This window comes from Ammodytes marinus (genome assembly GCF_949987685.1).
Source record: "Ammodytes marinus genome assembly, chromosome: 13".
Taxonomy (NCBI): domain Eukaryota; kingdom Metazoa; phylum Chordata; class Actinopteri; order Uranoscopiformes; family Ammodytidae; genus Ammodytes; species Ammodytes marinus.
Genome location: NC_137217.1, coordinates 20124148 through 20235953, shown reverse-complemented (window position 1 = coordinate 20235953; position 111806 = coordinate 20124148). Strand labels below are relative to the sequence as shown.

Sequence of the window (111806 nt, the reverse complement as noted above, 5' to 3'; positions counted from 1 at the left end):
GGACTACATTCAGAGGAGGGGGGCACTCAACAGGCATACATGCACAACATTTATTTAATAATGCACCCAGTGTACTAATGTCAAAAGAAAGACTGTAGAGTAGGGCTAAGATTGCTAAATATCTTATTTGACTTGAACCACATACCACAGTTCATGGGCTTTAATTGGCTGAATTGTCTCCACCTTCAGCCTGACCACACGCTCCTGCAAGGGGCCTGAAGCTACAGCTTGGGACCTGCCTCCTTCATATAACCTCCTAGGATATAAACCTAGAAAGAAAGAAAGAGAAAAAAGCAACGATCACATAGGAAAATAAAGAGTGAACTACTATACTATATTAAACATATGAGTGGATGGGAGCTGGCTGTGTGAGTGTAGTATGCAGAGGAGTTACAGGTAGCCGAGTTATGTCAGCGGAAGCAGCAACAGTTAAAGTCCTGTCAGGGGAGGAAGCAAAGCACAAGTCCCCTGTGGCATGATTAAAAACCCCACATTCTCTCCCCTTCATCCTGATTTCACCGAACAGCCAGAAAAATAGGTCAATTAACTACCTCTGCTCTCTAACTCCTGCACTCTCTCAAACACACACACACACACACACACACACACACACACACACACACACACACACACACACACACACACACACACACACACACACACACACACACACACAGGTCCCCTACACGCAGCCTGAGTAGAGTGTGGGTGGCCAGTGTTGCCATGGAGCTAATGCTGTACCAGACAGCTTCTGTGTTGATGGTGACAAGGGTTTGCACTGCACCCACTGCTTCTGCCTGCACGGCTACTTGAACCACGTTCAACAATGTTTCAAAACATATACATATGGAGTATGCAGATGGTATCAACAAATGTACTGTATGATAAGTACTTAACCAACTGCTCTTTTGTAGGAAGATCACACCTTTACATTAAATTGACTGAAAATATAGTCTTACTGTCCACTTAATGTATAAATTCCTCTTTGGGTGCTGGCCCGCCTTCTTAGTTTTTGGCATTTATACCACATAAAACATTTATGGATTTAAAAAAATATTAAAGTACTGCAGTACAGTAAGGGTGTGATAGATTGTAATGCCCCGGAATAAGCTGACTGCACGCTTCACAAATACTTCAAAGGATCCGGTAGTCATTTAAGAGCCTGTTATCTAATCTATTATGCCAACTTTTTCCATAGCCAAATGGAATGTCAACATGACTTTCATAATCGTTTGTTAGAGAACCCACTAATCCAATCAAGTCTTTAATGGACAAAGCATGAGAAAAGTTAATTGAACAGAAAAGCCAGAAAGCATATTGCTATACACTCCAAAGCCACATATCGTGTGCATTCAGTTCCATTAAATAAAATATCTACGTAGGTGTCTATGAAAGGAGTGGTTGGTGGTGACGAGTAGAGAAGAGGGATGATGATTTGCTTCCACAACTCTTTAACTTGTTGTGGACTTGGACTAAGCCAGGCAGAACTCAAGGCCAGCCACACACGCATGCCCGCCTGTCAGTACACACACATCATTAATGGAAGATGCTTTAGTGCTGAGGCACAGAAAAGTGCTGTTATGATGTGAAGGTGCTAGGCAAACACTGAGTCAGCAACAAAAACAATAAGTTTTAGTAGTAATATCAACTTTGGACATTGAATTCCTCTCATTTTTATAAGCCTTCACTGTAAAAGTTTATCCAGAATCGGATATGAACAAAAAACTGATTCATACATACACATAGCTTATAATATCAAGGTAATACTGTATTTACTGTTAATGATTGTGCAGCACAAATTTTCCCCACTAGTATATGCTATGTATGTAAGAACAGGAAAGAGGACATTAAGGGTCAAAGTCAAAAGCATCAAAACTACGGCTAACACTTTGGAAACATGAAGGCAATCCAATGAGGCAAATCAATCTCATAGCAAAGCCAGAATGCAGATAACAAGAAGACACCAGCACAAGTTGCTCTAAACACTAAATTTACTGAACATATAGGAATTGCTGTAATACAAAGGCAGCATATGAGAGTGGGGATGTGGTTGGTGTTTTACTCTGGGACTAAATGAGGGAGTGAGGGGCAGGTGTGCGGGTGCAGGATCAGGTGACTGGCAAAGGGCATCTGGTTGAAAGATGGGAACTGACAGGGCCACAAACAGATGTAGACAGGTAGACAGGGCAGCTGTCAGCATTGCACAGGATGTGTCTGAATGTTTTTCTTTTGTTTGTATTTTGTTTTACATTGTGTGTGTGTGTGTGTGTGTGGAGGGCTATGTGTGTCTGCAGGAATTATAGACTCTTTACTGCTATTATTTATTCTTTCATCACCACAGCAACATCACTTTCACTTTCTGACCAGCTCACAATGCAGCTCCCCTAGCTATACCTGCTCAGCACACGCATAAACACACATGAGCAGAAAACAAATGGCATCTCTCGAAATTGAATATACACACAGACACACAGACACAGACAGACAGACACACACACACACACACACACACACACACACACACACACACACACACACACACACACACACACACACACACACACACACACACACACACACACACACACACACACACACACACACACACACACACACACACACACACACACACACACACACACACACACACACATTATGTGATGGTAGATATGTCCCTCTTGTTACCAGGGAAACACCAGGACTAGGAATGAGGTCTCATTCATAGATCTCCATGTGCTGGTGGATGGTGGCTGAAGTCATCAGGAGGGGTTTTTACTGCCATTACTTGACAGGTGTGTACCACACATGATAGTGGACCAGTTAGTGGTTGGGTGATAATGGCCTCAGACCTCCTGCATCCATCTGTCTGCCTCCTCTTCCACTGAAAAAGCTACATGCGCTCACACATGCCCAAAATCACAGGAGCCAATCTCTGCGATATAGGTGCGTGGGGTTATGGATAATGAGGCTGGTACATTCCACCGTGCAGACAGAGCAGCAGGGCACATGGATTTTTTGGAATTCAACTAGGCGTCCTAGAGATATAAATAAAAGATGAAAATATACTCTGTTGCTGTACTTTGTGTGAGTGCATGCATGTATGATTTGTCTTGCCATACGAATTACATTGTCAAAATGTCCTTTGGGGCACAAACAAGTTGGCAAAAAAAAAATCATGTGCAATAATGGGTTAGCATTTAGAGGGAAACCGGCGTGTGAACCAGTCAGTGTGGCACATCTCTTCTAGACTGAGTGGCTGTGTCATGGTTTACTGATAACATCATTATCTTTGTCTGGGAGGTGTTGTCTACGGTTACCTGGTAACCTCTAACCAAAAGGTCACATCTGGGCAGTCAGAGGGAAGAAGAGAAAAAAAAGACCAATAAGGAAAAAATAGTTTCATTGCATGTACAGTAGTTCACACAATACCTGATTGTCCTATTCAAAGTGATTTGTGTTTTTTCCCCATGGTGATGGAATTGGGGTTAAGTGTCCTACACAACATGTGGAAAAAATCCTGGGATTGACCACACAAACCTTATGTTAAGTAGATATCTCACCCTACATACCTGCAAAGTCACAACTACCCATCTAAAACATTTAACACTTATATATTACCTTTCAAAATGGTCGGCTATAATGTTAAGTGATGTGGATTGTAATAAATGGCTTGAAACCTGCAAAAATATGGGCTTTGTAATTCTACTAATGCTTGTTATTTAAATTTTTATAAAACAAGTTCTTCCCAGTGTTCCATTTGAGCAATTTCCTGCTTTTATGAAATATTCTTCACTTATAAAAAATCTTGTTCTTCATTCAGTTATCCTTGGCTGAATGCAAGGGAGAATGGATCACATTTTTCCATTTTCTCGGGGTACTTTGCTCGCCCCTGCTCATACAGCAATCCTGAAAGACTAAATGGGTTTCAAAGAGGCAGGTAATTATAGAAAAAGAGAAGCAGAGTACAGTGTGGACATTACCTTAGCCTCAGAATTATAGAACACAATCATGAAAATGCACAAAGCCTGAGAGAGATAATGGAAACCCAGGGAGCAACGGAGCTCACTCGTAAATAACACAGATAACAAGCTCATCACATCTGGCTATGTGTTGTGCCCTGGGCAGAGCACTGCCTCAGGCTGCCTGGATTTCCCACCCGTTACTCTGATTTATTTTCACCCTAGGCAAGACACACAACTGCCTGGGTTTATACGTCTGTTGTATCAAATACTCATACAATTTTCTCTGTAAGGGAAATCTTGCGTGAATGCTTTAACTGCCTTCATGCTCAGGTACATTTACTTACACATGAGTAGCTTGCATATGGGGAAGGTAATTCTTCATTGAATTTAACTCATGTAGACATTTTAATTTTAGTTTGTTACATTTTGACACTCCACACACAAGCCCTGAGATAGTACAAATAAAAAAATTAGATTGCCACCCTTTATCAGAATGTTCTGAACAGCAAATGTGATGTCTTCACTACCTTGAGGATAAATGCAGGCTTCAGACTAGTAATCACTTTGTATTCCAACATCATTTAATCTAACAATAATAGTTTAGATTTTTATATAGGTGATTGATGGAGTGAGTAATTCTAGAGAATGATTGCTGTCAAAATCAATGTATAGCTCTTCAAGATCCATTACCTGTCAGTCCATACTGTGTGTGCACTGAAATAAAGCCAGTGTCAATGCATGGCCTTGGGCTCTGTGAACTGGGCCTAGGCTGTTTATTAACACCATTTATTTCAGTGCACACACAGTACTGACAGGCAGCGGATTCTGAGTAGATATTCAATGATTTTGACAAATAAGTGATTTTGACAACAACCGTAAACCAGAATAGCTGATTCCACCCATAATTCTCTGCGCCAGAACGGTGTCATCACAGTTCAACTGAATTATTGTAATTTGAATTTACTGTTGTTGCACTGACTCACTTGGCAGGCACATGATCGACTGACAAAGTAAGTTTAATAGCCTGTGGCAATTAGGTTGTTACTGTATGTTGGGGCAGGGAGCGCACATGGTTATTGTTTTAATTGTTGTCAACACACTGGATTAATGATAGGCCTAAAAAATGCCTACCACGTAAATGAGTTAAATAAGGAGTTTTTATTTCTAAAGCATCTCACAAGAGGCCACCTTGCTATGAAAAAAGAAAGAGTAAAACAGACGAAACAAAACATGGACTAATAAAATATTGGAAGCTATAATGTTAGAGATATATACTTTATTAATTCTCTCTGATAAAATAAAATTACAAATTTCAACCCCAAACGGCACTTTCCTTGCTCATAATGATTTAACATATTGTTCATACAGAGATCATAATTGTCATGACGAATGAGAAGAATACTATAGTTTAGTATGATAGATATCAGCTATGACTGTTTAATCAAAGTGGTAAAAAAAAAGACTAAGCAATACAAAGCTAGATTTCGTTAACAGCATACTATACAATATTCCAAGCCTATGTAATTCAGTTTTCCGGCCACAGCGTGTCGCTAGGAGACAGTTTTCGATATTGTCTACAATGCACGGGCAGACCTGTCTCTTCTGTCATCACACCATTACAATTCCTCTCAGATACACTTTAGCTTCTCTTTCTATGTTTTATTTATTTATTTCACTAACAGCTGTTCCTTCATGGCCATTTATCCTTTGTAAGGTTTATTTGTGTTCCCTTGTGTTAATCCGTAGTCCACCTTGATCTGTTTTAAAGCAGTGAAGAGCAGTCCATGTACAGCATTGTAACAAGTCCATGTTCAGATTTTCACAGTTATTCCTTCAGAATTATTATCGAGATATCTGCAACGCCTCCTGCTATCCTTTGTTCCCAGTGACAGCAGCGTTCCCTGCCTCTTATTGAAGTCCATTTAAGAGAGAGCACTTTGGTTGACGAGGTGTGTGTAGAATATCGTTGTGTGTGTGTGTGTGTGTGTGTGTGTGTGTGTGTGCGCGCATGTGCGTGTGGGAGTCTGCTTCTGTGTTTGCATGGCAGTTTAAGTGACCGAGCAAGCAAGAGTTTGAGTGTATTCCTTTACACATAAAAATACATTCATGGTAACAGTGTTTTTTTTCTGGGAAGCTAGAAAAAGAATGTCAGTGAGTAATGGATCTTCCCTTTCATAAAGGGTTGTAGAGATTGTGAAAATATATAACAAATACAAATTCTCGTTAACGTACAATTACACAGTCAATAATTGATGGATTTTTCGAAGTCAAATTAAATTCCTAATGAGAAAATCTTCAATTTTCTTATAATTCAAAGAAAACAGATTTTTTTTAAGATATTAAAAAGAAAAACAATACTACAGCATCCCAGCCAGTCTGATCCAGCTGACATCTGCCACATCTATTGTAAAAAGAAAAATCAGATAATTTATTATTGAAAGATAATGTTTTGACTTAAAACCTCTGGGTAGGTAGTCTTCACACAGTTTAATATAAAAATATGAGAACACTCACTCAACTGTAAAGCATTACGTTTGTGCAAAAGCTTTGTCTTTCAGAGTCAGTGTTTCGTGAACAGGCGTGATATAATCTTCAAAATCAATCAACCAGATTAAAATGCCAGTTTAATAAATGTTTATGTTGTAATCTATCCATTTCTTCCAACAACCATGTCAGTATTTATGCACTTGATACAACTATAAATTGCATTTTTTCTGAGGGTTTTTTCTTAAAGGTGCTGTAAGCGGAATGGTTCTTTAGCTAACTTCCTCTCAGTTACTGCAGTTAGCAGTCTCCTCGCTCGTCCCTACGTCACCACATTAATGCACTGCGGTCTTCAAGCAGCGAGTTATCTAGCATCATCTCAGATCCATAAGTGTGATAAAAACATGATAAGAACCATCAAAACAGACATTGGGAAGGATTTTTACCTGCTCCGCCATTGTAGGCGCATAAACATTCACCCATCTGTCGCTCTGGCGTGCACCGGCAGTGAGACCATGAGTGAGACGGGTGTCGGTTTGTAGCGTTCTCTCTTGTGATTGGATATTAATTTCGGGATCCCCCGAAAAGTTTATTAGCCACATTATTTATTAGTTACATGCAGAGCAGCTGACTGAGAAATAGGCTTTATGAAACGCGCACATTATGAAAGTGATCACTGTATGAATAAAGAGCGATTTAACACTTATATTAACATAAAAAAACGCTTACTTCACCTTTAAGAAACTTTCACAGAAATGAAACAACAAAGTCTAATTTTAGTACAGCAAACCTACATGTGCACTTAAACACTGGTTTCACAAACAGACTTTGTGATGTCTCATATCCCTCATTGTTACACCTTATTTCATCTGATCCATTTGTGTATTTCAGTAAATGGCTACCATTCTCCCAACCAAGTTGTTCAAGTGTCACAACTATGCATCTTAAATCTAAACTATTGCACTAGCTCACATACCCACATCAGATGAGACATTTGGATGAACATATTATACAGTTTTTGACATAGCTTGGCAGTGATCTGTGAAGATTGACAGTGCATTGAGGGCTTGGCAGTATAGGCTTTAATATTATCGTGTGGGTTCCTGCATTTATTCCTTTGTGTAAGTGTAAATAGGGCCTGCTTTGTGTAGATAAGATTGATTATTTAGGTTTGTGCTGTTTTAACTTGTATTGTGTGGATGGTGTTGGTATAAAGTGTGTATGTGTGTGTGTGTGTGTGAGGTGCATGCCACTAGTTTTTTTTAAAACTTTTATAATGGCCGTATTGATCGAACCTTCTGTTAAAGGGATGCTCGTTAACACACAATTAGCATTCAGATAGAAAATACATCATAAGGATAAAAAGTCATGGTCATTAATTCCTGATGAGGGGACAGAGGGAGATTGGGAGAGGGGGAAGGAAAGAGAGAGAAAAAGAGAGATAGATAGAGAGAGAACAAAAGGCCTTTTCAGTTATTGGAGTGAATTCCATTTAGGAGCTCTGAGTTCATGTAATTATTCCTGTTTTTTCCCCTCCTCATCTGCTCTTCCTCCATTTCTCACCCTCTTGACGTCCTCCATCCGCCTCCACACCTGTAAGAGTATCCATTTTTCTTCTCCTTCCCTCCATCAAGGAAAAGCACCCAAAAGTCCCTCACATGTCTCATCACTCAAACTGGCCCTCCGTCTTAATGCTATTATTTCTCCTCATAGTCCCGTCTTCATCCCTCCCTCATGGGGCATTAGTTTCACAGGATCACCTCACATTTCTTTCCTCCTCCTCCCTTCTTTCTCCTCTCCTTTAGTTTGAAGTGAGAGGACTTGCAAGACGCCCCCCCCCCTCCCCTCAGCTCTGCTCTTTCCCTGTTTTCTCTTCCCATATATGTCCTCCTTCTCCCGGTCTCCTGAGAGCTGCCCCCCTCCCCCTTCAGCAGCCAGAAGTGCAGGTGTTGAGGTTGGGACTAGCCTCCAGGCTCCCCTCTGGGCTCAGTGGTGTGGGTGGTGACAGAGGGGACTCCAAGGCCAGAGTAGGGACCTGGGACGATGGGGGTGTCACCGGAGAGGCCACCTGGACGGGCGAGACTGTGGCTGGAGCGGCGGTTAGAGACGCAGCTGAGGACAGTGGCACCACCGCACCTCCTCCTCCTCCGTAGCTTCCTCTGTTATCCCTCTCTCGCAGCAGGTGCACCAGAGCGGCGTGCTGGGCGCTGAGCGTGGCGGCGAGGTGGGCGGGCAGGGTGTTGAAGCCGGTGGTGAGCTGCTCCACCCGCTGCTCCAGGGACAGCATCTGGCGCTCCAAGTCCTCGCTGCGGTCGTTGAGCTCCGACATGAGCTCGTACATGACGCTCTGCATCTACAGAGACCGGGAGAGAAGAAAGGAGGAAGATGACACACACAGAGTACTTTGAAGAAGGGGAGACAGGGTTACGAAGTACGTAAACAGGAGTATTATGAGGGCTGCTTCATTGAAGCTTGTTTATAGAAAATGATATTGGTTTGAATAGGAACTGACAGTGAAAGGGGGTAAGAGTGAAGTCAAAATGGGCTAGCTTTAGGGAGGCTATAGGGAGGAGTGAGTAAGACACTGAGCGAAAGGGAAAATAATATCCAAGAGTGAGAAGAAGCTGGAATGAAGAGGAGGCTGGAGGGAAGTCTCTATGTGGGCGTTATGATATTGTGAAGAAAAAGAGAATAAGAGAGAGAGAGAGAGAGAGAGAGAGAGAGAGAGAGAGAATGAAAGGAAGGCGACAGAGTGTCCCTGTGTTGCATGAGCTGGCCTCTGTAACCATGGTAAACGCACAAGTGGCCAATTGAGATGGAGTTATTGAGATGGCATGATTGCAAACTATTTAGCATCGGAAAGACAGAAACACACACACACGCACGCATGCACGCACGCACGCACGCACGCACGCACACAATCTTTTTTCTCCCTCTTATTCAAATCTCTCTCACCCCCTCTCCTCTGTCTCTCTCTTTTTCACAATCGTAGACCCACACATATATGCAATCGTACGCTCACATTCACACAGTTCACACACCTTCACAGTAACACAAAAACACGAGCACTCCATTCCCTCCTCTCATTTCCTCCTCACTCTCTCACTCAGGCATCCCCGTTTTAACACTTGTTCCGGTTGCTAGGAGACACAAAGCCACAGAAGCGGGCAGATCAGCGCTGAATCGGAGGAAGGTTGAGGTATAGTTTTGAGGGGCAAAGGCAAGTAAGGTGTGAGTTACTAACCGGTGCGATGGTCATGTGTCAGTTAAGTGCATGTCCTATATGAACGAAGGGCACAGATGTATGTGTGTCAACAGTGCGTGTGTGTCTCACCTTAGAGAGGTCAACTAGTGTGTTGGCCTGATCGCTGAGTTTCCTCTGTTCCATTTTCACACTGCGTAATCTGCAAACAGATACACACACACACACACACATAAAATACACAAGCACACACACACTAAAAAAGAACGCCTGTATACACAGTGGTCGGTCCAGAGAGCTAATCCCTCCGGGTCCGGATGACAACACTGCAGAGCGGTCACCTTGCCTAGTTCAGCTTCATTTCTGCCTGCAGTGTGTCTCTGAATGTGAATGCACTAACAAAGACCAGCACACAGCAGGCTCTGAAACACAATACTTTAGTAATGCAGGTGAATGTATACATTTATTTAACATTGACTGTTAAGAAACACTCTAGAATCAGTGTACAGTGTCGGTTATATATTTTAAAACGTTAAGGGAATAAGTCCTACGGGGAAATAAACTAAGGGGAATTTAATTATATAGGCCTACAAATAAAATATTTCATCTTCCTTCAGTCCAATTAAAAATAGGACCTGACTGACTCTCAAAACACAATACAATAATTAGTGAGCGAAAGGTTAAATCTATGTTTTCATAAAACAAACCCTGTGGCGTCCTCCATTATACTGAAGTGCGGCCTGACTCCATGAGACTGGATCTCCCTATGAACATGTCTCACTGTCACACTAACAGGGTTGAATTGAGTCAGTCAGCCTCTCATCCAGAGTCCACATACTTAAGGATAAGCCTTTCTTTGTCACAATTAAAAATAGTCTATGGTTCCTTCACGCTGGCTTTTGAGGGCATTTGTTTAATCTCCTCTAGTCCAGAACAAACTGTTGAAGATCAAATGGCCAAGCTACATTAAAGGGACACCTTATTGTGATGCTATACAGAAATATTAGAGTAAAAACAACCTCAACAAGGGAATCGCCCTTGTGGCTATTCAAATATAATAGTATGGTAGAAATGAATAACAATAAGCATTTATGCACTGCTGACTATCTTCGACAGCACTCCGCAGTACAGATATGAGGATCCAAGTGTCTGAATATCTAATCCTGTAACTGTATTGCCTGGATTGAACCTGCTGTTTGTTAGATGATGATACATTTTGTGTGCCTCTGTGTGTGTGTGTGTGTGTGTGTGTGTGTGTGTGTGTGTGTGTGTGTGTGTGTAGGGGATTCATGTACTTTATCTGATTATCAGGCAGTTCAACCTGTGGGTGGATAGGAAGTACAGCTGATTTCAAAGGCTTCATGAGCTGTGGTGCTGCTGTGTGCACAATTCTGTGTGTGTATGTATGTTTGTATGCATGTGTGTGTGTGTGTGTTTGTGTGTGTGTGTGTGTGCATGCGTGCGTGTAAGAGGGGTCCTCACTGATGTATAGCCTGGAGGAACTTTCGCTGGTGTTTGCGGACCCTGGAATGGTCGATCTTCTTCATCAGCTTGGTGTGCTTGTAGATGAGCCAGGTTTCCCTCAAAACGTTGGCCGCCGCATTCTTTATCTGCAACCCAGACAATGAACGCACATTATGCACACATTGTTAGCAACAGGTAGCCCTTGGCAACTGAAGCCGGCAACAGGTTTATCAAGCTCTATATTCTCTCCATTCTCCATTGTCTCCCTGCGAAAACAAAAACAGACAAAAAAAACATCGTTCTCATCTTGGAGGCTGCCCTCATTCTCTCTGTCTCTCTTTACACACACAGGCTTGCCTGCCAATGCTTCTCATAAACAGCTCTCTCCTTGGGGAGATTTGGCAATGAGAACCATCAGTAGTCCTTCCCTCACACACAGTTCTCTCTTCTCTTGTTCTATATGCCACATTATATCCTAGACAAAACTCAAATGGGCCACATTATCTCGCTGTGCTGGAACTAATACAACACAACAGTACGCAGTTAAAACCAGTGATCTTCAATTTCATTATGACAGCAAACAAGCAACAATAAAGGCCTGTGTCGCTGCGCTTGAACTAGCTGTCAAAGACGCTCCTCATCCCTGCAGAAGAGACACATTAGAGAAAGAGCCTATAATATTTGTTCACTCTTTAGTTGTCGGGTGTAGGCTTCAGTTGTTTTTGGTTGTAATCATTTGAATGTGGGATTGCTGTAATTTAATCAAACAATCATTCAAAAATGCCAGTGTAGGCTTCAGATAAATTTTTCTGTGGACAAGACTCCTGATTCCTTTACATCAATTTATATCCATATCTGCTTTTGTATGTTTCTTGTACTGTAAATATCTATAGGTTACTATGTAATTACAACACAGGGGTCTGACTCTTAATGGCCCCCATAAGCGCGGGTGGATGCCATAGAGAAGGGAGAAGGGCGAAGGGAATCGGCAAGGACATATTGAATGAGAGACTTCAAAGGGACGCTGAGCACTGAACAAAGAACAATTATACCCCAGTCTGAGGAGCACAAAAGACCTTAGCAGCTTTGCTAATCAGCACCTATCCACCGCCGCTGTCAAGGACTGCGTTCACGAATACACGCCTACATATACACAAGGAGACAAATATGCACCATTGGCGACAGATGAAGAGAGTAGGGGGCCCCGGGCCTTGCAGATGTGTTTTCAATGACATAGAGGAAGTCAGATCTAAAAGAGCAAATCTAACATATGTAGATAATATATACGAGAGATCGAGTCATTCAGCTAACATGCCATGTCACCAATCCATCTGAATGAAAGTTGGAATAACACATGTAATTATTCCTACCATTTTTATACAGTAACATTTCATAAGTAAAACAACCAAAAAGAAACAAGGTCATACACCATGACAAATGGGTTTTGAATGTAAATCTACTGCTTGAGTATGAGGTATCCCAAGTTTCTCCCTCTTGAGCCTCATCCCCTGATGTGTGGTAATAGGATTACAGAAGTCCCATGTAGCAAGGACAGACACTGACAGAGCTGTAAAGATTCTAAGGAGGAATCATTCAAATAAAGTAGTGTGGGTTTACAGCACTAATGTCAACATCATCGCGGATATCTTGAAGGTTGCGTTGGATTTGAAACAATGTTGTGAAATCATTTTAAACTTAACTTCAGTGACACTCAGTAAAAAGTTAATTTGTCTGGATTATGTTGATTATGTTTGACTAAAATTTCTCTAGTTTTAATCCTGAGTCAGATTAACAAAGAGCGCATCGAATACCCAACAGGCGCATTGGTAAATTGATATGTCAGATCCTATTTATCAGCTGATTAATCACTGCAGGAGTGAAATATGATGAATGATGTAATCTCGTGTCCGTCTGGCCGGCTCGCTGGCGTAGTTTCTCACTAACTTCCAGAGGGAGCCTGTTGCACAGCTTCGGGTAATTTAATTAGACAATGTTAAATCTTCTTCACCCTTAATTCCTTTCCTGGGAACCACTCCACATGCAAATAGCAGGGAACGCTTATACCAATCTATCTGTATTTTACAGTTAACTACTACCCCCCCCCATATATATTTCTTCCTCCGTCCTCCTAAGGGTTAATGTAGAAACTGAGGCAACTCCATAAAGACAAAATAAAAAAGACTCAAAATGAAGTGCTAAGAACACTCCACAAGAAATCAAACGACGACAGCAGCAGCCGCTCCTAAACCATATGGCTTGTGTTTGGGCAGCCATGTTGGGGCCATATGGTCGGTTTGGGTCGAAGATCTGTTCTGGCTGCTCCCCTACACGGGACACCTTATGGCAGGTATATGAGAAATCTGTGAAGACAAGGGGTTCCCACCACTCAGCATGTTGGGTGGTTGATGACATATTTTGGAATATAAATCAATCAGTACAAATATAAATTATTAAGAAATGTCATGACAGAAACTACATTACCAATAACACTATTAATAATAAGAGTGCATTCAAATATCTAGCTTCTGGTATCAGACACAAAACATTTAGAAATTGGGCAAGACAAACAGAGGAGTCTGACTCCCAGCCCCGGAGAGCATTAATGACCTAAGTAATGTATGTAATTAGAAATGATGTGCTGTGGAGCTAGAGATACATTGGTGCTTCGTAGGAGAGACGAAAACACAAACAAACAGACCAATTACCTTGGTAACAACCACCAACCTAATCTATGTGCTATGGCGACATGTGGCATTACCTACTCTGACGTTCCCTCCACAGGCACGGTGACAAAGAGGGAAGAGACATGTTTTGCACATACACACTCACACAAACGGACACACAAATACGGTGACACAAATACAGTCACAAATCCGTGAATATACACAAACACAAGACAAAAGCTTATACAATAAATAAATTAAGGGCCACAGAACATTAAAGCTATACTGTACAATGTGAGAGAGCTAGCATGATTTGAAATTAGCTTCTCCTCGGAGTTCCGTTTAACCACTCCCCCACCCCCCAGGACTTCCTCCCCCCAACCCTCTGTACACAGCATGGACATATAAAGAAACACACACAGCCGTGCACGAGCGCAGCTCTGCTGTTTAGCAACCTGGCCGCTGCGCCGCCTCACTGAGCAGAGAGCGGCTAGCTAACTGGAGGCTACATTTCTCGACGAACTACAATGTTTCATTCACCGGTAAGAACACACCTAATATTGCAATGCTAAATAACAAACATGATAAGGCCTACTGTTAGTAGCAGTACTCACAGCAGTCAAGCTAGCACATATGCATAGATGGACTGGTATCAGAAATGTAATACAAATAAAAATAAATCAGCAATACATGTTATTTCTATCACAGTTTACCCACATGTTTTGTGTAGTAGGCTACGTGACACTTTATTTATCATTCATTGTTTGGCTTGTCAGAGCTCACAAGGTGAGTTTTTTGCAAAACTCTAAGGATTGCATATGAGCTGACTATCTGAGACATAAACCTTACCAGCAACTTTGTATACTGAGATGCCATGTACCATGAACACACAATAGCCTACCTATTAGATGTGTCAACCTCTTCATTCCAAGATGGCAGCAGCCTAGGTTGCATGTGTGTTTGTCTCTCTGTCTGTCTCAGTTTTTTTGTTGCTTCTAAGTCTGATTTGTCGAAACATTTTCTGCATCAAGTACTACTGAGCACACTGGACTTTAAATGAAACAATTTTGAATCAAATACGGACTACGTGGATACTGAAAAGTGAAAACTAAGGCAATCCATCTAGGCTTTGCTAGCATCTCAAGGCTCTGCTAGCTTCCCCAGGCCCCAGCAGCCCAGCTAGACGCAGGAGTAGCCCATGCCGGAGCAGCAGTAGCTACCTTCAAGCCACCTGCCTGGCCTGCTAGCCTCCAGCCACCTGCCTGGCCTGCTAGCCTCCAGCCTCCAGCCACCTGCCTGGCCTGCTAGCCTCCAGCCTCCAGCCACCTGCCTGGCCTGCTAGCCTCCAGCCACCTGCCTGGCCTACTAGCCTCCAGCCACCTGCCTGGCCTACTAGCCTCCAGCCACCTGCCTGGCCTACTAGCCTCCAGCCACCTGCCTGGCCTACTAGCCTCCAGCCTCCTGCCTGGCCTACTAGCCTCCAGCCACCTGCCTGGCCTACTAGCCTCCAGCCTCCAGCCACCTGCCTGGCCTACTAGCCTCCAGCCTCCAGCCACCTGCCTGGCCTGCTAGCCTCCAGCCTCCAGCCACCTGCCTGGCCTGCTAGCCTCCAGCCTCCAGCCACCTGCTAGCATCCAGCTACCTGCATGACCTGCTAGCCTCCAGCCACCTGCTAGCATCCAGCTACCTGCATGACCTGCTAGCATCCAACTACCTGCATGACCTGCTAGCCTCCAGCCTCCAGCCACCTGCCTGGCCTGCTAGCCTCCAGCCTCCAGCCACCTGCCTGGCCTGCTAGCCTCCAGCTACCTGCAGCTACCGGCTCAGGTCGCAACAGCTCTGCTAATATCTCCAAGCTCCAGGTAGCAGCCCTCCTATCATCTCACGACCCCAAAGCAGCACTGCTAAAATCCCCAGGCCTACAATCTGCAACCCATCTCAAGTACTGTGACATATATAAACCATGTCAGGTAAAATGTTTGCCCTCCTGGCCTTGTTCTTTATACCTATGTGTGAACATGAAATAATTGGGAAAAGTTGTGAGAGTGTTTCTTTGCATACAGTGTACTTGCTAGATAAATCAAAGGTGACCAGTGCACAGGAGCTGACAGGCTCCCAGAGGTGCTTGGTATCCTGTGTATGCCCTATCCTTAAACAAGCAAACTTTAAGCATCTGTTAAGCCTCCTCCTGTTAAATTATTATTTCATCCCATCCGAAAACTCTTGGCCTGTTTTCTTGAACAGATCTGATATTACAAAAAACACAAAAAATGACATACACACACTTAGGTGTGTCATCACACTTCTGTTACTATTATCTGGGAATGTGCAGCCTAATCCAGGGCCTGCCACTACCACAATGTGTTTACAGACCCCTGCAGACCTTTTAAATAGAAATGGTATTGGTTTTATCCATATGAACGTGAGAAGCCTATTGCCAAAAATGGACATGGTTAAAATTTGGGCAAATTCTACAAATGCTGACATTATGGTTGTATCAGAGACATGGCTGAGTAGATCTATTCCAGACAGTCATGTAATGTTGGATGGGTATAACCTCTTTCGTGCAGATCGCCGCGCTAAAGGTGGAGGAGTGGCAATCTATTAGAGGTGGGCATAGATTAATTTTTTTAATCTAGATTAATCTAGATTAATTTTGGAATTAATCTAGATTAATCTAGATTAAAATGGCTCATTTGAATTCATTCATAACATGTGTGTGCTCCCTAAATAATGACTCAAAGTAAGTCTTTGAGAACGTGTTTCTCAAGCCAGGTGGCGCATCAGACCAGGGGCTCATCTCCTGTTTCCAACATGCATCACAAACTGCTTGAGGAAGCTGTTCTACTATGATAATTGGTGATGAAAATAAATAATGTTCAACAAGATGTTACTTAGTAACGCGTTACCGGCATCGGACCTCTTTTTTCAGTAACAAGTAATCTAACGCGTTACTATCTCCAAACCAGTAATCAGATTAAAGTTACTCATCAAAGTCACTGTGCGTTACTTTTTCTGTAATTTTCCTTAATGAAACATTTTACATAACTGCACAAATGACTGCGATTGCGATTTTATGTGAATAAATGTGCACGCATGTGTCTCTAAACGCTCCAACTGCTCCAACCGCTCCTCTCGTCTTTTTGGTAGCGCCCCTCGTCTCTGTCATGCAGCGTGTGTGTGTGCGCCTGTGTCTGTGTCTGTGTGTGTGTGTGTGTGTGCAGCAGCATTACGGCCGAACTGTGGCGCAAAACAAAGTTTCCCCCCCCCGATGAAATATAGCGTCTGCTATGGGGATATTTAGGATTCGGGTACGGTGACGTTGATGTTGAAGAGATAGAAGTGTTTAAAACTTGGAAACTTATAGTCACGTGGCGACCGGTGGCCACACACACCCACCCTGCGTTCCAATACCCGATTGTGTCGTGGGCAAGTGATGGAGAGAGAGAGCGGCGGGTGTGTGAGAGAATAAAGGCTACTCAAATGTCAACAACGGCCCCCGGCTATTATTGTCTCCCCTGAGCCGAACAGGAGGTGGAATAAGAGATTAACGGCGATATTTTTTTTATCGCCAATAAGAGTCTGTCGTTAACGCAGCACGTTAACGCCGATAACGGCCCACCACTACAATCTATACAAAGAATACATTTCAGACAACAGTTCTTATAGCAAAGTCAGTTCCTAAACAATATGAATTACTTGTGTTGAAAGTTGAATTTACTAAAGGTTGTGTTATGACAATAGTGGGATGTTATAGACCTCCGTCTGCATTAAAAGATACATTATCCTCAATATCAGAGTCCTTGGCTAATGTTAAACACAATGAACTGGTTTTCATAGGAGATCTGAACTGGGACTGGTTGTCTCCGGTCTCTGATCCTTTTAAATGTTTTTGTGATGATGCACACTTGACACAAATGATAGAATCTGCGACAAGGCCTAATCCTAAACACCCTGAAAAATCATCACTTATTGACCTGTTTCTGACAAACTGTCCTCTCAAATATAAAGCCACTGCTGTATTTGCAAATGACATCAGTGACCACTGTGTAATTGCTGCAGTGAGAGACATGAAGCTTCCAAAAGTAAAACCACGTATCATAACCAAAATTAATTTTAAATCTTTTTGTGAGCAAGCCTTTTTACATGATCTTTATTTATGTGACTGGGCAAAAGTTGTTTTAATGCCCGACCCTGATATGGCCTTGTCTTACTTCAAATCACTTTTCTTAGACATTACAAATAAGCATGCTCCTCTTAGAAAATACAAGGTTAAAGGACGTGTCAATCCATGGTTCACTGATCACCTTTCTGATAAAATTCATGAGCGAAATCTAGCTTGGGCAACTGCAAGAAAATCCAAAAGTCAGTCTGATTGGATTCATTTTCGGCATCTTAGGAATAAATGTATGTCCCTGATACGTAAAGCTAAATCAGACTACTATATTAAAGAAATGTCTGACATGAAAAATACTTCTAAATTCTGGAAGGTTTTTAAGTCCATGTCATCAAGCACAAGTGACAATATGTTACCAAAGGAAATACGGGTGGAAAATGAAATCATTACAGACAAAACAAAGATGTTATCTATTCTAAATCAGCATTTTATCGCCTCAGGTAAGCTGTTTGAGAAGGAAATGCCACTTAAAACGGCACAAAGCTCCTCCTACTCAGAGCAAAAGCTCCCTTTTGACTTTAATGTTACTCCCATTACAATTACTGAAGTACGTGATGCCCTTAAAAAGATAAACACTAAAAAATCAGCTGGCCCTGATGGATTGGATCCACATTTGTTGCAGATTGCTGCTGAGATTATTGCTGAACCATTAACCCACATTTTTAACCTGACTATAGAAAATGGTCAAATTCCGAAAATTTGGAAGGCAGCCTATGTTGTTCCATTGCTGAAGGGTGGTGATCCAGCAAACCCTAACAATTATAGGCCTATATCCAAACTCTCAGTGCTTGGCAAGATTTTGGAAGGACTTGTTAGTAATCAGTTAAAGGAGTTTCTATCGAAAAATGGTATTCTAAATGATCTGCAATCCGGGTTTAGAAAGAAACATGGTACTGTCACTGCTACAATGAAGGTTCTAAATGACATAATAACAGCAATTGACGAGAAAGAACACTGTGCTGCACTATTCTTAGACTTATCAAAGGCTTTTGATACAGTCGACCACTCTGTTTTATTACAGAAGCTAGTGAACATAGGATTTTCCTCAAAATCAGTTAAATGGTTTGAGAACTATCTGAGCGATAGAACACAAAGTGTCCAAGCTGATGGTTTATCGTCTAGCTGTAAGAATATACACTATGGTGTCCCGCAAGGATCCATTTTGGGTCCTATTTTATTTACAGTTTATATTAATAATTTGTGTTGCAATGTTACAAATACAAAATTCCATTTTTACGCAGATGACACCATTATGTATAGCTCTGCTTCATCCTTAGCAAGTGCAACTAAGGACCTCCAATCGGCTTTTAATGTTGTTCAGGAAAACCTACATGGATTAAGACTTGTACAAAATATTGACAAAACCAAAATGATCTGCTTTACAAGAAGTAAGAAAACATCTGATATGGATGACAACCAGATTGTTACTCTAAACAACAAAGTGATCGAGAGAGTCGCAACTTACAAATACCTGGGCTTTTTTCTAGAAGAAAATCTCTCTTTCAAACATCATATTGAGTGTCTTACTAAAAAGCTAAGAATGAAACTGGGTTTCTTGTACAGAAATAAATGTTGTTTTTCTTTTTGTGCCAGGAAGAAAATTGTCCAAGCCATTTTTTTATCTGTTATTGATTACGGTGATATTTTATATATGCACGCAAACTCATCATCTCTGAAATTGCTAGATTCTGTGTACCATGCAGCATTACGGTTTGTCTCAAACTCTGGATTCCGAACGCACCATTGTAAATTGTATGAGAAAGTTGGTCCGTCTTCCTTATACACCCGTAGGATGGAACACTGGTATATGTTCCTTTATAAGGCAATTTTGTACGATCTGCCTCCTTATTTGTGTTCTCTAATGGTTCCTAAAAACAGTGCTCGTATCACTCGGTCTAGCAGTTTGATTATGTATAACGTTCCTCGGACTCGCACTGCGTTTGGTGAAAGTGCCTTTAAATCTTTTGCCCCCTTATCATGGTGTAAGCTACAGGAACACCTTAAACTTGAATCCCTTATCACCATGAACAATTACAAAAGCAGGATTAAGGACTATTTAACCGCAAACTGTACATGCCCGGTTACTGAACACTGACTTACTGCCAATGAGATTGATGCTTTGTGACTTTTTATTTTATTTTTATTTACTTTTTATTGTGTTTTGTGTCTTGTTTTAAGTGTGAAATTTTGTTTTTTAATGTGAAACTTTTATGTTTTTATGCTGCCTTCTTGGCCAGGACTCTCTTGAAAAAGAGATTTTGAATCTCAATGAGTATATTCCTGGAAAAATAAAGGTTAAAAAATAATTAGAGGACAATACAAAACTGTATTCAATAAATACAAATAATAATCATGTATTACTTTACAGGCAAGAATTCAAAGACTAAATCTACAAATGTTGCATCATCTGCTCCAGCTCTGCTTGACATGCGACCCCAGCCTCATGTTGGACCGGCTAACATTGGCATCAGCAGATCCTCCTCCATCGGGCCCTCAAAAGACATATAAACCCACCTGGTGCGTCTGCCACAGCTGCAGAGAAGTGCCAACAGATGTGGAGCGCAAGTGCTGTGGTCATACCTAGTTGCCGAGTGTGGAAAATAAGAGGCCGCTTCCCAGATCCAAAGGATTTATACCCAACTAGTACAGCGGATAAGCATAACAATTGTGCACTTTTTGAGAAAAGCATGACATTTCTAACATAGTTAATACATGCCATAAGGTGTATTTTAAGATGTGGAGGGAAGTCAGATTTTGCCTGTGACGGCCGTGAGACGCCAAATCCAGGATGGCCGACATTCCGCTGGGTATAATGTTTAAACTCTCATAATTGTGGAACCATGCAATGTAATAAAACATTTAAGATGTCATTTCCAACTAAAGTGGACATGCCCAATCATTTGGTGACACTGAGATCACCAATGTTTGAGGAAACATATTTAGGTCAAGGTCAAGGTAAGAATTTACCAAATTTTGTCCGTAAATGCGAACTTTTGCCAGGTGGTGGCACTACAGTAAATCTCTTAGGGTTACCAAAATCAATGTGGTTGGTCATTTACCTTTCATGAAGGTTCACAGAAAATTTGAAATGATTCCCATTAAAACAGTTTGAGTTATCGAGGTCACAAGGAAAGCCCACGTTGAGCTGAGCTGTAAACTGAGCATTACACGGCCAGGCTGAAGCAGCTTGGTCTTACTGTAGAAGCACGGATTCACACTACCAGACTGAAAAACCGACTGCTTTCTGCACTTCCTGATCTGAGAGCACATTCACATGGAAGAGACATACTTCTTAGTTTTGAGAAAGACATTGGACCAGCACTCTTGATGGCCTCTCATCATGACAGCGATGCAATGCACCTAATGCGGGCAGCACAGGTTGTGCGCAGAGAGATCTTTGACTCAAAATTCTGCTTTGATGGGACATTCCACTCTAACTGCCAGAAGGAGGCTGTGCCAGCATCCCTTTTGGCTCTAGTCAACATGATACTTGCTGGGGCAAACATCAAGCATCAGACTCAGCTGGTCCATACAACCACCAGAAGCAGAGGGCTCATTGACACACTGTTCAATCTGGGATTGTGTGTTTCCTATGACAGGCTGTTGCAAGTCTCATCAGACATTGCAAATGGTGTATGCCAGCGTTTTAAGTTGGAAGATGTAGTGTGCCCACCCAAGTTGCGTAATGGACTTTTCACAACAGCAGCAGTGGACAACATTGATCACAATCCAAGTTCTACAACAGCCAAAGATTCTTTCCATGGCACTGGAATCTCACTAATGCAGCATCCATCACACACAAATGGAGGAACTGATCGTGTTGTATTAGTGATTCATCAGGGTGGCTCTTCCACAAAATCAGTGACACCTCTGCCATCAGCCTACACATTTGTGCCACCAGCTGCCTTCAAGACAAAAGACTTCAATGCCCCTATTGTACAAGGTCCTGTGAGACCTTCTGACCTCCTGGTTACTGCAGCTGCCAAAGAAGATGAGTAGGCATGGCTCAACAAAGTCAAAACAGCTGTTGAAAACTCTACCATGGATGGCATGATATCGTGGTCTGCTTATCACGCTGACACACACCAAGCAGTCATTCCACCTGCAGCAATCAACTCACTACTTCCTCTGTTTCTTGATAACGCACACTCAGTGGCAATGGTGCGTCACTCAATGGACATTGTAGGAGCGGCAGTTCAGAATGTGAACCCTGGTCAGATTCCTGTCCTTGCTGCTGATCAACCTCTGTATGCACTTGCTAAGGAAATTCAGTGGACCTGGCCAGCCACTCACAGAGAGGATCTCTTTGTGATCATGTTTGGTTGTCTACACATTGAGATGGCCACTTTGAAGTTGCTGGGAGACTGGCTAGAAGACAGTGGCTGGACAAATGCATTGGTACAGGCTGGTATTGCACCAAGACCCGCCATGCACACCAGGTCACAGCTGCAAGCCTTTATACACTTTTACAACAAGCCTACACCAAATAATGCACATCTGATGATATTTATTAAATACAATCTGACAATCAGTCTGCCTTTTGAGGAGTGGTGCATACAGCGAGCAAAGACCACTGTTCACTTTGACTACTGGCTTAAGACCCTGTCGTTGGAGTTTCTAATGCTGCGTTACATCAGATCACTTCGAGAAGGTAACTTCCAGCTGTTTGTGGAGTCCCTTACGCAGATCATGCCCTGGATGTTCTCCCTCGATCACACACACTACTCTAGATGGCTTTCTGTACACATCCGTGACATAATAACTCTTGCCAAAAAAACATCCTGATGTCCTAGCAGAATTCACGTCTGGAAATTTTGTAGTGCACAAAACCTGCAACCAATTCTCTGGCATGGCACTTGACCAGTGTCACAAGCAGAACAATGCAAATGTGAAAGGTTCTGGTGGGGCTATTGGACTGACTGGCAATCCAGGAGCACTCTGACGCTGGATGGTAGCCGGGCCAGAAATCGCCAGGATCACATCAGAATTTGAGCAGCAAACAGTAAAGCAGCAACATGGTGCTCGTGGCACTGGACACCATCACCATGATCATACACCCGGAGTACAAGCTGCCTTCTTGAAGGAAGTTAAGGCACTTGTGAATGTGCTTGAAGAGATGGGGAATCCATTCTTAGAATAGAGCCAAGACCTACTAGTCATTGACGCAAGGGACCCCCAAGTAGCTGAAACTGTGAGAAGGATTCAGACCCTTGGTGAGGAGCAGTACACCAAGTTTGTGACAGAAAGGCTAGAACAGGTTGCAATAAACAAATAGTTTAATTGTATCTGTACTTATAAGTTATTTATTTCAATGTACATAATTTTATATTTCTATTTATTCCCAGGAGGAACTGAAGATACTTAGTCCTTTTGTTTTTATATTATGTTTGAATAAAACATTTAAAATTACTTTTAATTTTTGTTATTATTACAGATATCAAGACATAACATTTATCATCTCTGTAAATGTTGCACAAAATAATTACAACCAATGTTGTGTGACAATTTTTTTTTAATTCAATATAAACATGGTCATAAACTTTGTCCAGGGGTCCAGTTTTCGCAGACAGGTCTGGTCTGGTTCTGCACACGGCTGCATCAGCTGTGGCAACTTATATTTGTGGCAGTGACTGTCCTTAGGAGAGAATATCAGAAGACACACACAATTAATAACGGTATTAGGGGTTTTACAAAGAGCTGCAGAGAAAAGCCTTCATGACATGTGGTTTATCCTTACACTTTGATTGCATAGAGAAGCGCTATAAAAATCCAATCCATTATTATTATTATTATTATTATTATTATTATTATTATTATTATTATTATTATTATTATTATTATTATTATTATTATTATTGTTGTTCTTCAGATAATAGGTTGACCAGCACTTCTGGATCTGTAATATTATACCTCACAATGCTTGGTGGAACCCGGACACAAATCTTTACACTTTGGCATTCCTTAGACCAGAGCTAAATGGATTTTCATATGCTGTGTTTAGTGTGTTACATAGCAAAGTTAAAAATGTATGCTCATACAATAATGTAAGCATACTAACCTAGTCCTTTGCTTAGTTGAGTCTGCAATAGCTCCTGGTTGGTTGGTGCAGGGACACCCAACAGAAGCCCCCAAACCCAGACAAATTCTCCTGGAGAATTTCACCCTGGAGGTCTATGATGTAGCGGTAGTCCTTCTCTTCCTTCAGTGTGTACAGGCTCCACTTCCTGGACTTTTTATTGTACACTTTTCCATACCTGGCATAAGAAAAGGATTGTAAGTTTAGTGATGCATTCATTTTACCTGACAATGTATAGTATTGTGAATTTCCACATAAAAGGGTTATCTTACAGCTGTACCCTGTATTATGTTCTTTTTATATATCAAAAAAAAAGTATATAAATATGGATGTAGGTTCACTTGTTTGTTACAGCATTATTTTGCCTTGACTTGGAAGTTCATTGACCAAAATGCATGGGAATTACTTATATTAAAACGTACTGAATAGAGCCGTCAGCCTTTCTCCTGGCTGGTCTGTGCACATGGTGGTTGTAGTCAAGGCCAGCCAGCATAACTTGAGCTGCATACACTGGTGGGGAGAAGCTGAAGCGCTTGCTTGCGTACATCAGAATGTGATTATTGAATGACTCCAGCTCTGCAGTTGACCTAAGAGCACAGTAAAACAATATAACAATTACTTTACATTCCGGTAATACTATCAAAGACATGGAATCACATATTCTAAAACAAAGGCAAGTATATATTAAATATATACAGCCGTGGAAAAAATTAAGAGACCAGTCTGGGTTTCTCTTAAATCATTATCTCTACATTACTTATTGAAAATGTTCTAAAAGACAATATTTTTACTGTGATTTGGTAGAAATGTTGTCAGTAGTTTATATTATAAAATCAAAATGTTCATTCTACTCAAACATATGCCCCTAAAGAGTGAAACAAGAGAAACTGAACATTCGGAGTGGTCTCTTAATTTTTTTACGGAGCTGTATATATACAGTGAAAACCGAAGTTATTCATACCCCTGGCACATTTTTACTTAGTAACTTTAATGAAACCAGCAAGCTTTTTCTTGATTGGAAATTACACAGGCTTCTCCCAAAAGATAATAAGACGATGTAAAAGAGGCATCATTGTGGAAAAAAACTTTGAAAAAAAAAATTGAACAAAAAGTGGCATGTCCAAAATTATTCATAAGCTTCTCAATAATCAGTAGAACAGCCTTTATTTGCTATTACAGCAATCAAACGCTTCCTATAATTGCTGACCAGCTTTTAGTATGTCTCCACTATTGTATTGTATTGTTTTCATCTTTAACAATGAGCTCCAACTCTCAACCCAACTTTTCCACAATGATGCCTCTTGTACAATGTCTTATTATCTTTTGGGAGAAGCCTGTCATCTCCAATCAAGAAAAAGCTTGCTGGTTTCATAAAAGTAACTTAAAGTAAAAATTTGCCAGGGGTATGAATAATTTCGGTTTTGACTGTGTATACATTATATAGGGGAGCTTTTACAGGAGGACAATTCGAGGCAGGATACCCAAAGATGGTTAAAAATGATCATTTATAATATCATTTATAACGCATTGTCTAGGCCTATGTATTGCCCATCATATAGAACAGTTTTGTAGCATAGCACACATATTCACTTCTAGGTAACACTTTACAATAAGGTACATAAAATTGTAGTAGCTACTACATACCTACTACATAGATATGTGTTACCTACTACATAGGTTTTTTTTTTTTTTTGTGCTACCTATGTGTTAGGTAGCACATAGGGGTTTTTTTTTTGCTACCTATGTGATAGGTAGCACATAGTTTTTTTTTGTGCTACCTATGTGTTAGGTAGCACAAAAAAAAAACCCTATGTGTTAGGTAGCACATAGGTTTTTTTTTATTGTGTTACCTACTACATAGGTTTTTTTTTGTGCTACCTATGTGTTAGGTAGCACATAGGGTTTTTTTTTGTGCTACCTATGTGTTAGGTAGCACATAGGGTTTTTTTTTGTGTTACCTACTACATAGGTTTTTTTTTTGTGTGCTACCTATGTGTTAGGTAGCACAAAAAAAAACCTATGTGTTAGGTAGCACATAGGGTTTTTTTTATTGTGTTACCTACTACATAGGTTTTTTTTTTGTGCTACCTATGTGTTAGGTAGCACATAGGTTTTTTTTTGTGCTACCTATGTGTTAGGTAGCACATAGGGTTTTTTTTTTGTGCTACCTATGTGTTAGGTAGCACATAGGGTTCGTAGCACAAAAAAAAACCCTAAGTGCTACCTAACACATAGGTAGCACAAAAAAACCCTATGTGCTACCTAACACATAGGTAGCACAAAAAAAAACCCCTATGTGCTACCTAACACATAGGTAGCACAAAAAAAAACCCTATGTGCTACCTAACACATAGGTAGCACAAAAAAAAAACTATATAGTAGGTAACACAATAAAAAAAAACCCTATGTGCTACCTAACGCATAGGGTTTTTTTTTTGTGCTACCTAACACATAGGTAGCACAAAAAAAAACCTATGTAGTAGGTAACACAAAAAAAAAAACCCTATGTGCTACCTAACACATAGGGTTTTTTTTGTGCTACCTAACACATAGGTAGCACAAAAAAAAACCTATGTAGTAGGTAACACAATAAAAAAAACCCTATGTGCTACCTAACACATAGGGCTTTTTTTTGTGCTACCTAACACATAGGTAGCACAAAAAAAAAAACTATGTAGTAGGTAACACAATAAAAAAAAACCCTATGTGCTACCTAACACATAGGTAGCACAAAAAAAACCCCTATGTGCTACCTAACACATAGGTAGCACAAAAAAAACCTATGTAGTAGGTAACACAATAAAAAAAACCCTATGTGCTACCTAACACATAGGTTTTTTTTTTGTGCTACCTAACACATAGGTAGCACACAAAAAAAACCTATGTAGTAAGTAGGTAACACAATAAAAAAAAACCCTATGTGCTACCTAACACATAGGGTTTTTTTTTGTTGTGCTACCTAACACATAGGTAGCACAAAAAAAAACCTATGTAGTAGGTAACACAAAAAAAATAAACCCTATGTGCTACCTAACACATAGGTAGCACAAAAAAAAACCTATGTGCTACCTAACACATAGGTAGCACAAAAAAAAAACCTATGTAGTAGGTAACACATATCTATGTAGTAGGTATGTAGTAGCTACTACAATTTTGTGTACCTTATTGTAAAGTGTTACCCACTTCTATATCAAGCTTTACTCACAGAGAGACCCTGGATAAATACTTGACAAAGTGTTGAGGAATTAGCCTGGTTGTCATAACTATAAGGGTTAGGGTTAGGGTTAGGGTTAGAGGGTTGAGGGTTAGGGTTAGGGTTAGAGGGGAAACAATAATTAAAAAAATAAAAACATACACTGCATCAGCACATTTTGAAAAAGCCAATACTAAAATGACACATGTTCAGACGCTGACGACCACATAACATTAGACTAATAATATAGTTAGCTAATGCAGCTTGTAATGTGCCTACTAGCCTAGAACGACTGGGGAGCTAACGTTAGCATCGGGCTAATATGGCTAACGCAACATAAATAGCTTCCTTGGCTAGACTTCGCCATAACACACATTTTACAGGAAACAAAACAAAGGCTTACCTGTCCAACAAGAGAAAGACGGCAACCATTGCGTCACTTTCCAAGCCATTCAGCATCCTCAGCTGTCGCCATCACTGAACAGTGATTCCAATGTTGACTCGCGTTTGTCCACCTCGAGCTGTATGTAACTGCTCTTTTCTTGATGTCTTTCTTTCTTTTCTTTGCCTTTTGTAAATGGTGAGCAGGTGCAAGTAACGGTGGCAGTGGTAACTTCTGTCTAGGTTTCTCTTCCATTGTGCAGGCTACCTCAACTAGGTCTAGTCCACTGTCATGCACTACTATCCATGACTACTATGGCAACAACGCTTTCTCTGCCCTCCGTGAACGCGCTCAGGCTCGTACACAGAGGGGAGAGAACGTGCAGGCTTGTGATTGGTTCTTTAGATTCGGACTGAATGCTTCTTATTGGTCAGCATTTTAACAGGTGTATAGAAGGTACAGAATTTGGGGGGTTTTCGTTTCTTTTTCATTGCCCATAAGTTATTTATTGCTGTTGGGGTGTAAAAAACACTTTTCACAACATATTAAAAAGTGCATATTGCAGATAATTTCCCATGAGGCCTTTAAAAGGAAAATAATAACCCAATGGTTTTCACAGTGTTGGTGTCTCCTTTATGTCTTTCGATTAATGACAGCCGCAATACACCAGACAGAATCTTCAATAATCTCTAGACACATTAAAAGGAAGAGTATACACTCAGGTTCGATTTGCTAAAAGTGAAAAAAAAATCTGAGACATGTAAAAGCATGCACCTAGTGTCAAATAAATGTGTGTCGCTGTCGAAATACTTCCACACTAATAATGATCCATCTGCCTTGTGTGTGGATTAAAAGGCTTGCAAAAAAATTAGTTATATACTGTGGAGGGAAAGCTATCTCAGTAGAAATCTTCAGGGGTTAGATTGCTCCCATTTGTTGAGTGGTGTAAACATTGGAAGGCATTGCAGCACCTCCTCCTTAGCCAGAGCCCAGAGTGCACTGTGAATATTCAGAGAGGGTGAAGCTCTGAATATGCCATGGGGACCTCTTAAAGTGCTCTGAATGAACCAATGGTCTGTCCAGAGTTGGAGGCAGATTACACATTTTGAGTTCAGATTCATTGAAAGACAGTTTTTTCCAACTTTCGCAACAAGCTCGAAGTAAAAGCACCGACCTTGAAAACAGACTCAGGTAGCCACATTCAGATGGATAATGGCTTATCGCATCACATTGAGTGGCATTTAGTTGACATGGCAATGCCATTCCATCAAATGGAATCAGACACCTCTCTTATGCGCATAGATAGTATTTAATATATGCGCTGACATTATGCCTACAGTAAGTGTGTGCTGCTTTTGTCGAGAGGTCGGACGGACTGACTTTAAGCATGCGCTTAATGAACCAATACATCAATACACTGTTGTCACCATGCAGTCTTTCAAACATACAATTAACACTTAACATGAACAAAGCACTTACGACCTAACACACATGGTCGCTTTGGGGACTATGTTAACTGTTATTTAATTAACAGCCCTCTTAATCCTTGCTAAGGAGGGAAACACTTCACTTCACTGAACACTGCATGAAAATCAATCCCTGTGCATTGAACTATGAATGGTGATTTTAAAGCACATCGTCCTTCCTGATAAGGTTAAGAGGTCCTCTGCACCCAATTTGCACCACGTAAGATTTCAAGCTTCCCTGATTGGCATTTTATTGACATTCTTAGTAATCCTTAAAATGGATGGAAACTCCATTTTACTAATGCAGAAAGCCAGTGTGTGTGCTTATGTGTATATTTGTGTGTGCATGCACACATAATACGATGGCAGGATGTCTTCCGCTGCATTATTCATTATAGAGGCTTGAGAGAAGATGATATGACAGAGAATGGCCCCCGTCTTGTAAATCAATGTGCATACAACAGCTTCAATCATTGGTCTCTCAGTAATAGAGGGCAGGAGACAATTACCACTGCATAAACCAAAGACCCTTTGAAGGAAATGTCACCAAGAAGCAAGCTGTGTTGTGTTGAAAGAAACTGTTGTATGGCACGCCACACCCCTTACCTGATGACTAGCACTGTTAAGATTGTGATTCACTGGATTGGGGAGGACACTCATTTTCAAATTCACTGTACGATCTTCTTTATCAAGTGGTCGGACAAAATATGATAAGCTTCAGTTTGATATATTAATGCAAAGAATACATTTAAATAAATATATATCATATGCATGTTGAGAGGTAAATACATTGCTTTTCTTTAATGAAATTACTGTTGTCCACCCTGTTACCTTTGTGTTTTTAATGATAATTACATTTTTTGTTTCTTTGCAGGGAAGAAATGGTCCAAATTAAAATCACAAAAAATGGGGCTGTACACCATTGAAATTAATTTTTTACCCTAAAATTAAAACGACGTCATGCCTCAAAATAGAACGTGTCCTTTTTCAAGATAATGTTCGTTTATGAATACTTAAAGTTCATTTTCATCATAAAGCAAGAGACAATTTAGCTCTTAGAGTAGGCCTTTTACATGAACTATAAAAATAATATGCATTCAAAATCCCTTTTTGATAGATATAAGAATGTCCTGCAACAGGGTGCACATTTTATTTCGGTCTGAAATAGTAGGCTATTAATGCCAACTATTTACAGTCACATAAACCAGCTAGAATGCTGAAATAGCATGCTAACATACTAATTAGTACAGTCACAGCTGAACCGAATAGCAGTATGAAAAAAGTATGATTAAAAATGTTAATCCATCAAACAGTTGTGACAATATTTCACTAAAATTCAAAGCCAAATATGTCAACCTGAGACAAGAGACCAAACTTGAATATCACAACTCCAAGTACACTGTGTCTTTAACAATTTAAATTGAAATACAAATGTTGTATAATTAATACTGTTGATAGAATCTTGTGTAAAATCCATTAAAATTAGGTACATCAAAAGGTTGGGAACAACTGCATTAGACGGTCCACTGAACTCCAGATTGTAGGTAATCTACATGCCAAAATTCACAGAAACAGTAACACACATACAGACAAACACATGGTTCAAGGTGTTAAACATCTTGTGATTACAGCCCACTCCGACCTGGCAACAGCTGAGGTGAGAACCTGGCTCCAGTAGAGTCTATTCGGCTTCAATGTCGATATTTTATCCAGGCTAAAATTATTGATCACCCTTCCCTGTTCGGTCTGCAAGATACCCCGCTGCCATAATGCACCCTACATATTTGATATGGGAGCTATTTTTAAAACTAGGGTCTTTCAACTCTATGAAAAATTGAAAAGGACCGGAGGACAGAGGGAGGGAGGGAGGGAGTGAGAGATTGAGGGAAGGAGGCAGGGAGAAGGGCAAGGAGGAAGGGAAGGAGAGGAGAGATGTAGACGGACAGAAAGAGAGAGGGAGAGAGAGAGAAAGAGAGAGAGAAAGAGAAAGGGATTGACTTTAAGAGAGACAAATGTCAAAGGAGAGGGGAGGCGGCAGGGTAGTAAAAGGATCGGAGACGGAAAGAAGGAAAGATATGCTAGTGAGGGAACAGAACAGAGAGGGTGAGACAGAGATGACCTTTTACTGCCTTCACTTACTCCAATAACGTGGCCCTGTGTCACAACAATACGGGGTGATAGTGTGATGTACTAGTTGGGGAAGAAAGGGGCATCGAAAGGACAAGTGGTTTCCCTCTCAAATATCTTGTCTTCAACCCCAAATAAATCTACGTACAAATCACCCAAACAACAATCACGCAATCCCACTCATGGTGCATTCATTGAACATTGTCTCTCTTTTTCAAACTATAGTTTTGCCTTATTTATGCAAAACACACTCATTCACACACCACCTGACACTAGGCAAGCCTACGCACCCTTTTGGTGAGTTGCGTGTCCATCATGAAGTTGTGTACGTGTTTCTCGGCCTTGGTCAGCTCCAGCTTCCTGGCTACCACGGCAACCACCAGAGCCGTACATCCTGCACCCTGAGAGAGAGAGAGAGAGAGAGAGAGAGAGAGAGAGAGATAGAGATAGAGATAGAGAAATGAGGGAGGGAGAGAGAGCAGGAGAAAACAGAACACTCAGTCAGTCAGTAAAGAGGAGGAATTGGTAAATCGCTGGCTTTTGGCCGGGGAATTAGCCCAGCTGATTGAAGGAGGGGGAGACCAATGGAGCGGGCGCCGCACGACAGAAGGGAAAAGTGAACGTGAGAGGATTAGAAGGGATAGCTGTGCTCCAGTCAGATCCACATTTCCTCATGTTGAGAGGCAAGCCAAGTCTATTTTCAATTCCATTCCATCTGGTGTGAGATCCCTTCCATATCGCCTCTATATTGAAAGAATTAGCCCATTATGGGCATTTCTTTTGCTTTTTTATTAGACAGATTGGAGAGACAGTGTTGAAATGGGGCAAAGAGGAGAGGACATGCAGATAACTGATCCGGGCAGGATTCGCTCTATCAACTGAGCTATGGGCGCCCCCGAATTAGCCCATTATGGATTATAAAAAAGAGAGAAAAACATCATAGATTGGGGGTGCCCTTAGCTCAGTTGGTAGAGCGTCCCCCCAATGGGCCTCGGCCAGCAGCGGACCCGGGTTCGATTCCAGCCCGCGGTCGATCTCTGCATGTCACTCCCCTCTCTGCCCCATTTCAACTCTGTCTCTACACTATCAATAAAGCATAAAAATCCCCAAAAAATATCTTAAAAAATAGAAAACATCATATATTGACAACATCTAATTAGATGCTGTCAATCTGAATTAGATGGTGTCAGTGTTCTCCTGTCACCCGAGGCTGCAGGACGTTTAAGAGTGTAGAACACCAAACTGGTTTGTCTGTATTCCTCACATGGGACATATGGCAAACTCATTTGGGAGATAGGGACAGCAGTCCCTCATCCAGAAAGACATGCTTGAGAGGAGAGCAGGAGCAGGGAAACTGGGCAGGAAGACAGACTTAATTAACTTCCAGATTAGACATCGTTTTCAATTGCTCCTTGGAGTGGCGGCTCACAGGTTCCTCAGAAGGGGCAAAAAAAATAAAAAAACGGGCAAGAGGAGAAAAGATAAAGAGAGCGAAGAGCTATGAGTAAATATGAATGGCTGATGAAGGAAACAGAGAGAGAGCAGTTAGAGAGGGGGGTGAATGCCGGAGACGAGGGTGTGTGCGCGTAATGGGAGGAGAGAAAAGATGGAGAAGACGGCAATGTTAATGAGGTCACATAACTCCTGATAACCAATGAATTAAGATTAAGAGTGTTTCATGTTTGTGTGAGTGTGTGCATCTCACAGTGGTAGAGAGAGAGAGAGAGAGAGAGAGAGAGAGAGAGAGAGAGAGAGAGAAAGAGAGAGAGAGAGAGAATAAAATGATACATGGAGAGAAACAAAGTGAGTTTGAGAGCGAGGGAGGGTGCACCAATTTGAGACGTATAGGAAATAGCCAAGATTTCAACGTGCACTCTTGGGACGATAAGACAGGTTTGACCAAAATAACTTTGGCTGGGCTCAGTAAAATGTAACATACAAACAGGCATTAGTGCCTACGTCTATACACTCATCCACTCTGTTTGTGTTTATTCAAAAACTATGAATTAAATATGATGAGAGCCAATGGAAAACCCACAAAGCATGTTTGTGCTTTAGGGAAAATTGCCCTGGTCGTGTTTCTACAGTACAGTATGTACAAGTGCTGCGTGGCAAGCACATGCAAAAGTGTGTGTATGCGTGCGGGTGTGTGTGTTCAAAATTGTCCTCTTCGGTCAGGAACAGCGGGGTGCTGATTGGTTTGCCAAGGCAGGCTATGTGTGTGAGTGCATGCCTGAGCTTGTGGGTGTTTGCCTGTGTGTGTGTGTGTGTATGTGTGTGTGCGAGAGAGAGAGTTTACTAGTGTATTTGCCGGCATCCATTTGGTTTCAGCAGGGTTCCCTGTGCAATCACTACAGAGTGACACGGCTGATGATGGCTGTGCAGCTGTGATTTGTTTCATATACGCCCGAGTGTTTCCCCTCGCTCTCCTCCTGTTCCGCGCAGCCATGGATGTGGCAGTCAGTAAAAGGGGGAATCACCCATCTGTGCAGCGTCTGTGTGACATCCACACGCTCCAGGTATAAAAAAAACTGCGTCCCTTTCTCTTTGTGTAAAACAGTTCGCAAACAGGTCAGCAGGAACACATTGGGAAATGACGCTCAACACAAAGAAGTGCCAAATTTGTATTTGCTCAATTACTACACAAGTAGAGAGAGACAGAACACAAAGGTTTCAAATGGCAGCTACTCTGCATCCCTTTAACCTGACGACCCAATCAGAACAACAGTGTATCAAGAGGCTTTGGTAAACAGGAGACAAAAACAAACACATATTTTTTTTTTTTTTTTTAACCTTTATTTATACAGGTAAATCCCATTGAGACCGGAGACTCTTTTACAAGGGAGACCTGTTTTCCTTTCCCACGTTACCATTCACACACACATTCATACACCGATAGCAGGCTAACTATCGACATTCACACGAGGCAAGGTGGGTGAAGTGTCTTGCCCAAGGACACAACAACCATGACACAGGTGGCAGGGCGGGGATCGAACCTCCAACACTTTGATCATCAGCCGACCCGCTCTACCAACTGAGCCACAGCCGCCCCAAACCATATTCAAATGGTAATGCTTTACTTTAACCTCCACCATTTGGCAAACATTACAGAATAGATACATTGTACATATGGTTTATAACACAATACAATAATTGTAGGTATTTATATTTGTCAACTATTGCAACTTGTCCTATGAAGACATATTTTTCATAATTAAAGTGTGTTGTGTAGTAGCCTCCACTTCTGGGTGCTACCTACTGTAGTTGTTCACAAATTAATTGACACACTTAATGCATACAACCACATTAGAGTGTGTTAAAAACTATTTATTACACATCTATATATTGCTTATAAAGGCTAAATAAGGGAGGGGGGTTAAAGTAAATGAGTGTTTATCAAGATGCATTTATTAAGATATGAGCATGCAAGTACAGGACTGCATCCTCCACAATGAGATGTCCTTTGGACAACATACACCTCTTGCTGTATGCAAGAGATCAGACAAAAAGTTCACTGTATTTAAACATGTTGTGGTTCTCTACCCTACCACTTTCAGCCCACGCACAATGACACACTAACACACGCTCACACACGAACACCTGGCACATCCACTAGGTAGCCTCGGGGCAATGGTATATTCCAATAGTGTTGGCCTTTATCTGTTGTCATGGTAACGACGGCGAGAATTCCTCCTATGGAAACTCATTACAATAATTGTCAAGTGTCAAGTAAGAAAAAAAAACACATCCTTTTCTCTCTGCCCTCAACCTGTAACCTTTCTTTATATATTACCCATGACCTGCTGCGCCTGATGTCCTTGGTCCATACAAGCCTTACCCTTCTCCTTATACCTGCAACTTCACTCCTTTTCTCTGATGATCAATGGAAAAATAAACCACTTTGAACACTCTGCATACTGAGAGTGTGTGTTGTGTGCAAGTGGCAGGAGAGAGGAGAGAGAGTGTGTGTGGGAGTCACGCTGAGAGTGTATGTCAAGCTCTGTGTCAGTGTTTGTGTGGAGGATGCAGTCTGTAGCAGTGGGCTTGCTTGGCGTGGTCATTCTATATCCTCTCTCTGTTTTGAGTCTTTTATGTGTGTGTGATAAGATTACAGTAAGAGTTGTACTCTGTCTAAATCACCAATTGGATGATTCACTCAAACAAATGGAGTGTGCTTGTGAGTGTGTCTTTCTGCACAAGTGTGTTCATGTACACATTTAATGGACTATACAGTAAAGAAAGTGGGTGAACTGGCACAGACAGAGAGCTTAGACAGACACAGCGAGGATGAAAGAATACAGAAATCTGGGCGTTTTGAGTGAGGAATTAGGGACACCAAAATCATCTCTGTGACGTAGATGCTTCGTGCCAGTGTTTATAAAAGGGTAAAGTTTAAGATTTATAGTGCAGTCATTTTGAAAACCAGCACTGGTAAACACATTCTGTGAGGTAACTCTCTTGTTGTGGAAAATACTAATGCTACAACATTCAGCTATGGTATAGTTGCCGCTTGATTTTTCAGTGCACTTTAACAAAGCACTCTCAACTCAAGTACAAAAGGGACCAGGCACGTTAAATGTGTAAATGGAAGATTGGTACTGGTAACAAAATCACATTTTAGCAGCGTATTATCTTATTGTCTTGATTAAACAAAATCAATTCAGATGATTTGCAAATTTGAATTATATTTTAAGTCCTATTTCCTCTTTTATTTTCCAGACTCTCATAAGATTTAACAAACGCCACCATACTCATTAGGACATTTAATTTCAGATGACTTGACATTCAGCTTAAGAGCTTTTAAAAAAAATACTTTTTCTTCTATTTAAAAAATATGCTGGCAGTATATTTGAAAATTATAGCATGGGACAAATAAAAGAGTAGTGCAAACAAATAAGTAAATTAATTTAGACCAATTTTCAAAAACTTGTCATTCCTTTAAACAACAGTAAGATACAAGTGAACAAGAAAGTGTGATGACAAGACACAGACTAGAAAATTAGACAACGACATGAATCGAGCAAGAGAGACAGAAGAAGAATAAATGGTTTGAGGAGGGAAGAACACCTGTGAGGCCAGGCAAACAGAGGAACAGTCAGCAGCTTTAACACTAATACCAACAGATGGACGCTAGATAGAAATAAACACATGGCCTCAGGGAAGGAGAGACGGACAGAGAGAGGAAAGAGATGGCGGGATGAATAAAAAGAGGGAGAGAGAGAACTAGGGAGAGGTAGAGAGTGGGAAAGAAAGAAAATTAAAGACAGAAAGGGAGCGAGAGAGGGATCGAGAGAGTGGGAGGACATGGCACACAGAAAGGTGGGACCTTCATTATGCAATGGCAGTCAAGGGAATAACACACAAACGCACGCACGCACGCATGCACACACTCTCTCACACACACTCTCTCACACACACACACACACACACACACACACACACACACACACACACACACACACACACACACACACACACACACACACACACACACACACACACACTACTAATATGCTCTGTTTGCAAGCCAACAAACCCAAAACACACAGAAGCACAGATGCAGGCTAATTCAGGAAGGATCATATCATACTACTATAAAAGCAGGCGAGTCGCACCAGTTGGTCGACAGTTGGTGCGCATCCAGTGCCAACGCACCACTTCCGCTTAAACCACTTCCGAAGTAAACCACTTCCGCTTAACAGCTCTATAGAGCTCTATAGAGCTGTTAAGCGGAAGTGGTTTACTTCCGGGACATGGGACCTCTCGGCTCGAAAAATTACAACGGTAGTCAATGGAAAGAAATTTATTATTTTCTGGTCCCAGTCATGAAATGCCTTCGATTACACATATGTTTTGTATGGATTTAGATGGTATTTTTTCGTGCAAAGAATGGAACAATTTAGCGAGTAGAAGCTGGATACGGTCAGGTTTTGTGCAGAGCGCTTTTGTGGACTACAGCTCTTCGCTGCTCTTGACACTTATGATATACGTCACCACCACTCGCACCAGCTTAGCTCAGAAACATGGCTGTGTCTTTAATGCACTTTACCGCCTTCTTTCAATGACAAGACAAAAGTCTTCAGCGTGGCGAAAACCACTACACAAGTGGACATGTGGAGAGTTTCAATTTCTCGAGTGGGGAGATTGTTGGCGTTGTCCACGCCAGCCATTAGCATTAGCATTAGCACTGTCAGTCGAGAAGTGGAGGGAATGTGTTGAGGTGACGTCACAGAGGCGACAAGACTTGTAGTTGTTCTCGTAACATTTTTTTAAAAGCCGTTAGACGAATAATCATACAACATACCGTCAAACTCTTCACATGAAAAATTATCATTTAGACCCATACAAAACATATATGTAATCCAAGGCATTTAATGACTGGGACCAGAAAATAGTAGATTACTTTCCATAGACTCCCATTAATTTTTTTTCAGCCGAGAGGTCCCATGCCCCGTAATTCCGCCACTTCCGCTTAACAGCTCTATACTGCTACATACCTGCCACATGAAGCAGCAACGGCCCAGATAACGGACATAAAGTTTAACGGTGAAGCAGCAACGGCCCAGATAACGGACAAAGTTTACGTACGGCAGGTTAGAGTTTACCACGTAAAGTTGACCGTCGACACTCCCCAGCAACCGGCCGGGCTTACATGGACCACCCGCCGTCGACACACTCTCCCAGGTAAGACGTCTACACTTTGACAAACTTGCTAAAATACTTTCTAAAATGTAGCCTAATATCACTGTCCTCCCCCGTGCTTTATTTCACCGCCGTGCTTTAATTCACCGCTGTCTTCAGGTAGACAATAAACATTTGCAATCTCGCTCTCGCACCCCCCTTCTCCCTCTCCCCCTCCCCCACACAAGCCCGTGCTTTCATTCACCGCCGTCTTCAGGTAGGCTAGACAATAAACATTTGCAATCTCGCCCTCGCACCCTCCTTCTCCCTCTTCCCCTCCCCCACACAAGCCCGTGCTTTATTTTGCTGTAGTTTGTTTTTGCAATCACCCAATGGTTAATATTACATATTTAGTCGTTGTTACACTTTGGCATCTTACAAGCTAGGGGTGTGCACGTGTACACGTGTAACCGTTTAGGACAAATCAATAAACGAAAACTTTTTTTCTTTTTAAAGCTGCAGCTGAGAGTTTCAGCCGTTGGGATCCCAACGGCTGTTTTCCCAACGCTCTACCTGCTGTAGTTCCTCCCTCCGAACGACAGCTATGCGCGTTCATGTGAATTCAGTTACATTGACAGGAGACAAACACCATGTCCGATTCCGAGGTGATTAAACATTAGTAATGATAACTACATACGTACATATTGAGCATCTACATTTTAATCACAGACATACCATGTATGTTAGCTTAAAATCATTGTAAGTGTGCTGGTAGGCCTAACAAAAGTAGCTGTAACAGCCAGGCAAGATAGCAAACTAATTGTAACAGAGCGGAGAGGTGTATGTGTATCTCCTACTATCTAGGAGCAGCTGGGAGGGGCTGCTCGGGGCTGCTGCTCGAGGAGCGGGCTGTGTGTCAGTGCTCCCGCTGCTCGTTGAGAAGAGGTGATACTTGCTTTGGCGAAAAAAGTCACCAATAACACCAGAAAAAAAGCTAGATTTGTCGCTTGTCGCTGTTTTGAAAAAAAAAAGTCGCCAGGGGGGCTGAAAAGTCACTAAATATAGCGACAAAATCGCTTTGAGTTGGCAATACTGAGCACAGGACGAGGGCTATATAGGGCCAGCGGACGTCCTGCTGCTAGCGGCAGGCAGCCTAGGGGCAGAGGAAGGGGACGAGGTCGCGGTCGGAGAGGTCTTGATGTGATAGGGCAAGAAGACATGGCCGGTGTACTTTTTTTCGAGCTCTCTCCGTCTCCCTTTCAGCAGTTAACTTTTCAACATTCGTCTTTCCTCGTTTTTTTGCTGTCTTAGCGGTGTTAGTTGTTGGTATCCTGGGAATGGTAAATTGAGGGTTCGTTTGTGAAGACATTGCTACTCGCTGTCCGCCGTAGTAGCCTAGTACCAAACAGTAGGCTAGTGTCAGACTGCTAGGGTCGTGAACGCTCACACAACTGACGCATCAACGTCGTTGCCAAGGTCCCACAGCCAATAAGAACGGAGAATCTGACCTCGCTCTGATTGGTCAAAATTAACATGAGCGGTGGCAATTTTGGGGGGCAGCACACAGAGGCAGGGGGGAGCAAAGTGATGAAAAAGTATTTTCAGACCACTTCACCTACATATAGCTGAATGGCTATTATGACAGTTTGGCCAAATATTACAGTAAAAAAACTCTCAACTGCAGCTTTAAGTTTGGAATTTTTTATTTTTTTTTCAAGGAGTGGTGGGTGATGTGAGCTACTGTAGGCTACTAAGCAGATAACAAAATACATTATTGTGTTTGGTAACAATATTTAGCCTATTCATTTAACTATTTAACTGCTCCACCTTCAGTTTCACTTTCCTTTTCATCTCCGTCTCAAACAGCTGATCCGATCAGCTGGTCGGCTCGCGAGCCCAACGGCCCCGACAGCGGGACTCAGTTTAATCACAGATGATCGCTAGGCAGTTATGATCACTCGAAGTCAAAAAGCTAAATTATGAGCATCGGCAATAACATAATACGTCGACCCCCCCCCCCCATATCAAACGGTTAAAGGTGTACACGAAACATTTGCAGCCATGCAACTGTTTAGAAATGTTTGTAAACGTTCACACCCCTATTACAAGCCCATTGCATTGACTACATGTAATATACTATTATGCTCCTTTACTTGGCCTACATTGTGTCTGACCAGTGCCTCTCTCTCTCACACACACACACACACACCATCTCTCTTTTTTTTATTCAAGTCTACACATTGCTGAAAGTCAGCTTGAAGCTGCTCTTTTTACCTACTGATGCCCTGCCACTAACATGTTAAATATGATTTGAGGTTATTGAATGTTTCTCCTTTCATTAACAACTGTGCAAATCTCCTTCCAATGAGACAAACATGTTCAGCTGTCATTATCACAAAAGAACACGCTCACAGATCAAAGTAATAATAACAGCAACAATGTGTTATGCACAGGAGATGAACCAACCACCTGTTAAATGCTGCAAAAAATGTGGACGGTCCCTGAAGGGACACAAGCTGCTGAGGAACCTCCAGGCTGGCCCTGGATGCAGCCTCAGAAATGGGACCAGACTCACAGTGGTCCAAATTATGGACAGGGCAGTGGAGTGCAAAGTCGCAGTCGGCCCTAACAGGGGATTCCGGGTATTCCTTCCAAGATATACCGCATCATGACAGGGCCCAGGAGTTCCCCTTTACAGTTCCCCCTTCGCCTGGCATTTGCTGTTACCATCAATAAAGGTGACATAAACTCCCCCCCAAAGCAACCAGCATTGTGGGTGACCTCAGTCACTCCTCACACAGCCTCTGAAGTCTCCTGCCATCTGGGAGAAGGTACCACAGCCTCCATAGGCTCCACCAGCCTGGTAAACAGCGTTTTCCACCAGCCTTTCAGGAAGCTCCACTATCTCCCCTCTCTTCCTTCCCTCCCCTCTGCCCCCACAAATTCTTGATTTTTACACCCCCTCCCATTTGCCCCAAAGACTCCTGGACTCTGTACCTATTTATACTCAGTTTACTGCATATTGCACATATTGTAAATAATGTTCATCATATTGCACATTTTAATTTGTAATGTGTTATACTGCCTTACATTTTGCACTACTTAAAAATGTATTTATTGTATATTTCATCATCTCTTATTTGAACCTTTTGTACTTATTGCCACCTGGTAACTTGCACAACCGCACTAAACCGTATATATTCACGTGCTATAAAATAACTGAACTTTCACTACAGCATCCCAGCTAGGTGATATTACCCTGTGAAAATTGTGCAATACAATGTTACCAGTTCACTTATGTGTGGTTGGGTATACTTTATTTTGTGCTTTTATCTCACACTTCATAGTTTGCGTACACTGAGTGGAGTTGCTATAGATTCCATTGTACATGTGCGATGACAATAAATGGAATCTTAATCGAACTCCTGACACACTGGAGGTAGAGCGCGCAAATGACAGCATGCTCTCTACTGTGCTGACCTTTAAACGAGGAGAGGACAGCACCGAGAGGAGGCTGAGTGAGAGAGAGAGAGAGAGAGAGAGAGAGAGAGAGAGAGAGAGAGAGAGAGAGAGAGAGAGAGAGAGAGAGAGAGAGAGAGAGAGAGAGAGAGAGGGAGAGGAGTGGTGGTGGTGGTGTTGGGGGGTAAATTCACTTACCATGATTCCTGTGAGCAGACAGACTCCTTTGCCACAGTAAGTGTGAGGAACCATGTCTCCATAGCCAATGGACAAGAAGGTGATGGAGATAAGCCACATGGCTCCCAAGAAGTTACTGGTCACATCCTGGGCATCATGATACCTGAAAAGTAATACAGTTCAGGGAGCAAAGTTGGTCAATACTGAAAAGATGTAAATAAAAAACAGAAACAACATCTGACAAACATGTGTACCTCAACGTTGCCTGACAGAGAACATGATATCATGACTGCAGCTCTTGCCCCCATCATTCCTTCACTGTGCACAACACTGCATAGAAATCAAAACTGCGGCCTATCTGATCTGAAACAGTCATTTTCTTCAATAACTATTTAACAGAAATAAACCTAAATTTAGACTTGGATGTACAAAGTAGATATACAGTATGAGCCACCTATTCTACAGCCTGAAGTTTCACACTCTCCAACTTCGCACAATGTTTGAAAAATATTAATTTAATTTTCTTTGATTTTTTTTTTTTTTTTTTTTGTTTGGAGAAGACGAGATGGAAACTAAAAGTGGATGTTGACCAAACAACGATTTTCCTGGCAGCTGGGTAATGATGCATTTAATCAGGTTTATTACCAACGGACATTTTCCCATTTTTTTTTGATTAATTCCAAAAGTGTTTAAACATATAAAAAGGATAACGTTTTGCCGTTAGAATATAATATTACATTAATAACATTACATAACTCATAAAATCGGAGTCTTTAGATTTGAACTTTTTATTCCCAAGCCACAGTACATTTGAGCATTTGGGACATAAACCCCAGAAGAAAATAGTAAAAATGCTCTGCTTTATGTTCAAAGGATGGGAAAATAGCAGTTTAACCAAATATTTAGCATTTAAGCAGTAAATACACATATTTCATACATTGGCAGGTTGGTATTAAAACAGTGAATGACATTACACAAACATAAAAACATTTGTGAAGTATAAACGATTAAGGTATGGTAAAATGTATAAGAGATATTTTTAAATATTTATTTGTCAATATGTATAGCTCCTCATAAATCACAAAGAAGTAAGAATACTGTGTGTGCACTGCATGTATACGCTGACTGTTGATTGTTAAAATGGACAAATAAAGTAAAATCGAGTGCACAACTGGTGAGAAAGCCTCTTAAACTACTGTCTAAAAATGGATTAGGTTGCACGCATGTCCTAGATTATATTTCCTGCCAGCTGAATGTAATTGCTCAGTTTGAATTCAGCGTCCAATCACAGTCCGGTTGTCTCACACACACACACACACACACACACACTCACGCACACACACACACACACACACACACACACACACACACACACACACACACACACACACACACACACAGAGGCCACAAAATATATTTTCAAAATGTATATGAATATACATTTTCCTCCATGTTCTTCAGTTGAACTGTGTAATAGAATTTTTACTTTAAAATGAACAGGAATCAAGATGTGTTTCACATTTCAAAACACATTCTCATGTTAGGTGACTGGTTGGATTTTCACATATGACAAACCATTCCTCAACAACTATGAAATATCATTATGCAATATTATCAAAATAATATAAATCTGACGGAGTTGACAAGTATATCGGACGGAGTTGACAAGTATATCTTATGGATTTGACATATCTGACGGTGGTGACAAAAACCCATGTAGTCATTTTAACCATCAATAATCAATAGTAGTGATTTTATAACAGCATATTATTGGTTGAGCATTAATTCAAGATTCACATTACAGTCTTTCAATCAGACTTGCTCTAACAGACTCACACCAAATTGCCTCATTTTGAATATCATCCTGTACTTTTTTAAGAATCATCCATGACAAAAGATTGTGAGAGTTCCTATAAATACAGTATTAGAAAAACTAAACCCTATTTCTATATTTAATACAATTGTAACTAGAACTGCAAGCAGTTATGAGGGGGCCAAGCCTTCCGGCGCAACTCGGGACCCGGGCGTCGCAGACCATGCCGCCGGCCGCTCACTTCACATAATCCGGGATATAATGTTTTTGAATGTGGGATGTTCGGTTTGGGAGTTAAAGCCCAAAAAGCAAAGAAATAGCATAGAAATAGGCTATAGTGGATGAGGAGATATATAGTTTTTGTGTTTTTGGCGCCCCCTCATGGCGACATTTTCCAATTTCTTTTATGAACGCTAATAAGGATAGCACCAACGTACCTCTTAAATTTGGACCTGATATGAAGTACAGTTTTGGATTTATGAATACTTACGAACAAGGTAGTACAAGTTAGCTAATTTTCAAATATTCAAAGTGCTACCGTTTCGTCATCAAAGGTCGTATAAAAATTTCGAACAAGTTTTTTCCTTGTGGGTCGGTAGATGTTCTGTGCAAAGTTTGGTGATTTTGCGAAAAATCTATATATACGCAAATGGGCGTGGCCTATGCCAAAAGATGCAGCTGACTCCAGTGAATCTGTGAATAAAAAGTTTTTGACTGTGGGAGGTTCGGTGTGGGAGTTATAGCCCCAAACGCATTTTCCTTGGTGTAGCGCCACCTAGTGGCCGGCATGTCTGATTTTTTTTGTCTGCGTACACGGCCCGGACCTGGATCTAGTCATGCAATTGGCATCTCTGCACCCTTTACGGTTTGGGCTGTGGACACACTTCTAGGTGACTACAAATAATAATCCTTACAAAAACAATAGGGTTGGGAACCGCGTTGCTCTGCAAAACGCGGTCCCAGCTCCTGCTCGGGCTTGGCCCCCTAATAACTTGAAAACCACCCAAATATGATGCCTTCACATTGAATGTCAACTCCGTCATTGGCCTGTCACCACCGTCAGACATGACATCTGACGGTGTTGACATATTTAACGTTTCTTAAACAAAACCAATGGAATGTTTCTAGTAGCCATTTGTTTTTTCTGTTGATGATAGGTGCCAGTATGAACTGCTTCAGGAAAATAAAATGATCGAAACATTTCAAATAACGGTGTTGACATATCATGGTTGTGACGCAGGACTTTCAAGATTTGGAATCTAAAATATTCTAAACACTTATCAGAGCCTGTCTGACTCTAATGTACTCTGCAGAGGTAGAATGTGACAAGAGGTCCTTCATAGTGACAGCTGCCCCTTATTTTTCCTGATTTTATTACATTTTAATGCGTTGTCTGACGGTGGTGACAAAAAGTGTCCCACCACATAGAAACCTTATAAAACATGAATGTGTTGTAGAAAACTGTTTTTATTGATATGAGAGATTATTTAGTGTTGCTTTTGATGAAAAAAGCTATTTTTAATCATTAAAGTACATTTTTAATAGGTTTTATTGCATATGAATGATTGAACCCTTCTCTGTGGACACCCTGTTTTGGACGTCGTGAGAAGATAACAAGTGTCATATATTTGACATAATAATGATAAAATAAAATTGAAGGGGATAATTGTGCTCCAGACATTCTATTCTTAATCCCTAATAACATCTACAATTTTAAATATTTTTACTTTTAAACATAACAGCAGTTAATATTGGAAGACGGTCTTTTGTCCCGCTTCTCAAAAATCACTGACACAATATAATACAGAATAAACCTAAATGGACTGGCATTGTCACTGACCTCTCACACACCCGTACGGTCCAGGCAGCGATGATCCACAGAGAGATGCTGAAGACCAGCAGCACCGTCCCGGGGCAGATAGTCATGAGGGTTTTCATTACAAACCGTGTGTTAAAATGCACCTGCAATACACATACACACACAAGTACACACACACTCAGTCTTTAGCAGGGCTGATGATGAATGACATTGTAACACACATTATTTTTCAAGGGGCGGGTTAGTATCGCCCTCCTGTACATGGTGTTTCTACTCAGACTTGATGTTTTACTAATTAGTCTTCTGAGTAGTTTTTGATAGCGACAGCACTCAGAGAATCCCCACAGTAATTGGAGTTGAGATCGAGGGGCTCGCCCTCTGACACGGGTCAAGCCGTACGCCCTCTCTGAGTAATCGGCCTATTTCAGTGCAGCTTTTTTTATCCGAGGCTCATTTGTCATCAACTTCTGGCAGATGGATGATCTGAGAGAGCAATGACGGAGCCCTCAGAAGGGTTAAGCAGCTGATAAATGAGATGTAATGTAAGAGCTACATTCTAATGTCAGCGTCCCCTCCCCAGCCCCGTCAACACAGCCTGCAGGGTTAGAATAGTGTTGTTGCTGAGACACTGGCGACCTGCTAAATTACTAATTTAAAATTACTCTCCCGCTGTCATCCTCTCCTGCTTGTGGTTTGCTGCACTTCCACCACCCCACCCTCCAGCTCCACTTCCACGACTTTACGATAACGTCCCGTCGTTTAGTGTCATTACAAACCTGGCACCAATCATTTATCGCGCGGCATGCACAAATTTCTCCGCACTGCATCTCTTTCGAGTCCTTTTTCTTTTTTCATGGCCCATTTGGGGTTGTGTGCAATATCTCGTTCCCATTTCACGCTCTCCCGTATAATAATAATATTATATTATGAGAGATCCTCCCCTGCTTATATCTAAATCATTATGTGCAGAAATAAATAAAGGGAGAGCAAGGGGCTTTGAACTGGCAGATGAAAAAAAAGAAACAGGGTGAATAGAAAGGGCCGAGCGGAAGGAAGGAAAGAAGGAAAGAAGGAAGGACTTGAGATAGATGGAGAGATAGAGGCCGGAGAAGGATAGGGACAGTGTGGCAGACAGATTTGATTCAGAGGAGAGAGCTCTCTTGACCTTAATTCATTTACACTTTTCTCGCCTCACCTCTTTCTATCTGAAAGCTTGGACCACCACACTCCTCAGCGCATACTGCAAACATACACATACACACAGACACAAACACACAGACACACACACAGACACACACACACACACACACACACACACACACACACACACACACACACACACACACACACACACACACACACACACACACACACACACACACACACACACACACACACACACACACACACACAACACACACACCAGACAGCACAAACAAAACCCCTCTGACCTTATTTAGAGCACCTATACTTCTGGAGGAGGCGTCGGTGAAGAGTTTGCTGTGCAGAAGCATGACTCTGGCGATGAGGTAGAGGCGTAGGAACATGGGCACGCTCAGCACCATGTCCAGGTCTGCCTCGGCCTGCGAGGGCGCGTAGGAGAAGGCCAGCCGCGCCCGCCACTGGAACTTAAAGTCCCCCGGCACCGGATGCACCGCAGACACCAGCAGCTCCAGAGAAATCAGCAGAACCCTCTCCATCGTCATGGCGATACGCCAGTCGTCCGCTCCGTTGTCGATGACGAACAGCTGCAAAACAGGGGAACAGGAAGGAGATGAAGAGAGTTAAAGGAATAGTTCATCATTTTAAAATGTTTAGCTTTTTGCCTCACTCTCTGGCTCAAGAAACGACAGAAACTGTTTAATGCTATATAGAAATGGGCAAAGGTCAGTCATCCAGCTTTAGCTTAGCTCATACACTGGTAGTCACGGGGAAATATAAACTTTATGACATCACTACACACTCCTGTGTGCTTGTTGGGACTTGTTTATTTACCACGTTATGGTGCACACTATATTTTTGACACATTATGTCATTTTAGAATCAAATACATGCATGACTGTCACAGGCATTTCCTGGTTTCCTTTCAGTATGCTTTTGGTCTGTAAATGTCCTAACGTGTAAAAATCTAAACGCTGTGCTAATATTTCAGCATGGCCGTCTGCTGGCTGGCACAGTCCACTCATCAGTACAGGCTGACTGATCTGATGATTAAAAGGAAGCAGGAGAAACCCAGTTGTAAAACGCCATCCATCTTATCAGTAATCTATTCAGTCTTCACACACAGAGCCTAAGTTCATTATCATATACTCTACATCTCTTACTAAAATTAAACCAAAGATGCAGAGTCACCCGAGGCCTCCTTAGGAAAACCAGGTTCCTAATTATCACAATCACAATATTTCTATTCGAGAAATAAACACCATTGGGTCTGGTATATATCTGCCAGACTACTGAGCACGTGCCCTAACAATGCTTCTTTAATTGCAGTTTTCCCTCACTATAATGTTGATGTGCTTGCGCTCCTAATTGCTGTGGTTTACTCAAGGCCAATGCCGTTATAACAAAGTGGTAAGAGCAGGTTTCATTACAGGGGCCTTTCCTCCAGACGGTGCTGACAGCACACTGAGGGGGGTGGGGAATTGTGGATGAGAGGAAAAAAGCGGCAGAAAGAAATGGATGGGAATTGCAGAGGAAATGAGGAGATAAAGATAGGCACGAGGAAATATCAGGGAGAGGAGGACACTATAAAAGAAAGTGCATGAAGTCTTAATTTCTTCTAACTAGAAAATTGACATGGTGCTGTAAAGAGATTTCAGACCCGTTTAGCACAAAGATCTTGTGTCAATTATTTTCTAGTAGTGTATGTCTGTAAACAAAACTAACCGTTGCACGAAATCAAAGAGGAATTACAGTGAATATACACTGGAAACAGGCTGGAATCTTGCAATTTAACAGTGAATTTCATGTTTTACAATAAAATAAAATGTTAATTATGAACAAAAAAGTATTGATCAAGGTTTCTTCTAATATATTTAAGAGAGAGAGAGAGAGAGAGAGAGAGAGAGAGAGAGAGAGAGAGAGAGAGAGAGAGAGAGAGAGAGAGAGAGAGAGAGAGAGAGAGGGGTAAGCACAACACAAAGGATGAAAAGAAAGGCACAATGAGAGAAATGAGGATTTCCCCTGCTGTAAATCAGAGTTTAACAGATGCTGTACAGCCTCCAGGAACAGCAGTGCTAACAATTGCTCTACCACATGATTCATCTCGAGGGCTCTTAGCCCACACAAACATTTATTTGGGAATACAAAAAAATACAATAACAGGTCAAACATCAGATCAAGTGGACATGACAGAGCAACTCTGTGTCACAGCTAACTGGCTGCTGTCACGATGAAAGCGGACTGAAGCACTTTCTCCACCAACTACGGATACACACACACTGCATACTTCACTCCTTATCTATACTGAGCTCAGCAGGATGCGTGTACTTGCCTTGTTTCACTGTTATAACATTTGTGCACACATCAAGCCAGCATGTGTACACACATATATGTAGCTCCCACCCACCTGAGTCACTGTGTAAGCTATCATCTGAACCAAGGGTCAAACGCAGGCTGTTTTTCTTTAATGATTTGGGTAAGTGTGTGTGTGTGTGTGTGTACTCTAGCCTACTTGTGTGTATTTGTGTATGCCTGAGTGAGTTTGTGGGAGAGTGTGCAGACCCAGCCTCGTCATGGTGACTGTTGCCAAGGCGACAACATCAAAGAGCAGCCAAGCTTAATTAGGATCCCCAGTGAGAGAGAGAGAGAGAGAGAGAGAGAGAGAGGGAGAGAGAGAGAGGGAGAGAGAGAGAGATGGAGAGAGAGAGAGGAATAAGACAGAGTCAAAAGAGAAAAACAGACGAAACAAGAAGAAAGTAAGAGGAGATACAGGAAAAGAAGGCAGAGAGGTGTGTGTGACAGCGAGTGAAGAGGTTCAGAGAGTAAGCACAGACAGGCTGTCTAGCTCTCTGCAGAGCTTTGAAAAGCTGTGTGTATTTACTCATATTCTACATTTTGTGGACAACAATCTAGTTACACAGTCACATTACAGGGACTCACTTCCCCACTGGAAACAAAAAGGCAAAGGGTTGGAGTGACACGTGTAAAAGGGGAATCAATTTTAAGAGTCGATGAAATATCCTCCTTAGTGAGGATTTATGAGTTTTTGTGTGTGTGCTTGTTTGACCACTAAATGGCTGGTTCCAAGACACAACAGCATCTGATTTGAGATAGGTAACTTTAACTTTACTGTACTCTACCACTGCAGTTATCCACTAGTCCAAAGACAATGTCACCTTTATCCATGGAAGACCGCAAAGAGATTACTTCAATGCAGACATTATCAATGATAATTAAACTTTAGCTCAGTTAGGGAACGTTAACGTCAGAGTGTCGGACTCTAGTCTGCTCATTTGAAAACAGTGCACTGTACCAACAAGATACCATGTCCTCTACCTAGAATATTTCTGTTTATAAATCTGTATTAAAAGCAAATATGGACTTTTATGGATTTTGTACTCTTCATCGAAGTGAGAAATTGGGGACATCTGTAAGAGTGACACGCCTATGTTCTACAGTTTGGCTCGTTCTATATTTGGCTTACATTAAATTAGGCTATTAAATGATTCCGTATATTCTTCCGTATATTCTCAATCATATCAATATTTTATATTTTCCAAAAAAAATTAATCAGTTTAGCATGGGTAACCACTTTTAGTTCATCCTCCTGCCCTTTCTCACCATTTGTTAGCTGTTATATCCTTTACCATGTTTTGTGGCTGCTGCCTTTTTGCTGTGTTATCACTATTCAAACCTGTACAACAACGAGTGTGTTAAATTACTGAAGCACAAAATTGTTTAGCACACAAAGTTATTGGTAGGGGTCTGAGCAAGGTACACCCACAGTCTCACTAAATCCTGTGGGAAACATTGCGTCATTCACTCTTTTTCTCTGTGTGTTTTCTCTAGGTTTTTCTTCCTCCCAACATCCCTCCCTCCCCTCCCTCCACTGTCTGAATGACATCTCTCCAAATCATAACAGAGGTGATCCAGTTTCTTGCCATGCACAGGAGGAAATGAGTGCCTCTTCCTTCCTCTTCACTCAGCCCTCTTGCCCTGTCTTCCCTCACGCTCCTGCTGTTGGTCTTTTCCTGGCTAAATCGCCACGAGGAAGGGATAAATAATTAAATTCCATTAGGAAAGTAATCTATCAATGGGAGTGAGTGAGTGCCACTGCCCCCACATAACCAGTACAGAGGGAAGGAACGAGGGAGGAGGAGGGCTGGGAGGGGGAAAAGTGGGTCCTTGTTGTCCGTGTACGGTGTATGTGCACTATATGCGTTCAACCACAAACTGTCGAGTCCATTAGCAGAGGAAAAAAGGGAGGCAGACGTCTTGATATTTTGAACAAAACGTGGCAACAGGGCAGAGGGGCAAGGGACAAGGAAAGGACAGAAGGAAGGAAAATGAAGGGGAAAAATGCAGGCCAACAGGAGAAAAGGGAGTCCAAAAAGAGAAATGTGTGAGAATGACAGCAGTGAAGGTCTCTTCACAGTTGAAGGTGTGAGGTCTGAAATGACATTCTCTGCCTCAAGCATTTGTCCACTGCTACATTTGCTTAAAGACTTTGCCTCTCCTCCATCCTTCCTGTCCCTCCATCCATATCCAGCCATCCGTCCGTCAATCCCTCCCAGTCCCTGCGGCTATCGTACCTTGATAATCGTGTTATGTCCCTAAGTTGCAGATGTCCCGCATCACGGAACCAGATGCAATGCTAGCCAGTCCAAGTGAGTGAGTTAGTGAGATATGCAGAGGTACTTTTACACACATGCATGCACACACACACATGCATGCATACACAAAATCAGACTGCGCTGTCAAATGCAGTATAAACTAAAATGACTCTGACGCAGGCAAATCAGGCTTATGCATTTCCCATGGGAGGCAAAAAGACTAAACTTCAGTCTGGGATGGATAAAGGCCCTTATCACTGAAGGAGACGCTGAGGGAGTGAACCCTGTAAGCATGCATGCATACTTTTACAAACACAGACACTGTAATACCTCTGGGAAATGTCGGGGACTACAGCATGGAAATCCCTGAAACAGCCTGAGAATAATTGGGGCGGACCAAACACACACACAAACACACACGCGCCACAGACTATACTGTACATGAATATGTAAGGAGGACTGGAATTGCAGCACTGAGGGGACTTCCCCCCATGGCTGTTTCTACATAGTCGAAAGAGGAAAGGAAGTATGGGTACGTGTGAGAGATGAGGACGGGTTCACGGTTTTGGCGTGTGCATGAGCGATAGTGTTGCCTAGTTTGCCATTAGAAAAACTAACAGAAAGTGGGAGAGACTGATGAAGGGATTCCACTCACAGTGTTTAAATACCAAAGTATCTACACAGCAAATTCGTGAGTGTTAATTTAACACCCAGGGTGTCAAATTTAACACCAGCAAAGTGTCTATATGTGTCCACACTCAACAGTGTTAAAGTAACACTTTTAAAAATGTTAAACAGGTAACACTCATTTTTTGTTAATCTAACACTTCTCATTGTTAAAATTGAAAAATCTACTTACTTTCTCAAAGTTATCTTCCAATGTCAGCTCCAGATATGAAAGAAAATGGCGGTTGGTATGGTAAATGGTAAAAATGGTAAATGGACTTGTATAGCGCTATATCTCCGTTTATCACAGACTCAAAGCGCTTTAAATTGTTTTTTGTACACATTCACCCAGTCACACACACATTCATACACCGATAGCAGCAGCTACCACGCAGGGTAGGTTTAGCACTAGGGTGCTAAGCTAACTAAGCTAACTATCGGGAGCAATTTGGGATTCAGTGTCTTGCCCAGGGACACTTCGACATGTGGCGGGGAGACGGGGGATCGAACCTCCGACCCTGCACACCAGAGGCGAACGCCCTACCCACTTCGCCACTGCCGCCCCAAAGAGAAGGAGAATGATTTGTAGGCGTGGCTAGTATCTACGTCATGACCAAATTTAACGACGATGTAAACAACACCCAGATTTGACAACTTAATCTTCTCAAAAAAATTACAAGCAGTGTCATTTTGTCAATACAACACCAACACTCAATATTTAACACCAACACCCACCATTTAACACCGACGTATTTGCTGTGTACTTTTTTTCAATGCAAACAGGAAAAACAAACTGGGATGCTAAAAATGGCCAGAGGTTAGCAAGTCACAAATGGCATCTGATTAATAATTAACATTTCTTGGAAATGATTGGTTGAAATGCTTATTTAATTTCTGCAGTCTAAGGAGGATGCTGTGGTTTCCTCATTCTCTTACATTATGACTCCCCAGGACGGGTGTACATTATGCACAATCTGCAGAACATGCCATCAAGACATCATTGTCCAAGTATTGGACGTCTCAGGATATTAAATAAGACAACCCTTTTTGGAAGGCTATACACTTCATTTGACTAATGCCGCCTGCCAGCCTTTGAGTCGCTGTGAGTGCCAAGCCGCTGTCTGTCTTCCTGATCAATGTAACGGCTTTGGAAATCCTCCAAAAGTAAACCGGATGACACAGTTCACTTACAACTACTCTCTCAGAGTTTCTAGTAATAAAATAAATCAAGTCATTTATTAATGTCTGTCGAAAATAAATTTTTACCCTTTCATTTCCTTCTGTTCATTCCATTACCTTGTGTCTTGACTCTTGTTTGTGTGAAAAGAAGAGAGGGCCACTGGTGAGCTGTTAGATCAGTGAGTCACCCAGAAGAAAGAACTTCAATCACATGAACACGCATGCATGGATGTCCCCGGATGCTACATACAACACATGAAAAATATAGGTGCAACCTCCGTAATAATAATATTGGCTGATAATATTAGTTAATTTGGAATTATTATAAGGTAAGATTTAGCCTGGTTTTAACAGACTCAGACTTTCCCTCCTTTTCCCATCCCTTGACTCCCCTATTCACTTGCTAACCTGTCCCCCCTTTCCTCATCACCCCTCCAGACATTCAAGCAGCACATTTTCCTCCCTCACTTCAGTTCGTCCTTGTTGGCTTTTCTGGTTTCTTGCTTTGTGCTTTTGTGTTTGAGCATCTGTTCTCTGAATGTTTACCTGGAGCTTTGCCTGCCTTTCAACTTTACCGTCTGTTACATGGCTGCTTGCTTGTCTGCCTGTGTGTGCCTTTCTCTACCTGCCAGTGAGCTATTTCAGAAATCGATCACTGCAATCATCCTACTGCCTCCTCTTGTCTATGTGAGGGTCCTCTCCCTATTGCCCTGCATAACCAGCCGTGACACAAACGTTCTTCTGAGTTCATGGTAGAGATTAGCCTGGCTCCGCCCGCCCGCCTACTTCCGGCCAAATTTCATTTTCCCTTCAGTAGTCAGTCTGGGGGCCTATCCGAAAAGTCCAATCTCCTAACCTATAAGCCTCCTTTCCTATACCTTAACCCCTAAACGTCATCGGGGTTAAGGAGAGATGAAAGGTGCTTCCTATCGAACATAGGAAAGGACAGCGCTGTTTCAAATGAATTCGACTCCACTTTTCCTAACCGACGTCATCTCACTCGACGGCGAGTATTGCTGACGTGAGTCACTAGCGTGAAACTACACTATTCTCCGAAAATTGACTACAACAAGCGCTCGTTTGATCCATGCGTTCTTTTCATATTGATTTTAATCAGGTTGTCGCCAACAGAGTGAGAATCACTCCCATATATCCCAATTCACATGTGGAATAAAAAGAGGCTACACTTATGTTGATGTTGAAATGAACTGCTAACTTCATTAAATGTGAAGTTGGTATTTTATTTTCTTATGGTGTAAATCAGGGGTGGCCACTGTTTTTCAGCTTGTGAGCTACTTTTAAAATGACCAAGTCAAAGTGAGCTACCACCTACTATAAGGGGTCAAAAGTCACGGTTCGGTACGTACCTTGGTTTTTAAGTCACGGTTCGGTTCTGTATGGTACAGTTCTCAGTTAAGAGGAAAAATGTGTGCAGAATTGAATTTTCACTGAGGGCCACATACAGAAAAATCTACGAAGGGCCAGGTCACTTTGCAAAAATAACACATTTATCAGGATATAGCTGCTCTGATGTTTAGTTTCATAGTGTCTTCGTAAATTGTAATCCTTCTTCACGGCAACACTTTACTTGCACATTAAACAGATACACCCCCCCTCTTGTTAAATGCCATTGATACACCCAGTGTTTTCTGCTTTTGCGTCCAATGTCCAGCTGGGTGAAAATAGTAGCCAGCCGAGATCCCGCCCCTCCAAGGGAGGTCCGGGGGTATGCCCACCCGGGAGATTTTTTAAAGTTTTTAAAGTGAAATGCATGAATCTGGTGCACTTTGAGAGGGAAATTAAGAGGCTAAAGCTGAAGAATGTTATATGAAAAAAATGGAGACACTGTGTCAGATGAATTGGAAGCTATTGGAGAAGGACACATGGATTTTCCATAATAATATTAATTTAAAATTAAATATTATGCAGGGTCCTCTGGGATGGGCTTGGTGCTCTTTTTCTTTTATGGGACATATTTCTCTGTAATATAATGAGTGCATTTAAATTATTTAAAAATTAAAAGGGCCATATTACATCATATTTTTAAAATGTGCCACATCCCAATCAATCAGTTTTGACACCCCTGCACTAGTGGGTTAACTAAGAAATGCAAAAAAGTTTAGTAGTTTGGACACCCCTGCACTAGAATATGTGGTGGTCTGTTTGTGTGAACAGTCTTCCTCTCTCTGGCTGTATTTTACATAGTAGAATTTGTGCAGAAGCCTCTCCACTTCCATGGATGAGCTTTGGTTAGCTCACTGGCTAACAAACTGATATGTACTGTATGTCAAATTAGAAAGTGGTGTCCTCTCTCCCTCCACCGAACGTCGGCGCATGCTCGCACGGCTCGTTCGCTCTTTCATAGTTAAAAAAATAAATAAATAAATTAAATTAAATTTTTATTTATCAGGTCACTGATAAAGTGGTGGCCACTAGGTCGATCCGCCACCCCTGGTGTAAATTATGTGCTACGAAAATAACTATGATGTTGGTCTTTTACGAGTTCTTTATTATCTTAATGGGGGAGGGGAGGGGGGTATTTTGTTTTAGCCGAGTTAAATCTTCCTCTCTTCTCTTCTCCTCTCCTCTCTTCTGTTTTACCTCTTGTTCGTATTCGTGTAGAGTCGGTAAACTCCGGAGGTGGCCTGTTGCTTTAAATCTTGCCGCCGTAAAGGATTATGGGATAACACTATCTCCTTTCCTTTAGCATAGGTTGGTCCGGAGTAACCTATGCTAAAGGAGGGTTAAAGGATGAATCGAGGCTCCTTTCCTATGCCTTTCCTAAGCATTTTGAGAATTCGGATCACCTATCCGCCGAGTACTTCCGGTTCATCTCGATAGGAAAGGAAATTTCCTATGCAAAAAATACTTTTCGGATAGGCCCTGGGTGTACAGCGCATTTCCCAGATTCTCCGGAGAATCTACGATCGTCCAATCAGCGAACAGAGCGAGTGGCTGAGAACGCTCCAGTTTCAGTTGAATGCTGCATTCAGCCAAGTCGAAAATCTCCTTCTTCCGAGTATAAAGATACTCGGAAGAAGGAGATTTTCGACTTGGTAGTTCCGAGTTCCGACCTGTATGTGTTCCAGTGCATCTGCTCACGAAAGTATGGACGCCTAAAACCTTTCTCGTCCAAATAACTAAACGTTAGGCTCTAACAAGTTACTGTTGCCAGGTACCGGTAGATTCATAGACTACAATATGTAGTGAAGTCGGAAATTTCCGAGTTCCCTGTCCAACTGGAAGGCACCATCAAAGGCCGGCTCATGACACACGTGATGACCAAACGTGATGCGATTGGTTGGCTAATCCAGAGTGGCACTGGGCAGATCCAATAGTTTTAAACTTCGACAGACACCCGCCTCCAAGTGAGTGAACGTTTGCCAATTACAGCACTTCCAGACCTTCTGTACAAATGAAATGAAGTACGATGGTCTGGTTGGACCAGGCTAGGTAGAGATAACAATCCCAGCTCAAATTCTGTATGGTAATACACAGAAGGGCACAAAAAAGAAACGTGACTGAGGAAAGACAAACATTGAACCATTATTATGTGTTTACATGCCGCATCTATATTGTTTTTTTCCATTAGAGTACTGTAGCATATCTGGGTTTACAAAAATAAGGGATTAAACAGGTTTATACAAACAGAATATGATGATTACCTGTGCGACACATAACCAGGATGTTTAAAAAACAAAACGGATCATGAGCAAGATACAACTGCACATGTAAGGATGATAGTTATTTATAATGTTTATACATTGTTTATATTATTTATATATACTGGACTTGTTTATAATATTTATATATATTTATAGTAATTATTCATATATAGGGGAGAACGGGGGAATCTGAGGCATCGGGTAATGTGAGCCACCCCCTGTATCTAGGCAACGGAAAACATTTGTGGTCATGTGAGGTATATGTTTTCCCCATGGCCCTGAAAGAGAGGACCTCATGGTGCTGTGGTAAGCATGTTTTTTTCACCAAAATAGGTATTTTGCATGTAAAAGTAAATGTTCTTGATGTCAACTTAAAGGCCTACTTCACCGGTTTGAATATGAAGGTGTATTGAATTCTGACATCCTATGTAGTATAAATGTGCAAATTTATTTTAAATCGGTTCATCCTAGCCTGAGAAAAGGCAGAAAGAGTGTTTTTTTAACCCTATATTTCTCTTTCTTGTGACATCACAGAAAGAGAAATATAGGGTTAAAAAAAACTTACTTTGTAAATATTACTGTGATGTGTTTTACTGTGACATCACAGTAATATTTACAAAGTACGTTTTTTTTTAACCCTATATTTCTCTTTCTGTGATGTCACGAGAAAGAGAAATATAGGGTTAAAAAAAACACTCTTTCTGCCTTTTCTCAGGCTAGGATGAACCGATTTCAATTTTTTTCGCACATTTATACTACACAGGATCTCAGAATTCAATACACCTTCATATTCAAACCGGTGAAGTAGGCCTTTAATCAACTGTTGTGCCAAAGCAAATGTGTTCACGTAGAAAAACTTCTATCATACGTGTTGATGAACTACCAACATATGAAACCATGTGATGCTGATAACTGTCGTTTGAAGACAGAGAAGTTTCGCATGATTTAAGAAGAAAAGGTAAATTCACTGAGAAAAATATACGGACCACACTTAAATCCTTTTCGATATCTGTAAATGGTATTAAGCTGTGGAATGGACTTGATGAAGTTGTCACAGGGAGTTGCAGTTTGCGCAATTTCAAAGCAAATTATGTTTCAAAAATTATTGAAAATTACAGACTAATAACCTGAGCACAATGTCAATGTCACTTTCATTACAATCTTGTAACAAATAATACAGGCCAGCAGACAGACTTGTTTTGGAATACTTTTGCAGAAGTGTATAGACTACCAGTTTAGTAATGGAACAGGCCAAATACAAGGCCACTTCACACTTTATACACTTGGCATTGTCACAGAAAAACTGAACTGTGCTGAACTGATTTTAAAAGCTGAAGCAATTAGATTAAAATTGACTGTGTATTGGACTGCAGATTCTTAAAAAAAAAGTGTATGTATGTATATATATATATATATATATATATGTGTGTGTGTATATGTATATATATATACATATATAGCTATATATATATAAAAAATAATGTTTTTTGTTTGTTTTATTTTTATTTTGTAACAGTAATCTGTGTATCTGAATCCGAATTTGATGAAAATGGGGGCGGGACCTGATAAGCCTTTGGCTTCTTCCGTCTCCCTTCGGACAACACAAAGTATGATGTATGAATATTTGCAAGAGAAAATTGTGTATTGTGTGGAATTGTCCGAAAGAATAATAAAAAAAAAAAAAAAAAAAAAAAGAATAACTGAAGATTAGCCTGAAATGCTAAGAGAGGTCAGCCTGGCATTCCCAGACCTGCCACTAGGCGCTGGCAAATTAAATTTGCTGCGCCTGTTGGTCTGGACACTCTCCGTTGAAGCTTTTTCAGGAACACCAGAAATCCGGGCTCACGTTTCAATTGGTTCTATCTAATATGGGCGCGCCAGAGCCCTTTATATGGTACTTGGGGAGGACGTAACCGGATGACCACAGTGACGTGCATGCGACGTCGAAGCCGTGATAGTAAACATCAAAGATGGCTGCGGATATGTTGTGTGAGTTTGAAACTGCTTTGGCCTCGACCCTTTATGATTTGGAAGACGGCACTCAAATCTTTCATTAGCAAGTAAGTGGAATGTTCTGTTTTGCCGACCGACAACGGCAAACGTTTAATTTAACAGTTTAACAGCTGTTCGCTAAACGAACGGGGTCACCTTGTGCATCGCTCTGATTGGTTGTAGTGCTATCCAACTGCGTGCAGTGGCATTTGAAATGCACGAGTAGGAGCCGCCCCTTGAGTTGGAAATTACTATTGATCGTGGCCAGACCCTCTATCGTTCAAGATATCAGGGTCTGGATTTCCAGGCTAAAGAGAGGGAAAGTGAGCCAAATGCTGAGGGGGAAAGTGAGCCACTGTCTCACTTTCCCCCACCATGAGGCACAAGTTAAGTTTAGTCTTAAACATATTTTAATTCGGGCTGTCAAGCGATTAAAAAAATTAATCTAATTAATTACAGGCTCTGTGATTAATTAATCTAGATTAATCGCATACTTTTATGACACTTTTATACCTGTTTATAAACAGCTGTATAGCCCGCTAGTACAGTTTGTTTCTCTCTCTCTCTCGCTCTCCGTCTCTCGTAACTTCTGTCTCCACAACAGACAGCGCTGCACTGCCACAGATGCCTATGCCGATTCATTCACCATCGTCGTACTCATAGGCAAAAATATTGACACACACACACACATACACACACACACACACACACACACACACACACACACACACACACGCGCGGGGCGGGTGTCCGTTTACGCGGGAGACGAGACAGCTAGCAAACAAAATTGAGACACACGGAGGAAGATTGAGAGATACTTTTGAACCTACATTGTTGCACCCACTAAATCAATAATGCACAGACACTGCGGAGAATAAAGTAAGATGTCTTCCTACCTTCATGCTTATTTGCCCGAAGCATCCCATAAACCGTCCATAGAGCCCTCGGCCCCGCCCGTTCCCCTGCTTCTCTCTTTACTTTTCTCCCTTTCACCCGTGCGGGCTGTGTATGCAAGCTACAGGTGCAGCTCGGTGCAGCTGCGCACCACTTTTGCACCGGGTCAAAGGGCATTATAGAAGTGCAATTAATCTGCGTTAATTTTTTTTAATCGCGTTAATTTTTCTGTGATTAATTAATCGAAATTAACGCGTTAATTTGACAGCCCTAATTTTAATGTAATATTACATAACATATGTTTTATTTTAATGTCATACACATTGTAGAAAAGCCATCATGCCAAGGAAATACACCAGGAAGACGACCTGGGGCAACCACACGGAAAGAGCACCTTCTCATCTTTCCCTGTAACCTTCAGGGCTGGAATGTAGAGTAGGCCTAGTTGTTGAGTATGATAGGCTGATGTTATAATCCAGTTGGGTCTTCTCCTGTGTTCTGAGTCCCAGGCTGTTCTCGCTGGTTCTGATTTTCCTATGCTTTGACCCCCAGACACTAGCTGGCTCTAATAGGCCTTTCACACCGCCGCAAAATCGGAGCTAGTTCTGGGCTTGTTCGGAGTTAGAGCCAGTGTTTTGGTTTCACACCGCCAGAGAGCCTGCTCCGGGCCGTAAAAACTGGGGGAACTCATACCCCAGGATTGAGCAGGGTTTGATAAGAACTGCTTGCGCGAACGGTTGGGGGAGGGATTATCCTGACCAACCAGAGCAACTCAAACCTCATGCCCGCCATATTTAAAAACACCGCTACTACGAGACGTAAACATAACATAATTACCGAACGTAGCGATCAAATTGACCGGCGAGAATACGCTGTATGGGTCCTGTTTGCTTAAGAAAGCAAAGCGAGAGCCAACAAGTGTAAAAATAAGACGTATTCGCCGCTGTTGTTGTGCTTAAAGCTAGCGGTAGCTTTAGCGTTAGCCACAAGAGCAGCGGCGTCGGGTGACGTACACACACGTTTACAGTGACGTCATGACGTTGCTCTCTTGCCTGCTCCATGGCTGTCTCCGGTCGATGTGAAACCAACCGGTTCATAACTGGGATAAGGCTGTAACCAGTTTTGAACTGACCCCAACACCAGCCTGGAACTGACTCTTGGTTCATTTTGGTGTGAAAGGCCTATAAGGGTCCTGTGTTCTGACCCCCAGACTGTGTTCTAATCTAACTGGTTCTATATTTTATTTGAATCTTATTAAAACCTTTTGAATTATAATATGTTGTATTTGATTTTGTTCAGAGTTACTTTCAAGTGTTTAGAAAATTTGCTTTGCTTAATTGACCAAACCCCATCATTCTTTTACTAGTCCGACATTAGTTCTGGAATATGTGGCTAGCTTTCAGGCTTCTTAATGTTACAATATGTGTTGTTATGGTAGTTTCAGAGTGGAAAAAGTAAGTGGATCAGTTTACCCCACAGCTGGGGTAAATTGCCCCGCAGAGCTGGAAATACCAGACATGACTGACACACACCACCTGAACAGCAGCAGACCCGATTAGAATCTGACCCGTGTTCGGTTCTCTGCATGTCATTCCTCTCTCTACGCCATTTCATCTCTGTCTCTTTGCACCATAAATAAAGCATAAAAAATGCCAAAAATATTTCTTAATAAAAAGAAAAAGTGTACTTAGCATTTTTCAACATCAAGCTTGGTCCTACCTAGACTATCAGCATTTCAGTAATTTGTAGGCATAATTGAATCAGCACCTCGGTCAATCATTTTGCTACATGTTCATATCGTCTTTCAGAGTCGATGCGATTCTTTCTTTCATAGCCAGCAAATTACTGTCAATAGTTATTAAGGAGTCAAATGTTATGTTAGTTAACTGTGAATAATAGAGACATTTGTAATCTGATTACTGATGACTTGCATAATAATCTAAAGTGATTGTTCTTCCTTGTTTCATGCTGAGCACAATTGGTTTGGGCTGCCCCTGACGGATCAGAAGAGACAGTGGAGATGGTTGAAAAGAGGAAGGCAAGAGATGAAAGATGCAAGAGAGGACTACAAAATAAAAGCAAACAAAAAAACAAAGTGTTTTTTTTACCGAAAGGTAAATGAAGGTGAGTTCTAAAGTACAACAGAAGAGGGGCAGATAGGTGAGAAGTTGAGTGCTGAGTATCAAGGGAGGAGAGAAGTCAGGAGAGAATGGATGTGAAACTCAACAACAGAATTGAATTGAGGCCCGGAGGAGGAGAAGGGAGACAGATCTAATCTGATAAGAAGGAGGAGAGGGAAAGAAAAAGGGGAGAAAAAGAGAAGCACACTGACGGTGGTAAACAAAACGTGCTGTGAGATAAAAGGCATGAAGAGGGAGAGGGAAATGGAGATCGGTGTAAGGGAGAGAGAGAGAGAGTGAATGAACGAGGTGGTATATGCCAGCTAAACCCGGTAACATCATTCTGATCTCTAGCAGATCTGCCTCTGTACAAACTGTACAAATATACTGTATATATATATATATATATATATATATATATATATATACACACACACACACACGCACGCTTGTCTGTGTGTGTGTGTGTGTGTGTGTACGTGCTATCGTGTTACAAGCTTGGCAAAATGCTCTAGTGGAGAGTGTCATAATCTGAGAATGAGATCTTTATTGAACAATGCCTTTCATTTCACACAGCATTAGTTCTCGCGGTGTGTATCTGTGTGCCTGTGTTGGAACCATCCAAAGAAAAAAAGAAAAGAAAAATGAAACTTTGACTAACTAGCACTTCTTATGCTGCTCATGTATATCAATTACAAACAGACTTGGTACCAACAGGCAGGTACGGAATAATAAAATGAATATGCACGTTATGAAGGATGTGTAGGACTATCATTGTAGGTGTTGCCTACATACAGTATGAGTTTCTTAGCAGTTTTTCTAGTATCAGCTGTTCTCAAATAATTAGTTAGCTCTAAGACCCCCTTAAATCAAATGGGAAACATTTTGGTTCAGGTAATGCCATATTCATAATACACAATATTGTTTATCTGCTCTAAGGCTCAATGCCAGATGAGGCTATTCACGGAATTATTCGTAGCCGTCTTTGACAATGTGCGTGATGCCATGAGGACGGAGGAGCTAGAGAGCCACTCACGAAACTAGAACGTAAACAAAGTAGTGGTAGTCCCTCTGGGAGACGTCAAAAAGGCTTGGGTATTTCCATAATTAAATAAAAAATGTTTTACATTAACAAAACCAACAATATCATTCCAGTTCTGCATCTACACAGTTAAAGTTCTCTTTGCAGAACGCTCTGTGGTCCTGTTGATCAACATCACAGACGTGACATAAAACATCGAGGCAAGCAAAAAAAAAAAAGTAACATGCTAGCCTTTCTGTTGGGAAGTCATGAGGTGTCATGATGCGTCCCCAGCGTCTATGAGACACTACACTGCTGGGTAAAAAAAATCGATTGTCCATTATTGTTCCCAACCCGGCACCCTACACCTGCCAGATTGGACTGCAATCAGGCTGACAGCATGTTGTCCGACTCTGGCACAAGGGTATGATGTGTTACTTAAATTCAAAGTAGGAGGCTTGTGTAATTTTTAATTTGGACAGAACCAGGATAGCTGTTTACTACAGTTCCGATGGTCAAGGCCCCCTGGCAGCAAACAAAACACGTAACACTGCCTCAATAGGCTCTGTGCACTAGAACCCGGAAGTCAACTTACGGTGTTGGCGTTCTAGTTTCCGATGTACTTACTGACTCTGTCCATACAGTTGAATTTCATAATATTTTGCTCCAACCAGCAAGCGGGAAAGGGATTTAAGTTTGATATTTAAGTTATTTGTATAAGTAAGAGGTTAAGTAAGTGGTGTACCGGATTTTTAATTAACAGAGTATTTAGGGCCCGAGCACCGACCGGTGCGAAGCCCTATTGAAATGCAAAGGATTTTTCTTCCCTATTATTCTTAGTCATTTTTGGCACTTTTCACCCCCTTCCCGTCATGCATAACTTGAAATTTTTTGCGTACCCATCAGACCTGCAAAAAATTGTCGTTTGTTTCGAGACCGGGCCAAAAAAACGGCACCCCCTGTGGCCACAAACAGTTTTTCAGGAAATGCATGCTCAAAAGTTGGACTTACAACATGTAATGGCCCAAAGCGCACATAAATGCAATTTTATATCCAGGGCCAAAATCAACAGGAAGTCGGCCATTTTGGATTTTGTGCCTAAAATCGCCACATTACAAATTTTCACATATCGACAAACTCGTCCTAGAATTTTTACGCCAGGGACGTTGAACCACTTCTCAAATACTCAAGACGCTTGCCCGATGTTAAATTGCGAAAAGATTTAAAAATCACAGTAGTACCAGGATTGCAGAGTAAAGTGGACTCATAACAACTTTTTGTGCAAAAAAAAATATGATAGGGTATGTCCTCCGACATGGAAGATGATATACCCATTTGCCTCACTGCATGAGGCAAATGGTGGTCACACCAGATACTGACTGGTTCTGAGTCCCCAGACCCCCAATAAAGCAAAAAAATGCACATTTCAGAGTGGCCTTTTATTGTGGACAGTCTAAGGCACACCTGTGCACTAATCATGATGTCAGATCAGCATCTTGATGTGGCACACCTGTGAGGTGGGATGGATTATCTCAGCAAAGCAGAAGTGCTCACTATCACACATTTAGACAGATTTGTGAACAATGTTTGAGAGAAATGGTAATATTGTGTATCTGGAATGAATTTTAGATCTTTAAGTCCATCTCATGAAAAATGGGAGCAAAAACAAAAGTGTTGCGTTTATATTTTTGTTGAGTGTATATTGCTGCAAGCTTGATATCATTGCCATTTCCAAGACGCGATTTCGAAGATGAGGATCAATAAGAATGGAAAATTAACGCCAGCATTAGGATTAACGCAAAAGAGGAACATTGTTGGAAGGCATTTTACCAACAAGTAGAAACGACATGGGATAGACTGACTGCACCAAAACTAACTGGTTGCAGGCTGCTTTTTTCATCGGACAAATCGTGGAATATTATAGTGGAATATTTGTGGATTCACCATGGGATTTAGCCTGCTAGCCTAACACCATCGTGTTTGAGGATGCTGGCGCACACCTGCAAGCTACGGTGAGGTTAAAATATTTTGAGGGTGGCAGAGTAGCTAAATAGGAAAGTTTATTCATGCTGTGATATCCAATGACTTTTATTCTATTTCAGTCGTTTGAGGCAATGCGCTGCTGGTGACCGGAAGTTCGCTACTAGACTTGTGCACAGAGCATCCATCCATCCATCCATCCATCCATCCATCCATCTATCTATCTATCTATCTATCTATCTATCTATCTATCTATCTATCTATCTATCTATCTATCTATCTATCTATCTATCTATCTATCTATCTATCTATCTATCTATCTATCTATCTATCTATCTATCTATCTATCTATCTATCTATCTATCTATCTATCTATCTATCTATACTAAAACAATGTTTTCCAGTTGTGATTCCAAAAGTTATAGTTATGATATAGAGTAATTTTTGGTTAAATCCCAACGACACCTCCCCCTCCCTGCTGCAATTTCCACTGACACCTCCACAGTATACCCAAACGCCTGACTTCATATAATCAAAAGGAATCCTTCTCAAAGAGATTACAGTTTTTCTCAGTCGCTTTGGTGCTTTTCTCACATCACTATTAACATTTGCACAGCAGTTAGTGCATTTCTCAAAACAATTAGTGCAAACTGCAAAACCTAGTGGATAACCTGCAAAAGTACGTCACTTACTCAAAATGGATAGTCTAATCCTCAAAAGCAAGTATTCATGTCAATGAAACTGCCAGTGTCATCAAAATGAGAAGTCTTGACACCATTGTTTATGAACAAGATAATCAAATGGCTTTGTCATGTTTTCATTATGACAGTTTATTCTCTCAGTGTTTTCCAATGCAAAAAAAAGGTCAGAACACGGTGACACTACCTGAAAATGCTCAAGACAGCACTATGCACTACTTGTACAGCCATTTGAAAACTACAGTAAAGTTACACATTGCTGTAGTTAGGGGAGTAAGTGAGTACAAGACACTGAATACATATGTTTCACATTTTTACTGTATATGCTCTTTGCAATTCTACAGCATTGTGCAAAAGAAAAATACACTTCAGTCACTTATTTAGAACAAACTAAATATAAATTGCTACTATGATGTGCTCAAATGACTAAATGTTGCAGAGGTTGAACTAATAGTTATGAGAATTTTCATTCTGATCTGAGAAAAGCACCAAAGCAACTGAGAAGAACTGTAACAGAAGACCTTCTTATCTCACTCTCTCTCTCTCAGTCGACCTTACATTAACTACTCTTTTCTTTCCCTGACCGTATTAGCGTGCCTGTCACGTGCGGCAGGCACAGTGTGCGTGGGAGGATGACTGCCTCTGTATGTGGATGTGACATCAAACTTGCGAGCAGAAACGAGGGTTCTTTTATGAATGAATGCTTAACCATGTAGGCACACGCATGCATGCACATGCACCACATGTGCCTATTTGAGTGGGGAATCTTAAAGCACAGCGGCTGCCTATTACAGACTGATTACAAGTATGTCTGTCCCTGTGTACGACAGCGCACAAGCAACGACCGCTATCGATCCACAGAAACTCAGAGCAGAATGCATCAGAATCCCCATCACAGACCCACTGGAACTTTAATAGACTTTTCCTACAACGTCCAAGCAGTGGAGAAAAAAAAGGCCCAGCGATAAACTAATATGTGGTTAGATGGATGAGTGTTTCTCCGTGGTTTAGCTGGTGGGAGTAATAGCTGGTGTGGGGGCACTCATTGGGTCTGATTCCCGCAAGGCTCCCATAAATAGTCAATGTGCATCGATTGCAAATGGCTCCAGATGAAAACCCTGGCTAAATGACTGGGGTACCGTTATGTTAGCAAAATGACAAACTGCAAAACAGATATCATGAAGCATGAGAGCATTTCTGATTGATTGTTTCAGCCTTGCAAGAGGCACAGGCAATGTGTGTTTTTGTGTGTTTATCAATTGAATGAAAGGATTGTTAGTGGCTGAGTGTGTATTTAACATTCGGTGCAGTGTTTCTTCTGAATGCAGAGCAATGCAAACTGTTTCTTGGATCCCACTATGACTCTCATTAATGTCGTTAATAGGCTGGAACTGACAAGCACCTGTGTCCCTTGGTCTATCTCAGGGAGCCTGGGGGACGACAACATAATGTGTACACTGTGGACAGATCTCAGATGTGCCTCGGCTTATGTATTTGAAGAAAGCCACTCCTAAACAAAGAGCTGTAGGCATTCAAGGAAAAGTGGCTTTTCCGCCAAGAGTTATGCGATAGATCAGAGTTCGATCGATAGCACTCACATGTATGTCCGCTAAATATGAAGCTACAACCAGCAGCTTAGCTTAGCATTAAGGCTGGAAACAAAAGGAAAAAAACTTGGCTGTCCAGAGGTGACAAAGGTTGCCTATCGCAGCAGCTGTAAATGTCACTAATTATTAAATGTAGTGTTTTTAAAGTGTGTGTGTGACCACTTCCTGTCAAGCACAGAAGTCACTTGGTGCCTTGAAATGACCCTCCACCATGTATGACACACAAATTGTGATGATATTTTAACTATACTGTATAGCAAACCACAACTTTGTGTATGGATTAAACAACCCTGATATAACCTATTACTTAGCTAAGCTAATAGCTAACACCTGTCCGTGGGTTTGTTTGTGTTAGTGTGTGCACAGGTATGCCTGCCTGTTGATGTGTGTGCATGTGTCTTACCTGGACTTCCCGTGCATGGTAAGCTATGATGAGGCCCAGCAGTATGACCGTGGACAGACTGATGAGACACTTCAAGGCCAGAGAATACATGGAGCTCTGTAGAGAGAAAAAACGAGATACACACCCTTAGAAATGTTAACATGTTGCACAGACATACGACATTTGCCATGTTGGCTGTTTTAATACTTGGAAGACCATGATAAAGAAAATCCATTTAAGAGTCAACTATTATTTGACAATTCAAACAAAGGAACCAGATTCGACTGCAAGTCTCACAGTCGAAAGAGTCAAAAAATGAGATTATGAAACAAGGATCATTATATTCATCGAATTCTCAGGGTTCTCAACTTTTGGAAATTGTTTAGAGTGAGACAGAAGCGGATTTCCCATGCGAGCGCGCGAAGCGCGCGAGCAAAATTTTATTGTGTTTATTTATTAATTTAAAGCATAATAATGGTTTTTAACACAAGTTCAGTTCAATATAATTTCTTTGTTTTAGTTAAAATATAGCCTATTGTAGTAATTTTATGATGAAAGTATAACTGGATTAATACCAAATGCCAGAGAGATGGGTGTAGGCCTAGGGTAGTTCTTCGGGGTAGTTATTTCAGTAAAACTCTTAGTTCAGTTCAGCAAATATGGATACTGGATATTACTGATGCTCGCTGTTGTAGCTTCGAGTGGCAGATTTTGAGGCCTTCAGGATAGGGGTTTTCTGGCTCCCACTTGAAGCACTGTGGCTCCACACCAGCCATTTAGACCATCATAATGGAGGACAATGTTCCTTCTAGGGCTAGTCTGTTTCTGGTGCTGGTGAAGACCAACCATGGCGAAGACTCTTTCGGCGTCCGCATTTGAATGTGGGAGCACTAAAACCAACTTGGCCCCTCAACTAGTAGGTGAAAAATCGAAAAGCAAGTGCAAAACAAAAGCATTATTAGCTATGTCTTATGGGCTTCATGAGGGGCCTCTAAGGCCCCCACACACATACAGGAATAAACATTCTACATGTAAATTATATACTGTTCATAAAAAGTAGCTTTCCACCCTGTATCTGTTGCAATGGGCCCCTCCATCATATAACATGGGTCTGCAGACCAATCTTCTGAAATGTTTTTACAGTTGCAGAGTAAAGAGTGCTGCCTGTTTAAGAAAAATAATGTTCCTTCTGCAGCTCAAGATTTGATTTAAATCTAAATTTTCCAGATTGATTTTTCAGATTGATGCATTTTACTTTAAAACTGTACCAATTTTCTTCCAGGGGGGCATGCCCCCGGACCCCCCAACAAGGTACAGGATATCTCCCACAGTATCCCAAAATCCTGTGGGAAACACTGACTCCCTTAATATGTTTATGCCAGTAAACGTATGTATCTTTGCGGAAAAGTCAATGTAACTGACTGGATAGGGAGGGGGGCGGGGGGGCTTTAAGAGTCTGGGCCTATTATCTCATAATCCGTCTATGAACCAACTAGTTTCCACAATCTTTTTTATTTTTGCGGGGAGCATGCACAAGCATTATTCATAGAAAAAAATAAAAAATAAATGTGGGGGGCCCACACAGGGTCTTGAAACGGGCCCCGAGATCGTTAGGACCGCCCCTGCACGCTTGTCGCGTAGCCTGACGAAACGCTGCGCCTTCTCTCTGCCCGCTCGGCTCTCGCAGAATGCATTAGTGGGCGCAACAAACGCCACGGCCCGTGTGAAACGGCCTTAACTACTGAACGAAGGAAATCAAATTAGTTTTTCCCCAAAAAAACGAATGAGTTTTTCCCCAAAAAAACGGGACAAATTGTGTCCCGGGAGAGATTTTTCCTTCCTCGGGACAGCTGGTGAAAAAAGAGAACAATTTCGGGAAAAACGGGACGGGTGGCAACCATAGATAGTATAAATAAGGTGGCAACACTAGGTGATGGTGGTGAAGGCCAGGATTTATCGAAGCTATAGGCTATATATAAAAAAAATTGTTTGGCAGAGTTATAATTTGCGTGAGAAATGCAAGGTGTGGCGTGGAGCGTGTGAATTGCCTGAAATGCGTGTGTCTCACTCTCATTGCGTGAGGGTTGAGAACCCTGAATTCTATTCTATTGCAATATGTAAATTCTTAGTCGGGGGCAACCCAACTTTCAAGTGCTGAGAAGAAGTAGGATGGGAGTATTCCTCTTCATCAATACCCTGCAGGCAGGCTTTGAATCCTCTGCTTTCAAAGGCTTATAATCAATGCAGTGGGGAACTTCCGATCAATACAACTCATAGCACTTCACTGGTTTCTTTAACCCCCTCACCTCCCATGCTCAGAGCACAGCAACGCTTACTGGAGTTATATCATACACGACGTCCACACCCCCTGGACTGGACAATATAAATGTAAACATTTACAAACACTTTCAGACATTCGACCATTCACAAAAGGAACACACAACACATACATTTAGACATACGCAGGGAAGATCAAAAGGAAAACATGCTATTAGATTGTATTTGTTCGCTGTTCTTCGGTGAGTTTTTGTGTACATTTAAGAATAAATCTTCATTGATATAAACATGTTTTTTTGATTATGTTTGAGCCAAACCTGCTGTAGGAATTCATGAATTATTTCAAATGCCACTACATGATAAGAAAGGAAAAGGATCAAACGTTCGATCATATCTTTCTTTCTATCCATCCATCCATCCATCCATCTTTACTAGAAAATTGTGATTAAAGTTTGATTAAAGGTTGTGATAAACCAAATTATACTTTAAAGCAGCCAGTTGCCTCACACAAGTTATAATTATTATACATATACACACACATATATATATATATATATATATATATACTGTATATATATATATACAGTATATATATATATATATATATATATATATATATATATTTTAAAGGAGCCAGAGTGCAAGGCGTCTATGGTGTGCTATGTTGTTTTTGTATTATTGCCCTCTAAAAGGTATATGGTAAACAACATTTCACCTTCTGCTTTTTTGTTGTCGTTGCTTTCACTTAATTCATTGTTCCTTGTTAGCCATGCTAGTGACATGGCTTTAGGCACTATGTCAGTCTGAGTGTGTGTGTGGGTTTGTACAGTATGTCCACACAATTGGTCCAGACTGAAAAATAAAAGTAAACTTGACAGGTGCTGGTTTGATTTGATGAAATTGTATATACACATTCTTGTTCCCCACAATCCTGCTGACTTTAGACATCCCCTTACAGATGATCTGGCCCCACCATCAAAACCAAAGATTTCCCTTGTTCTATAAAATATCTCAACATCTATTAAAGCGGCTACGAGTAACATTTAAATATCTTTTAAACAGCCTCATGTTTCCTCTGATAATCATAAATTACCTTTAACAGCAAACGAGACCATCAGTGCAAAGAAAGACGTTTTTATATAGTTTGTATTACTGCTTTTGGTCTGGTCGCACACCCAGTCCGATTTTCGGTTCGCTCGGTCACATATCCATATTGGTCGCAGATTTCAGTGTGGCGCTGCAACGCGATTTGAGAAGCCTATCCCTCCAGGTGAGGGAAGGGGAGCGGGAGCCTTGTTTGAGACAGTTATTTGTCGTCATAATGACTGATAACGGGGCTGAACTTTCTTTATATGTCCATGGGGCTGAACCATCAAAGAAAAAAAGAGAATGCAATGAAGAAAAGCTAAAAGGGAGAGTGATATAAGCTACGGGCGGGACGAGGGCGTTGCCAAGCAACGTGTATACAATTTCACGAGAGCGAAACTAGACTGCAGTGTTTACTCCTAAATGAATGAGCGGTACTAACACAAAGTTTGCTTTGCTTCACCATCATCAGATAACCATTATCTGAAATAGTAATTATTTACATCAACAACACAAACACATTACCTCATCGTGATCCATACTAACTGCCGTCTCTCGTTCATTCGCTTTCTGTGAGGACACGTAATCTTTCAGCTCCGTGAGAGAGAGTAGTTAGGTGACGCTGCTGCATCAACTAATTGCAATCAGGTGTGTGTAGCACTGACTGGCATTAGTTGATGCAGTGTCAAAACCACTCTCACGGAGCCGAAAAGAGTCCTCACACTTTCAACACACGGACATGCACTATATTGCGCCCTTCTCAGTTCACACTCGCACGCCTGGCACGAGCTAGAAAACAGCTTTGCGACAGCGGGCGTCGTAAAAATACTACCGCTTTTGTCCAAAGGGGACGCCAATGTTACTCTTAGTGGCTTTAATTGACTTGCACCAACTTTCATCCAGACATTCATGATATTGGGAGCATAGCCTGCTGATGTGAACACTTTTTCTTAATGCACAGGTATGCAAAAGTAAAGCAGCACAGAACCCCTAGCATAGCTGTGAACCCCCAAGCTTGTTTTTAATTCATACTTTTTACATTATTTTGTTATCATGAATGCATGGTCTTCTTGAGCCAACCAAAAGTCCGGACAGTTTGAAAACATAAAAATACAACACAGTTTATCCTAGATCCTTGAGGAAAAACTCCAAACAAATAAACAAGTAAATGAACAGGAATAATGTATCAATGGTGCTTTTGGTCTTTTTATGGGATGTGTTGACCAAAAGAAAAACTTATCCGTTTGAATCTTAAAGAAAAAGAGGGAAAAAGGACAAATGATAACAGAACTGTTTTCGTTAGTAATAAGTAATGAAGGGTTAGATCAATGTGGGCTTTGCTGACCTTTTATCAGAAAATGGATTTTGAGTAGTTCACTGAGTTATCGGGTGTCATTCATTAATTTCTCTTTTTTTGTATTTTCTGTTATTATTCATTTTCAAAAACTTTTTCCCACTTGTGAAATATTGTCAAGAAATATTCTGCACAAAGATACAAATGATAGAACTCAGCAGACAAAACATTTACTTTGACGAATATTCCAAGCTTTAGACATAAAACCAGCTGCATTTAGTGATTTGGTCAGTTAAAGACACACAAGAGAGGAGTTGAGCCAGCCTAAGACCGCACAAACTCAGATCAGATAGTTTAGATGTTAAGCTGGGTGCTTTTAAGCATTTATCGCCTATCACTCTCTTAGTCAGATTGTGCACTCTGTGTTAAGACATTCTGTATGTTACACAGCTCTTCCTCTAGGATGTGATTAGGCGGAATCTACATAGCATTTTGGGTTCATGAATATATATTAGAAGTCTGCCTCCTGGTAAATGTAGTGTGCTATTGTGTCTACTTCATGTGAAACACTCGGTATAGTGTGTTAGTCTTCACTGACACCCTCTTTGGCTGATAATTCCTTTTTTGCATTTTTCACATAATTATCAAATTCTGAAATTAATGAATGTGAGTAGTGGTGCCCTTTCTACTGCTTGACACAAACAAACAAACAAACACACACACACACACACACACACACACACACACACACACACACACACACACACACACACACACACACACACACACACACACAGTGTGTGTTGTTTATTTGTTGCTCATATCAGTGTGGTTATGGGCCACATCACAACACTGGGAGTATAGGATAGTCCTCAACTCTCCACTTATTTCCAGATTATCAGATTGCCCAAAACTCTGGCTGTTTTTGTTGCTAACACTCTCTCTCCCTGTTTCTGTCTGTCTTCTCTGCTAACATCTCATTTGCACTCGCTGAAGCAAAGGAGGTGCAAAGGAAGCCAACATTGTTGTGCTAATGAGTAAAAATGCAGACTCGTGGTATGTTCTCTGCATGTCATTCCCCTCTCTGTACTATAAAATAGAGCATTCAAATGCCCAAAAATTAAATGAAATGGGATTTGCCTCTCTCTCTCTCTGTGTCTTTCTCTCTCTCTCTCTCTCTCTCTCTCTCTCTCTCTCTCTCGCTGAATTTACCTTCAGCCGTCTGTCTGCCATTCAGGTTTTTCTTTTCATTTCTGCCCATTACCAGCATTATCAGGGGCATTTTGTTTTGTCCAGTCTCACTTAGCTATCTCTGCCTCTATAGTAAATAACTCCATTGTAACAGAGATTGTACATGCACGCTTTCTGTTCATTTCTGCTTTTTCATACCATGAGCTTAGGCAAATTTTCAAACGTAATTGGCTGACAGGGGTCCATTCACTCCTAGTAACGGGACACCCCTATGTTCCTGTTTGCCGTTCTAAATTGATGCACCTGTAATAAACTCCAGATAAAGACAGCAGCAGTGAGGTTTGCTCATACTTCAATAGGGACGTAGACAGCTGCGGCCTTGCATGTGGACAGCAGATGCACATTTGCTTCAATATGTACAAACTGTTGCACTAAAAACAAGATGGCCACCTCACGACAGCAAGAAGGGCTCCTTTGTACTTGCTGTATTTGCTGTGCTGTATTGGCTGAATAACAAGAGAAAAAGCTTTTTGTGTGCCTTTGTACTCCTTAGAAAATTCTTGATGCAACAATATTGACAACACATCCATGTCCTTGTGTTGATATTCGGGCTAAAGTCTGCAGGCAACCAGATAAGCTTAGATCAAGACTGGAAGCAGGGGCAAAAAGCTAATTAAAAAAATGGTCAATAATTAGCAACCAGTTGTGGTTCCACATGGGGGTTATATGTTTTATTTAAAATGTTTTATTTATTTGATAGGGACAATGCATATTCATGAACAGCTGTAACAATTACATCTGTAAAAATGCCAGATTTTAGCAAAAGTGCTAATTTTCATCTAGGCAGTCAAAGAAATATAGGTTACAAAAAGAATACTTAAAAAAGGCACAAATAACACGAGAAAATAAAATAGTTTAAAGGTGGTCACAGACTTGGTTTTCTTTTATCAACTGTTTGAGGTGTGTTTTGAAGGTTGAATAATTTTGTGAGTCTCTTATTGTGAGTGGGAGAGTATTCCAATATTTAGTTACTTTGACTGACAAAACATTTTGTCCGAATGTAGTACGTCTGTATGGGACGTCACAGTCTCCTCGGGCTGTGGCCCTGGTGCCAGTCCCACTCGCAGACTTCAGCTTAATAAAGTCTTTCAAAGGTGGAGGAGCAAGTCCGTGCAAAATTTTATATACAAAACATGCATTTTTAAAATAAACAAAGTTATGAAAATTTAATAAATGATGTTTATCTAAAACAATGCAATGGTGAAACGAAAATGGCTTTTTGTCAAAGATTTTTATGGCCTTTTTAAGAAGAGATTGTATTGGTTTAAGTGTTGTGCCAGCAGCAAGTGACCATGTGGTTATACAGTATTCAATATGTGAAAAAATCATCGAGTGCAAAAACATTCGAGCAGCATTAATAGTCATGAAGGATCTTACTTGCCTGAAATTGTTTATATTAAAATGTACTGTCTTTGTTAATTGTTTGATATGTTTTTTAAATGTTAATGTTGGGTCCAATGTTAAGGCCAGGACACACTGGCCCGATAATCGCCGTCGTAGAGTCGGGAGGGGGCGGGGACACAAATTTGTTTGGTGTGTGCCGTGAAATCGGACGTCGTAGATGTCGTCGGGCTTCTTTTGAGCCGAACATGTTCAATCGGCGGCGGGCAGTCTTTCAGTTGGAGCAATTTGATTTGTGGATGGCTAGCGAATCAGTGAAGCCCGGAAGTGAGGCGGGTAGCACAAACAGCTAACAACAGTTAGCCATCGTTTTAATGTGTTTGTTTGTTTCGTTCAGCGAGTACTCACATGCATCAACCCTTGTTGACTGCTCGACACCATGCTCGACACTCTCTGCTAAAAATGGTGCTCTTTATGGTCCATAAATATAAATACGTATTTCTATCTATGTTTATGGTCTAGAAAGCCGTCCCATCATTTCCGGCTTCCGTATTTTTTCGGGCCACAATACAGATTAGCGCCACCTGCTGTTATGGAGACATTACGTCCCGCGCAAGCGCAGATCGTACGGAAAGTCAGCAGTCGGTTTGGTGTGTTCTTTGCACTTTTTCGGCCGCGACGGGAAGACTGGAGCTCCCTGAATCGGCAGTCTCCATTTTCGGGTAGTCGGACTGGTGTGTCCTGGCCTTTAGGCCCAAATATTTAAACTCATTAAAGGGTAACTGCACCCCCTGTTTGAGCTACTGCACGATTTTGAAAAATGCTTTCAGACCATGGATTCTGAATTCCGTTTGAGAACCATTGTTTTTAAACATTCCGACATCAGCCGGCCGACTTTCGGGAGGGAGGGGGCGCGCGGTGTCTGTGAAGGAGGGGGCTAGCTGCTAGTAGCTGTCACTCAGGAAGATCTGAATGACATGACTTCATTGAAATATCGAGTGACACAAAGTCTAACGGCACTATCGCTACAGAGTGAGCTCATGTGCCACACAGATAGGTCGTCTGAGGTGGAGGACTTTCTTATTCTAAATTGTTGGCGGGTGTTTCTATCGTAGTGTTAGGAGACCGAGTAGCGCAAGTGAACGAGCGGCAGTCTGTGTGTGTCTGTGTGTGAGCGAGGAGAGCGAGCGAGCGAGCGAGCGGTAGCGTGTGTCAATCAAGTGAAGTAATGAACAAGTCCGGGTCCGTGTGTGTGTGTGTGTGTGTTATACAGTGTGAGATAATGCAGACACACTGCCGATAGAAGTGAAGTGTGTTAACCCCCGAAATAACATCCTTGGAGGGATGGTATAACAGTAGTAGCTCATGGATCAGCCATGGACCTATGAAGAGCGTGACCGGCTTTGCGGCGACGTGATGACGTACTACTGTACCAAAAGTACAGTAGTACGTCATTTTTCGAACCCGATGGAAAAAAGTTTTTTTCAAATCTTAGTAAAGTTCTAAAATGATTTACAATACAAAACATTTCTTAAATTGCCGATATTTAACATATTGCAATTTTTTTCAATGTTAACACCAGCATATAAGTGTTCCTTAACAACATAGTGATTTAATTCAGCTTCTATCTCAAAAAACAAGTAAAAGGGTGCAGTTACACTTTAACTAAACTAAGCTCTACATCGTCCAGGTAAACGCCAGACTGCCGAAGGCTGGTTGGCTGTTTAGTGAACATCATGCAGACCGATTTCTTTGCGTTTAGTTGGAGACACAAATCTTTTAATTTTTTTGCATTTTTATGCTTTTATTGATCGTGTAGAGACAGAGTTGAAATGGGGCAGAGAGGGGAGTGACATGCAGAGAACGACCGCAGGCTGGAATCGAACCCGGGTCCGCTGCTGGCTGAGGCCCATGGGGGGGACGCCCTACCAACTGAGATATGAATCTTTGACCCAGCTTTGCACTTGGGTCATAGCTGTTGTTCAAATTTGTGAAACTTCATGAGTATTCCTGCCCTGTGTAAAAACAACGGCATCGTCAGCATACATTTGAATGTTTACATTTCAACCCACTTCCAGAAGGTCATTTATATACATACATAGTGAATAAAATAGGTCCCAAAATACTCCCTTGTGGGACCCCTGTTGGACAGTCAAGGTAAGAAGATTTGGTGCCAGAGATGAACACGCATTGTTTTCTAATTGATAAGTATGATTCAAACCACAGTAGTAGTGCTTCTTGGGAAAAATTGTAAGAAGTTAATTTTGAGATAAGAACACTATGGTTGACGGTATCAAAAGCCTTCTTAAGGTCCAGGAATACAGCACCTACACAGGCATTCCTATCAAGATGGCCTTTGATTTTTTCAACCAAAATGCAGTTTGCGGACTCTGTAGAATGGTGGTTATGAAACCCAAACTGCAATGGAAGCAGGGCCATTATTTAAGTGTATATTCAGTTGTTTTGCGACCCACTTCTCTGCTATTTTGGAAATTACGGGTAGAATACTGATAGGTTGGTAATTTGCCATTTCTGTTTTATCACCAGATTTAAAAATTGGGGTGATAACGGCAAGCTTCCACGCTGAGGGCTCTACACTTTGTTTAAAGGATAAATTAAGCAAATGTGTAATTGGTAAAATGAGTCTTTATACAATTTTATAAATTTGTTGAGTCCAGACTCATCTTTTGATTTTGACCGTTTGAGGGAGTCAATAATGTTCATCACCTCTACTTCAGATATTTCCGCTATCCTAAAAGCTGCATGATTGGGATTAGGAAGGTTATATATACAGTTGGGGGGGAGGGGGGGGGGGGGGGTAAACTGTTGTGTTATCTCGTTAATAGAATCCATAAAGTATTTGTTCATTGAAGTGGCTATAGTTGATGGATTTTGCACAGGTACATTGTTAAGTTTTATTACAAAGTTATCATTGCCATTTTTATTAATATTTTGCCATATAACCTTGTTATTTCCTTTTGCGTCTTCAATAATGGTAAATTCGCCTTCGCCCTCCGCATTGTGTTTATTACTTTATTTTTAATTGCGGTAAATCTCTGTCTATCTGTGGTCAGACCTGATTTTAATGCTTTTTTAAGTAACTAATCTATGTCTTTCATTAGTTTTCTGCATTCTTCATCTATCCAGGGCAGTGGATTCCTTTTATTTTTTCGTTGTTTTCCCTTTCTCAGAAATGGGGACATTATTTCATTTAGTTTTAAACCAAATATATCACAAACATTTTCTATATTTTCACTCATGAGAGTTTCACTCCAGTCACTCTCTTTGAAAGCTGCTTCCAGACTTGGAATTTGGTTTTGTGGAATGTACTCATGACAACTTCTAGTTGTGTATGAGTTGGGAAATCTTGTTTTTGAGAGTTTTCGTGAGAACAAAATTATATTATGATCTGAAATTCCTGTTAGATTGTAGGTTTTTTAAATTCTTTCAGGATGATTTGTGATCAACAAGTCTATTCTGGTTGAGGAATGAGCAGTTATTCTGGTGGGTTTATCTACTATTTGTTTAAGATTAAAATGGTCAGTGATTAGCTTGAGATTTTTTCTATCCTTCTTATCATGCCAGTTAATATTCAAGTCACCCATGATAATTAACTCTTTGTTTAAGTTACAATTGTCCAGAAGAAGTTTTAGTTGATCATAAAAATCTATCTTTGCAGATGGCTTCCGGTATACACATTACAATAAATGACATTTCAGAGGAGAGAGAAATAGTGACACCAATACATTCAAGTCCAATTTCACTAGGCCATTCAATTTGCTCACATTTTAAGGTGTCTTTAATATATAAGAGAACCCCCCACCCCTGCCCTTACCCCTGTCTCTTCTAAAGGTGTTGTATCCAGGTATATTTATCACAGCTTCTGGAGAGGAGCGAGTGAGCCACGTTTCTGTCAGTCCTAAGAAGTCAACATTAGAATTGCCTAATATATGTTGTACTTGTTCCTGTTTTTGAGTCATACTCCTGATGTTTAAGTGTCCCCCAAATAAACTACCAGGCTTGCACTTTGGATCCCAGACTGTTTTTGCTTGATTGAGTGTTTGAAATTTTTTTGTAGTACGATGCTTTTTCATTACTGAGTTCCTCAGTTTGATGTCCTTGCACTGCTGGTGGAGTGAATATGCTGGTTGTAGCCTATGAGGAGAGTTTAATAATGAACTGAAAGACTGACGCACAGGGATTGGGTGAGTTTTTAGATTAATGAATGGTCCAGGCCAGGAGGGGGCGCAAGTTGCATAGGGACTAGTGGTCATGGAGGCTGAGTCACGTGAGATAATAACCTCTTGACTGACCAGGTGTGGAGATAGTCAATCATGCTGGACGGAGTTTGCAAGAGGAGTGATGCTAGGACTTCTTTTTACAGTGAGTTGCTGTAACAGGTGATTAGGAAACCTGTGGTCACAGTGAGGTTCCGAGGCAACCAAAATCAAATAAATGACGACTGAATTCCACTTAGCTGCTTGAGTTTCACATTCTTTGTACTGTAAACGCTGGTTCACTGTCACATTGTTTTACAATGACACGTGAATGATGGCTCCGATCGTAAATGACACCTGTGCTTTTTCCCACAAGGACGAGCTAGAATAACATCATGCCGCTCCCTTTAAAACCACAAACTGTTGTTTTAACATTTCTATTTGTGTACAGATAAATCAAACATAACAAAAAGTGTTTTTGTTTTACTTATGTCATTGCCAGGTAAAGTAAGCTGATATATAGCTGGGCAGTAACAACCACAGAAATGTAATCATAAATCATGACATGCACATCCAAATGAACAAACAGCACAAGGAGTTGGGCAAGTCGTGTGTCTAATGTTACTTCTCCCATTTCTTGTCGACCAGCTGTGCATAAGTATGATTCGTGTCTATTGATCAAAGGTCTGGTCGATAACATGCAGAGATAATGAGCATTTTACGCTTATTTAGTTATATCAACACACGACACACACACAGACACATACCAAACCAGATAGTATTTAGTATCTAGATGAGTGCTTGCCCCAATTGTCCCTACCCCACCCTTATTGACACAGATGTGAGAGCAAAACACAAAGCCCAACAACACAGTACTCCCGTAATGATTCGTGGCTCATTGTATTGTTAGTGCATATAAATGCGTGTTGGTGTGTGTGTCAGAGTGTATGTGAGCATGTTGTAATGAGTTAGCCTTGGAGGTCTCTCCCTGTCAGCTCGATGCCTCCTTGCAATCAGTCTTAAGGGAAACAGGCAGTAGACAGAGGAGAGATGTCACCAGAGTGCACACACACACACACACACACACACACACACACACACACACACACACACACACACACACACACACACACACACACACACACACACACACACACACACACACTCAACTGCACATTTACACACGCCATTACGGCCCTACACTCAATTAAATCCAGGCATTGGAGATGTGAATGCACACATACAAACAGGTGCATACATGGACACTAATATGACATACATGAATTCATTGTGTCAAAAAGACACACACACACTCCATATGTGTTGTAATAAGAGGAGACGACATATACTTGTGACGTGTATGTAATGTTACCGAGGGATGATGCAAGGTCTAACACACCCATCTGTACCAACACACTCACACATACAAAGAGAGGTGGCCTCGCCTTGTTTCACTGAAAGAAATTTGTATATTTGTACCTGTTAGTAAGCTAGACCTGTGGGATCTACCGTCCCTTAGAAACCTGTCTTCTAGAAAACGAAGGGAGTGTGGAGCAGCAGAGTAGAGGAAAAGAGAGAAGGGGGAGGAGAGGAGGAGGGGGGGGGGGAGCGAGCGGCGCAGAAGTGCTGAGATTTCTGATAGCTCCTTCAGAGAATACGGTGGCAGTCGGTGAAATCAATTCCCTGATGTTCCTCATGGACTGTCTGAATAACAGCAAACCGGCACCGTAAGTGGCCTGACAGAGACAGGTCTTCAAAGGTCTCCAAGTAGATGTTAGGGGAGATGTGTCATGGTTTTGGGGAGAGAGAGACGGGGGAAGCTCAAAGGAATTGTAGGAGATGAAGAATGAATCGAGAAATATTTAAGACTCCTCACCAGGAGAGGAACGGAAACACTCCCCTATATGTGAGAATAAAGAATGAGGGAAGGAAGGAAGGATAGGGGGACTGGAAGGGAGCCCTGTGCGCACTCTATGAACTCATCTGTGCTTGTGGTGAGAAATGTACAGTTATTGGGTTCATGCTCACATAAGATTCTCCATTCGTCTGCCTCGAACACACACACACACAACATGCATCTGTACGTCAAGGTGTCAAGTGGTTGTATTGACAGGCAACAGCTGCTGTGCGTTCCCTCAGAATAGCCTTGTTCAATTGCAAGCCGTGAAAGGTAGCATATAGCCTGGTCCTACCAGACCATCGTACTTCATTTCATTTGCACAGAAGATCTGGAATTGCTCAATTGAAAAACGTTAACTCACTTGAAGACGGGTGTTCAAGTTTAAAACTATTGGATCTGCCAAGTGCCACTCTGGATCTGCCATAACCAATCGCATAACATTTGGTCGTGACGTACAGTATGTCATGCGCCAGCTTCTGACTATGGCTGTATCTCGATTCAGGGGTTGCGGTCTACGAAGGCTGCATTTGAAGACCGATTGCGTCATAGCGGCGCGCAAAGGTTGTTCCATTTGCAAGGCTCCTCATATGCGGACGAGAAATGCAGCCTTCGTTTCACGGTTTTGAAGGCTGCATCAGATGTATCCTTCGCAGCCCAACATATCCCATGATTCATTGCGTTTTTTTCAGAGATGGCATACAATAAAGTAAAAAATAACAAAACAGCAACGTGTTGCTCCATCTTCTTAACTTTTATCTTCCTTTCTTTTTTTCTTGTACTTTTTCTTCTTTTCGTCTGGTAGGCAACTTCTTTTTATTTTTTCCTCTGTTGACAAGGCTGTTTCCGTTGGCAGCTATCAGGGTTGCTAGGCAGCACAGGAGCGGCGAGTCCTCACGCAAGGTAACGGCTTGTTACGTAAACCGGAAATGCTTGTAAACGGAGACCTGCGGAGACCGTCCCGTTTAACAACGCTCGTTCGGCCTTCGAATCAGCCTTCATAGGCTATAGCCTTCATAGACCGCGAGACCGCCTCCTACCAAGGAGGCGGTCTCTGTAATGGGATACAGCCTACAACTGAAACGGGCGCACAACCTCAACGTCATTGTTCTCAGCCACTCCCTCTGTTCGCTGATTGGACAGCCAAAAATTTGGCTGAGAAAACCCGCGAATATACCGTGGACCCAGACCTACTACTGAAGGGAAATTAAAATTGAGTGGAAGTAGGTAGGCTGGCGGTGCCAGGCTAGGTAGCATATAGCTGGGGCCCCAAAGGGAGCAACATGGGCCATACGATTTATTGATATTACAAAGTGACAGGCCACATACTAAGGTCCCAGGTGTCTGAGAACATCATGATACTCGCAGATAGAGACACTGTGGCTGACCCGGGACCATCTCCCTATTAACTTGTTCCTAATAAATAAATAATAGAAGCTTTTTTTAAGAGGAACTGTCCAAGCCGTTTACCCTTGTAAGTGTCAAGGTCCTGGGTCAATGGCAAACGGGTTACCCAGATTGTGAGCAAGGCCACAGGAAACGTAGAATTAGAAATACCATATGATGCCTGGCACTCTGCAGATGTAAAGTACAGAGACTGTCAAAACATGTCACAAGAAAAAGTTATGTCAGCAATTTGTGAAGGCTCAGTTTGGTTTTCGCCTTTGATTTTCTTTGTGGGAAAACTCACGGTTTCGCCCGAGAGCAAATTAAATTACCTCACATTCATGAATTATTTCATCATCTAATATACTCTCTGCATAATCCAATTTATATCTCATCCATTAGAAATCTGACATTTACGGCACAGGAATTCCCTGCCACTGCCTAGAGAGCTGAATATCAGTGGTGGAAGCATTCAGATATATATTTATGGATGCCAGTGCCACACTGAATAAAAATTACTTCTTTACCAGTGAAGTCCTTCATTCAATATCCTACTCTAGTAAATATACATAAGTGATGGCAGCAAAATAAACTCAAAGCAACAAAGGAAAGTGCTTATTCTACAACAAGAAAAAGGCCTCTGGGAGTGATCAACATAATTATCTTAATTATATTCTAACTGATACATCAATGTGTAAGTGGTGTTGTGGCTATTTTGGGTGGAGCAAACTACTTTATATTTGATTGGGTATTTAATCTATAAAAATCTCATTGCATTTTACAAGTTCATTGTGTTTTTCATGATTAACCATTATCTGAAAAGTAAATTGTAATTGTCAAGTAAATGTAGTAAAGAAGTAAACAGTAGCATGAATCCTCAAAATTGTACTTAAGTGTAGTACTTAAGTGGACTGTAGTTGCTCAGCTACTTTCCACCACTTCTGAAAATACATAAGTATACATTAATACAGGGGTGGCCAACCCGCGGCTCGCGAGCCGCATGCGGCTCTTTGCCCAGCTTCGTGCGGCTCTTCAGTTCATATCAAATTATGTGATTATAATTTATTTAATTTTTTTTTATATACTTTTTTTTTGTGTGGGCCTATGTGTGTGCATGTTCGCAAATGTTTCATGCGGCTCTTACGTTCATTTTACATGTTGTCTATTATTTCATTTTTTATTTTATTAATGTGTAGGCCCTATGTGTATGCCTGTTCGCAAATGTTTAATTGAGGACGCAACATAACGTTCGCAAACGTTTGGTGCGGACGCAACATAAAACTGCCCGCTCAGCTTGGAGGGAGGTTTTCCGTGAGTAAACTATTTGTGTCAAGTTCGCTACGAAACAGAGTGGGAGAAAATTTTTTGTTGAACGTTATGGCAGGCCATTCTGCCTTATATGCCAGGTGTCATTTGCGCATTTCAAGGCTTCAAATCTTCGGCGCCACTTCAGCTCTCTCCATGCTAAAAGTAAGTCCCACAAAGCAACATGCATAGTAAGAGAAAAACGCTATTTTAAATTGTTATATTTTTGTTTGTGGACTTGGTTGAACTGAGAGTTTGTGTGTGAGGCAGTGCACACAATGTTCATTGTTGAAAATGACTGCCCTGTCGTCTTTAGTACTGTAAGGTTGCGTTCCGAATCGCATACTCTTTCTTTTTTCTATTCTACATACTACATCTGACGATAAAAATAATCTAGTTAGGATGCAGTAGGCATACTATTGGGACGTACTTTTCTCTCTTATTTCATCATAACATTGCACCTTGATCTTGCCTCTTGGTTTTATATCCGTCGCATCCCCGTTTGTTTTCATAACATGGACCTATAGGCTTCGTCGATGTTACGTCACTTCACGTGCGCACTGGATTGTGGGTCAGAATCGCCCAAATAGGATGCACTTTTCAACACTAACAATCTTGGCCGCATGAAGTAGACCATCCGGGTATTCTAACCATCCTAAATCTGGCCACAAGAATCGGGACATCCTAAATCTTTTTTCTACATACTATATAGTAGAAAGTATGCGATTCGGAACGCAACCTAGGAGTCCAGTCCTGTCATTATCACAGGGGCGGCCTTAACGATCTTGGGGGCCCGTTTCAAGTCCTAGTGTGGGGCCCCCTGTTTTTTTTTTTTTTTTAAATAAATAATGCTTGTGCATGCATGTGCAAGCTCCCCGCAAAAATAAAAACGCCCCCCCCCCCCTGAAATCTTACTGGCCACCCCAGTGCCCCCCCCCCCCCCCCCAGTTCAAATGTTATTTTTTATTTTCATTTTATTTTTTTAATTAAATTTTTTTCCTGATATGTATCCTAGTTCAGAGATCATATGTATTTTTTTTTGATAGGTAGTTGCCAAGTTCATCACACAAACACTCCAATCCACTGATATGAGATCAGTTTGCAATTTTCAATTACTAAATTAATGGTAGGACTGTGGCCACTAGAACTAGTCTCTGGTCAGCAAAGGTCTTAAAAAAGCATAAGTGTGCTTGTGACATGCGTGCCACCCATGCATGTGTATAGGCACGTGTCCCAGCAGATTTTTGAAATCTGAATAAAAAAATTAAAGTTTGTAGTTAGCGAGTGTAACATGTTCTTAGCAAGGGCAGACTTTCATAAATAAAGGTTTATTTTTTTAGCAAGATATTTGGTCAAAAGCTAGTGGTCATCCGTCCCTCTGTGCAGTTGTTAGGCATCTGGCTGCTAGCAAGTTATGTTGTCTTGCTAACTTTACTATTCATCTGAGCTGAAATAAATATTGACTTTTTCCTTTATTATCTTCGCCAGAATGCACCAGAATGCTTAGATTACATGTTAAAAACACAAAAAAATCTTCTGGGGGGGGGATGCCCCCAGACCCCCCTTCAGGGGTTTAGTTTTCTGACAAACATTACAATGGATACTAACATGATTTGGGCATTTGGGATTATGAATCATCTTTGAATTGGTTGTACAGCATATCACATGCTATTCATTCAGGGGTGCGATGGCCACCCCACTCTAACTCTGTGGCCCACCTTGGCCACCCCCAGTCAAAATTTCCTGGAATCGCCACTGTGTGTACCCGTGTGTACGATGTGGCTCTTTGCGGTAACACAGTAAAAAATGTGGCTCTTTGTCTCTGATTGGTTGGCCACCCTGATTAATACATAATAAATTCATAATGAATACATAAGAACAGTTTCCATCTACATCACTAATCTTAAAATGCTGCCTTTCTCATACACATTGTGTTGAACTGCACTGAATTAGGCATGATAACCGAATAAATAACCGAAAATAGAGACCCTGATACAATTACTGGAAAATGTCAGCTGTAGCCACAGTATGTGCTGATGGGGTTTGAAATCTGTTTCAGCACATGAATATACATATGCTTACTCACTGAACCCACAGTCAGGAACACCATGCCCAGTTCTGTTAACCTTGCTCCCTTTATCCTAACACAGGCACACATACACCATCCAACCCACCATTTTCAGTTCCATTTTTATTCTCCATTTCTATTTTTAGGAGAATGATAGAACAACTGGTTAGGTAGAAGCACACACACACACTGACTGTATATGACATTTAGTTTACAGCTACTCACAACTACACAAATAAGTACAGTATATATATAGGGGAGAGTGGCCTAAGTTGTGCAACTGTTCACTCAAAGTGACTTTAAAGTAAGGCCTTGACAGTAAAGTCTCCAACTCAAATATGTACATATATTTCAGGGTGTTGTGCATCCCTGGCAATAAAAACTTTGGATCTGGAATAAACTGTTGAAGAAATATAGCTTTCGGAAAAAAAGTTGTCTTGTTGCACAACTTGCCCCCGGTGTGGTGTAAGTTGTGCGGTTGGAGAGAATACCATGGGGTAAATTGTGCCATTGCTATATATCTCATAAACTGTAATGCAAGACCAATCCATTAGACAATCACTTATTTAAGGTGTATTTAAAGTAAATAAAGTAAATAGTTGACAAAGATTGAAGGACAATTTTCTTTAACAAGGCCTAGCAGATCTAATGGTTTTACCTGCAAAGCTCACAATGACAAAGTCACCATCATCATCTTTCTGGCCATCTGAACTCTCATCAGTGGTGTCGTTAAGTGGAATTGAGATGTCACTCTCTTCTGAGCTACTGTAGACAATCACTTTCTTTTGGTGACCAGCGTATACAGCCATGCCACAACTCTCAGAAATGTACTTTGCACTAGTTGCTCCGTGCTTGTGGAACCAACTGCCACCTGACAAATGTGGTTCCCTCTACATTGCTGCCTTTAAATCAAGGCTCAAAACCCATATGTACACCCTGGTGTTTCCTCCCCATTAACTATCTTACCTCTGCACTACTATCTGTGTTTATGTGGATGTATGGGCTTTACGTCTTTTATTTTGGTTATTGTTATTGTATCTTCATTTTTTACCTACTGAATGCAATATGTAAAGCACTTTGGACAGTGCAAACTGTCATAAATGTGCTTTTATAAATACATTTTACTTACTTACTTACTTATAACTCACCTAGGCCCTTTGGCACAAATCACCCCAATCCCAGAAATGTGGATAATAAGCATGATGCAGCAATTTAGGGCTGACATCGTGCTAACTGTATAGACTCAAAGTGTAGCATACTAAAGCACTAAAACATGTGTCAAATGTTTTCAAACTTGTCTATAATTGTTCAGACACAATAATCAAAAAACCTTGATCATGTAAATTTTACTTTGAAAGGCAAAACAGTTTTTTGAGCATAAATGTGCTTATATCTTATTCCTTGTGTCTCCTTTCTTTACAGTATGAGTCAAATGGATGGCTCTTCTTAAATATGTGGTCACATTTCCAATTTCTTCCACGGTTTTCTAGAAACAATGGGTGGCACAACTTCCAAAATGCACAACTTAGGCCACACTCCCCTACTGTATATAAATGTATTTATTGAATTTTCAATAAGGAAAAATTATCTGTTCCCAGCCCATTTCCCCACTAGCTCTCACACCATCACTCAATAAAAGCTGTCAATACACAGCAAACAAGCTAGCACCTCTGAAAACCAAAATCCATTTTTATGGTGTGCGTTTGTGTGCTGGCACGGACAGTGCACGTGTGCGTGGGTGATTATCAATAATCAATAGAAGAAATCCTTCAGGGCTTCCCCCCAGACTTCATTGAAGCACTGCAGGAACCTCTCCACTTCTACCTCTGCCGTCCCTTTCCGTTCAATCTTTCATCCTTGTGATCTCTATTAATTTTTCACAACAACCAGCGGGCTTCCTTCAATCTCTATTATCTAAGAGAGGGCTTGACCTGTATGATGGAACTCCTGTATCTGTTCTCTGTTGGATTCTAATCAAATCTACAACCACGAAAAAAGTATAAAAAAATTACAACTAAAACCCAAATGTACAACTCTGAAAGGAGTCTATGAGGTGCAAAAAACAAACTATACTATTCTCAACTCCGACTATCTGTTCTTAACTAAATATCTCAATGAACATAGATTCACCAATATGGTCTGAGCCCTGGCAAATACAGTGGCCACCCTGCTCTAATTCCAACTCTGTCCATAAATTCTTATTGATCTGCAACGCTGCCTTATTCTGATTAGGACTGCCTTGGTTGAGGCTTAGGAACCTAAGTCAGGCTTTTAATTATCGCAGGCTTTTTTCTCGCCTTCTACAGCCATTCATTCTGGCCCAGCCACTTCTCTCTCTCACGATCACACTCCCCCAGTTTGTTGCCCACTGGAAGAGCACAGGAGCAGTGGGAGAAGGGAAGTGAGGGGGAAAATGAAAGAAGGACAGAAAAAAAAGGATAAAAAGAGAAGCGCTGAGTTGAAATAGAAGAGAGACAGACAGCGAGAGAGAGAGAGAGAGAGAGAGAGAGAGAGAGAGAGAGAGAGAGACAGAGAGAGAGAGAGACAGAGAGAGAGAGAGAGAGAGCAGGAAGAGGGTCGGAAGAGAACACATCGACAGAGAGAAAAATACAAACTAAGAATTTTCATTATCAAAAAGATATAGCCTCCATAACAGTGATTTAAAAAAAACTGATTATTGGGAGACAGAGGCAAAAAGAAAAAGAAGCAAAGACACAAGCCGGCACAATAGAACAAGTATTTATTTGCAAGCAGTGACAATAACACAGAGATCAACACAGTATCAACTGGAGACAGAGACACGTCAGGCTGGTCTATTCTAATAAGCTACTGTAAAGCTGTACTCTCATATGATCCTACACTCTCCTTCACGTGATCAGTGAGACATAAATAATAAGATGCATAAGTGGAAGTAATGTTTCCAACTCATTAGCTAAAGAAAACCAACCCTTTGTAGAAGGTTCGTAACAGGGGCAGAAGTACCTCTGTATCAGGAAGGTGAGCACATGCACATCCACATGCAATTGCGAACTGGAACCCTTTGGCTCACACACCCACACACACACACACACACACACACACACACACACACACACACACACACACACACACACACACACACACACACACACACACACACACACACACACACACACACACACACACACACACACACACACACACACACACACACACACACACACACACACACACACACACACACACACACACACACACACACACACCATAATAAACAGACAATAGCAGCCAATACCCAATTCAGCTTATTACACTCCCCATTACACAGACAAATGAGATCCTGGCCTCCTACTGATAAATCTGCCCCCCTTGTCCTCTGCATCATTGCATTTCATCACCCAAAAGCAGAAGCTGTCAGGCCTAGTCATTAGAGTACAACACCCTTCAATAACATGGACATGGTGCTGGTCTGTCTGGGTGGGTAGTACCAATCATGGATTAACATAAGAACTGGTGGAAGGATGACCTGGGGGTTTAAATTGATCATCCCTTGTTTCAATCTGGTTGGAGAACCTTTTCACAATAGTATTCTCTTCCCTCCACCCCCTTCAATTCCTGTCACTTTTAAAGGCTAATATCAATATAAAGGCAATTTATTACCAATGCAAAACAATACAACCACAACCCAAGCTGACATTGGTGGACATTGTTGGATAGCTTTACGTGTACAACGTCTTAATGAAAGGAGCAATCTACCTATTATTGCACTAGCATAACGTTGGGGGACAGAATGGTTAAAGTTGTAGCAGTAGAGGCTGAGATATCCTGACCGTCTTTAGTTAGAGCAGTGGTTCTCAATTATTTTCTGTCATGCCCCCCCTAGGGGACAGAATTTTTTTCGCACCCCCCCCCCCCCCCCCCCCCCACTAAATTGAAATACTATTGAGAACCTGCTAATATTTATTTATTTATCTGTACAAAACCACTGTATGAGTTTCTGGCACGAGCATTCTGTATACAATCACCTTATTATCAAATTACATAACAAAAATGAGCTGAGATAACTTCTGCAGCAAAAAAATTAAAAGTTCAGTTTATTAGCTCAATTTGTAACATTTAAACAAGACTGCTCAGTCTGTGTGAATCTCAGGACAGAGAAACAAGAGCAAATTATTCACTGAGGTTTGCATTTCATTCAAAACATTTTAAAACTGTAAACATAGATAAGGTGATGTTTTTTTTAATCATTATAGGCCAATAGGCCTTCTGTGATGCGATACCAATAATTCATTAATGTTATTATTAGTCTACTTGCTTGATTTCTTTTTAAATAGCCTACAGAGACACTTGGAGACACGTGGACATTTATTTACTGCAAATCGCGGCCTTTCGCGTGGATATGACCATACACAAGCACACATCGCGCTTGCTAGCGTGCTTGGTCAGTTTGAAATCAAGGCAGCCCCCACCATTTGAGAAGCACTGAGTTAGAGTCACAATTCCCAAAAACACTGGATCCTGAACTTCCCATGAACTCCTCCCTTTGATATCACCATGTCTTTCACACTCCAGACCCTTTCCTGTATAAAGTTGTAGCCCCTAGCCCAAGCCAATAAAAACCCTGATGACATGACTTTGACATCAACAGTGTATTTCTCTCACACTTGACAAAGCTCCTCCAGAGCCATAGAAGACATTACTCAACTGTAGTCTTACAAACCATAACCTAACCAGTAAACAGATTTCTGTGTATGCACCTTTTAAGTATCACTGGTCTGTATCCTCACCTTAGTGTAAACGCCCCACGACAGCTCTGTCTCAATCACCATGACGACGATGCCAAACATCCCGAAGATGAGGGCATAGTCACTCAGCCTCTTCCTCTTCTCGAAGAGTGCCCTGCGATGCCCCAGTTTATAGCCAATGTTTTGGTTCTTCCGTTTTGAGGCCTTAGAGGTGCTGCCCCTGGCCCCGGTGCCCACCACTGCTGCTCCCGCCTGCCTGCTGGCCCTCCGTGGCTCCACCCGCCTGTTCTCCACCAGTGTGTGGTTCTGGTGGTAAATGGACATCTGGTTGGATGTGGAGTCGGTGATGTCATACCCTCCTATGGGGTACGGCAAGTCTTCTTTGGATGAAATGACAATCTCTGGAGGGCTCTGGATGAGGGGCTGATTGGCAGAGGACTGGGCCACTGAATAGGTGGGAGGTGGTTCTCTCTGCCGGTCGTGGCCCCCTCCGACTGTTGCCCCGGCAACAGCTGAAACGCCAGCCTCTTTGGTTTCGCTGCTGCTTTCTGATTCTATGAGGTTCCTGCGGGAGGCGCTAAGGCGGCTCAGGGGCTTCATGACCCCGCCTGTGTACTTACAGGAGCTCATGGCGATCTCTGTGAAGGGGTTACTGTCCCTACGGTGGACCAGAGGGCTGGCCTGTCTGTGCTTGCAGCCCCTCTCTCTCTCCCGGTCTCTGTCGCGCTCTCTGTCCCTGTCCCGCTCCATGGAGGGTGAGTGGGAAGAGTAAAAGAGGGCATTGTAGACGGGCGAGTTGTCCCCGCTCAGGCTGTGCTGTGAGCCCAGGCAGGAGGACAGCGGAGTGCTGGTGGGGTGCAGGGCGTTGGGAATGGACGGGGGCAGTGGCTGGGCCCCGGAGGTGGACAGGGGCAACTTGGGGAGCGATGTTGGAGGCAAGTTGGGCGTGGCAAGGGACGGGGACGGTGTGCTGCCATTCAAACGGTCTAGGCTGGATCCTCCCATGTGGTTGGAATGGTTTGATCCTGGCTGGCTGCCAGTGGTGGAAGGGTGGGATATACCGCCCAGGGGAAGGAGGAAGCGTTGGTCTTCATCCTCGCTCCCTCCCAGCAGAGACAAGCTCAGAGAGGGGGTAGGCTCCATGGTCACGGCTGTGGCCACGCGCCCGTCTACAGACACAACATAAAGAAAGAGAAGAACTGTAAATGCACAAAAGGAAAACATTTACTGAGAATACAGAGTATTTATCATGGAGGCAGAAATGAAGACAGGACATACGTAGAGAGGGATGAAGGGAGGGAGTGTGGCTGTAGGGAGGAGTGGGCGAGTTTTGTGATGGTTAGTTACTGAACTCCAAAAGCCCACGATGTGTGACAAATGGGGGCAGCAGAGTGAAGAAAAGTAGCCATAATTGGGGAATATGTTATTCTCTGAGTCGCATTTGAGTCAGCTGCCCAGTCAGACCCTGGAACTGCGTGCTTTCTCTCTCTCCATTTCTGTTTTCCCCTTCTCTCACATCCCACAGTGCTTCAAGCCATATCTGCCACAAAATGTCATCTGTGTTACATTGTTGTTAGCCAGGAGGATGGTGCACATCCTCTGGCTTAACACTATTGAAATGAGATCACGATGATGATTCAACAGCAGTCAATGTTCATATAGCTGGAGAAGTACTGTGACTGTGTGTGTATTCCCATAAGTGGTCTGCATTAGGTACATTTATTTTTGATCCAAACCAATAATTTACTCTCAGAATGATATAACCCGACACCTTCACGTCCCCCTCCTCCCTTTCCTTGTTTCTCTACTTACCTCCTGCCTCTTCTCTCTCAGTGCCTGTCCCCCAGGTGAGTTGTTTTCACTGGCTGGATGAAAAGAGACCACCACTCTTCTTCTTTTTCATGTTGTCACGGCCATCCTGTCATCTTGTCGCTTCGCCTGCGTTCATATAGGTCCCTCCACAGGTTCCCTCGCCCTCCTGTCTTGGAAATTGTGCGTCGCTTTTCCACAGATTCCACCTCCGTCTCCGCTCACTTGAGCTTGTGATCAGTTTGTTTTTGTATCACTCATCAGTGATCCGTCCATCACGGTGCCCATGTCAGTCCAGTCAGGCGCAGTCGAGTCGAGATGAAGAGCGTTTATCCATGGTGGTTGGATTAAATCGGCCAACCTGTGGCTGCACGTAAAAAAAAATGTGCATCAACGTAAAAAAAAAACAACAACTAAAACGGGCGAAAACATGGAAATTATATGAAACGCGAAACGAAAGAGTCCTCAGATGAACAGTGAAAGCTGTGATTTAATGTGTGACTGCACCGACTTCCACTCCTTCTATACAGCTCCGTCTCCCCGGATCCGTCTCTCACTCTCTCCTCCAACTTATCTGCCTCTCTCTCCGCCTCCAGTCCCGCCGCTCATTCCCATTGGACGGAATCAAGAGAGGCGAAATAAGCTTTGAAAACAGGTAGCAGGATTTGTGTGATGTAGCTGCCAAACAAATGTAAATTTATTGTAGCCTACGCCGGTTATTTTTATTTATTTATTTTTTACTCCAGCCTCAGAAAATAAACCAGCATTTGTAGTCTCCCTCTATAATAAAGACTGTGTGGCCAAATGTGACCGGTTATGACACCTGTTACGCCCGTCAAAAAAAAAAAAAAAAAAGGAAAGAAAGAAAGAAAGAAAGAAAGAAAGAAAGAAAGAAAGAAAGAAAGAAAGAAAGAAAGAAAGAACAAAGCAGGCAGTGAGATGGAATAATATGCTATGTTTAAAGGTGCGAACACACCAAACGCGTTGGGTGCGGTGGCCAAAGCGCCCAACTGATCTGGCGCTTGGACATTTTGTGTAAAAAAATGGTTCAACGTGCCCAACGCTACGCAGCTAGTCTCTCCCCCCCCCCCCCCCCCCCCATATATTTATTCCACTAATCAACCATGGCTGAGATCAGACCCGACCCGACACAACAGCGTTCATGTCCGCACAAAAACAACAACAACACGGCCAACAATTGTGCCAAAAGACAAATAAACAGCAACTGAACGGAACAAATAGCCTTAAAACAGCATTGCAGATTCACGCCACTCGGAAATGAACACAAACAGCAAGGCAGCACCATACCAAACACATTTACAGCAGCATTGTGCGCAGGGCAGTAGAAAATAAAGGCAAGTAGCCTACATTACCCTACCTGGCTGTGACGGGTCCGTGGCTGGCGTAGAGGCATAAACACCGGTGCTTCGCTGTAGGCTACTCGTTGTGAAAGTTCCCCGGACTTAGCCGTTATGTTTGGGTTCATTATGGAGGTGGTGGCCGCACACAACCGGGTGAGTTAACTAACGCTATCCGACCGGTGCTAACTTGGTTTATCGGCTAAAGCACAGCGCACATATTCACTGAATTAACCAGGAAGCCCATTCTCCTGGCTCACTTTCCCCACGTCTTCTAACCCAACCCCGAGCGGCTTCATATCACCAGCCAGCCGCAAATACATTTCCTACTCGGTGTTTCTCAGCCTCTGTGTTGTCCTCCCACCGTGCCGATGTCCGTGACGTCAGGTCAAGCTCATTGACCCGCTGATTGGCCAACGCGGGTAAACGTCATGCGTTGGAGCGTTAAAAGTTACATTTTTTGAACTCGCGCATGGTGCGGTAACGCGGCTACCGCGCCCAAAGCGCCGCTTTATCGCGGCCAACGCATCATCGCGCCTAAACCAATGGTTCCCTATGCAAAAATAGGATTTTTCAACGCCACCACCGCACCCAACGCGTTTGGTGTGTTCGCACCTTAACAGTTAAATAGCTAACAAATGTGAATAGAATTTCAAAAACTAATATCCCTGAGCCCGCAGTGTGGCGTTGCGTCGCGCCTTTCCGCATAAAGGAAATTGAGGATTACATTTAATAACACAGAAACCTTAAATGAAAATTGAGCAGAAGTAGGTAGGTGGGCGGTGCCAGGCTACAGAAAGCCTCCTTGGGGTACAAATATTATAATATACCCTATTATCATAAAATGTATTAGCCTCCAACTGTGATGAGTATCTGTTTATCTAGTGAACAGCACATTGGTAAATAAAGTTGTATTGAATTTAATATTAGGTGTATAACACTCACATTCTGGTGCTTAATTTTAAAGAGATGGAAGTAACCACCGCGTGTATTTAGGCTTTCTCTGATTTCATTCAGCAGACTGATCAATTTAGGCTAAATTCTAATTCTACTTAGTCTATACAGCATAATCGTACATAATAAGACCATTCTACCTGGCCTAATCGGTTTAATATTATGTTCTATGTGTGCGTAATGTGCATCCTTAATCGGATGAGCTCCGACGAGGAACTGTGTGGGAGCGGATTAGAAGGTTTCATTATAACATCAGGCCAATCTGTCGTGTGGTGCGAATATGCAAGCTGACATACAGACATCAATAAAGCAAGTCATATCGTGTGCAGCATGATAACAAGGAGGCTGTTATCATGCTGCATGTATACAACACCAGCCAAGGGATGGAAGACAAACAGTGGTCTAAGGGGGAACAAAATATTTTTCCTGCTTTAGCCTATACCATGTTTTTTGTTTTTGTTCTAAATGCTGCACACGTGCTCCCTTTGAATTTAAACAACAAATTATTTCTACCTCAGGAGATGGGAATAAACAGAGTGATGTGTTGTCTGCCCTGGGCAGCGTCTTGATGGTTCAGTGATGGATAGTTGGTTCAACAAGCAGTACATTCTTCAAAGCAAGGCCTGGGGGAAAGGTCAAAGGTCAGGTCTGCACCCTCACAGGTCTCACTGCTGACAATGGGACATAAATAAAGTGAAGGAAGTTAGATGGAAAGTATGCATTTGGGAGTGTATCTGCATTATTAATATTTTGTTATTTGTTAAACTGTTAAAGGGGGGGGGGGCTATGTGGTTTAAGATTAACATTTGACTGTTTTGTGGCAAGTTAAACCATGTCGTTTTGATGGATAATGTTAGGATGCGCAAATGAATAGTTGATTAATCTCTTAGTTAATTTGGCAAAATATTAATCGTGAACCTTTTGCTAATGAATGAATCATTTGTCTTTCAAGCAATGTTAGAGTCAAATATTCTGGCTCAGGCTTGACTAAATGAAGATGTACAACATTTCTATGTGTTAAATAATCAGATTGTGAAGTTTTCAAACTTTTTTTCATTAAAAACTAGTCCATTTAAAGACGGTATATTGGGCATGAAAAGGCCTTTTCTTAAATTATTATCAATAAATAGAATTTTATTTGGCTGCATCCCTTAAGGAATGAATGCAGCTGATCAGTTTAAAAACACGAATGACTGTGTGGTGGTGCAGGGTTAGCCCATGTGGTTTTCTCATGCATATAGTGTATTCCTCCCATTTGTGTTTTCGCTTCTTGTCTGCTCCAACTGCCAAAACTCAACTAAATGATGTAAAATAATAATCACCTGGGCTCAACTGTAATGTGCTGGCAGCGGTTACTTCACAGGGGCTCTGCCAGTAAGACACTGGAGAGAGAGAGAGAGAGAGAGAGAGAGAGAGAGAGAGAGAGAGAGAGAGAGAGAGATTTCAAGATCACAATACAATACAATGAGGCACAGAAAATGGAAAAAAGGGGTCTGCCTGAGGCCCAGGGGAACATTAGGACTGACAGAAAATAGGAATGGTGGTTTGCTGCACTGGGTATCTGACTGACACAAGTCTTAATATTGTCAAAAGAGGTTAAAGGGGCAGCAGAGGAAGATGGGGTGTTTGGAGCAATGAAAGCATGAAGGGAGTGAGAGAGAGAGGATGAATGACCGGCCCATTGAAAGTAAAGGTTAGGCCACAGCCCTGCAGCATACGTCAGTTGTGTGGTGTGAGAAATATGTGAACGGACAAAGTGAATAACAGTGGGACGGCAGTTGCTATGCCAACTGCTGTAGTATACAGATGAGTTCTCACTGCACCTAATCCATCTTTCTCTTTCTCGTCCCCCTCCGAGTTTAAAAGACACACAAATAAAAAACTCAATACAGGAGATGATGTCATTATAAATCACATGAACCATCCAAGTAACATAACAGGTGTGTGGGTGGGAGAGGAAATAGATGAAGAGAGGAAAGTGTATCAAGAAGATAAAAGTGAGATATATTGGCTACAGGAGAAGTGAGAATTTGAACAAGAGGGCTCATAAGTTAAACGAGAAAGACATTCATTGTACAGAGATCAGTACATTTCCACTGCAATTTCTCTTTAGCCCCAATTTTTCATACATTTTTTTCATTTCCTATTACATACTTTGCTAGTGTTGAATTATACATTTATAAGGAACATTTTCATCTTTATTGGAGAGGATGAAAGCTCAGAGGTAGACAGGATGAATGGGGGTCTGACATGCATTAAAAGTCACCAACTGGAATCAAAAACCTCAACATTGCAGTAACATGGCATGTGCAGTAACCACCAAGACACACTGATCTGCAGTAGGCTTCCTATAATGCTTATCAATGACAGAAAAGTTCCTCCTTTTACCAGTCTTTAGGCTAAGCTGACTGGCAGTAGGCTGCAGCTTCATATTTACCATACAGTATACAGACATGAAAGTGATCAATCTTCTCATTTAATTCTCAACAAGAAAGCAAGAAGGCCTAAAAGCAGATTTCCCAAAATGTCACAAAACTAGGTTATTCCAACAAAGAAAGCCTACCACACCATGACAAAACCCTATTACAAGTGGAAATGGATGCGTGCTCAAAATTACAGCTATAATAAAGATAATTACTGAAAGATACACACACACACACACACACACACACACACACACACCAAAACCTCATAATGCAGTAAACATTATACTACATGTTTTTTATTGAATAGGTAAATGGCTGATGCATATAAGCATCATTTTAATATTGTAGTTGGTAGATGGAGAGGCAATTTCAATGATATACCATTTCAATGTTTACAGTAATATATAAACAACATATTTTATTATCAGATAATTTTATTGCTATGTATTATCTTAATCTGAAAAGTAAAAAGTAGAGTTAATACCTGTCAGACAAATGGGAGCCATACATGGAAATAAATAGCTAAACTCATGTATAAGCTGTAAAATTATACTTAAATACAATTTGAAATGTATTGAATAATTCCCTTGAAACATAACACACTGATAGAACCCCAAGGTCGTTCAATGTAGAAGAGGGAATGGAAGAGCTGAATTATTCTTGGGCTGTGGGCATCGAGTCTGCTTTCCCATTTACTGTAAGTGGTTAGCAACCCGTGCTTAACATTTGCCTACATACAACTGTGCCCTTTTGATGAAAGGACTGATACACGTGCAGGCATAAACACACTCAACAGCATATTGACACATTAGTCTCTATATCTGTAAGTAATTGAAATTAAAAATTAATCAAAAATACTCACCGCTCCATGTCAGCTCCATATAGTAGATATGATATGTTGCCCCTGCCTGAATAGCAGTTGGTTAAGTGTGCTGCAGCAGTCATGTTGCTAATTTGAAAGTGTTAGAAGTAGTTCAGAGGCTATCTACAGTTTTCCTATTGTCAGCATGATAGCAGAGTGTATGCGGGGGTGATGGACTGGTGGTGCTCATGTACTGGATGTGTGTGTTTGTGTCAGCTGCCTCCGGACTAATAGTGACCAGTCAGCAGACGAGACACGGACGGATTTCCACTCATACACACTTTTCCTGTCACTTTAACATTCAGATCATTTTTCTCCTTCTGATGTTTTTTTTTCTTTTTTAAGGTTGGACAGCCTGACTGTTGCCCATGGGAATCAGTTGCTGTACCTCCATGCCAACTGTCATTCTGAAACTTGCCTTGTCACTTTTCCAGCAAGACTAGATGATTAGCTTGGATTTTTTTGAAGCCCCCTATCAAAGGGCCAGAGAGGATGGTGACATCCTATTACGAGTTGCCACTCAATTTTATGGAGTTGGACATCCTTCCTCTACTACAGCATCTGCTCCTCATTGTCCAGCTCTTTTGAAACAACCTCTTGCTTGATATCCAGCCTGAGGTTGTCAATGTGTGCAAGAGTGTTTTATGATATGCTGTTTTGCTGTTGCTAGAGGTGTCATTGCGCTAGATGCCAAATGGGCACTGCTTGGGCACACTGTTTATGTGTGACAAAGAAGACTTAAGTTGAAGAACCATCCTAGTCTGATAAATCAATTTAGGATAAGGTTTCACTTCCTTCTTGAAATCATTATGTTTATTATTTTGCCCCATACCCATCATACCCAAGTCATTTTCAGTGGTAGGGCACAGCAGACGCAGGGGGAGAACGGGGTAATGTGAGACACTTTTTACATTTGCTCCCCTCTAAGCGAGCTAAAATGATTTATATAAGTCAAATTTACACATTTCACATTAATCCAGGATGTTTCCTAGAAATTGGCATTAGCAGAATGAAAAAGGGCAGTGAAAATATGATTGTTTTAAAAAAAGTTGTCTTGTATCTCACTTTACCCCAGCTGTGGGGTAAACTGAGACAGACTGGAGAAATGAAGGGGGTAAACTGATCCACTTACTTTTTCCACTCTGAAACAACCATAACAACACAAATTGTAACAGTTAGAATCCTGACAGCTAGCTTGAAAACCAAATATTCCGAAACTAATGTAGGACTAGTAACAGAATCATGGGGTTTGGTCGATTAAGCAAAACTTTTTGCTAAACACTTGAAGGTAACTCTGATCAAATATAACATATAATTCATATTCAATAGTTAACATTCAAATGACAGATATAAACAGTTAGATTAAACACAGTCTGGGGGTCAGAACACAGGACCCTTAGAGCCAGCTAGTGTCTGGGGGTCCGAGCAAAGGACAATCAGAACCAGCTAGAACAGCCTGGGACTCAGGACTAGACCCAGCTGTCATTCTCCACCTTTTGAATCTTTGATTAATATTTTTCTGCATTTGTTTTATTGGGATCATTCATTGAATAAAGACATATTACTTAGAGTATATTGATGTTAAATGTCACTCTCCTGTCCCCCACATACATACATGCCAAACCATGCCCTTGCTGACACCCTTTCAACCATTCACCCCCCACCTCTGGCCCACATTGTCTTTTTTCTGATTCAAACTAGTCTCCTTGCTACCTCAAATATAATGGATTCATTAAAAGAGGGCACAGACACTGTCTCACTTTACCCCACAGCATCTGTTTCACTTTACCCCACTGCCACAATTTGAGAAAAAACTACCTCTCTCAGAAATTCAGGCTAATCTTCAGTTATCATTATCACTTGGTTTCATATGTTGGTAGTTCATCAACATGTATGATAGAAGTTTTTCTACCTGAATCAATTTGCTTTGGCACAACAATCGATTAAGTTGAGAGCAAGACAATTTACTTTTACATGCAAAAAATATGTTTTTGTTAAAAAAAACATGCTTACAACATCTCCATGAGGTCCTCATGTCTCACATTCTCCCGTCCTCCAACAGTTGTTAGAGTTGTTATTTTTGTATGTGGACCCTGAACAACTTGTGTCAGCCAGCCAGGAACCCCGCTATGAAGGAAGATGGGGTGCCCATTTACAATCCTGTCTTTCAAACTCTGATGGGTCAATTGCTCTCCCAAATGGCAGAAACACGAAAACAGCAACAAACCAGTTTGATTGTGGTGGAATCCTAAAATAAGATGTAGTCTAGAATCAGCCAAATATTACCCTTCTTCTGAATCTGAATCTTCTGATTGAAATGGCAGACATAGCTGTTGGTAATATTGGCCTGTTCTGTGTCCTCATTCATCTGACAGGCCATGTCAATGGAGTCAAGGTCTCAAGCCTTTAGAAAAAAAGTTTTTAGTTTAAATTGTCTAAGTATATCTGCAAGTGTGTGCAGCTGTCCTGTTACTAACATTTACTAACAAGTGCTGAGGGGGTTCAGAAGCTAATTACAGTTTGGAAGTGTCAGCATGATAAAGTTGCAGGGTTGCTGTTTGTTTGTGTGTGTGTGTGTGTGTGTGTGTGTGTGTGTGTGTGTGTGTGTGTGTGTGTGTGTGTGTGTGTGTGTGTGTGTGTGTGTGTGTGTGTGTGTGTGTGTGTGAAATGACCACAGTTTCCCTGAGCAGTGCCTGTTTCCTGTCCGACTTTTTTACACGGTAATTCTTAAATCCCATCATACATAAGATCAATTTGTCTATATCTAAAGTACTGTGGCATTGTAGCAGGGGCCAAATTACAAGGCCACTGTACTTTCAAGTTACTATACTGTGCAGTCACTGTAGTTTTTTTAAAAAAGAACAACCATCTTAAATCTCAAAGATAAATATGATTTTCTCAATATAAAATTAAATGTCAGAAACCAACATTTCAACTACTCAGCTCTTAAAAAATACTCTGTCATGATTCCTTGTTCTGGAATAAAGATGAGTAATACATTACAGGAAAACAACTTGAGTTAATGAGTGGAGAAACATAACAAATGCAGATGCTTCCACACAGGTTCACTGCCTGGTACAATTTAGCAGTTACCATCCAATTAAAAATAATGAGCGGCCCAATTGGCAAGACCGAAGGTTTAAAGCGGCTACGAGGAACTTTTAAACATCTTTAAAACGGTCTCATTTTATAGTATAGGTGTATTATAGTGCATAATAGAGCTGCGGTGCACAATCCACTCACTACGAAAAATAATGCACATTTGAGGGTTCAGTGGTACAAATCATATTATCGAAAAGTGGGCAAGAACATAGGTACAGGCTCTGTCATGATGTGGGAGGTCAGAGGGTGGGGTATTTTGCTGGCATGGTTTGGGTCCACTTGTCCCCTTATAAGGAAGAGTCACTGCAAATCAAAACAAAGTTGTTCTTAATGATCACCTTTGAAACATTTCAATCCTAATGGGAATTGTCTCTTCTAGAATTACAATCCCCCATCCGCCCACCCATAGTACACAAGTCTAAATGGTTTGTTGAGTATGAACGTCATGTGAATCCCATGCTAAAGCCTTTACAGTCACACAATTGAACACCTATTGGACAATGTAGGCCAACTTCTTGGACAGAACTCTCTGTTTGTGGGATTTCTCACACACACACCTTTGCCACTATGGAGGCATTTGCTTTGCCCATAGGGAAAACTTGATACGTCAACAATCACAAGACGTTTGTTTCATTCACCTAGTTTAGTTCAATGACATCCATTTTGCTCCACTCATTTTGTCGCTAGGGTATCATGATGCTTATTTTTTAGGGGAATAAAACATTTTGAACAATACGTTTTGAAAGTAACTTGTGAAGCCTCTGGTCAATCAGTGTTGACTTACTTCATCCACCATTGTGACATTGTCCATTCCTATTTACATAAAAAGGAAAAAAAACATTTAGGCAGGCAGGCATGTCCACTGACATACATTATTTACATATGTGCAGTACATCCAGCCCTTGCTATCTCCATTTTGACAGTATGGCTCTGTGCCTGATGCTAAATCAGTGAGAGAGGCAAAAGAAGTATCAATCAGCTGTGACATTTGGATTATGTTGGTTTGTTGTGTCCCTCTGCTGCTGCATCTGCTCGAGGAATTACCTGTTGAAAATGAATCCGTGTCCTCAATGTGAACTTCACAATTCCAGACAGATGTCACTGCAGGGAGGTAAAATGGTGAAAAAAAATGTCAATATGAAATTGGCTTAACTGTTGATGTTAAAAATTCTCTTGGATCAAATGTATATACATGTTGTCAGTAAAAACAGGGAGAGTACAATGTAAAGCTTTCGTGAAGGCATTCAATTCAGCTGATTGTGCAGAGAGATTATCTTGAAGGCATGCACATTAAATGACACAAAATGCCCTTCTCATCTCTAGATTATATTGTCAGTTTGTTTTGATCTGTTTGTCCCAGCATAGGTGTATAATAGTAGAGTCTGATTCAGCTAAATAAATGCTGTGTCAGCGTATTTGTCCATGTCAGATCGTCTGTTGCCGTCGGGCTCAATGTTTTAAAGCTACTGAGTAGATCTGAACAGATCATACAATCATCAAAATACTGTATCAGCATCCTCCCTACTGGAAGCTTGCATTCAATACCTAAAAATAGACCGCAGGGGACTTCACACAACCTCGGGGCATGCGTGTAAATGGAATTGATTTGCCCTGAACTGTATAAAAACAAACCAATACTGAGAGAGTATAGGTAAATGCATTGAGCAAATCAACTACTGAGAACCACATGATGACTCAGGGTTTTTTACCAGGTTGGAAAAAAAATGGTTTTATCTTGATACTGCCCCGGGTTTGAGCAGGTATTGTGCCTCACATGGACGGAATGTGCTTTTGGTGCTTCCCGGAGAGGTTCAGCCCCTTTATATAATCTAACATCATACTTATATTTAGCCCAGAGCTTTGGTAGCACTTGTAAATCTGGTGAGCCACTGGTTAACTGAGAAAAAAAACCTTTGGTAAATGCACTGTGCTTTTCCCCACAAAAGAAAACTCTGAAATGGACATATGTATGTTTGCATAGGGGGTGACCAGAGACCTAGAGACATGTGTACCTTATTGTAAAGTGTTACCGGGTCTGTTTTTTCCTGGAGCCACAATCACACCCTGCTCACTTTTTCTGGGCCAAGTGTTCCAAGCTTCCCAACTGCAACTCTCAAACGTCCACCAGATGCCCTCAGATTTTTTCCAAAGGACTCTGATAACACCTGTTACAGTCAATGTACACAATTGATTACAATACTCCCAATCACTCTATGTCTGCTTTACTTCACAAACTAAGGATGTGCAGTGTAAATCAGATGTCTGCATACAATTGTGATGTGTTGTGTGATGTCTTAACTCCTTCCTCTTTACAATCAAAATCAAGCCTGAAGCAAAGGTTGCTCTTGCTAACATATTTAAATGGCAACATTGGGAAAAGATGATTGTTTTTTTTCTCAATCCTTTTTTTATTCTGAGGTGACTACTGAAGCGTCAAAAGTATGAACATATCTACCACTCAATTTTGGAGGTGATTAGAAATTCACTTTGTTTTATAACCGAAATCGTAGCTCCAGAATCATTCTGAAATGAGATATTGGGACCTGAAGAGTCATTTCAGTCAAATAGATCCACTTGTTTTGTCATGTTATGCACTTCTTTACATATACAGTATGTGTTGGTGTGTGTGTGTGTGTGTGTGTGTAGCCTGCAAGTGTGGTGTTGAGGGTGCATTCACCAGAATCTGGAGTCTGCTCTTCATTTGCACCAGTCATGCCTCATCCTTTGTGTAGCCTCGCAGATACAGGAAGTAACAGTTCAAATCTTTGGCCCAATAGTCAGGGTCTCCACAATTCCACCATTCATTATCCAGAGCCTTTACATTGCGTTATTCTCTGCTCGACCTTTGCTCTGAGGGGGACCACAGCATCTGTTTTTCTCTGAGGCTTTCAGACTTTGCATGGACGACATTGTCTTGGAGTGACAGGCGTCGTCTGTGCCATACACAATGATTGCACGCTTGGTGACTGATTGTATCCAAATGTTCTTGGACATTCCGGTATGAACTAGCAGGCTGTTGGTTCTTATGATGTGCAAAATAGGCCGACGGGAATGTTATACCTGAGGTTATTTTTAGCCCCCTCACACTTTTGTGTCTGCTCACTACTCTGTTGTCTGTTCCCTTCTTTCTGATTCCTTTCTCTACATTGTTTTTGTTATACCCCTTACTTTCTCATATTTTTCCAATTACTTTTGCAGTGTCTGTATTTCATGTACATACTTAATCTGCTATTCTCAAGGATATCCACACTTCTCAACCCACAAAGGAAGCTGTTAACAGGAGTCATCACCATGCTTCTCATGGATCATTTTTGTAAATCCCATCATGATGAGACTAGTCAGTTAAAGGTTTACTATTACCCATCCCCATTACAAATAGTAAAGTGCAGTCACTTGCCCAGCAGAGAGATCTCCTATACCAGAAATTAATCGATATTATTCAATGTTTACCATAGAGGGCACTTTAGCAACACTTTTTCAACCATGGGGGCACCAGACGGGCAGAAGGGCACTCATGAAGGCACGTCATCGAATTTTCTTGTTCTAGAGGGCACATCATCATAACTTAATGTATGAAGGGGTACCCTAGACGGGCACCCAATCATTTGCACGTGAAAAGGGCAGTCAATAAGGCATTTCCTCTCGTTTTAATACATTTTGAGGGCACTTTAGCGCACTTTTTCAACCATTGAGGCACGAGGGGGGGGGCGCTCATCCCCCCTCGTGCCTCACAAGCTCACTCACACACGCACACCCACACACACAGACACACACACACCCACAGACACAGACACACACACACACACCCTACCGGAGTAAATAGACAACAGCAGGCGGAAGTAGAAGGACATTTCACACTGTTGGAACAGAATGCAAAAAGTAAAGAAGCCGAATATTTGCTGAAAGCTCTTGTTCCAAACCCTGTGACTCTGTTTAACATGGTGGCGACTGTGTGTGTGAATTTCAAGATTGGGTATTAGAAGCTCACTCATTACATCATAACTCAGCTCAGGCAGTGGAGTTGATAGCACTTACTGGAGCTTGCACCATAATGGATGAGATTGTGACTATTTATAAACCTTATGCGTTTGGAATAGCAGGAGAGTGGTAAACTTTGGCAACTGAGAGGTTTTGTATCTAATGATGGTAAGCCACTTTGTTCAGTTTCTAGGTGACTGGCTCGTGCATGCTGTAACATTACCATCCACATTCTGCTATTGGTCACTGACTCTGTGGCAGTGAGGAGGCTAGATGCGATGGCTGAACACAGGGCTGGACTGGGACAAGAAATCGGCCCTGGCATTTTTGGCCATGGCAGCCCACCATGATTATTTATACGATATGCGGAGGCAGGGGCGTTGCACCAAATTCTGGGCCCCTATACAGGAAGTCCTGATGGGCCCTCTGAGAGGCGGTCTTACAACACAAACATGTAAAAGGTATGTTTGTCTATAGTCCAAAATGTATGAGTGACTGGTCCCTCTCTGAGCCAGATAACACAATGTTTCTATTGATGAATGACCAAATCATTACGCGTACTTGAACACAACCCCTGGTCTAATGACTCAACATGCACACACACAGTGTTTCTCACAGGAATTTGGGAGACTGTGTCGTGGACCCTGGATCTTCTAGGGGCCGGAAGATTCTTTTTTAAATGTTAAAGTAAAATTCATCAATCTGGTGCACTTTGAGGAGAAAACTAAGGCTAAATCAACTGTTTCCTATGTAAGCTATTTAGTACTATTTTCTGGAATAATTCATAGACACAGAATGACCAAAAAGCAGAAAGAAGAAATGTACATGTTTAAAAAATCCAGTCAGCTTCGGGATTTTTTTTACCTTTGTTTGTATTTTTTAATGGCCCAATATAGGCCCCTGATCTTCGTACCCCCGAACAATGTTATTTAAAAAAAAAAAAAATGTACTGACGAATGAAAGGCCCCTGATATCTGTTTTGTTTCTCCCCTAAATAAAAATGTTCGGGGCCTTCAAAGATCAGGGGCCTATATTGAGCCAGTAAAAAAAAAAAAAGTTTTTAGTTTTATTTAACTTTCAGGTGAAGTTGACAGCCTGCACGCACATTTATTTGTCCACGGCACTCCCGAGAGGGAAGGGACCTCGGCTGTGTGACTTGGCCGGGCTGAGTCACACAGCCGAGGGTCCGGTACGCCCGATGGCCAGTCCAGCAACATGCTGCTGCCAACTGTGCTCATCATCATGCAGACAACGTTTCCCATGTTCTAAGTCAGATATATGAAGAACACAATTGGAAGTATTTCACTCAATCTACTACAGCTGACATTACATTGCCAGTCAAAAGGTGTTCACAATCATTTAAGATAATAGGTTGCTTTGTTGTACAGATGGCAGGTTTGCCTTAGCTCAGTGTGATAGATAAGGGGATTAAGGTGCTCAAAAAACAGCATTTTCGTCTTTAAAAAGTTTCAGATACGGTGAAGCTTATTTCATCATCATGTCTAACCTGTGAATAAATCAGCATTCTACCTTGACTCATGATTCTAGCCATTGTTATATTCCCTGACTCACCCTCATCCTTTGGCCGGCTCATCCTATGTTTTTGTAACCAACCTTGATGTTTTTAGAACTAGTGTACTCTCTTTCCCCCATGTATTTCTTTATCAGATACTCTCACGTAACCTACTGGCTTGAGCTTCATACAAGTTGTTTGTTTCCGATGGTCTATACTCCTGTGTGCTTCATTCAAGTGTTGAATTGAACCTAGCTTCATGTGACTTCATTCTCTGAGCACTTCTGAGAGGGTCAGGACACCAGTATATGAAAACCATCATGAAGTGACTGTTTCATAACAATTTTCCACACAAGCCACTTTTCATGTTGTGTTACCCAATAAAGAAGTAAATGAACAATATTATCACCACATAGTAGTCCTCTTGGTACTGCACTGTACCAGTCTGACCAAACTCCAAGCAAAATTAAGCCCAGCAGTTCATATCTGACCTGGGAAAACAGCATCTTCCGAAACAATCCAAACTTAAATTATTATTGCTTTAAAATGTGGATATGTGCCTCCACCAATCACCTCACAAAAATGAGTCCCAACTAGTTGGTGTGAATGCTGAAAGCATTCACAGCTTTGATATTCACCGCATTTATTCTTATTATTCCGCCATATTCATGTTCGGCCATATCTTCAACATGCTTCATTCCACAAACTTCCTTCAACTATCCTCATATTCAGCCCATTTTTCACATTATTGCTTTCATTCAAAATTTTCAAAAAAATTCATAACTTCATAATTAATAAGCAATTAAACCAAAATTATGAAAAGTTTCAAATCTCTTCTCCTCCCTGAGGATTCATCCTAGAAACTCCATTCTTACGTCTAAATGTTCAGCTCATTCCAGACAACAATTATTCGTGAACAGATTTTTCATAAAATCCATAATTTCAAATAAATTCGACTTTTTATGAAATTAATATTTCATGCAAAATTATGATTCCTCCTACTCGTTCAAACTTCATCGTAGAAACTCGATTCAAAGTGTCCCATGTTCATCTTGCACGGGAGCACGTTTCCATAATTCACTATTTTTTCATAAAATTCATAACTTCAGAGATATTTAAAGGTTTATTACACCCAAAATCCGTATTGGGAATGCATTGGGAAATCCACAAAACGCGAAGCGTTTTGCACTGATTTCTAACACTTCAAGCTCACTGATAATTCATCCAACAAAGTTAATTTCTTCAACTAACAGTTCAGCTATCTTTCGTCTTTCATTGTTAAAATTCAACCTTTAAAAAAAAATGCATAGTTTTCAAATTACTCAGCCATGTTTGATGCATGTAACATCAATTTTAGTGATATTTAGAGTGTGGCAGAGTGGAGGAGAGGGAATAAAAAAGAACACCAGAAATCTAAACGTAAATTGCTCTCAACTCAAAAGTTTTTACATTAAAGAAACACATTTGACACTGAATATTAATTGGAATCTTCTGATTCTCAAAGTACGATCATTTTTTCTGTCAGACAAACGGTTTGCGAGATATGAGAAGCAGTTTGGGCTTATGCGTTCATTTAAAACCTTTGTCTGTGTGATCTGGTTGGGGAGACAAGTGGCCGTACGCGTGTAGATTACCAGCTGTTTACAATTGACACTGATTAGCTGTCTGTTACCATGGTGACCACTGAACGTGCACCTGCCTTTGACATAGGCTAATGTAGGTCAAACTCCAATCCCTTATGCTCCATAGAGAGGGAGAGGGAGAGAGGGACACACACACACACACACACACACACACACACACACACACACACACACACACACACACACACAGACACACACACACACACAGACACACACACACACACAGACACACACACACAGACACACAGACACACACACACACACACCACACAGACACACACACACACACACACTACACAGACACACATACACACACAAACACACACACACACACACACACACAGACACAGACACACACACTCCACACACACACACACACACACACACAACACAGACACACACACAGACACACACAGACACACACACAGACACACACAGACACACACACAGACACACACACACACAGACACACACACACACACACACAGACACACACACACACACACACACACACACACACACACAGACACACACACACCCTACATACACCACAGAGACACACACACACACACACCACACAGACACACAACAGCCCCACACACACACACACACACACACCAGAGAGAGAGAGAGAGCTTATGGAGAAAATTCAAGATGCGTTAACTCAGTAATTTTTCATCCAATAAACTTCATTCCACATTTTACATGTTCAGCTCCTTCAGGGCATTACATGGTAGTATCCTGATTGAGCTGAACACAGGGTTGGGGGTTCGATTCCCCGTTCCAACACCAAATTTTAGACTTCACCGGATTTTCTTAAAGGTAACATATTATGCACTTTGCTGTCAATTTTATATGGTCCAAGTAGTCCCTAATACTTATTTTTTTAGATGTTTGCTGAAAAACCCGTTCGGATCATTTATTGTAGCAAGCCTCTATACCCTGATTGTCCTGGATGAGCTGTATTTCTGCGATCTGGCTGGCCCCTCCCACCTCTCTGCCGGGCTTTCTTTATATGGCCATGGAGCTCTCCCACCGTCTCTGCCGTGCTCTCGCGATACTAGAGAGACACTGCGTGAGTCGTGACTGCGAACACAGTGTTGTTACCCAGAGGCTCCGGGCTAAGAGAACAGTTTGACATGACCTGACATGATTAAAACCAGTGAAAACAGTAGCTTCAAACAGTAGCTTGATTTCTACAGGAATATCTTCCCATCCTTTGTCATGTTAAAAACGAGTAATTTTCAGACTGCTGTGGGGAGTATAAACGGCGTGTTATGAGCAAAACTTGGTGCTAAATCAGAAGCTACATGGGCGCTAACGCTAAAAATAAGACTCAGACGATAAAATAAACTAAAAGTACCACACAAATCAGTGAAAAAAATATATTTAAAATTGACTTCCACACTATTAAGTTACAATCCTTTGTCCTATTAAAAACGAGTCATTTTCAAACTGCTGTGGGGAGTATAAACAGCGTGTTATGAGCAAAACTTGGTGCTACATCAGAAGCTACATGGGCGCTAACGCTAAAAATAAGACTCAGACGATAAAATAAACTAAAAGTACCGCACAAATCAGTTCCACTTCCACACTATTAAGTTACAATCCTTTGTCCTGTTAAAAACGAGGCATTTCCAGGCTGGTTTGGGTAATAGAATTATGTTTTTATGAGCAAAAGCTGAATGCTTGTCCCAAAGCTAAATAGCTATACACCAGTCAGGCAAAAATACCAATAAAAACATTCCTTCCAGTTTCACTGTTTGCAAAAACCCACAAGTAGCTTCCTATCCGCTGTGTTATTAAAAACGAGGCATAGACTGCTGTGGATAAGATAAATTAGTGGAGTATGAGCAAAAGCATTCTGTGTTGGTGTATGTAACATTCAGGCTGTAGGCTACTATGGGCATTCTTGTCGCTTAGGGGGAAAGCAACATGGCTGTCGCTCAGAAAATTTTCCAGGGGAAAATCTCGTGGAATCTCATGGGATCTCGGCCACGGGATCTCGGGCCGTGGACCAATAAGAAATGGGGGGGTGGGGTTATCATAGACTTTTTTTTTTTATTTTTTTTTTTATCATAGACTACTGCACGGTGGAAATTTCTGGTTACTAATGTGGGGGGGGGGAAGCATCGGAAGCATGGACATATATAGAAAATATGGGGATGTGGCTGTGCCGGCTGTGACGACATAGCCGGCGAGAATTCTGACTGGAGTAAATTGGGGGGGAGGGGTGGGGGTTTCAGAAAGGGGGAGAGTGAGAAAAGGAGAGATTGTTATTTTTTTTGATATTTTGGCAGTCTCTAGGCACACCGTGGCCCCATGGATATGTTAGAACACATTAAAAAGGGCATTTAGCATAATATGAGACCTTTAAAAATTTGCACAGATGTTGAGTATGACTCAGAGATGACATCACAAGAGTTTAGAGGTCAAAGTTCAAATTTCAAGGTCACTGTGACATTGCCTTTTGTGACTGCATTCTCATGAACGCTTCCACGGTTTTTCTTCAAATTTTGCACAAATGTTGATTCTGACTCAAAGATGAACTGATTACATTTTGGAGGTCATAGTTCAAGGTCATAATTAATTCCTAATTCCAGCTAGAAAGTCCATTCAAACTTCCAAATATTCCACATTTCTCAAACATTCTATTTTTCAACCATTCTGTTCATTCAGATATATTCATCCTTCGTTCTTCATCAACATTCAGCAGTGAAGTTTATTCAGCATCAGCTTCAGTTCAGCAGCGCAGCATTCACACCGCAATTTCTTCAGGAATTGCATTTCTAGTTTACATTGATACCCGACAGCCTTTTATTAAGAACATCGCCCTAATGTTCTCGTAAGGCTCAAGTGATGGTATGTGGGTGTGATCTACTGCACCTTTAAATGGAAACTGAATTTCATAACCAAACAAACGTCATACTTAATTAATAATAAACCATCGTAAATTAATGTTGCAACTTGTCATGCTTATGACCAGGGAACAATACAAACATTTTCGTTAGTTCACTGAGAGCATTGACAGTTGAAAAAAAAAAAGTACCCTTTGCGAGATCTCGCAAAACCTTTTTTTTTATTGTGGGATAAGACCGGAAATAATGGTAAGGGTTAATTTTACGCTCTCACTCAAACATTTTGTGGAAAGACATAGACCTATGTACGCTTGTTACTCAACTCACTGATCCTAATTATTCCCTTTGTTATGAACATGTATTATTTGGTTTCACCACGTACACTTCTGCTCAAACAAAGCATGTCATATTTTCAACCTTATTATATTATTAGCTAAATGGCTTTTTGATGCTTCACTGACTTGAAGCTCAAAATCTCCTGTCACACATTTGATGTCCATTATAAATCTGCACCACTAACTCTAAAGGTTCTCATGAATTTGTGTTGTTTTTAGGCTTATAGCATTTTAGCAATTTCCCTCCACATTCAGCCTTCAGATATTCCCTCCGTCCGTCCATCATTTATTACCATTGGAGAGCATCAATTGGCTAGTTTAAGCCTTATGGCCTGAACTAATATTTCACTCCATGCAGCCTCATTCCCCTGGTTCATCCCTGGCTTTCTCCATCGTGCTCCTCTCCCTCTATCATTAGTGTTGCAATCCTACCTTCCAAATATTGTACCTGCCAGGAGAGATACAATGAATCCATGATATAGGTGAAGATCTTGATCAGAGCCGGCCCGAGGCATAAGCGAACTAAGGGGCCGCTTAGGGCCCCCGACTGCCTGGGGGGCCCCCTAAAAAAAAAAAAATATTTTTTTTTTTTTTAGTTTGTGATATTAACATATATTGATATTATATATATATTATAACATATATTGATATTAACATCATACTATGCAAATGTGAGTTATACAAAAAAAGGAATAAAATGTTTTGGTCTAGATCAGTGGTTCTCAACCGGTGGGGCGCGAGGGGGATGAATTTTTTTTGTTTTTTTTTTTTTTTGTAATTTCAATTTTTTTCCTGATATGTAGCCTAGTTCAGATATTTTTTTTCTTTCTTAACTTTTTTTGATAGGTAGTTGCCAAGTTCATCACACAAACACTCCAATCCACTGATATGAGATCAGTTTGCAATTTTCAAGTACTAAATTAATGGTAGTACTGTGGCCACTAGAACTGGTCTCTGGTCAGCAAAGGTCTTGCAAACAGCATAAGCGTGCTTGTGACACGCGTGCCACCCATGCACGTGTATGGGCACGCGCCCCAGCCGATTTTTGAAATCTGAATA

The 111806-nt window shown here is 41.4% G+C and overlaps 1 protein-coding gene across 1 annotated transcript; it reads right to left on the bottom strand.

The window, feature by feature from the left end:
- Positions 1 to 8373: 8373 nt before the first annotated feature.
- Positions 8374 to 91795, bottom strand: kcnn3 (potassium intermediate/small conductance calcium-activated channel, subfamily N, member 3; the record flags this gene model as incomplete). Its single annotated transcript, XM_080039145.1, has 10 exons — positions 91722 to 91795; positions 89952 to 91078; positions 67085 to 67180; positions 46537 to 46833; positions 45107 to 45228; positions 41475 to 41616; positions 31487 to 31597; positions 11131 to 11258; positions 9781 to 9850; positions 8374 to 8799 (listed from the first exon to the last, which is right to left on the bottom strand). Exons 2-10 carry the CDS (start codon positions 91050 to 91052, stop codon positions 8374 to 8376), a joined length of 2493 nt encoding a protein of 830 aa, XP_079895271.1. The 5' UTR covers positions 91053 to 91078; positions 91722 to 91795.
- Positions 91796 to 111806: the final 20011 nt, after the last annotated feature.